The 144,179-nt window shown below is 34.4% G+C and overlaps 1 protein-coding gene across 2 annotated transcripts; it reads left to right on the forward strand.

Annotated features, from left to right (window-relative positions):
• Positions 1 to 5,133: 5,133 nt before the first annotated feature.
• SMAD2 (SMAD family member 2) lies at positions 5,134 to 109,539 on the forward strand. 2 transcript variants are annotated; one of them, XM_051969654.1, is made up of 11 exons: positions 5,134 to 5,352; positions 30,956 to 31,245; positions 72,695 to 72,784; positions 73,940 to 74,133; positions 74,846 to 74,980; positions 84,644 to 84,718; positions 92,930 to 92,983; positions 95,697 to 95,909; positions 100,675 to 100,812; positions 101,002 to 101,146; positions 106,897 to 109,539. In XM_051969654.1, exons 2-11 carry the CDS (start codon positions 31,010 to 31,012, stop codon positions 107,018 to 107,020), a joined length of 1,404 nt encoding a protein of 467 aa, XP_051825614.1. In that variant the 5' UTR covers positions 5,134 to 5,352; positions 30,956 to 31,009; the 3' UTR covers positions 107,021 to 109,539. The 2 variants fall into 2 exon arrangements, with proteins under 2 accessions (XP_051825614.1, XP_051825615.1); XM_051969655.1 differs by lacking the exon at positions 72,695 to 72,784 and having other exon boundaries at positions 5,135 to 5,352.
• Positions 109,540 to 144,179: the final 34,640 nt, after the last annotated feature.

Consider the following 144,179-nt stretch of genomic DNA (forward strand, 5'->3'; position numbering starts at 1 on the left):
TTTTTTTTCTCTCTTCCTTACCCCCATCCTCCCCCCAGATGGCAAATAATCCAATACATGTTAAACATGTGCTATTCTTATATATTTCTACAATTATCATTCTGCACAAAAAAAAATCAGATCAAAAAGGTAAAAAAGAGAAAACAAAATGCAAACAAAAAAGTGAAAATACTATGTTATGATCCACACTCAGCCCCTAGTCCTCTGAGTACAGATGGATCTTTTATCACAAGACCATTGGAATTGGCCTGAATCACTTCACTGTTGAAAAGAGCCATATCTATCAGAATTGATCACTTATAATCTTGTTGCTGTGTACCATGTTCTCCTGGTTCTACTCCACTTATCAGTTTATATAAGTCTTTCCAGGCCTCTCTGAAATCATCCTCCTGATCATTTCTTATAGAATAATAATATTCCATAACATTCATATACCACAATTTGTTCAGCTATTTTCCAACTGATAGGCATTCACTCAGTTTCCAGTTCCACTATAAAAGAGGCTGTTACATTTTTGCATATGTAAGTTCTTTTTCCTTTTTTATGATCTATTTGGGATTTAGGTGAGTAGACAAGAGTGCTGGATCAAAGGGTATGCACAGTTTGATAGCCCTTTGGGCATAGTTCCATACTGCTCTCCAGAATGGTTATCAGTTCACAACACCAACAATATTAGTCCCAGTTTTCCCACATCTCTTCCAACATTCATCATTACCTTTTCCTGTCATCTGAGCCAAACTGAGAGGTGTGTAGTAGTACCTTAGATTGTCTGCCTATTATAATTTTTAAGGTATTTTCTTCAATAGTTTTGTGCCTCCTTTATCCCTCCCTCATCTTCATATGTGTCCTTTGTATTACTGTAATTTATTTTCCCATTTTTTCCTCTACTTATCTTATTTGATTTTTAAACTTTTTTTGAGTTCTTCCATTAATGTTTTTGGGCCTCAGAACAATTCACATTTTTTTTTGAGGCTTTGAATGAAGCTATTTTAATTTTACTGCCTTTTGAGTTTGTGTTTTGAACTTATCACCATAGAATCGTTTTATGGTCAGCTTGTTTGCTCCTTTTCCCAGTATATTTGACTTTTAACTTTATGTTAAAGTTGGGCTTTGTTCCCAGGGTAGAGAGGGCACTATCTCAAACTTGAAGTTTTTTGTACTGCTGTTTTCAGAGCTAATTTGGGGTTGGAGGTTGGGGAATGGTGTTTTTAAATTTTTAGCTTTTCCAAAGTGGCATGATCTAAGGAAAGATATGGTCACTATTCTCTTATGCTCTAGTTTGGGAATGAATGTTGCACTTGTTCAGACCCGTAACTGAGCCTCTCCTGTAGCAATATATTCTAGTGATCTGGGACTGTAACCTGGAAGGACATATGGGCAATGCAACAGAGTTCTATATCCTCTAACAAGAAAGGGTTTTCTATTATGTCCTTCCTAGTTTTCTGGCTACCTTCACCTTCTTACCCACTTCTAATCTGTGGGCTGATTCATTTGTTTTCAGGGTCTACTGCTGGCTTGCCAGTATGTGAACTGTGCTGGACTATGTTCCACTCTTACCTTGATACAACAGACCTTTCCTGCCAATTTTCTAAGTTGTCTTAGGCTGGAAAATTATTTCACTATTCTTTTGGTGGTTCTGCTTATCCAGAATTTATTGTAAAGTTGTTTGGAGGGGAATTTGGGAGAGATGAAGCAAGTCCTAGCTTTTACTCGGCCATGTGACAAGATCTTTTGAAGATTAACTCTATTATTCAGAATCTTTTGTATCCCTTCTAGCACACTATCTTTTCTAAATTTGGTGAACATGTTATCTATGGTTTCATCAAAATCAGTGATAAAATGTTAAATAGCAGAGAACCATGCAGAGATATCTGTGGATACTCCATTGAAAATATCCTGCCATGTCAACATTGAATTACTAACATGTGCTAAGTCCAATTATTCTGTTTTAAACTCACCACTTGTATCTATTCTATATTTTTTCCATCTTCTCCACAAGAATAGTAAATAGTAGTTTATCAAAAGCTTTGTTAAAATAAGGGTAAACTAAATCCACAGCATTCTCCTAATCTACAAGTTTATTAACTCTGTCAAAAAAGGAAATGAGATTAATTTCCCATGACCTATTCTTGTTGAAGTCATGCTGGCTCTTTGTAATCACAGCTTTTCCTTCTAAAAGCTCACCAATCATCTCTTTAATAATATATTTTTAAATTTTCCCAGAATGTGAGATTCATTGAATTATAGTTTAAAAACTGTTTTGTCTTTTTTTTTTTTTTTAAATCAGAATTACATTAGCCCTTTCCTAATCTGGTATCTCCTTTCTTTTCCATGATCCTTAACTTCAATATTACTGACTTCAATTAAGCAGTTACATTTTTTCCAGTTCTTTTAGCATATGAGAATGTAATCTATTTGGACCAGGTAAACTGCTTTAATCAAGAACAATCAGATACTCCTTTACCATCATATTACTTGGGTATCAATCCAATTTGTTAGGCATATTTGTTCTGTCATTCTAGTGCAAAGATCATTTTCCTTAGTAAACAGAAACAAAATAAAATTTAAGCAATTTTGTCTTCTATGTTGTAAGTTATCACCAACTGATCTGCTCCAAGCAAAGGTCCTTTTCCTTTTAAAAATCTTTTTCTTTCAATATAGCTTCAAAAACATTTTTTTTGTTAATATTAGTTTCAGCTGTCAGATATAGCCAGATTTTAAGCTTTAACGCTATTTTTACAAGACAGATCCTATGTTTATATTCAATATGTTATCTGGCCTTAATCTCATGATATTTTAGTCCATGAGATCCTACTTCTCTTAAATTTTTTTATTCATTTAAATTTAAATACAAAATGAGAAAAAAATTTCCATGTACACAGAGATCATGAAAGGATTTAGTATAAAACAATAAATTTCCAGTAAAAAAAAACCTATATAATCAAATACTATTCATTGTTTTCAAAGCTACCCAGCATTTCTGTGATTTTTTCTAAGTTTTCTTTTCTCTGCAGTGCACTTTTTTCCTCACTTCCCTTGCCCACAAAGGGACTCTCTCTCTATAAACACAATTCATATATATGCACACATATATACACACACATATCTACAAACATGCACATATATATAAATACATATGCATGCATATTCACATATGTAGAACCATATTATCCATATTTCTATTAGTCAGTTCTCTGGAAGTGGATAGCATCTTTCTTCATAATCCAAGTTTTTCCATGTTTTTGTATATCAACCGGCTCTCATTTCTTTTATCAATCACACCTTATCAGAGTTTTATACTACAGCATTTTTAGTCATTCTCTAATTGGGGCATCATTTTAGCCAACATGATAGGTGTAAGATGATATCTTAAAGTTGTTTCAATTTGCATTGTCTAATTGATTTACAACATTTTTTCACATGATTATAGTTTTGATTTCTTCATCAAAAACTGCTTGTGGCTATCACTTGATTCTTTACCAATTGGGGTATGATTCATATTCTTATAAATTTGACAAAATTCTTTATATATTTGAGAAATAAGATCATAATTGGAGGATTCAACCTATCTTTTCTCTGAACCATTTAAAACCTTTCTCTCAATCTAGATATGTCAGAGTATGCCAGATTTTTTCTCTATCTCTGTCATAAACAAAAGATATTGAGCTGGTTTGACTGTTTTGTTTTCTCTTCTCTAGAGGTTTAGGTATTCCCTAAATGAAAATGGCAGAGTATGACAAGCTAGGGCTTCAGAGAAATCATGGAGGGTCACCACCTAAAAATCTCTTTACATTTTCATAGGCAGATTTTGCAATCCCACATCATACATTGGGAATAACTTAGGATAATCAAAACAAATGAGAATAAAACCCCAAAATAACGAACTAGCATTTTGATGATATAACACTATCCAAGCTGGTCAAATACTGCCAGATGAACAAGCTTAATAATACAAAACTCAGGAGGAGGAGAAGGAAAAGGAAGAGGGGGAAGAGGAAAAGAAGAACGAGAAGCAGCAGAAGAAAGACGAGGAGGAGGAGGAAGAGGAGGAATTAGAGATTACTTTTCAAAGACTTAAATTAGTGTGGTAGTAGAGAGCAGCGAAGAGAGCCCTTGTGCCAGAAGACCTGAATTCTAATACCAGCTCTTTGATTTACTCCTTTTGAACTTAGTCAAGATCCTTCCCTTCTCTGGGCCTGTTTCGTCCTGTGAGAAAGAGGAGGATTGGATCTCATCAATTCCGATGTCCCTTCTTTCAGAAAACCAATGAACCAACAAATCCTTCAGCTGTAGAGCTGACGAGACCCACACCCCTACCTCAATTATGATTGAGTCCCGCCCCTCTATCTCAATCTAATTTGCTCTTGGAGGTGATTTTATCTCCGCCTCCTTATTTACATGCAAGACCCTCCCGGCTTTTGATCACGCCCCTTTTCTCTGTCCCATTTGTCTTGGAGGATGATGGGGCTTTGACTTACTACCCTTTTGCCCTCCTAGTCTTCTCTTCCCTGATGGTGGGTTAAATGTCTGTAGGAAGGAAGAGGGATAGTCCCTAAAGTAGCTCTATTCTGGACCATTTAAGAGAGTGTGAAGGGGATGATGACCTGAGGAAGGAGCGGAAAGCCAGCGGGGCTGAGGCACAGTGGGTGGGGTAGAAACATGCACCAGTACTTTTGTTGGGATTATTTTCCCTACGCGGCAGGTTACTGTATGTTTAGATAGATGCTGTCCTTTCCTCCTCCCCCACCTCCCGTGAATCTCCTGTATACGCGGGCGAGAGGAATCAACCGAAACCGCTGCCTTTCTGACCCTTCCCCCACACCACCTCACGTTCTACGGGGGAGGCGGGATCCATCAGCTAGCGACGTCTCCCGTCTGATTCAGGGAACTCGACGTGCTGCGCACACCCCGACTAGAGCAATTTCGGATTCGTCGAGGTCGCTGTCGATCTGCTTGGGTGGGTGAGGAGGGTGTGGCGAAGAGGAAAAAGCGAAGAAGGTGTTAGTCCGCAACTCTCTCTCCCTTGCGCACTAGAGCTCCCTTCCCCCGCTCCTCCCCCCCCCCCCTACCATATCTCCTGAGCGCGCGGAGCGCTCCTCACGGCCGGCGCGTTCCTCACGCCCTAACGGGCGGGCGGGGGCGCCAATCAGCAGGCGGCAGGGTGCCAGCCCCAGGGCTGGACCGACGAATCGCCAGGGCCCAGGGCCCGGGATAGGAGGCGGGTTTTACCCGCACAGCCGCGGCGGCAGAGGAGCAGCAGCAGCAACGGCAGCAGCTAGATAGCTAAGCTAAGCCACCGAGTGCCGAGCTAGCTATCTTGCAGTCGGGAGTTTGATTCGCTGCGCGGCAACGGTAGGTGGCACAGACGCGGTGGGGGCAGGGAGACCGCGAAGGCCAGCTTGTCCGTTGTGAGGGAGTGTTAGTGTGTCCGTCTGCGGGCTCGCGCGTGAAGGTGGGGAGGAGGGGCGAACGGCGGGACACGCACGTCCCCACGCCCTCCCCTATTTTCCCCTCCCCTCCGGTGTGGGCGGACCGGGCGGCGGCTCTCTTCCCCTCCCCCCTTCGAGACCCCTCCCCAATCTGCACCTCCCCCTCCCTCCGCCCCCTGCTACCCTCGAGTCCGGCTCCTCGCCTCGGGACTCTCCCTCCTTTGGGGGAGGGGCAGAGGTGGAGAGTGTTTTCAGTTCCGCCTTAAATCGACCATTTCCACTCCCCCTCCCCCTTCCCTCCCTCCCTTCTTCCTCAGACCCCTCCATCCCATTTCGAAGAGGAACAAAAGGTCCGAGACCCCCGGATCCTGCCCGGGAGGGGCCGCTGCCTCCGTCGAGGTAACCCTCTCCCCAACCCCCACCTCCGATAATTCGGGGCTGGGGGACTCAGAGATGTGTTTGTGTTTTGCTGTAGTCTGTGCTCGGATCCTCCTGTAGTGGGGGTGGATGGAGGGGATCCTGTGTGGAGTGTGATTAATACCGAGAACCGGCCGGGGCAGGCAGAAACTAGTGATTAAAGCGCGATGGGAAGGAGCCGAATGCATCTTGTGCTGCTTGGGGCGAGCGCACCGACGAGGCCGGGGCCCATTTCTGTCCATTAGGCGGTTTTACATGTAACTCATCTAGACTGTCCTTAAAGATGGGGAGGGGGTGTGTGTGGGGGGAGAGTTGTTCTAGTAGTAACAGTAGTCATCGTCGTAGTAGCAATTGTAGTGGTGGTAGTGGTGGTGGTGGCAAGGACTGCATTTTAGTTTCCTTTATTCCTTTATTTCATTATCTGTTTTAAAAAGCATAATAGTGTGATGTTTTACTTGGAATTTTGTCTCCTTTGCAGCTGATCATTATTGTCCCTAACGAACATATTAATTAACAGCAAAATTATACTTTTTAGGTCTACTTTTTAAAGTTAACTGTTTTTGAAAGTTCAAAAAAGCATGCTGATTTGGGAAGCTTGCAGCATGCTTCTATCATTTGCCATTTTAGTCATATGTAGTTTCTAAAGCTCTAGCACCTTTTAATATTTGATTTATTAGTTATTCTATTGATCCCGAACAAAGGGAACCAATTATCTGGTTTTGTTGCTATTGCTGCTATCTCTCTCTCCTATCTTTAAAAGATCAGTGTCTAGGTTTGGAGTAGATGCTTATGAAATTGTTTATGAATTACGGCATACTTAGACTTAGTACGACCAGAAAGGAATCTATTTCGATCCCCTTTACTTTTATAAATGAGGAAACTGAGCTCCAGAGAGGTTAAGTGACTTGTTGAAAATCGATAAAAGTTGTAAGCACTAGGAATGGGATTGGAGGTCGTCTGACTCCAAAAGTCGATTTTTCCTTCTCCTGTACCAGGTTCTGTATATTGTGTATTTACATATAGGTGTGTAGACATGAATATAAATAAATACATATGCAACATGTACCATGTGCATCACATGCTATATATGCCAAAATCCTTGATATGTATTTAAAAAAACAAATCATTTTATAATTATTCGAAAAGGTCATTGTTATCCAGATTTATCAGTGAATCTTGGCTTTAAAAAAAAGTGCTGTGACGATTTTATTTTACTTAATTTCAAGAAGAGAGCAGTGTTTTATTTATTTAAACCTATTAAGAGTGGAAATAGTTTAGCTACCAACTGCATTTTTTGTGTTCTCCCCACAATCTGTCTTGTAGAAAAAAAAAAAAAATGTAAGGACCAATACTAGAATTGGATCCTAAATTTATCCCTGGAAGAGAGGCAAGTGAGTCCAACTCCTTCCTTTCATAGATAAGGATACTGAGGCCTAGAAACTTGTGACTTTGTTGTATGAGTACTAAGTGGCACTTAAGTAGTCGCTTTTATTGTACCTCATAGTCATTCTTTCCTTTACCCTAGAAGTTTTATATCTTTCTGTGGTGGGATTAGGAAATTTTAAAATCTTTATAATTTTTCATTGGGATAAGTTGATAAATAGAAATCAAAAGAGAAGGAGTAAGGGAAACATTCTGAAATAAGAATCACAACATTTCTGTGTATAGTTAAAATTAGGACGTTTAAGGAGCCTTTTTTAGTTGATAAGAGTATAGATTTCCATTTTTTAAAGTGATATAGGAAATTCCATTTTCCCCCTGCCTGCTAATATCCTGCCAACTCCTCAAACTTAACATTTCCATGATTGAACTTCCTCCTGCTTCTTAACTTCTGTATTTCTATAGATGGCACCAACCATCTTCTTAATAATGTAGGCTTTTAAGTTCATTCACTCATTTTTTTCAATATAAACACATCCATTTGGTTGCTAACTCTTGTTGATTATTGACATTGTTGCATCTATCCTCTACATGTCTGCTTTGTACTACAAGTGATTCCTATTTTGAGATCCCCTTGTAAAAACTTTTGTTACAGTCTCTTCTCTGGCCTTCCTGACTTCAGTAGGTTTGTAATCTATCCTTCCCAGCAATTTCCCCAGTGTCTTTAAGTGCTTTCTGCTCAAAAACCTTCATTGGATCCTTATTGTCTATTAGATAAAGTATAAATGTCTAATCTGGACACTTAAGACCCTCTATAATCTGGATCCAAACTATTTACCCTGTTTTCTCATACAACTTTGTTTCCTATGTTCTTTTGCAGACAAACTGGACTGTTCTACGTCCCTCTTTTTATTCTCTCTTTTTTAGAATTCCCCTCCCTCCTACATTTAGGGTGAAAATGTTCACTTGTTCTCTGAGCACATTTTATTCAACTTGAATAATTACAGATTCATAGGGTTTAGGACTGGAATCTTTTCATTTAATGAATAAACTTGAGTCCCAGAAATGTTTAATGGCAAAGCTGGGATTTGAATCCAGCTTCTTTGACTCCAAAACCTAGCTCTCAAAAAAATTATCAATCAATAAATATTTATTAAACTCCAGACATTATGCTAGATGATGGGGAAACAGAAAAAAATGAAATTAATCCCATTTTCAAGAATCTAACTCTTAACATCTGACATATAATTACTCCCCTTCAAACTTAATATATATATACACACAAGCACATAGAATATACAAAATAAAGATATCTAATAGTTGTAAAATGGCCTCTTTACCTAAACATGATGATAATCTTGCCAATTATAAATGTTACTTATTAGATTGATCTTTTATATCTTGTCTTCAGAATCTATTCTAGAACTTTGCATATAGTGCATGTGGATTGTTGATTGGATTTAATAACCTTGTTTTTAGTTGTTATTCAAACTAATGCAGAAATATGGGGGATTTAGATTTGTGTACAATCTCTTTCTTGAAACTTTTTTTTTTTTTTAAGAAAAAACAATATTGTTTATCTTTGTTTTATTAAGTTTAACAGAAGCCTTACATATGCTTTAAACTATAAGTGGAGCAATAGGAGTGGCTTCCTGCTTTTCAAAGATATTCCAGTACAAATCTTTAACATGACCAAAAAGTAAAGTGCTGTCACTTCAAGATGAGGTTTTTATTTTTTTATTTTTTTCATTTTTTGGGTTATAAATATGTAATTTGCAAGAATTTTAAATGTTGAAATTGAATGTCATTTTGTTAAAGTCCTTCATTTTTTCTTTTGAGAGTGGAAAAATAGGAGCTGAATAGGGACTCAATTTAGCTTTGAATAATCTACTGTGTTATTAATGCATTTTTAAATTTTGTAAATACTTTCAGTTTTGGTATTTAGTGCCAAAAAGTTTCTTTGTTCTTTTGCTGTGGGAGCTAATTTAATTTTGATTTTGGACATATAATAGTCTGGCAGATGGGACTTGATCCATATTATTAGAGCATTTTGGTTAGAATGAAGGGACTTGGCATGTCCTTCCTTCTCAAGTTCTTTGGACTTAGTCCTGATGAGGAGAACTAGTCAGAGGATGAATTTTTTTTTTTTTTTTTTGAGGAATTTTGTGAGGAAAATGCTAAGACTGAGAAGTAACAATTGATTTAAATCCTAGAAAGCTGCCTTAATGAAAAATACAGATTTAGACCATTTTATTTTTGCCCCAATAGAATTAGAAAAGTAGAAAATTAATTCATTATATGTTCACTGAAGATCTACATTAAGGGAATCTTGCCAACCTGTAAGTGACTAATGAGGATATATAGCAAATTCATTGCCTGGTATTTGCCTGGTAACACTTGCTTCCCTTATTATTTTTGCCTGTCATTGAGTTCATCATCAAGCAGGAGATAACCTGCATCAGGTGTGCATGTATTCTCACAGTATCAGTTGGATTCATTATTGTATATCTTCTGTAGAAATACTTCTCCGGTTTCATAAGGAAAGTCCCTTGGAAAACAATATGATTTGCTTAAATTTGTTACAGCCAATCTTTTAGGAATCCACTTATTTCTGAACAGAGAGATATTGTTAAAGCCAAATTTAACAATTCTCTGTCCACAAATTGCTTTGGAAAAGGTGGTCTATGGAAGAGAAAGAATAAAATTTGAGACAGTTTTTACAAGAGTGTTACGTTAAAAACCAACCAACCAAAGTTTTGAATAAAGTTAGATTTTTTTGGATTAATTGTGCTTTTTAATTGTATGTCCCTTTCAAATAAAATACAGTTACACCTCATTTGCTTTCAACATAGCTGTTTTCACTCTTCCCCACCTAGAACATCTCTATAAATAAGCAAAAGGACTTTAAACCAATAAAAAGAATGTGACAAAGTCCATGCAGTAACCTTCATTTAATTATGAGACATCCCTCAAGCTGTGACCTGGAGTTAATTTTCTTTACACACAGTTCTAAAAAGCTTTGTTGCCTAGTTTTCAAGTACAAAGAGAGATTATGAGGAGGCACAAGAAGGTGGCTTTTGGAGGCAGAGGACATGGGTTCATATCCTGGCTGAAGCAACCACTTAACTTTTCTTGGCTTCATTTTCATCATCTGTAAAACAAGGATTTGGAATAGATGACTTTCCTGATCTAAATATATAAGGCAATGAATTTGGAGATTGCTAAACACAAGCATTAGTAAAAAATGTCAATTGATAGCCTATATAAGAAGGAGGAGACCAAAAAAACTACATAGCAGACAGAACTTAAATATTCATTTAATAGTGCAGACTCTCCAGAGTCTTATTGTAGTGTAGTTTGGTATAATTGATTTTCAAAGATGGTGGCAAGGTCATCAAGAAAGGTTAATATAGGTACTAGGTTGGGAAGTATTAAAATATATTTAAGATTTCCATTTCAAACAGGTAAGTTAAGCTTTGATACTTAGACTCCAGCTTTCTGAAAAATGCTGCTCTCTAAAATAGCTTATTCCCTAAGGATTCTGGACAGCCAAAACGTTGCTGTATTATTTCTAATTGTAGTAGATTGTTTATGCTCTGTGCAAGGCATGTGCATGGTCCTTGTTGCCATTAATAACAAAAATTTGTTAAACTGCCTTGCAAGTTATCATTGTACCACACCAAGAACTCTTAGTCTTGTCCCATAGAAAAAAATACAGTTGACCTATGCCACACATAGCCTTTATGAGATAGAATTCTTTCGTGTGTGTATCTTTTTTTAAATTCTTGTATATATATGAAGAAATTGGCTCATACAGTCAGATCCTGGGATAAGTAAAAAGTATATATCAAATAAATCTGGACCTGAACCTGCATGGACAGGGAATCATTCTTTTTCTTTGATTTCTTCCTACATCTCTTTACCCACTATATAATTCAAAAAAAAAAAAATGTTTATTAAGTATTTACTACAGAGAAGTGACTGTGCTTGGTTATACAATAAAATAATTCTTTTATGAGTAAGGTAGTAACTTGTAAATTTAGGGCTTAGATTGTAGTTGTAAATACAGGTACACAAATATAATACAAATTAGAAAAGAGAATCTGTATAGAAGAGATACAAGATGCTTTTAGCTAGAAGATAGGAAGTGAAAGATCTATCAGGGGTCCTCAAACTACAGCCCACCGTCCAGATGCGACAACTGAGGTAGATTATCCTCCTCACCCAGGGCTATGAAATTTCTTTATTTAAAGGCCCACAAAACAAAGTTTTTGTTTTTTACTACAGTCCGGTCCTCCAACAGTCTGAGGATCAGTGTACTGGCCCCCTATTTAAAAAGTTTGAGGACCCCTGGTAGAAGGATCTCAGCAGACAATGAAGCTAGTAATCTAGGATTATCCAGGTAATTTCAGCAAATAATATACTAGTGAGAAAAGGTTGGATATAGTCTGGATATGGTGGATAATCTGGTTTCACTGGAGTCTGGAGTAATAGAAGAGGAGATAGGATAATGTTCGGGAAATAGACTGAAATTTTGTTGTGGAAGGCCAGATTGAGGAGTTCCAACTACATTAAATTGACAGCTGAGGAGCCATTGAAGATTTTTAAATACAAGGTGGCATGTATGTAATATGGTGAATGTTTATGCAAGTTAATCTAGCCCATAACTTCCTGTTACAAGTTTTTTTCTAAACCAAATGCTCCTAAATATGGGAACAGGGTTTTGCAAGTAGTCTTTGATCCATCAATATGTACACATACCTTCTGAAGATCAAGTATCTTCCACATGCATATTACTGTTTTTCAGATGTAGTAAATAATGTTTTACAGAAGTAATAAATTATAAATTCATTTAAAAGTATTAATGAATTCATTATTTTCTTGTTGGATTGTTTTATTTTGTTTTTTTCATTTAAGATATCCCAACAGAGTAGCTAATAAAATTTTGGGATCTGCCATATTATTTGATATTTAAAAGGAGTCCTTGTACCCTGAAGGATTCCTTTAAACTACTTATTTGGTTGTTTTTCAGTTGTGTCCAATTCAGGGTGACCCCCTTTGAAACCATCTTGGCAAAAATAGTGGTTGCCATTTCTCATTTTACAAATGAGGAAACTGAGGCAAACAAGGTTAAGTGACTTGGCCAGGAATCAACGTAGTTAGTGTCAGAGCTCAGATCATGACTTTTTCCTTATTCCTGCCCTGGCAATGGCATCTACCTTTCTTTTGAGCTACATAGGCATATGTGAAATTCTGTCTTCCTGAAACGCTTACTGGGACATGCTCGAAGAGAATTTGAAAGGAGATTTCTAGAGCTAGTTGCTAAATAGATTTGGAAAAGAAATGGTTGGAATGTGGGAGGTAACTAGTTAAAAACAGAAATTTATATACCATATGGGATGTTGATTGCTTTGTTAATAACACCACATTTTCTAGTGCTTTATAGTTTATAATGTAGTTTCCCTAATGTTAATAGTCATGTAAGTAGTGCTGTGTTCTTTGTTCAGAAAAGGAAAAAGGATACTCAAAAGTGATGACTTGCTCCTTGTCACAGAACTGGTAAATTCTTGGGTCCTTGTCTAAAACCCTGTGATTTTAGAATGCTACAACTGAGATTATTTATGCTGGGTTTATATGGGCTACTGATAGAATTGTTTATATCATCCTTGTAATTTCTGTTCCGTAGTTAAGCTGTTGTTAATGATAGTTAACACTTAACATAGTTAATGATAATTCATACAAGCTTTGCAAAATGTATTCTCATAACAGGTGAGAAAATAGCCTCTAAAAGGTTAAAATATTTGTCCAGGGATATAGAGACAGTAAGTAGAACCCTAGTTTGAATCCAGTTTCCTTAGCTTCAGATTCATATATTTTACTATATTTCATGCTGATTCATTTTGAAGTATTTGATACTACAAACCAGGAATAAAAATGTTAAATCACTGAATCACTTAAAATTAGTCTAAAAAGAAGCTAAAATAAAATTCTAACAAGTCATGACATTTTTTTTTTCTGAACAAAGTTTTTATATTTATTTTTGTTTTATTTTAAAAAATTGTCTGTGGTTCTTCCAGCTTTGGTTTCCAGTTGATACTCTCCACCTTTCCCCTCCCATTCTTGCCCCCCACCACTTAATGAAAAGCCTAGAGTAAGAATTGATAAATCTGCTTATCTAATGCTTTCTACTGACTTAGAGATTATCAACTACAAATACAGCTAATATTTTTGCAACAGCAAGCTAGAAGCTTTGTATTTTTCCTCCTGAAAATAGCACAGTGTTCTACTCATAGTTGGCTACTACTAAATGTTTATGAATTTGCTGATTGATTGGAAAGGCATATTGGAACCTGAAACAATGTTGAAATAAGTACCAGTCCAATTCTTTTGTTCCTTTACCATATGTATTCTTAGTTTTCAATATTAAACATTTAATTTTTGTTTGTAAATTTTGAAATTGTCTTCTTAAAACCTTGAGGATACACTTATAAAAATTGTTAGAGATTTTTGTGTCTATTTCTGTTTGAGCTTCTAGGACAGTATGCTTATTGTTGACATGAATGTATTTTTAATGTTTAATATGTCTTGAAAATTTGGGTATTTTTAAATTTGAGAATTTTAAGCTAGAAGAGATTTTTGGATTCCTTCAATTTAGTCCATACAATCCAATAATAGTAATACTAATTAACATTTACATAGTGTTTATTATGTGCCAGGACTAGCTGTTTTTACAATTACCTCATTTGATCCTCACAAGAACCCTGAGTCCTGTTAATGGCCCCCACTTTATAGATGAGGAAATAGGCAAAAAGAAATTAACTTACTCTGCTAAGGTCACATGCTAGGAAGTTTCTTTTCTTTCTTTTTTTTTTAAATAACTTTTTATTGACAGAACCCATGCCAGGGTAATTTTTTACAGCATTATCCCTTGCATTCATTTCTGTTCTGATTTTTCCCCTCCCCCAGATGGCAAGCAGTCCTTTACATGTTGAATAGGTTACAGTATATCCTAGATACAATATATGTGTGCAGAACCGAACAGTTTTCTTGTTGCACAGGGAGAATTGAATTCAGAAGGTATAAATAACCCGGGAAGAAAAACAAAAATGCAAGCAGTTTATATTCATTTCCCAGTGTTCTTTCTTTGGGTGTAGCTGCTTCTGTCCATCTTTGATCAATTGAAACTGAATTAGCTCTCTTTATCGAAGAGATCCACTTCCATCAGAATACATCCTCAAACAGTATCATTGTTGAGGTATATAATGATCTCCTGGTTCTGCTCATTTCACTTAGCATCAGTTCATGTAAGTCTCTCCAAGCCTCTCTGTATTCCTCCCACTGGTCATTCCTTACAGAACAATAATATTCCATAACGTTCATATACCACAATTTACTCAACCATTCTCCAATTGATGGGCATGCTAGGAAGTTTCTAAGGCTGGATTTGAACTCTTCCCAGGTCTCTGGAATTCCTTGCTGCCTCTAAAGCATCTAAGTGCCATTATGCTACAAACTGAGACTACAAAGACAAAATGAAAAATAGTTTCATCTGGGAGCTTGCTTTCTACTGAAAGGGGTCTAAAACAGATAGTTATATGTTGTGCAAAACAAAACATTTACAATCAGAATAATCAGGAAGACTATCTTGTTTAGGGAGGCAATTGAGCTGAATCTTGAAGTAAGTTAGGGATTCTAAGAAGCAAAGATAAAGGAAGAAAGGCTTTTCTAGTATTGGGATAGCCTGGACAAATGCATGGAGGTGAGTTCTGATATGATTTGGAGTCCAGGAAACAGCAAGTTAAATAGTTTGATTGGCACATACTCACATCAATATGAAATAAAAATCTAATAAAGGACATAAAAAGAGGATAATTTGAAATAAGCCTGAAAAAAAAGTAGGATGAGATGAGAATGGAAGCGCATTTAGTAAGTTCTGCCTATAAGCACTAAAACACAAAACAAAAACTCAAGCCAGCCTCTGCTTTCAAGGAGCTTATATGTAACACATAAGAGAGTTAATGTTCATGGCAGATGGAAAAGTAAGGTTGTTCTTATGCATGGAAATTTTTTTCTTTTTCTTTTTCTTTTTTTTTTTTTTGATAACTTTTTATTGACGGTACATATGCATGCATTTTTTTTTTTTTTTACAACATTATCTCTTGCACTCACTTCTGTTCCGACTTTTTCTTTCCCTCTCTCCACCCCCTCCCCTAGATGGTAGGCAGTGTTATACATGTTAAATATATTATAGCTTATCCTAGATACAATATATGTGTGCAGAACCAAACAGTTCTCTTGTTTATGCATGGAAATTTAATAAGCCAAATGGGAATGTATGAAAGACTCAGGGTAATAGTGGCAGGACAGATATCTTCTACTAAGAAGATAATAGTGAATTGAGGAGTGGAATGGAGTAGGAATCTGGAATATTTCCAGCATAGATATAAATCTGGGAGTTAGCATCTAGGTGACAGTGGACATCTTTTGGTGAAATCTGGCATTGAGGTAATGCTTTTTTGCTGCCTGTTGATGGGCTAGGACAGGGGGAGAACCCTGTACATGTAGCAGCTAGTTTTGTTTTGCTGAGGCAATTGGGGTTAAGTGACTTGTCCAGGATCACACAGCAAAGAAGTGCTAAGTGTATGAGACCAGATTTGATGAGGTGAAGGCTATAATTAGGGAGAGTTGAAGAATAATAAGTATAGTAAGGTGGATTTTTTTTTTCGTGTTAGGGGTTCGTGGGCCAGGTGGTTTTGGTTAGCAATAATTACTAATGGAAGAAATCAACATGTTAGTACCAGGAGTGGTCCTGATAGGGAATCTAGTCAAGTCATCCTGACTTCAGAGCTGGTACTCTATCCACTGTGCTACCTAGCTGCCCCCGCAGCTAGTTCTAATGAAGGTTTCTATTTTTATCTGTTTTGAACCATATTCAAGTTTTATACATCATTTTAAAATTGTGGTGCCTATATCTAAATACAATATTTTAGTAAATAAAGCCACCTTTGGTAGAAAGAAAAAAAGTTATGCATTTTCCATATAATCTACATAATGGATATTTGTATATTGTATTTTTATTTATTTATTTATTTTGCTCTGTATATTGAATCCCAAATTTATTGCAAACTGGAATAATTATTCCTATCTGATTAAAGGGAACTTTGGAGTATTGTGAATATTTTCTATTTTCCCTCCTCTGACTGAAGTAAGTATTCTTTGGTTTATATGGCACTAAAGGAATGGATTACTTTATAATAAAGTTTGGGGCTTTGGACATAAAAGGAAGAGGTAATGAAATAGTGAGGTTTGATGCTGGACTTCTAGCCTTATTTACAATTGTTATATGATTAAGCTCTTTGCCTTTTCCTTCACTCCCTAAATTAATGATAAAGATTATATAGCCTTATCATTTGTCTTGATATTACATCCTTTTTTTTTTTTTTTTTTTTTTAAATTTAAACAAAGGCTGGGTCTCCCTATCAAGGTTGGAATTATAATGATCATTCATGTTACTGGGCCATTTTGCCCCCTTTTAGGCAACTTGGTAGCTCTCTGCTGCTAACTCAAACAATCTGCTGCCTCAGCCTTCCTTAATAGCAGAGGTTACAGCTTGGTGCCATCATATTTACATGTAGCTGTTACTATATCTTATGGACACTTGTACTTTTTCATCCTCATAGGGACTGTCTGAATTTTCACGTTTTATCCCTTGTGTTTAGCACATACTACTTACTCATTTGTTATCTCTGAAGTAATAGGAAACTTTACCTTCCAGTAAAGGTTCTTGACCCCCATACTTAAATGTGTTAGATTTGGATTTTGGGAAGAATAGTTTATGAATGTGAATTGGAGAGGAGGAATACTAGAAGGAGACTAATGAAAAGGCAAGTAAGTTATCCAGAAGGACTATAATGAAGGCCTGTAAATGTGTGGGGGAAGAGAAGGAAATAAATGTAGGAGATATTGTAGTGTAGCAGTAGAATTAACAAGACTTGGAAACTGGCTGTGATGTGTAAAGGAGAGGGAAAAGTTAAGGATGAACACTGAGATTGAATGCCTTTATCATAGGGTGGATGGTGGTACCTCAACAGGGGTGTTCAAGAGGCAGTTAGTGATCCAGATCTGGGGAGAGACCTGTAAACTAATCTAGTACAAAGGCGCCTGAGAGAGTCATGGTCAGTAGATGGGCAAAAAAAGATTTTTGGATTGGTGGTATCAATCTGGAAAGTCATTTGGAATTATGTAGCTATACTGTTATATACCGTACTACTTGATATACTGTTTGATCCAGAAAGTAACTATACTTTTTGATCCAGAGATTCCAGTGATAGTTCAAATTAGGGCAGAAAAATGAACATTACAAAATGGTTAAATGTACTCAAATTTGCCCTATTTAATGCTATAATTATGTTAAATGTGGTAATTCTAGTACAATAGAAAAAAGCAACATGAATTCAACTGTGATTACTTCGATACGATAATTGCCTCTAAGTTATTGACAAAAAGACTTTATAGACAGCTAAAGCATTTATATAAGCATTTTTCATAGTAGCTAAGAATTGGAAACAAAGTAAATGCCCATAGATTGGGAAATGGCCAAAGAATTTGTTACATGAATGTGATGGAATGATATTATGCCATAAGAGATGGCAAGCATGTTTATTAGAGAAGCATGAAAAGACTTATATGAACTGATGTAGAAGGGGAAAAAAGATAAAAGAATAGATAATTTTTATTCAAATGTTTAAAATGTACGGACTTAGAGGTATATAGTAATTAATTTCAGAATTTCCTGATATTTATCTGATAATAGTAAAGCATGGTAAGATGAATTGTAAAATGGGAAGTGTAAACACACTATGTATTCATATATATATATATGTGTGTGTGTGTGTGTGTGTGTGTGTATACATGTATACACACGTTAGCAATGTACACCATTTAAAAAACAACAAACAAAAGTTTGTAGAACAATTCTCTATAAAACAATACTAGTCATTTCTTCTCTGAATCATTAGCCAGATTCCAACATTCCAGACCCTTGATTGTTATTGTTATATACTCTTTAGTCTTTCTGAGCCAGATGCTGACAAATCATATTTTTCAATTTTGTTCATTGTGGTTGATTTGAAGGCACAATATCTGTTTTCTTTTTTTCTTTTATTTATTTATTAATTATAACTTTTTTTTTACAGAACCCATGCCTGGGTAATTTTTTACAACATTATCCCTTGCACTCACTTCTGTTTTGTTTTTCCCTTCCCTCCCTCCACCCCTTCCTCTAGATGGCAGTCAGTCTTATACATGTTAAATATGTTGTAGTATAACCTAGATAAAATATATGTGTGCAGAACCGAACAGTTCTCTTGTTGCACAGGAAGAATTGGATTCAGAAGGTAAAAATAACCTGCGAAGAAAAACAAAAATGCATACAGTTTACACTCATTTCCCAGTGTTTCTTCTCTGGGTGTAGCTGATTCTGTCCATCATTGATCTATCGGAACTGAGTTAGATCTTCTCTTTGTTGAAAATATCCACTTCCATCAGAATACATCCTCACACAGTATTGTTGTTGAAGTATATAATGATCTCCTGGTTCTGCTCATTTCATTCAGTATCAGTTCATGTAAGTCTTTCCAAGCCTCTCTCTATTTATCCTACTGGTCCTACAATATCTATTTTCAAAACATAGATTAACACCAATAATTAGTATCGTTACAGTATTTGGACTTGCTTTTACTTAGTGGTTACAACATAATAAATGGAAAATCATCACAAAGTTATTGAAACTGAATTGTGCAAATTTTAAAATACCAGTTTAGCCCCAAAGAGGAAATAGGAAGAGATTGTTTTATCTTCATTCCTTTGCAGAGAATGGTTTCCATTGGTTTAAAATACACACACACACACACACACACACACACACACACACACACACACACACACACTTCAATGTAATGATCAATTTTGCTGATTTTTTTTTCTCTTACCCTGTAAAACAAATCTTAGTTATACGGAATGGTTCTCTGAGAAGGGACGGGAAACTTAGGTGATGTGAAAACAAATGATAGCAGTAAAACAATTTTTTAAATTGTTGGTCACCTTTACGAGATTAGAAACCATATTATAATGGCTGAAAAGAGCCATTAAATAGGGAGATGTTAAAAAGGAGGGACCTCAAGATTAGGGATATGAGTAGAATAATTGGCCTTATGCAAAGAAAAGGGCCACTTCTTTGTCAGCTACTAGACCAAAGGATAAGAGAATAGCAGGTGATATCAAGAAGTTTTGAGCTATTGAATAAGAGGAGCTAATGATAAATATCCTCTTGGTAAAGTGGGAAACAATTCTTTGCTATTATTGACTGTTTTGCATTTTATTATTTTTGCCAAACTCATTGTGAGATAGGTGAAATCTTAAGGTTGTTTTGATTTACAATTCCTCATACTAGTTTTTGGAGTAGTCATATATATCCACAGTTTGCAGGGGTTTCTTTTGGGGGGAGGTTGAGGGTTTTGAGAGCCATTTGTTTTTTATTTTGCCCACTTAATCCTTAGATATTTTAATTTTTATTATATATTTTTGTTAATTATATATCCTTTATATGTACATATCCATTTATATTTGTAAGCTTTAAAGCTGAAAACTACACAAGACTTTTGAGATGCCCTCTACTTAGGATAAAAAAAAAAAAAAAACCCTTATTAGAGATACTGGATGTAAAGTTCCCCCTTCCCTCAATTTTTTTTGGAAAAATTTTGCAATTTCATATTACTGAGATGATTAGATAATAGAATTCTCATTTTAAAAAGACTAATGGCCCATCATCAAATTTTAAGCATCTGAAGTGGATTTTGAAATCAAATCACCTAAGAGGAGTAGGCTTCAGAAATCCACCAAACCAAGGGGCAGTTAGTTGATATAGTGGATAGAGCATCAGCCCTGAAGTCAGAAGGACCTGAGTTCAAATCTAGCCTTTGACACTTAACACTTCTTGGCTGTGTGATCCTGGGCAAGTCGCTTAACCCTAATTGCCTCAGCAAAAAAAGAAAGAAAGAAATCCACCAAATCAGCCTAAACTCCACATAGCTGAATTTTTATGATCAGGAGGAGGCAACCAGGTAGCAGAGTGAGTAGAACACCGGGTCTGGAGTCAGGAAAGTCTGACTTAAGATGTGGCCTCAAACATTAGCTGTGTGACCCTGAACAAGTCACTTTGTTTTCCTGGAGAAGGAAAGGGCAAATCATTGAGGTGTGCGTGCCAAGAAAATCCCATGGACAAGTATTGATGTACTATGGTCCCCAGGATCACAAAAAGTTGGATTTAACTCTACTACAACAAAGAATGATCAGAAAGTTATTTTAGAAAGTCAATGCCAATCAAGTATGAAGAGCAGCTTTGTCTTGGATTTTTTCAGGGGAAGAAGTTTCATTGGGCTAATCAAGACCTGGGGGCCGAAGCTCTTATCTTCTTTTAGGTCAAGATCTCCCCACTCCCCCTTTTCTCCTCCCCCCCACTCCATGTTGTGGGAGAGAGGAAATAGGCTGTGACAGAGAAATGCTTGGCTTAGCCCCACTATGTCTGGGGTGCTTGATTTTGGAGAGTTAAGGTTTTATCCAGATGGTTCAGGGAAACTTTTGGGTTTGGAACAAGAATTGCTAATCCAGTAACTGGGCACTTGGTGGTAAGAAAGGATTACAGTGTTGTTAATAGTAGCATAGAACAGAGTAGACAATAGCTTCCTCTTGCTTCTGAAATCAGTAGATTTAGAGGACCTGGATTTAGAAGCCTAATCTCTTAACACCTATTCTGGAAAAGGGTGGAAAAGGTGCTGGCATAAGAGCTTTTTGTTTTAAGAGATCCCTGCTTTCCTCTGCCAGAACAGGGATGGCTTTGTGTTTGGGGTCCCATAAATTCCAGGGCAAGAAGGTTTCTAACCCTAAACCTTATGTGAAATGAGGTTAGGATTCCCATCCTCTTTTTTGTGGAACAGCAGTAGGTAGGAGCAAGAGCTTTCATCTTATTGAAGCACTGTACCTGCTCAGGCCTTGAATGAGAATGAGAATCAGTACTGTTCCATGAGGGCAGAGTGATTAGGGATTGATTCTCCCCCAAAGCTGTAAGAACTTGAAGTTCTTTGACATGGTCACAGTGAGGGATTTGCTTTCACCAGCTGTTAACAGTGGTGGCATCATCTCTTGACTTCTGTTGCTGGTTTCTTGGCTTTCTCTTCCCTGCCTATTTGACCCTCTGTAGGCTCTTAGATTATTAGCTATCTTCTAACCCTAAAGCATGGTAGTCCCTCTGGGCTTATTCCTTGGCCATCTTCTCTTGCTGAGATCTTATCAGCTCTGGAATCCATTATCTTCTGTAGACAGTTATATTCCCAATCTGTATATCCCACTCCAATCATTCAGCAATTCCACCTTTCAGATAGAGACCTTTTAAATATCTTTTTGACTTCTACCACTCTACAGTCAGAATGTATTTAACTTCCTAATCTTTCCCCCTGTTAAATTTTGCTTTTTTCTATTAAGGGCACTGCCATCCTTTGTCATTTATGTTCATAACATCCATCACTCTCTACTTCTCCTTCCATTATGCACTCTTACCAAGCCTTGCCCCCTTTATTCACCTCCTATATCCATTCCTTTCTCTTTATTCATACATCCTTTATTATTCATGTCTTCATTGCTTTTTTCTCACCTATTTTAATAGTTTTCTGACCAATCAATATTCAGACACATTTAATGGCTCTAATTTGTCTTTAGGATAAAATGAAAACTCTTGTCTGATGTTTAAGATGCTACACAATCTGTCTTCAATCTTATGCTCTTGGTGTACCATTTCCAAACTTAATTATTAGCTGTTCCTGAACATTCCATCAATGGCCTTTCCCCCATAACTTCCATGAGTTAAAGAGGTGAAAATAATCTTACATTCTACCCTGGTCAAACCAACTTTAGAGTATTATATTCAGGAAATGGAAAATGTTAAAAAGGGGACAACCAGAATAGTTGAAGGATAGGTTTAAGGAAATTAAGTGTTTAACCTGGAAAACAGATGAGTTGAGGGAACTAGATTGTTGCCTTTTAAGTATTTGACGAGCAGTCACATGGAAGGGATTAGATTTGATGTGTTTGGCCTTAGAAGGTCAAAATAGGAACAAAGAGGTGGAAATGCAGAGGCTAATTTAAGCTTGATGTAGGAAAAAATTCTTAACATTGAGAGCTATCTCATTTCCTTGAAAGGCAGAAGATTCCATTCCTAATGGGAGGTCTTCTAACAGAGTTTGTAGAGCATATTGTATTGGAGATTCTTTTCTTGGTATGGGTTTGATTAAATGGCTGCTCCTCTAAATTTCCAACTCTAAAATTCTTTGATTCTGTGAATAGTGGAGGAGGAAGCCAGATTTCTAGGGGTTGAGGAATGTGTGGGTGGTGAGGAAATAAAGACAGTGAGTGTAGACTGTTCTTTTGAGAAATCTGGCGGTAGAAACAATATAAGGGAGAGAGGTGAAGGAAAGGGTGGGGTTTTTTGGGGAGGGGGTAAGGATGTTTATAAGCAGAGGATGATGAAATATTAGGGATTCAGGACTGTGATGATGGAACAACTTTTGCTAATTGGGAAATCTTACTGATATATTCACAGTAAACTTAAGTGTTTATAATTTTCTTTAAGTGATACATGAATATTGAGCACTACAAGTATAATTCTCTTATATAACTACTTAAGCTGTTATGCATATATTGATTTATTGAAGTGAAATTGAGGAGTCAGTATTTGAGTTTTTGAATCCTGGCTCTGCTTCTTAATCTGTATTTAACATTGGGCAAGTTAGTTCTATTTCAGCATCATTCTTAGGAGTTAAGAATGTCCTGTTTAATACTTCAGGTTGTGGAAGAAACCTTAGAGGTCACTTAATTTGCTCCTGTTTATTTGATGAGAAAATAGGCCCAGGGAGTTTATTTTTTAATTAATTTTTTATTTTATTTTATTTTTTTTGCTGAGGCAATTGGGGTTAAGTGACTTGCCCAGGGTATTAAGTATCTGAGATAGGAAGTGTTAAATATCTGAGATCAGATTTAAATTTAGGTCCTCCTGACTTCACGGTTGGTGCTCTATCCACTGCTCCACCTAGCTGCCCGACCCAGAGAGTTTAAATGATTTACTCCAAGGTCACATGTGGGGACTGACTCCAGAGGCAATATTCTTTCCACTGTATGGTGTGGGCTATCCCTATCAAACAACAACAAAATACTAAAAATATTCTGGGGAGTTGTCAGCATCACTGTCAATCGCCAGGTTTGATATTTATTCTCCCTTCCTTCATACTAACCACTCTTTCTACCTCATTTGGATTATTACCACAGCATTCTAACAGGTCTACCTGCATTTAGGTACTATTCCTTCCTTCCTTCTTAGTCCCTGAATATTTTGAAACAGTTTAAAATAGGATTTCATGTGTAACAAATATTTCCTTATGATAGAACTTGCAAAATTAGATTAAATGTATCTTACTTTGCTATCCTTGTGGTGGAATAATATATTGGTGGAGTTAAGAAGGGAAAGAGGATGGGGCCTAGATTACACCAAGATACTGTGGCTTTGAGACTAGAGGAAGAAGGGAGTGGGGGATAAATTATTAAAGATTGAATATGGACATTCTTTAACGTAGAAAGGTAAGCCAGACCATTTAAGGAGAAAAATTCAGGAGACTTTGTGTCTGGATGAAAGAGTAATCAACAAAATTTAGAATTGAATGAAAGGAAAACCTCTGGACTAGGGACAGTTTTCTTGATGGGTTCAGCTTCTCCGAGATAAAGATAAAAGTGATCATCCAGGCCTAGGGCCCGATGCAGAAATTCATCTCTACTTTATGAAATTCTTTCCATAAAAGCATTTGAGCTTTTTTCCATAATATCCTTCCCATATTTCTCTTGTTAGAAGTGATATTTATCTTCTTGAATGAGGTTACTCTGACAGACATGCACTACATCATTTTCTTCATTGAGATACTACTATAACAATATAGCTATGGTTTTGAGCTTTCAGAAGCAAATAATAATAATAATAATAACCTTTTATCTTCCCTTTATCCCTTGATATTTAAACTCCCACATCACCACCAAAACAAACTCATTTTTAGAATCTTGAGAATTTACTATATAAGAGGTCATACTTAGACATTACATTTCTTCTTGATGTAGTACTTCTACCTCTAAGCAGAATTAAAAGGACAGTTGTTTATTAGCTTGTTTAATATACTCAGAGAACCAACATAATGCAAATTGAATTCTGGTTATTGATAGAATAGAAATTTTGATTGGAGTGGTAATAAGTGGATAGAGACCCTAATGTTCTGAATTGTGGATACCTCACTTTCCTTCATTTGTTACTATGTAATCATTCACTAGATTGTCAGTTTAACTATTCCTTCCATTCCTACTATCACCTTTCTACCTCATCTGGATGATTGAAACAGTTTACTAAATTGGTCCATTTACTTCTGGGTGCTCTTTATTCTTCCTTTCTAGTCATACCTTGCATACTACTGCCAAGTGCTGCTTAAAATATTTTCTGTGTTTTCCTTCTTTCCTCCCATCCTTTATTCTTCTCTCTCCCCCCTCCTTCCTTCCACCTTTGCTTATTGTTTTGTGCTTGGAATACACTTCTTAACCTACTTCTGACTTTATAAACCTACACTATTTCTTTAAGATGCATTGCTCACACATTTTAATAACTCACTCAGGAATTCTGTCCTGATCTCCATTTAGAATTGATCTTTATACTGTTAAATACTGTATTGTGCATTGTTTGTTGTATGGTAATGTACATTTGTGTGTCTGTGTCCTGTATTTTACAGCATTTATGCTCTTGAAACCTGAAATTCCTTTTTAACTGATTGTCATCTGTTATCATTCCACATTTTGTTCTGTGTTTCATCCTGAAGCTCTGTTCTTTGTCCTTACCCTGGCCTCCAATCCCTAATGGCTTCATTTCTCTTCCCAGGCTATCCATTGGCTTACACTAACCACTTTGCATCTTGACACCTTGGTAAATCAGTTCAATTTTACACTATCTTCTTTGGTCAAGCCATTTTCCCCTTTATCTTATCAAAGATCTTGAGCCTAGCAAGCCACAGTCCGATTTACCATGGTCTGCTGTTTTTACTTTTACTCATGATTGAAGCTGAAGAAATGATAAAACCATGCTGACTAGATCCCCTAGAAACTTTTGTTACATAATCTTAACCAGGCCCTCACTGCAACAAGATATACCCAAGCTCTGTCCTGTTTAGGATACCATCTATTCCCCATTTCCCACAAGCTTGAAACTTAGGTATCATTTTTGACTACTCACTTTATTACCTTACTCTCCTCCATCCCAAAATGATGCCAAAACTTGTCAGTTTTATCTTTTGAACATTTCTCACACATGTCGTTTTTTCTCTGTGCACCCTGACACCACTTGGCTTCAGGCCCTCGTCATGTTATGCCTGAGCTATTGCCAGTAGCCTTCTAATTGATTTCTAGTTGAAGCAACCTTCTAGTCGAAGCAATCTTGGTTGCTTCCTACCTCTCTTTTTTTATCTGGACAAAAAAGGCCATTCTTTGCCTCATTTTTTTCTTGGCCAAATTTTAGTCACTGAATTGATGTTGCCTCAGTCAAACTGAGACCTGTTAAAGACCTTAGCTTAAAAAGACCTAACGTTACTACTACATCCAGAGTCGTCTCCTGATCTACATATGGCCATTGCATCCAAATGGTTCTGAAGAAGAAAATGAGGCTAGTTCTTTGATCAAGTAGCACTGGCCTTTTCATCGAATAAGATGCCTCCTCTTTGAAGTCTGGACATCTTTGCCACTCTTCTTTTCCATCTCAAATCTCCTTGCTTCCTGACTTCTTTCAAGTTCCAGCTAAAATCTCATTTTCTACAAGGAATCTTTTCTGATTCTCAATTTCAGTGCCTTATTTCTGAGGTTATCTCAATTTATTTCATATATGTATATATATCTTGTCAATATGTAATTGTTTGCTTGTTCTCTCCTACATTGGTCTTTGAGCTCCTGGAGGATAAGGACATTTTTTTGCCACCCTTTATATCCCCTTCTTTATATCCCCTAACATATAGTAGGAACTTAACAAATTCTTGATTGTTGTATTGATTTGGTTCTCTTTATCACTCCCAGGTCTTTTTGTAGGTTTTTGCACATAAAACAGTTGCTGAATGAATAAATGCATATACTTTACAAAATTAGTTCTCTGCCTAGAAGAAAAAAAAATTTGCTCATTTTCAATGTTCCATTTTAACATTTACCATTAATATAGATCAAGACAGAAAGAATGTTGTGTAAAGGGAACACGTACACTATTTGACTGGAGCATACAATGAGAAAAGTTGTGTGAAATTAGGTTGGCAAGAAAGGTCTTTGAAAGCAAGACAGAGGTGTTTGGTTTTTTTCTAGAGATAGTAGAAATCACTGGTGCTTCTTTTGCAGAAATGTCAAGGTCATTAGTGTGATCACTTTGGCAGCTATTTGGAAGATGATTGGAGAAGGAAACATTAGATGTGTTAAATGTGGCTGTATACCACTTAGAAGATTGGTAGTAGTCCAGGCGAGAGATAATACAGACTTCAGGAGAATTGTTATGATGTGCAAGAGATAACTGAATTATATTTGATTGTATCTGGTAGGATTGGGTAATTAAATAGATGGTGGTGCTTTCCAGAAATAGACTTTAGGAGGAAGAATGAGTTTAGGGGGAAATATAGTTTACTTCCAGACATGTTTAAGTTCTAGATGCATAAGAGTTTAAAAAAATCACTTAGAAACAGGATTTCTTAACCTTTGTTTTGTCGTGGACTCCTTGTAGTGCAAAGCTTTTAGACTATTCAGAATAATATTTTTAAAGACACATAATAAAATATGTAGAATTAGAAGAGATTAGTGAAAATAAATATTTCTCCATCCAAGTTCATGGACTCTTGATTTGGAATTTCTTATCTAGAGAAAGTGTAGAGAATAAAAAAGGGAGGGCCTAAACAGAGGCTTGACATTAATGTTGATCCTACAAAGGAAATAAAGGAAAAAATCATGATATAACTCTTTAAGAATTAAAGTCTGTTAACTCAGTTATTTACCAAAACAGACATTTAATGTAGTTTTCTTTTCTTTTTAAATCATATAGCAAGTATTGTGTGTGTGTTTTTTAATGAAAAAACACATTTTATATTGCACCTTGAAAAAAGTTTTCCTAAAAGCTGCTCATAAAATGTAAATAACACTTAATGGATCCTGCATTATAGGTCAGTTGCCCACATGTATATTCATTCTTCTAGTAGTCTCATTTCTAGAATACTTACTTTTTCTTAATCCATTTAAAAATGTTTGATGTGTTTTGTTTTTATATTACCTTCATTTTGCAAAATATCTCTTCCTCTTCCCTGTTCCAGAGAGCAGTTCTTTATAATCCAGCTTCTTAAACTAATTTGTGACCCAACATGGGCTCTTGTAACTGAATGTAGAGATCATGAAATTATGATTTATTATCAATAAATGTTTGATTTGTCTATCTAGTATACTTATATACCCAGGATTATGTAAAAAGTTGTTGGGCAAAAGGGGGTCATGAGTGGAAAAGTTTAAGAAACGCTACATTATAAAAGAATAATTACAGAAAATACTGAATCTATAATTCATTGTTGGTGGATCCAGCTATTCTGGAGAGCAATTGGGAGGATGCCCAAAGGGCTATAATATTGTGCACACTCTTTAATTTAGCAGTGTCTCTACTGGGTCCGTATCCCAAAGAGATCATTAAAAAGTTGAAAAAGGACCCCACATATGCAAAAACATTTGTAGCAGCTCTTTTTTTTGTGGTGGCAAGAAGTTAGAAATTAAGTAGATGCCCATCAATTGGGGAAGGATTGAATAAGTTATAGTATATGAATGTAATTAAATATTATTATTGTTCCATAAGAAATAATGAGTAGGCGGATTTCAGAAAAACCTGGAAAGACTTATATAAACTGATACTGAGTGAAGTGAGTAGAACCAGGAGAACATTGTACACAATAACAGCAAGATTGTGTGATCATCAACTATAATAGACATAGCTCTTTTCAGCAGTGCAGAGATTCAAGACAATCCCAGTAGTCATGAGATAGAAAATATCATCTGCATCCAGAGAGAACTGTGGAGATGGAATATAGATCAAAGCAAGCTATTTTCACCTCTTTTGTTTGTTTGCTTTTTCTTTTTCATGGTTTTTCCTTTTTGTTTTGATTTTTCTGTAACAAATGACTGATATGGAAATATGTTTAAAGTGATTATACATATTTAACGTATATCAAAGGGAAGGGAGGAGATGAAGGAAGGAGAAAAAAATTGGGAACTCAAAATCTTCCAACGATGAATATTTAAAAACTCTGTATATGTAATTGGAAAAATAAAATACTATTAAAATTAAAAAGAAAAAGAAATACTGAGTCTGGAACCAGGAATTTCCTGAGTTCAATTACAGTTTCAGACATATGTACTCATTCTAACACAGTAACCAGTACACAGATAAAATTAGTTACCTTGCAAAACTCTTCTCACTAATTCCCTAGAATTTTGTGATTTTTTTGTGCTAATGTTCCAAAAAAAAAACAAAATAAAAATCATTGATTTGAGATATTATTATGCTGCTATAAACTCTTCTATCTTGGTCATTCTCTGAAAATCAGGAGACAGCATGTTAGGACTTTGGTCATTGCTCTTAGAAGATGCTGAGACTGGTGAGATCTTGACATCACCTCTGATACTTTGAATGCACAAGGAGTTCTTTACTCTGCAGTGGTAGAGTGAACAAGACCATTGGAGTACTTAGTTGGATACTAGCCACTCCACAAACTTGCACACATGCCCTTCATTTTTTTCTCTCTAGTGCATAGCTGTGAATGTCTATAGTTGCCAATGCAAAAGTGAAAAATGAGATTTTTTTTTTTTTTTCTGAGCAATTGGAGTTAACTGATTTGCTCAGGGTCACACAGCTAGGAACTGTTAAGTATCTGAGACCAGATTTGATCAGGTCCTCCTAACTTCAAGGCTGGTGCGGTTAAAAAAAAAAAAAAATGAGGTTATTAATAAAATATGTGAAAGTTTGAAGTTGCAAAAGTCAAACACAAATTAAGAATTGACTATTTGTAAAGCACTTAGCACAATGTCTGGCACATAGTAGGCATTATATTAGACTTATTACCATCCTTTCCCCCTTTAAAAAAAACCAAGTAACTTATCAAGTGTGACAATATATATTTTGTTCTATCTCCATAATTTCCTCCCTCCCCAGTAAAGAAGAGATAAAAGTAAATTTTTCTCATTTCTTTAGGTCAAACACAATAGTCAGTTTTGATTTTTGTTGTTTTTTCCATTTACATTGTTGTAATTACTGTGTGTGGTTTTGGTTTTGTTGTTGTTGTTGTTGTTGTTGTTCTGTTAATTTACTTGATAACATTTCAGTTTAATCTTCTATCTTGTTTATTCATTCATTTATTTTTTCAGTGCACATTCTCACATTCTCTTATTCTCTTACATTCAGGTACCATATTTATTTAGTTCAGCCATTTGACAATCACTGGGAATCTTCAGTACTACTATATATATTTCTTTTGTATATGTATATTTCCCCTCTCCCTTCTCCTTTCCCCTCCCTTCCTTCTCCTCCCCCTTCCCTCTTTTCCCCCTTCCCTCCCTTTCCCTTCCTCTCCTTCCCCTTCCTTCCCCTTCCCTTCCCCCTCCTTCCCCTTTCTCTCCCTCTCCCTTTTCTCCCTTCTCCCTTCTCCCTCCCTTTCCCTCCCTTCCCTTCCCCCTCCTTCCTCCTTCCCTTCCTCCTTCCTCCTTCTCCCTCCCTTTCCCCCCTTTCCTCTCCCTCCTTTCTCTCCCTTTCCCCCCTTTCCCCCCCTCTCCTGAGGCAATTGGGGTTAAGTGACTTGCCCAGGGTCATACAACTAGGAAGTGTTAAGTGTCTGAGATTAGATTTGAACTCAAGGTCCTCCTGACTTCAGGACTGGTGCTTTGTCTAATGCGCCACCTAGCCGCCACTACTATAAATTTTTGATGTGAATTTTACCCTTCATTCTGTCTTTGACCCACTGGGGTTGTGTATGACTAACAGTAAGAATCTCTGTGTCAGTGGTGTGATGAGCATTTTATTCACTTTCTTCTCTGTTAATTTTAAAAGTTTTTTAATTCAATGGATTGCATTTTTTCCCTCTGATCTCTGATCTGATGGAATTCTAATTGTGGGGAAAGAGACTAAGATATTTGCAAATTTGCTGTCATGAGCTTTAATAGTGTGTGTGTGTGTGTGTGTGTGTGTGTGTGTTCCTGTTTTTATTTCTGAAGACAGTTGTTATATTTAAACCCTCAAAGTTATTTAGAACAATAGTATTCCTTTCATATTCGACGATTTAGAGGACAGATATATTATTTAAATTTCAAGTCTTTTTAAAAAAGATTCTTCATAATTGATTAAAATTATATTCTTCAACCAAGTACTCCTGAAGTACAGTTTTGAAGAATAGAAGTTTAAAAATTCAAATATGTACTGGAAATAATTAATTTTGTGTATAAATTAAACTTCAAGTATTTTTGTCACAATTTTTCCTAAATTATCCAAATTGATCTCTTTTTACATAATCTGACAAAAATTCTGACTTATGCTTTGATATTTTTTCTAGGTTGGATAAAGAAGGCCTCTTTCTTTCTGGAAATTGCTGCTGTCTGGTAAGAACATGTCATCTATCTTACCATTCACTCCACCAGTTGTGAAGAGGCTGTTGGGATGGAAGAAATCTGCCAGTGGTTCTGGAGGAGCAGGTGGTGGAGAACAGAATGGACAGGAAGAAAAATGGTGTGAGAAAGCAGTTAAAAGTTTGGTGAAGAAGCTAAAGAAAACTGGAAGATTAGATGAACTTGAAAAAGCTATCACTACTCAAAACTGTAATACGAAATGTGTAACAATACCAAGGTAAGTGCTGTATGGTTCTTAGGTTGATCATCTTAAAGGAATAGCAAATTTGAATTTATAGACAAAAGTTAAGGAAATTTCTGTGACAAAGTTTCAAGTCACTTGGAAACAATATGTTTCAGTGTCATGGTATTAGATGTGTATTTTTTGCAATTAACAATGGTTTCATGCATTTCACAAAGTCATTTCCTTGAACATTGAGGCACTTAGGTTAAGAAGTAAATATTTAGATCATATTAAGAAGTTCTGTCACTTTTGGGGTATCAGTGCAGCAAGGTAAGAATTTCTTCAGTTTTGAGTGTACTGTAAATAAGGAGTGTATTGTAAAAAAAACCTTTTTTTTTTTTTTTTTTTTAAATCTCCAGTTCATTTTTTTCCTTGGTCAACACTTCAGTCATCAATGTATAAAGAACATCTTTAATGTTTAGGTAAATTGTATATACTAAATTTGTATTTATCTTGATTTGTAGCATTTTTCCTAAAAAAGGAAAAAAAAACTTAAAAGTAATTTTTCTTGGTGCCAATATTTGATAAGATTTACCTAAAAATGATTTTTTAATTTTTAATATTTTTTTTAGGATTAAGGGGAAAAACTTCATTGAAATAGCTTATGTGCTTAAGTTTGTTTCATTATACAATCTATGAGTTAATCATTGATTACATGTTTTTGCATGTAATGCTACTAGTAACATAGTTAAGTATACTAATATTGACTATTAATAATAGAACTTTGCAAAACAGAAATTAGCTGTTCACAGACTCTAAAAAACTAACTTGTCAAGTGCTCCATTTGGCATATTCTTTTGTCTGGCATTTTTCTACTAGGGCAACTAGCCCCCCTAAATTACCTTTGCTGTCAGTGAATCTCAGTGGTAGCTAACAGTTGACCTATTCTTTGCTTCTGTTTCAGAATTAATCATTTTACCATATTGAATTGACTCATTCATTCTTTTGGCCTCATCATTTCATGTATTCTATGAATGATTTTTCTCTTTCAAGAATGTACAATTATAGTTGACAACTTATTGGGTAGATATTTGGTATTGTATAGTACTAGTAGAACAGTGGGGAAAATGAGATTTTTTTTTTCATTATATAAACATAAAGCTTTTCTCTTCATAGTGGGAAAATAATGGCTTTTAGTACTAGTATTTTTGTAGTGTTTCATTTGTTTAATGTAGTTTGAGCATTATAGGTAGCATAAGGAAGTACATTCTTTTATGGTACATATGGGAAGTAATGTTTAAATTTTTCATGGAATATTGAAAAAAAATTTTAAGCTTGCAGCTTTTTCTCTTTTTTTAAAGCTAGTTTGGTGATTGTCTAATCAGGAAATGAGAATCTTTTGAAAATTTTACCTGGAGTGGAAGGACTTTGGTTCAAAGGAGAGGAAGAAATAATATTTGTTGAATGGAGTTTGACTACTAATATAGGGGAAGAAAGAATGTTATGGATAGGAAGAAAAAAGCTAGTACACTTGAGAAGGGCCTTATTGGCCTTAGGACCAAAGAAAATGTTAACACTGAGTAATTTCATTTTGTGTTCCATATTCATATTATATCATTTTAAGGAACAGTCTCTGTTTTGTGAATATAAATAAGCTTGATGAATGTCCAGTGATATTTGCTTAAAAATTAATGAACTGGGTAGTGTTCTGTATTGTAAATAATTGAACTATTATTCAAATGTTCCAAATCAGCACTTTTTTCTTGGCTTTAAATTTCCCATTATTTTAGAACTTTGGCATAGGGACTAGGTAGGAATTCAGGAATTGTAAGGGAATCATGGAAGGAAAGGATAATGAATCATTTCAAGTTAATAGGTGGCTAAAGAATGAATTTGATGATACTGCAAGGGAGAAATCTTGTCATCTCCTTTCATTCCTTCCTCCATCAAATTTGGGAAAGGTACAGCAACTCTTTGAGACAGGGTGAGAAACTTTTTTTTTTTTTTTTTCTGCCAAGGGCCATTTATTTATAACATCATTTGCAGGTCATACAAAATTATCAACTTTTGTACTCAAACAGTACCTAGCTTTCAGTTCATTATCACCTGCTGTTGCTTTAGCAAATGATTTCATGGGCAAGGACGTTCCCCACCCCTGCTCTAAGACTTTGTTACAAAGAAAGTGCTGATCTGCATTAGTAAAGGGAGCCTCCTCACCTGAGAGTTCCCTTTACAGATACAATCACAGTCTATTCTCTAGTCCTTAACAGCTTTCTTAAAATACTTTGCACTTTCAAGTGACTCTTTACTACAACTTTGATTATTGTTGTGCAAATATAAAATTGCTTTCCATAAGTGGAAACTTAGGGCACCAAGGTTGTGAATTTAAATTGTGGAGCCAAAGCTCTAAACAGTTATTTTAACTATACTACTGTCCTTTTTACTATACTGTACTGTCTCCCCAGGTTGCTTATTGAAAACCATTTCAACATTCAGGTATTCATTGCTGTATTTGTACCACCAATTTTTCTCCATTAAAAATTATTTTAATTCTATTTTTATTTTTGAAATCCGACCATTTCAGTTTCAGAGATCAACTGTACATTTCTATCTTCTTGCTATTTATTGCGTTTACTTGGAATTTTACTAAATTACAATACTCATTGACATTTATATATTATTACTGACATACTTAAGGCCGTCATGCTGGGCAAATAAGCTTATTAACACATTGTTTGACATATAGTAGGTGCTTAATAAATGTTTACTGAATGATAGCACAAAGCTGAGATACTTATGTGGTTTCTTGTCTGAATTCATCCTTCCTACATCTTACACTCACAACTCCATTGATTATAAATTCATTCTCAATGCGAAATCACTATTCCTTCTCTTCAACCTCTACTTCAATCCTGTCATCTTCATGTACTGAACTCTTCTTCTTCTTTTTTTTTTTTAATAATTTTTTATTGATAGAACGCATACCAGGGTAATTTTTTACAGCATTATCCCTTGCATTCACTTCTGTTCCGATTTTTGCCCTCCCTCCCTCCACCCCTTCCCCCAGATAGCAAGAGTCCTTTACATGTTGAATGGGTTGCAGTATATCCTAGATACAATATATGTGTGCAGAACCAAACAGTTTTCTTGTTGCACAGGGAGAATTGAATTCAGAAGGTATAAATAACCCGGGAAGAAAAACATAAATGCAAGCAGTTTATATTCATTTCCAGTGTTCTTTCTCTGGGTGTAGCTGCTTCTGTCCATCTTTGATCAATTAAGGCTCTCTTTATCAGAGATTCACTTCCATCAGAATACATCCTCAAACAGTATCGTTGTTGAGGTGTATAATGATCTCCTGGTTCTGCTCATTTCACTCAGCATCAGTTCATGTAAGTCTCGCCAGTCCTCTCTGTATTCATCCTGCTGGTCGTTCCTTACAGAACAATAATATTCCATAACGTTCATACCACAATTTACTCAACCATTCTCCAATTGATGGACATCCTTTCATTTTCCAGCTTCTAGCCACTACAAACAGGGCTGCCACAAACATTTTGGCACATACAGGTCCCTTTCCTTTTTTTAGTATCTCTTTGGGGTATAAGCCCAGTAAAAACACTGCTGGATCAAAGGGTATGCACAGCTTGATAACTTTTTGAGCATAATTCCAAATTGCTCTCCAGAATGGCTGGATGTGTTCACAATTCCACCAACAATGTATCAGTGTCCCTGTTTTCCCACATCCCCTCCAACATTCCCCATTATCTTTCCCTGTCATTCTAGCCAATCTGACAGGTGTGTAGTGGTATCTCAGAGTTGTCTTAATTTGCATTTCTCTGATTAATAATGATTTGGAGCATATTTTCATATGTCTATAAATAGTTTCAATTTCTTCGTCTGAGAATTGTCTGTTCATATCCTTTGACCATTTATCAATTGGAGAATGGTTTGATTTCTTATAGATTAGGGTCAATTCTCTATATATTTTGGAAACGAGGCCTTTATCAGAACCTTTGATTGTAAAAATGTTTTCCCAGTTTATTGTTTCCCTTCTAATCTTGTTTGCATTTGTTTTGTTTGTACAAAAACTTTTCAATTTGATATAATCAAAATTTTCTATGTTGTGGTCAATAGTGATCTCTAGTTCTTCTTTGGTCATAAATTCCTCCCTCTTCCACAGGTCTGAGAGGTAAATTATCCTATGCTCTTCCAATTTATTTATCATCTCATTCTTTATGCCTAGATCATGAACCCATTTTGACCTTATCTTGGTGTACGGTGTTAAGTGTGGGTCAATGCCTAGTTTCTGCCATACTGATTTCCAATTTTCCCAGCAATTTTTGTCAAATAATGCATTCTTATCCCAGAAACTGGTGTCTTTGGGTTTGTCAAACACTATATTAAAGTTATTGGCTGTTTTGTCCTTTGAACCTAACCTATTCCATTGATCAACTAGTCTATTTCTTAGCCAATACCAGATGGTTTTAGTAACTGCTGCTTTATAATATAATTTTAGATCTGGTACAGCTAGGCCACCTTCATTTGATTTTTTTTTCATTAATTCCCTTGAAATTCTTGACCTTTTGTTTTTCCATATGAACTTTGTTGTTATTTTTTCTAATTTATCAAAGTAGTTTTTTGGGAGTCTGATTGGTATAGCGCTAAATAAGTAGATTAATTTAGGTAGTATTATGTACTGAACTCTTCATCTGTCCTATGTCATACTGTTGCTAACCCCATTATATCATCATATCGTTAACAAATTTCCTTTCACTTTTTACCTTTTTTTCTTTCATGTTCCTTCTACTGTTCATGAAGACTTAGCTCACAACTGTATCCATTGGTCATCCTTTCCAATACTGTTAACATTTCTTGTATCCCCAACACGCTTCTATTGGAGAGGGAGTCGACATATTTCTTCCCCATTGCCATTTCCAAATCCTACTCCTACTGTCATCACTAAGCACCCTTGCATGTTTTGAAGATAACTGCCCAAATATATTGCCCATTCTATGTCCTGTTTGGCTACCAGCTCTTTCTTGTTCTCTCTCCTTTTTCAAGGAATTTAATAATTGGCTCACAACTCCAACCTAGCTCTGTTTTTGTACCAGAGAACTTCAGTGTGCTTTTCCCCCTTTAATTTTTAGAAGTAGTATTTTAAAACATTACCTTTATTTCCAAAAATATATCTCTTCCTATTCAGAGAGCCACCCATTATAAAAAAATTAAAAAGAGAAGAAAAGGAAAAAGCAAGGTGTATTCTTTTGCTGGTTAATTATCCATATAACATCCTTCAACTGGATATACCCCAAAGTTCTTTCCTTTGTCATCATTTCTACATTCTCTCTTGATAGAAACTTGGTACAATTCTCTCAATTGCCATGGATTTAATTATCGTTTGTACTAAACTTACTCTCAATTCTAGTCAAGCTAGTCTCTTGTCTGTGCTGTAGTCCTGTATTACCAACTGCTTACTGGACATTTTGAAGTGGATGTTCCCCTGGGCATCTCAAACTGAGAAGCAAAGTTGGGTGACTTGCCCGTGTTCATGCTGTTAAAATATTATTTTGGGTGAAAGCATGTCTTTTCTGATTCTAAGTCCAGTACATTTTGTGCATTATAATGTACATTGTAATAAAATAACAATTATAATACAGGTGTATGTATGTATGAATAGGCACTTCTCTAAGCACAATTATGTTAATTATATATTAAAAGATCAACAGATTTCATCTGTAAAATGGGAATAATAGCATCTTTCTTAGGATTGAGTATAAAATGAGGTAATATTTGTTTAGAGCTTTGCAAACCTTAAAGCTCTTTTTATGTGCTTCTATTATTGCTAGTTATAATAAATTTTACTTTTTATTGTTGACCTATTTGATTTTCAAAAATACCTTGTATTTTCCCCTCTTTTCTTATATGTTCTTACGTATAAGTCTTACTGACTCTTTTATGTTCACAAACCATTGATGAATTGGGATGATAAAAACCAAAATGGAAATTTTAAATTACCATTGAATGCAGATAGTAACGAAATTTTAAAGGTAGGGCTGCTTGTATATATATATGTAAAGTTGTTGACAGGATGAGAACGTTAGTTATCTGCAATTTTCTTTTAGAAACACAGGAGTCTCTATAGATTAAGTAGAATAGATTTCTATAGTTGGCTCATTCCATGTAGCATAGTAGAATGAGCACTCAAAAGATAGTCAAGAGACCTGTATTTTTGTCCCAGTTCTCTCACTTATGCTCTATTCAGCAAATTAGAATTCCTTTGAGGTTCAGTTTCCTAATATATAAAATGAGACAATAGGGGAAGGTGATCTTTTTCCAGCTCTATCCTATATTATTACTAATCTTTAAGTTTGGTTTGCCCTAACAAAACAATAGAATATAGTGTATTTTCAGCATGATCTGAAAGTCTGAATTAGTTGAGTGCAATAAAATATTATCTTCTTTAAAGAGTGGCTAATTTAAATATAGCTGTTTTACTCTGAAATGTGTCTGTGCTTATATTTGAAGATGGGTGTGACTGACCTAGAATTTTAATTCAAAATGATTCATAATCTGAAGAGTTTTCTTAGAACAGGGAAAATAGTTAAGTGATTAGGTTATAAAGAGTGTTTTCTTAATAAAGCTATATTTGAGATTAGATGCTAATAATTTAGCTTGGAAGCAAGATTTATTTCAGAGCATTTATTAGGGAATAATCTAGTTTAACATTTCCAGATTGGGATAGATTTATATTGTAGAAACTTAGTAAATGTGGAATTTCTTGTTTGAATTGAATTAAGGTAAATTATTAATATTCATTGAATTGTGAACTTAAGTCTACTAAGTGCTTTATATAAGTTGTATGAATGATCAGAAAAGTAGGAGGAAAATCAGAAGTGTGAAGCCCTGGAAGTCAGGGGAATTAGCAAGTATCATAAGTGTCAGCATTATTATATGTATTGCACAGAGTTCAAAAAGAATGATGACTGAGAAAAGGCTATTATATTTGGGAATTAGAAGAATGATGACTTTTGAGAAAAGTGATTCAGTACAACAAGAATATAGAAACAAGAAGTGTAACTAATCTTTTTTTCTGAATCGACCTAAAATTGGGTTCTAATGGAAATAACATCAAAGTTAAATTAATTTCATACGAGGGTTAAAAAGCATTTTAGAGCCATCATCTTCCTCTACAGTTTTATATTTTCTTTCTCTTTCACTTGGTTGAATTTTTTTTCTATTTTTCCATCTACAATTGGCATGAATAGTGCTTAAACTGGTAAGACTTGCTTTTAAAGAGGTTGTTTATATTCTGAATTAGACTATGAATAAATGTTCAACTAAGAACAGTGAGAAAGAATACTTAGTATTGCTGTATGATTGTGTTTTTTATAGCATTTGGATAATTAGTGGACTTCAATAAATGATGCATTAGTTTTAATGTACTGTTCTTCATTAATTTTGCAGAAAGTTAATTTTAAAAGAGAATTTTTTGGATGGGGTGGGGAAAGGAGGGAATGAAGCAATTGGGGTTAAGTGATTTGCCCAGGGTCACAAGTGTTAAGTGTCTGAGACTGGATTTAAATTCAGATTCTCCTGACTTTCAGTGCAAGTGCTATCTCCACTGAATCATCTAATTGTCTTGAAAGTTAAATTTTTAAAAAATTATACCACTCCTAGGATGGTTAGATGATAAATGTGAACAGGACAAACCTAGAATGTGTATCAACTATATTTTTGAAGAAATCAAATTTTTGTTTTAGAAAACCCCAAAAGGTTGTTTTTGGAAATTCTCAGGCACTATTAGAATATAAGTATTTACTTTTAGATTACTTGGAGCTTCTTTGTGCTCTTCGGTGGTGGTGATTGTATTTTGTCCATTTAGTTTGCAATCAACTACTTTCTTAAAGATAGAAATGTGTGACAGGACCATAAACAGAATTTTTCAATTTGATGATTAATAGATTTTAAGAGATCACCTAGTCTGTCTCTCTACTTCCAGGAAACCAAGCCAAACAAAATGGATGTCGATTCTATTCTTAAAACATCCTGGCTAGGGAATTTCCACTATTGCCCTCTGTTCTAATTTGGGATAGTTCTAATATTTCAGCTGTGTTTAAAGGTGTGGATATCTTTTAGGTAATGGCAATTTTTAGGAAGTTCTTAGTTTATGAAGTAGGCACTGACCTTAAACATTTTAAATGCTGAAGACATTTCAGCAATGTACTATTTTTGATTTTTGACTTTTTTGAATTTTATTCTAATACTTTCCTACTCAACTGTTTTGGGTTAGATGTGGTCTGTGCGAGACATCAATTTTTTATCCGTGTTACTGGAAAGTTATTTGATTTTTGAAGCCATAATCTCAAAAACTGGGAGTATAAGCAGGTACCTTACCAAAACAGTCATTTATCACTTATTCTCTGTAAAGCATTGCAAGGAATACAGAGAAATAAAAATATGGTTCTTGATCTTTATTAATTTATAGCTTTGGAAGGAGAGTTTTGGAAAAATCTTAGTGTTTTAGTTCAATCTTTTATCTATTGCAGATAGTTATCATCTTGAAACATTTCTTGACAGATGCGTCATTCAGCTCTGTAAACACTTTGAGAAGATATTGATACTTGGCCTTGGATAAAGCTCTAATATTAGTTCTTTACTTAAAATGAGTTTAAATCTATCTTCTCAAAACTATAGAATCAATGATTTTTATGTTTGGAAGAGAGTTGGTTTAGTCTAACCTACACTCACAAAAACATCTCTAAAAGTTGGAGGTGGAGTCATGATGGTGAAGAAAAGGCAGTGATTTGCTTGAGTTCTCCCAACTCATCTGAACACTTTTAAAATAATGCCATAAAACAATTCCTAGAGTGGGAGGCGGGGGGGGGGGGGGGGGGGGGGGAGGGGGGGGACATTTTCTGCCAAAATCTACATAGGTCGGCAGGAAAGGTCTGTCTCACCTGGGCAAGAGTGGAACACAGTTCAGCACAGACTAGCAAACCAAGAGCAGACCTTTGGAGGCACTTTATCAGAAGCAGCAACTGGAGCTCTCAGATGGAAAGGAGGTCAAACAACTGGTCAGAAGGAGATTATATATGTTTATAACATTTTAACATATGTTGGATTACTTGCTGTCTAGGGGAGAAGTGGGGGAAAGAGAGGGAAAAAATTTGGGATACGAGGGTTTTGCAAGGGTGAATGCTGAAAATGATTTATGCGTAAGTTTTGAAAATAAAAAGCTTTAGTAATAAAAAATAAAGATAGGAAAGGAAGTTGCAGCAATAAACAAATTTTTTAAAAATGGAGATTATAAAGGTTTCTTTGCTATCACTGAGGCAGGGCTTTAATGCTTTGTGCATACTTGGATTCAGCTCTCAATCCTCGGTGGCAGTCTCATTGTGAAGAGCACACCAAAGCATGTGGCTTCAGTGACGCGGGACTTTTATCATATTTCCAAGGCAGAAAAGAGTATTTGTGGTTGCTCACAAGCCAGGAGACTAGTAAGCATACCTCTCCTTAGGTCCTATCACCTTGGAAAAACTGAAAACAGCTGCATAAAATCCTTGAAGTCTGGGATAGTGTGCCTTCCACCCTGGAAGCAGAGCTTACTTTATTTAATTTTTTCTCAATAGTAATTTATTTTTCTAATTACATGTAAAGATAGTTTTCACCATTCATTTTTGTAAGATTTTGAGTTCCAATTTTTTTCTCCCTCCTTTACCTTCCTCTTCTTCCAAACAGCAAACAATTTGATATAAGTTATACATGTACAGTTGTTTTAAACATATTTCCAACAGTTACATTGTAAGAGAAAAATCAGAACAGAAGGGGAAAACCATGAGAGAGAAAGAAAGCAACCAAAAAAAGGTGAAAATAGGAGGCTTTCCTATTCAGTTTTTATAATTCTTTCTTTGGATACGAATGATATTTTCCATTCTAAGTCTATTGGAATTGTCTTAGATCACTGAATTGCTGAAAAGAACTAAATCTATCCTGATTGATATTATATAATTTTCAAGTGTTCTCCTGTTTCTGCTCACTTTATTCAACATCAGTTCATGTAAGTCTTTTCAGGCTTTTCTGAAATCAGCCTAGAGTCCTACTTTACTAGAGAGTCAAAAGTTAAGAAATTACCTGGGAAAATGAGCAAACAACAGAAAAAGATTCTGACCATTGAAAGTTATTGAAAGTTAATGGTGGTGACAAGGAAGATCAAAATATACACTCAGAAGAAGATAACAAAAGGATCCTATATCCAAAGCCTCCAAAACAAATCTCAGTTAGTTTTAGGCCATGGAAGAACTCAAAAAGTATATTGAAAATCAAGTAAGAGAAGTGAAGAAAAAATTGGGAAATGAGAGTGATATAAGGAAACCATGAAAAAAAGAATCAGCCACATGGTAAAGGAGGCCCAAAAAATGCTAAAGAAAATAACACCTTAAAAAAGACTAAACCAAATAGTAAAAGAGTTATAAAAAGCCAATGAAGAGAATTCCTTAAAAAGCAGAATTGAAGAAAATAATTCCTTAAAAATTAGAATTGAGCAAATGGAAGCAAATGACTTATGAGAAATCAAGGAACAATTAAAAAAAACTCAAAGGAATGAAGAAATAGAAGGTAGTGTGAAATGTCTCATTGGGAAAACAAATGACTTAGAAAATAGATCCAGGAGAGATAATTTAAAAATCATTGGACAAAACTGAAAGTTAGGATTAAAAAAAAAAAAAGTCTTAACATCATCTTTCAAAAATTATCAAGAAAAGCTGCCCTGATATTCTATAACCATAGGATAAAATAGAAATTGAAAGAATCTACTGATTACATCCTAAAAGAGATCCTTAAATGAAAATGTTAAGTAATATTATAGCCACATTCTAGAGTTGCCTGGTCAAAGGGAAAATATTGCAAGGAGACAAAAAGAAACAGATAAAGTATCATTTAGCCACTATCAGTATAACACAAGGTTTAGCAGCTTCTACATTAAAGGACTGGAGGACTTGGTATATGATATTCCAGAGGGCAAAGGAGCTAGGATTACAACCAATGATCACCTACTCAGCAAAACTGAGTACAAACCTTCAGGGGAAGTAATGGATATTTAGTGAACCTCACTCTCATCAGGATTGACTCAGAGGGAATAAAACACTCATTTGGATATAAAAATCTATCTTTAGCAGATAAGAGGAAGGGGTGGGTATGATAAAAGAGAGGGTAGATTGGTGGAGGGGGCAGTCAGAAGCAAAACACTTTTGAGGAGGAACAGGATGAAAGAATGAAATACAATAAACTGGGGAAATAGGATTGAGGGAAATACAGATAGTAGTAATTGAAATAAAGTTTCAAGCAAATTTTTCTTTTAAAATTTTCATTTCTCAAACTGAGTTATTTATAAAAGATCCATTTACCAATTGGTAAGTGATCAAAAGATATGAACAATTTTTAGATGAAGTAATCAGAACTATAGCCACATTGAAAAAAAAAGTGTTTTAACTCACTGTTGATTGAAGAAGTACAAATTAAAATATTTTGAGGTACTGCCTCATACCTATTGAATTGCTGATAGGACAGAAAAGGAAAATGACAAATGTTGGAAGAGATGCGGGAAAAATTTGATATTAATACACTCTTAGTAGACTTGTAACTGATTTAGTCATTGTGTAGAGTGATTTAGAACTATGCCTAAGAGGTTATAAAACTATGCATATATACCCTTTGACCTAGCAATACCACTACTAGGTCTGTGTCCCAAAAGAGATAAAAAAGCAAAAAGGAGGACCTATATGTATAAAAATGTTTATAGAAGCTCTTTTTTTTTTCTTTAGTGGCAAAAAAGTTGGAAATTGAGGGATGTCCATCAATTGAAAATAGCTAAACAAGTTGTGGTATATGATTAGGATGAAATACTATTGTGCCTGTAGAAATGATGAGCAGGATGTTCTCAGAAAAATCTGGAAAGACCTATATGAGTTGTGATGCAAAAGTGAAATGTTTATGTATAAAGTAACAGCAATACTATGGTATGATCAGCTGTAAATGACTAAGATATTGTCAGTAATACAATGATCCTAGACAACGCTGAAGGACTTGTGATGAAAAATGCTATTCATCCCCAAAGGAAAAAAATGAAGGTGTCTGAATACAGATTGAACTATGTTTTCATCACTTTATTTTTCTTTAGTGTTTTTTTTTTTTTTTTGGGGGGGGGGAGTCTTACATTTTCATGACATGACCAATATGGAAATGTTTTGCATGAATATACATGTATAATCAGTATTGATTGTTTGCTTTCTCAATGAAAAGGTGTGGTAAGGAGGAAGGGAGAGAATTTTGAATTGTCTGTCAAGTTTTAAAAACAAATGTTAAAGATTGTTTTTACATCTAACTGGGGAAAAATAAAATGTTAAATAAATAAAAATCCCCACAAATTATCTTACAACCTCTGCTTGGAAATATCTAATAAGAGGCAATCTATTTTACTTTTGGTTAGTTCTAATTGGATGCTTTTTTTCCAATACTGAGGTTTTCTTAAATAATAACTTCCTTTCATTCAGTTGCTCCTAATTCTTCTGTTAAACCAAAAAGAATAATACTAATTTCATCCTAAATTTTTTCACATTCTCAAAGATAGTTATTTTATCTCTTTGAATATTTTCTTCTTTCCTTCAACTAATCTTCATATATAACATGGTCTCAGGGCCCTTCACCATTCTGTTTGCATTTTGGATGATCTCTAGCATATCACTATCCTTAAATTGTAAGTCCCAGAACTGCAGACAGTACTTCAAATGTGTTACCAACAAGGCAAAGTACAGAGAGTGACATCCCCCTATTCCTGGAAGGTTTGCCATTCTTAAGGTAGCTCAAGATGGTATTTTCAGCTCTTCTGAAACACTGCTGACTAATATGCTCTTGCAGTTCACTAAAAAACTTAAGGTCAAACATTCCTATCCATTTCTTTCTCATCTTGTATTTGTGAAGTTTTGTTGTTGTAATGCCTTACCATTTGTGTTAAAAAACAAACATTTATTTCTATTGAAGTCTATCTTCATAGATTCAGTCTAGTGATGGTAGCTTTGGATCTTTACTTAGTCATCAATGATTAGAAGTAACTAAAAGGCAAGTATTTTTTTGGGGGGAGGGATGGGATGAACTTGATGTTAGGAAAAACTTCTTAGATATTATAAAGAGCTATCCAGAAATAATGCCTAATAGTTGATAGATCTGACCAATTTGTCAGATAAATTGTAGTGGGAATTCTTTGTATATGTGTTGGACCAGATGGCCAGTAAAATACTTTTCCATTTTTATTAGCTATCCCTTCCAGCTTGCTGTCAACCACAAATTGATAAGCTTGTCATGTCTGACTATCCAAATCCTTGATTTAAAAAAAAAAATGTTAAACAGCACAGAGCCACACATGAATTTCAGTAGCAAGGCATTGGAGCTCTCTTGCCAAGTTAACATTGAATCCTTAATGACTCCTGACTACCATTCAACTTGTTCTGAATCCATCTAATTGTTATCACATTTTACTACATATTTCATATCATGAGATGATTTACTAAAATCTAGTTTGAAATATGCCTCCAGAATTCCCCTGTTAAATTATTTTGTTAACTTTCAAAAAGGAAGTAAAAATAGTCTGTCATGATCTATTCTTGTTGAGAAGTCATGCTGACTCTTAGTAATTAATCATTGCTTTTTTTTTCCTAGTTTTTCACTAACCACTAACGATCCATTCTAGAATTTTCTTTGAAATCAAAGTCAAGTTATTTGCTTTCTCTTTCTCTGCCTCTCTTCCTCTCTCTTCCTTCCTCTTTTTTCCTTCCCTTCTCTCCATCTCTGTCTCTCTGAAAATCGGAACTTTTGCCTTGCTTCTAATGAGTCTGTCTGTAAACATAATTAAGTGCCTACTTCCTGCCCGCAAGGAGTTCACATTGTAATGTGGGGGAAAGGCAGGATGCTGAAATAGCTATATACAGTTGAACTATATACGCGATATATAGGAAAGATTTACCATTAGGAGTGGCTAAAATTAAGCTGGATTAGGAAAAACTTCCTGTAGAAGGATCCAGGAAAAGAGAATGGCCCCAGCTGTTAAAGGCTTAGAAAGGTGTGAATTGAGGAAAAGCTATTAGATTTGGCAATTAAGAAATCATTACTGTAAATTACAGTAGAGCTGTTTTCATTTGAATGATGAGATCAAGAAGCCCGGCTGTAGAGAACTAGGAGAGTAAGAGTAAATGAAGTATAGGCTCCTACTTGAAAAGTTTGGCCACAAAAGGTAGGAGAAATGTGATGATAATTAGTGAGAATAGATCAAAGGAGGTTTCTTTTTTCTTTTTTTTTTTTGAGGATAGAGGAGACAGATGTGTTTATAAGTAGTAAAGAAACAACATGCAGGTGGGGAAAGATTGAAGATAAGTGAGAGTGTGGGGATGATAGAGGATCCAACCTGCTGGAGAAAATGGGATGGCATGAGATCGTTTGAGCATGTAGAGTTTAATCTTGACAAAGAGAAGGGTCACCCTTCATATTTAACTGAGATGGAGTTAGTGGCAGAAGGTTAGTGAATTAATTAGGAGGATATAAAGGAATTACCTTGTAGTAGTGAAGGCCCAGATGAGATTAGCATAGTTTCATAATTTTTTCCTCCATCTTTGTTCAGCAGCATATGCAAAATATCCAAGGTTCCTTGGCAGGGCAAGGTGGCAATAATAGGGAACAAAGGACTTCCATCTCTCTTCTCATGCCCATTCAAATGTTTTTGGCAGTAATTTGGCAATTATATCTCTTTTTTTAATATTTGAAAATGCTATTTTTCTGAGCAAGGTAACATGTCTATGATGATCAGGTGCTTGCCAGGCTTTTCTACTTTTTCTTTTCTAGTTCAACTGGAATTTGAGAATTTAATATTCATTTGATCCTTTATTATAGTCCAGAACTTGAATATCAATTCCCTGTTGGCTATTTTTCCCCATGTGATTTCTAGTGCAATTCTAATGCATTTCTTGACAGAGCAAAGACCAAAACATACTAAGAACTCAGAAGTTCTACTTCTCTTTGTTGTCATTTATCATTGTTTTGTCCATACCAAGGTGTAGTCCTCACCATTCTTTGATTATTCTTTCACCCAATATAGCTAGAAAACTTTTTTTATTGTCCTTACCTTCACTCACCAGTCCTACCTCATTCTGAGCTTTAATATTTCTTGATGTTATTTTTTATAGAATCATTCCACATTCTTGTGTTCATCTTCTGTACCTTCCTTCTTTTGTACATAGATACTTATTAGCAGATCACGAAAATGTTTACATATAGATTACCTAGGTTTTAGCAAAGCATTTGATAAAGTATCTCATTAAAATCTTCTGACGCTTCTTAAGAATAAGTTTAGTATTTATACCTCTTTCTTTCCCAAACTAAACCAATACCTTCATCTCTTTTAATTACATTTACGTATATTCATGTTTAGTTTCTCCACATATCCTTTTATTTTTTAATTATGTACACCAATAATTATTGATATTATGGAGTACTTCATTTTTTTTTTTTTTTTTAAGGAGTGAAGCCCAAATTTGAAAATTCTATCTTTTCTGTAGTCAGGTCAGGATGTGACATACCTCTTAACATAAATGCATTTAAAGAGTGCCTTATTTATTTTAATGGCTGATTTATACTATTGATTCATTTATCATATAGACTAATGTTCATTTGAATTTTTTAGTTCATGTAGTTGACATTTTGGCTCTTAAGTGAAAGTCCAAAAATTCCACTTTGCATTTATGATGTTTTATCTTGTTTATTTTCAAATACCGTGTCAAAATCTCTTTTGAATTTTGATTCTTTCATGTGTTCCTCCTAGAATTATGTTTAGATGACCTTCTATCTTAAAAGCCATTGTCTATGTGAGTCATAAAATAATATGGGAAGATTGAGAGAGGTTTTACAGAGCATATGGCTCTTAAGATGTTAAGGAAGTTGAGTGTGAGGAGAAGGGAATTACATGTATTATTACATGTATGAAGCAAAAATTATCTCTTTTCGAAGACATGGAAGAAGGAAAATAGGTGTTGGGTTTTGATGTTAGCTAGAAGTTTATTTTGTCTGGGCCTTTAGAGTGTGTGAAAAGAAATAATATGAAATAAATCTGAAAAAGTAGTTCGGAAACAAATTGTCGAGAGTTTTAAATGTCAGACCAAGAGTTATTATTTTATCTCTTAGAATTAAAAAGTGATGGGGGCAAGATTGCATGTTCAGGCTTACTACTTGGGAAGATTATTTTGACAGGCGTGGAAAATGGATTGGGCAGAAACTGGAACTTTGAAGTTAAATTAAGGGGATGATAATAAAAATAATAATTGCTAGTTACATAGTGCTTTTAAGTTTTCTAAAAATAAGTTGTTGTTTTTTTTAAACACATATGATTCTTTACAATATTCCATTCAAGAATTTTTGAGGGTGAGGACTAGTGAGAGTAGTTGAGACTATAATGAAGTGATAATCTATTTGAGAGAGATTAAAGGCCTGAAAAGGAATAGTGAAAGGAGACATAAACAGATAGGAAAGATGCTATAAAAGTAAAATAAGACAAGATTTGGTAATTGATGAAATATGTAGAAGAGTAGATGAGTTTTAGGTTGCCAACTTGGGTAACATGATTGAATGGATGGTTTATATACTCAATAGATATAAAGAAGTTCAGAAGTGGGGTGAGTATGGGTTACGAGTTCCATTTTGGACTCATTGAATAGTGTGTTAGACTTAGATTAATGTGTTAGAATTGGGATTTGAGCATTGTCTCTAAGTCTAGCAAACTGTCTTGCCTCTTAGCATTCTTTATGCTGCTTCTAAGATTTGATTTGGGTCACTTATATGAAATCTATTGTTCTGTTTGCATTGGACTTTTTCTATATGCACTTAAGTAAAGTTTAGTTGATTATCTATTTCACATTCATTTTCCAGATATATTTTCCTACCCTTAAACCTTTTGAACCTTGTTTTTTCTTTCTTTTTTTTTTTTTTTTTTTTAATAAAGCTTTTTATTTTCAAAGCTTTTATTTGTACGGATAATTTGACAACATTGACCCTTGCATAACCTTGTGTTTCAGATTTTCTCCTCCTTCCCCCATCCCCTCTCCTAAATAGAAAGCAATCCAATATATATTAAACATGTTAAAATATATGTTAAATCCAATATGTATAAACATATTTATACAATTCTCTTGCTGCACAAAAAAAAATTCAGATCAAAAAAAGGAAGTAAATGAGTAAGAATACAAAAGCAAGCAAACAATTCAATTCTACAGTCCTCTGTAGATGTAGGTATAGATGAGCCTTCCTTTATAACAAAGAAGGATGGCTAAGTAAAACCAGTTGAGCAAAAAGTCTGTATCTGTCAGTATATGCAATATTAAGACACATAACTCATATTTTTAAGTGCATGTGAATCAGAAGATTCCTAGTTAAAAAAACCATAACCTTACAACAAACATTTATATTAGAGGTGAACAATCAATTACTTTTTTGAATGTAGCTCAGAGATGGCAAAAGTGGTGAATTTTCTTAATCTATTTGCTGTATACTTTCTATCTTACTGGGACAAAGTAAAAGATATTTCATACAATTTTGTGTATGTATGTATGCAATTTCTCACTTTAGCACTGTTTTTTGTTTTCCAGACTTTTCTATTTCTTCCTTCTTAGATAAACTGGTTTTAGGTTAGATCATTTGTAAAAGAAATTCCTGTGACTAAAGCATCTATTCATTATATAAGTTCTGACTTTAAGAGAATGTTTTCTGCCCCTTGAAAAATGTAGGTCCTTTCAGATTATGTGTTTTTCTTTCACCAACTTTTATAAACATCCATGAGATACTAAACTTTCTTTGTTTAGACAGTAGCACTTTAAAATTGACTTTAATGTTGAATCACAGATGATCTTGTGTATGCCATTTTATTTTTTTAATTTAATTTTTTTATTTTTCAAATAGCTTCAATTCTGTGGGTTCCTTGTGGTTTTTTTTTTTTTTTAAATTATAACTTTTTATTGACAGAACATATGCCTGGGTAATTTTTTACAATATTATCCCTTGCACTCACTTCTGTTCCACCTTTTCCCTTCCCTCCCTCCACCCCTTCCCTAGATGGCAAGTAGTCTTATACATGTTAAATATCCTAGATACAATATATGTGTGCAGAACCAAACAGTTCTCTTGTTGCACAGGAAGAATTGGATTCAGTAGGTAAAAATAATTCGGGAAGAAAAACAAAAATGCAAACAGTTTACACTCATTTCCCAGTGTTCCTTCTCTGGGTGTAGCTGCTTCTGTCCATCATTGATCAATTGGAACTGAGTTAGATATTCTCTTAGTTGAAGAGATCCACTTCCATCAGAATACATCCTCATACAATATTGTTGTTGAAGTATATAATGATCTCCTGGTTCTGCTCATTTCACTCAGCATCAGTTCATGTAAGTTTTTCCAAGCCTCTCTGTATTCATCCTGCTGGTCATTTCTTACAGAACAATAATGTTCCATAACATTCATATGCCACAATTTACCCAACCATTCTCCAATTGATGGGCATCCATTCATTTTCCAGTTTCTAGCCACTACAAACAGGGCTGCCACAAATATTTTGGCACATACAGGTCCCTTTCCCTTCTTTAGTATCTCTTTGGGGTATAAGCCCAATAGTAGCACTGCTGGATCAAAGGGCATGCACAGTTTGATAACTTTTTGGGCATAATTCCAGATTGCTTTACAGAATGGTTGGATTCATTCACAACTCCACCAGCAATGCATCAATGTCCCAGTTTTTCCGCATCGCCTCCAACCTTCATCATTATTTTTTTCTGTCATCTTAGCCAATGTGACAGGTGTGTAGTGGTATCTCAGAGTAGTCTTAATTTGCATTTCTCTGATCAATAGTGTTTTGGAACATTCTTTAAAATGAATGGAGATAGTTTCAATTTCATGATCTGAAAATTGTTCATGTCTTTTGGTCATTTATCAATTGGAGAATGGTTTGATTTCTTAATAAATTAGAGTCAATTCTCTATATATTTTGGAAAAGAGGCCTTTATCAGAACCTTTAACTGTAAAAATGTTATCCCAGTTTGTTGCTTCCCTTCTAATTTTATTTACATTAGTTTTGTTTGTACAAAGGCTTTTTAATTTGATGAAATCAAAATTTTCTATTTTGTGATCAATAATGATCTCTAGTTCTTCTTTGGTCACAAATTCCTTCCTCCTCCATAAGTCTGAGAGGTAAACTATCCTATGTTCCTCTAATTTATTTATGATGTAGTTCTTTATGCCTAAATCATGGCCCATTTTGATCTTATCTTGGTATGTGGTGTTAAGTGTGGGTCCATGCCTAATTTCTGCCAGTGTATGCCATTTTAAAACATTAAAATAATTTTAGACATTAGTTGATACTATGAAGTAATAGTAGCAATAAAAATAGAAAAGCTTGGCTGACTACTTTCTTAGTCTGTTACTTGTATGGATTAAATCATTTTTAGTGAAAAATCCTTGTTTAATTGTTCTTACAAAATGAGGGAAGAGGAAATTGAAAAGAAAAAAAGTGACAAAACATTTTCTTTTCAGTGTGTTTCGCCAAAATTTCTACTCCTCACTCCCCCCAAGTTTTAGTGCTAAAAGTAAAGGATAAGTGTTGGAATCTTTACAAACTGCTAACTCATTAGAGCTGATAGATTATTGATCTGTTCTTACAAGAAGATGTTTTGGGCCAGAACCTGAAACAAGGTACTAAGTAGAACTAATTGATACAATGCTTGTGTTTGCACCTTTACTCATTGGAGTTCACACGTTTAGTATGATTTTCTTACTAGTTTAGTTTGAGATATCTGAATTCACACCTCCTTTGAAGCTCTTAGGGCCAGAGAGCACTATGGGAGAAAACCCATAAACCTATTCTCTCAGAAGAGTCATATATAAGCCAGTGAAGAGTGATTCATTAGAATATTTTCCACTTGTCTGGCTGGTGGCAGAAGAAGAGTTTTCAGAGGAAGAAGCTACGAGTCGAGAGTTGAGCTGAAGATTGAGAAGGCTCTCTCAGATTTGAGACAGATTCAACTTGGTGCTGGCTCTGGAGGCTGAAGAAAGCAGAGGCAGAAGCAAAGGACAATCTGCAAGAGCTCTTGGAACCAAGCAAAGAGATAGGCCTCAATTAACCGGGCTATTTTGGAAGGAGAAAATAAACGTTTGTATTTTTACCAGTTGTCTGCATTTGGGGTAATTATTGATCTGAACTGATACTAAGGCTGCCTCCAGAAAACCTCCCCCGAGAAACCTACCTTCTCCCCCAGAGAGAACTATTCTACATATTTTAAAAGAAGAGAATCACCACAGATAAGAAAGTTGAATGCAATTTAGGGAGTCAAGTAATCCTTTATTCTCCTGAAGTGGCCTTTTTGAGGAGGTGGTGGGGGTAAGTGGTGAAAAAATGGCATCTGGAAAAGATAAGGAAGAACCTTTGAATACTATTCCTTGACTCTTAGCATTTTCATTCCTTGGATGACTATCATAACTTTATATTCTCTACCATTTCCCCAATTTAGTAATGACAAAAGTGATAGAACATAAGTATAATCCTCATCTAGGATGTCCTCTCCAGAAAAATATTGACAGATCTTTACTATTAATGACTGAGTTCAGATATGGCTTCAGACATTTATCACCCGTATGACCTTAGACAAGTCATTAATGTTGTTTGTCTTAATTTTCTCATTTGCAAAGTGAGCTGGAGAAGGAAATAGCAAATCATTCCCAAATAGGGTCATGAAGAGTTGAACATGACTGAACAGCACAGAATTGTTAGGTTAAAAATTGGATTGGTTTTGAAAATCAACTGAGGCTATTCTCCTATATGTATATTTGGTTCTTTTTTGGTCACCAGGGTTAATGATCCATTTATTTTAAAAGACTTCAGTAATCCTACACATTTGAAATTACAAGAGAATACTGAAATAATTGGGTAATAATTCAGATTAGCTAGTATATATAGTATATCATATATATGTTATAATTATAGTAATAGTTATAGTTAATGGGGACTCAGTCAAGAGACTTTTGAAACTGTTAATCAAATTCATATAATGGACTGTAATATGGACTAACAAACAAAGAGCTTGTATCTTTAAATGGAAAACAAGCAACTCTAAAAAGCTCTTTTTCTTCAGTCTTTTATCTGTTGATGAGCATCTCATTCAGGTTTCTTTGGGAAAAGAGATGGAAGATAGCATATGTTAATAAAATAATGAAATAGAACTAGTGACAGGTGATATAAAAGCAGTATGCTTAGCAAAATATTATTTGATCTTTTTCTAAGGGATAATTTCTCCAAAGGGTTTTTATATTTGAACATCTTGAATTAGAACATTTTCTGTTGATCTAGGTTTTTGCTTCTTTTGTTTTGCCATTGAGTATGGATCATTAATAAATTGCTTTGTCTTCTTGACATTTTTAACTGTTACTTAGTATAGTAGTATTTTTCTCTTTAGGAGTTAGTAGTAGATACCTCTTTTATAATAAACTATCATTATGCATTAAAGTTTGGTTTAAATTACATCATGATCAAAGTAAAGGGTCTTTGATACTTTATTTACCTTGAATAATAATTCTTTATGTTTGAAAACCTTTATGTTGAAAACCTTTGGAGTAGCTAGGTAGCATGGTTGTTTGAATACTTTATTTGGAGTTAGGAAGACCTGAATTCAGATACAGCTTCAGACATTTATCAGCTGTGTGACCTTGGACAAATCATTCAATGTTGTTTGATTCAATTATCTTATTTGTAAAAGGAGCTGGAGAAGGAAATAGCAAACCATTCCAGTATTTTTGTCAAGAAAACTCCAAATGGGGTCATGAAGAGTTGGATATGACTGAAATGACTGAACAACAACAGTTACTTAAAAACAAATAAATCTTAAGGCTCTCCATATCATAAGTCTTTGTATCAGTCTTTAAAATGTATGTGTTCCAAATCAAGTTTTATCTTAATCATGTTTTAGCTTTTTGTTATTGTATTTAAATAGAATTTTCTTCCTTATTAGTTAGTACCTAATATGTATTGAGTGCATGGTAAAGCAAAAAAAAAAAAAAAAAGATAACAATATTTGTTTTCAAGAAACTATTCTATTTGTAGAGAAAATATACATTGATAAACACATATAAAATAAATTTCTGATTATAAGGCTCTAGAAGTTAGAAGAAAGAGAAAAAACTTCATGTAAGAGGGCAGTGTTTGAACTTTGTCCTGAAGATAGTGAGGAACTCTGTAAAATGGAGGTGACAAAGAAGTGCATTCTAGGATAGGGTCAAGTGAAAAAACAAATGAGAGAGAGGTTATCAAATGTGTGAAACAGAGAGAAGGCCAACTTTGACTGTATCATGTGCAGAAAAAGGAAAATAATATAAACAAATCTAGAAAGATTGATTGGGACCAGGTTCTGAAAGGCTTTTAAATGGCAGACAGAATTAGTATTTTATTCAGCAATCAAAAGGAATCACTGGAATTTATTGAAAAGGGGAATGACATAGTCACACTTATCCTTCAGAAACATCACTTAGGCAGCTACATGGAAGCTAGATTTGTGTGGGGAGACATTTAAAGCAATAAGATCAATTAGGAAGTGTTTATAATAGTTCAAGCAAGAAGATGCAAATAAGTTGGTGACTTCATGTGTGCATGAAAGGGACTGATGTGAGAGATGTTTTGGAAATGGAAAAAGTGGTCTGATATGTCAGATAAGAAAGAAAATTTAGTTGAGGTTAATGCTAAGGTTAGAAATCTAGGAGATTGGAGTAATGCTAATGCCCTTGACATAAATGGAGAAATCTAATAAAGGGTGAGTTTTTCAAAAAATATTTTTAGTTTGCTGTTGGAAATGTTGAATTTGAAAGGGCCATAGGACATTTCACTTTGAAATGTATTCCATATATAAGTTGAATATGAAAGACCAGTTCTTAGATTTGTTGGGTAGAAATCTGAGGGTTCTGCATTGGATAGGTAGGTGGTAGTGGATAGAACATAGGCCTGCTGTCGGAAAAACTTGAATACAAATATAGCTTCAGATACTTATCTGTGTGATCTTGGGCTAGTCTTTAGTCTGGTTTCCCTCTGTTTCCTCATTTGTAAAATGAACCAGAAAAGGAAATTAAAGATTATTGATAATTTTGGAAAGGGTGGGTTCAATTAAATGATGAGAAATCAGATTATGAAAGGGTTGAGAAGTGAACGAAGGGGGAAAATAGAGGCTAGTTGTTGGTTGATTAGTTGTTGTTCTTCATTCTTAAGGAGAACCAAAACAACTTCACTATGTTGAGGTCAAGAAGGTGCAGTGTATCCCACTGTGGCTGATCAGACCTATAGAGCTTGGAATGCTCTGACATAGGTTGTATGCAAATAATTCATGTGAAACTTTTGGAGTAGAGATGTCTGTAAATTTGTACCTTTCACGTTTCTTTTGAGTTATTGCAATTCTACTTTGCTCATAGAACATACCACCTTTCATATTAGCACACCATGCTTGGTTGTCTTCCATGTCTCACAAGTGGTTCCAAAATTCTTCAAAGAAACCTCAAGAGTGTCCTTATATAGTGTCCTTATATTACTTTTTTTGACCTGTGTGTGGGTGCTTGCTTTATGTGAGTTCTCTATAAAATAGTCTTATAGACAAATGTACATGGAGTGGTCAGCCCATCAGAGTTGTACTCTCTACAGTAGAGTTTGAATGCTTGATAGTTTTGCTCAAGAAAAGACCTCACTGTCCATATCTTATCTTGTCAGGTAATCTTCAGAATCTTCTTAAGATAGTACAAATGGAAGCAGTTTAGTTTCTTGGCATGGTGCTGATAAGATTTTCTGTGTTTCACAGGCATATGACTAGGAGGTAGGCATAAAGATACTATAGACCTTTGTTGAGTAGGCAACCTTATACCACTTTTTTTCCCCACACTGTTCCTTGAAGCCTCCCTAATGTTGAGGTAGCTATGGCAATGTGTGAATCAGCCAAGTCATCTATGTGTACATACATGGATTATAGTATATGCCAAAGTAAGTGAATTTAACCACAGCATTAAGAATTTCTCCATTTGCTGTAATTATTAGTTCCATATATGGATGGTGTGATGCTCGCGTTGGAAAACCTGTTTTCTTGGTATTAATCATTAGGCCAAAATTAGCACAGACAGCAAAGAATCAATTCTACTTAGTTCTATCTCAGTCTCAGAGGCTGCATTGAGTGCACCAACATCTGTGAACAAAAAAAGTCACACCTGAACTTTTTTTTCACTTTAGTCTTGATTTATAGTCTTTTCAAGTTAAATAATTTACCATCAATGCGGTAGCTGACCTTGATGCCATTTTCATTCTTATTGAAGGGGTCTGACAACATTGCTGAATACATCATGCTAAAGCACATAAGAATAAGCATAATTCTGCTTCACTCTGTTGGTTACTGGGAAAGTTTGAGAGCATCATCTCTTATCCAGAACCCACACAAACGTACTGTTATAAAAATAACATACAAGCAGCCCTCTTTGTAGTGGCCAGAAACTGGAAACTGAGTGGATGCCCATCAAATTGTAGAATGGCTGAATAAATTGTGGTATATGAATGTTATGGAATATTATAGTTCTGTAAGAAATGATTAGCAGGAGGATTTCAGAGAGGCCTGGAGAGACTTACGTGAACTGATGCTGAGTGAAATGAGCAGAACCAGGAGATCATTATACTTCAACAGTACTATATGATGATCAATTCTGATGGACATAGTCCTCTTCAACAATGAGATGAACCAAATCAGTTCCAATAGAGCAGTAATGAACTGAACCAGCTACATCCAAGGAAAGAACTCTGGGAAATGATTATGAACCACTACATAGAATTCCCAATCCCTCTATTTTTATCCGCCTGCATTTTTGATTTCCTTCACAGGCTAATTGCACAATATTTTAAAGTCCGACTCTTTTTATACAGTAAAACAACTGTATGAATATGTATACATATATTGTATTTAACTTATACTTTAACATATTTAACATGTATTGGTCAACCTGCCATCTGGGGAAAGGAGGGAAAAAGTTGGAACAAAAGGATTTGCAACTCTCAGTGCTGAAAAATTACCTATGCATATATCTTGTAAATAAAAAGTTATAATATAATAATAAAAAAAGGAAAATAGCTTTCTCTAAGCAACCAAATTTTGCCATGATTTTCCACAAGCCCTCATGACTGACAGTATCAAAGACCTTGACCAAATTAATGAATGTTGTGTACAAACCCCTGTTTTGTCCCTGGTATTTCTTTGGTATTATTGAGCTACAAACACCATATTGACAATTCCTCAACTCTTTCTTGAAGCTACTCTCACTTTTGGGTGGACAACCATCTTCGAGGTGAAGGAGTAGCCTCCTCAAGAGGACTCTGGCATAAATCTTGCCAGCAGTAATTAAGAGAGAATGTCACAGGACAACCTATGTTCTTTTCCTTTATAGAGATGGATGACAGAGTCATCCTTGAACTTCTGAGGGATGACCTCCTCTTGCTCTAAAACCCAGAAAATTTAGTTCACCTTTTGTATGAGCAGTGGACCCTTTGCCTTGTAAAATTGTAGCTGGAATAGAATCAGCATCAGGCACTTTGCTTCATCAGAAGAACCTAATGGCTTTCAAAAACTCTTCGTCAGGTGGAAATTTGGCTAGAGAGAGGTGGACTTTAATCTGAGGTATAGAATCAATAATTTTAGTATGTATTGATCATTGTTTGTTAGAACACTATGGAAGTGGGGCAGCTAGGTGGCACAGTGGATAGAGCACCAATACCGAAGTTAGGAGGACCTGAGTTCGAATCTGACCTCAGGCACTTAACACTTCCTATCTGTGTGACCCTGGGCAAGTCACTTAACCCCAATTGCCTTAGACCCCCTCCCCCCCCCCAAAAAAAAAAAAAAAAACCACTATGGAAATGTTCAGAACATCTCTCCAGGATCATGTCCTTATCAGTAATCAGTATGACACTTTGACTTTTGATGGAGTTAAATGCTGCTGCCTTAGAGATGGATAGATTTGGCTTGCTGGCCTGCTGCTCGTTTTTCATTTAGCAGGTTCCGAATTTCCCCATCATTTTTGTCAAACCAACCAATCTTGATGTTTGCCAGTACTCTTGCTTCCTAGATGAATAAATGTGATGCTGTGTACCAAATCTCTGAAAGCTGCCCACTCCTTTTCTGTTCCATTGTTGCCAACTATGTGTTGGCTCAGCTTTCCCTCTCAAGTTAGCAGTGAGCAATTCATGCTGGGAGGAGTACTCTACTCTGTTGACATTGTGTTTCAGTAGTCGTCTTGCCTTAGGACTGCTACTGCTTTTGTTGAATGTGAATCTAGCTTGGAGAGGATAAGTCTATGATCAGTCCAGTGCTCTGTGCCATACTTCGCCTTCTTCACTCTCAGATCCTGTTTGTCTTTTGTCCTCACAATGACAATCTGTTAAATCCCAGTGTTTGCTGCAAGGATGCATCCATGAAATTTTTGTGCATTTAAGTACATCAATTTTCAGTAGTAAGTGACTGCTGCTGTTTGTGATTCCATTCCTCTCAATGATTCCCTGCCATATCTGATAGTTTTTACTTGCCCTGGTGTTTAAGTTACCCAGAATTATAAACTTGTCTTCTTTTGGCACATAGGTGAAGGGGGATTTCTTTGACTTCATTAAGGTTCGACATGATGGGAGCATACACACTGATGTTTGTGTGGTGCTTTCATGCAAGTGGGATTGTCATGAGCCTTTTATTCAGTCCTTTTGGGAGGCATATAAGCTTGTTGCCTAGATTAGTTTTGATTGCAAACTTGTTGCCTAGATTAGTTTTAATTGCAAAACCTATGCCAGTCTTGTGGTACTCACTCTTACCACTGCAGCCACTCCAGAAAAACATAACCAGTTCTGACTTCAATAAGCTAGTTTTCATCTGCAAGCCTTGTTTCACTAAAGGCTGCTATTTAGATTAATAACTGCTGAGTTCTCTCATGACATGGGTTGTTCATCTTTTAGGGTCTACTGAATTTCTTATGTACTGATGGTATGTGGAATTATCTTCACAAAATTTTTTGTATATTTTTGTGCTTTGACTGCAGGATGAAATGTGCTGCCTATTAACAATAAGCAGGTCAGGGATGGATAAATCATACAATTTTTAGAGCCCTTTTTCTAGTCTTTTGCTCATGGCAGGAAGTCAGCAATGTGGTCCTTAAAAAATTGCTCAGACATCCAGGGTTCACCTGCTATTTCCATTGCTACTTCAGTTTAGTGAGAAGGTGATCTTATGGCTTGGGCTACCTGTGTACAGGATTGTGACTACAGTTTCTAGTGCTGAAACACTTGTGGCTTCATCACTTGCCTGTTGTCATAGGTAAAAATGGTATAGGTGATGTCTTTTGACTCTCACATATCTTGGATTTAAGTGATACAGAATTGTATAAAGTCATCAGCATCACTTTGTCTTCCAGAGTCAAGTCCAGTGGCAAAACAAAAGTCAAGGCAGCTGGTGATGACTGAAGATACAGTGAAAGACCTTGAATCTTCAATGTCTAACAAAATTCTTAAGTACTCCTCAGCACCTGCTTCAGTCACCTTCGTGACTCTTGGAACAAATTGTTCTTTTCCTTCCATTCTGAAGTCTTTGCTTGCTTGGAATAGATACCCTCTAACTCATCAGAGGTTTGAAACCTTTTGGTTACCTTCAACCTGGTTTAGCCCATCTCTTGAATGGTTTACTAAGATGTGGTCATTGTGTGTGTGTTAGTTTTTTGGAGCCACAGGTGAAAGTGAGTTGAATTAGATACACAACAAAAGTACAAAGCTTGTCAGAAAAGGGCTTGGGCACCCCTCATATCAGAGGTACTTAGTCTTCTCTTAATTCCCCTCTATTAATGAAATGAGGCCAAGAGAGTGAATAGTTTGGAATATGACTGAGAGAACTGGGCTTTTTTTTTGTTTGGTTGGTTTATTTGTTTGATTAGAAAGATTTGGCATATTCAAAAGAATCAAAGAAGGCACCAAGAGAAGGCATGTTTTTGAAGGAGCTGGGGAATTGGGGGTCAGGTACATCTTGAATCTAAAACTAAGAATTTATTCATTATAGCTAATTTTTACCTTAACTTTTATTTACTAACTCCAATTCTGGTTTCTATTTATATGATGAAAACTTTAGAGGTAGAAGAGACATTTCAGCTCATCTGATTCAATCTCCTCATTTTAAAATTAAGTGACCTAGAAAAAGTAATTGATTTATAGGTTTTTGCAACTCTTGTTCTCTGACTCCAAATATTGTATTCTTTTTGCTTTCCTATGCTGCCTCATTACATTTTATTTATCAATATACTTACTTTGACGTATTTTTCAAACTTGTTCTTTTTTTATACCTTTGTTGTTATGGTTGTTAGTGTTTTGAAAGCTGGAAAAGATGATAATTTCTTTGTTCCAAGAATAATTTGAAATAGCATCATTCCCAAACTCCTTTGTTTATATAAAATCATAAAATTAAAAACTCAAAGGAACTTTGGAGAGAATATCTAATCCAAGAATCTTACTTTATATAAATTAGAAATTTGAGGCACAGGGAAGTAGTAAATAACAGGGATAGCTAGAGTTATCAGTATCTTCCACATATTCTTCTCTTCTGTTTTGTTTTCATGAGGTAATTGGGGTTAAGTGACTTGTCCAGGATCACATAACTAGTAGAGTTGTCTGAGACTGGATTTGAGCTCAGATCCTCCTGACTTCAGGACTAGTGCTCTATCCACTATGCCATCTAGCTACCCCTTTTACATATACTTACAAAAACAAAGGATACCATTTTCAAACTTTGTTTATTGAGTTTCAGATTTGAATGCATGGTCTTAGAATTCAGTTGTAAAGGTTAAGATATGAACTACAAAATAGAGTGTATGCAATAAATGTTTAATAAACATTTTAGTGAATGAATGCATTCATGATATCATATATTTTAGAGGGTTCTTTTTTCCCCAGTTTGCTAGCTAAGTTTCTTTGATGGTGATGGACAGCTAGGTAATGCAGTGGAGTGAGCCTGGAGTCAGAAAAACTCATCTTTGGTCACAGACACTTAATAGCTGTGTAACTCTGGGAAAATCATTTTACCTTGTTTGTTTCAGTTTCCTCATCTGTAAAATGGAGAAGGAAATGACAAACCACTCCATTGTCTTTGCCAAGAAAACTTCAAATGGAGTCACAAAGAACTACATGACTGAAGTGACTGGACACCAACACCAGCTATGTAATCTCTTTATGCAGGAACAAAGAGAAACAAATGCTACAGAAGCAGAAACTGTTAGGCAAACTTCATGGTGTTTTTTTTTTTTTTTTTTTTTTTATAATAACTTTTTATTGACAGAACCCATGCCAGGGTAATTTTTTTTACATTATCCCTTGCACTCACTTCTGTTCCGAATTTTCCCCTCCTTCCCTCCACCCCCTCCCTTAGATGGCAAACAGTCCTATATATGTTAAATATGTTACAGTATATTCTAGATACAGTATATGTTTGCAGAACCGAACAGTTCTCTTGTTGCACAGGGAGAATTGGATTCAGAAGCTTAAAAATAACCTGGGAGGAAAAACAAAAAATGCAAATAGTTTACATTCATTTCCCAGTGTTCTTTCTTTGGGTGTAGCTGCTTCTGTCCATCATTTATCAGTTGAAACTGAATTAGGTCTCTTTGTCAAAGAAATCCACTTCCATCAGAATACATCCTCATACAGTATCATTGTTGAAGTGTGTATAATGATCTCCTGGTTCTGCTCATTTCACTTAGCATCAGTTCATGTAAGTCTCTCCAAACCTCTCTATATTCATCCTGTTAGTCATTTCTTACAGAACAATAATATTCCATGAACATTCATATACCACAGTTTACCCAGCCATTCTCCAATTGATGGGCATCCATTCAATTTCCAGTTTCTAGCCACTACAAACAGGGCTGCCACAAACATTTTGACACATATAGGTCCCTTTCCCTTCTTTAGTATTTCTTTGGGATATAAGCCCAGAAGTAACACTGCTGGATCAAAGGGTATGCACAGTTTGATAACTTCTTGGGCATAATTCCAGGTTGCAGAATGGTTGGATTCGTTCATAACTCCACCAACAATGCATCAGTGTCCCAGTTTTCCCGCATCTCCTCCAACATTCATCCTTATTTTTTCCTGTCATAAGATGACTTTTTCTTGGGCAGGTTACTATTTTTGTACTTCCTAAATCAGGGAAAATTCAAGAAAATTAACATCATATACTGTAGTACTTCTATAATAATATAGACCTTAGGATGTGGTAATCAACTTAGAAATTTACTTTTAGCTAATAATATCAACTATTTATTAAAATCATTGTGGGAAAATAGAAGCCATTGTTGGAAAGAATGAAAAATGGGCTAAATTTGGAGTCTAAGATAATCTTGGCTCAAGTCCTGCATTAGACATGCAAATCATTCACTTGAGGGGACCCTCCAAGCAATTTTTAAAATTCTTAGGTGAAGAACAGTTGCTCATTATCAGAAAGAGTTCTCTTAGTGTCAGTTACCCACACCAATGAAATCATATCACACTAGTCCATAAAGATATTTTATTTTGCTATTACATATTGAATTTTATTTTTAGAATCAGAATTCATTTACTGTAGCTGTGAATTGGTCTAGCCTTCTGGAAAGCAATTTAAAGCTGTCTGCAGGACTGACTAAAAAGACCATAACCTTTGATCTATCTATGCTACAACTAGACCTATACCCCTGAAAGATTAAAGAGGAAAAGGAAGCCATATCTACAAAAATTTATATAACAGCTCTTTTCCTGGCAGCCAAAAACTGTAAACTAAAGGAGTGTTCACCTTTTGGGAAATGGCTAAACAAATTATGGCATATAGATGTTATGACATGTTATTGTGTCACAAGAAATTATAAAGTAGACAATTTAGGAGAAAATTGGAAAGACCTTTCTGAATCTGAAGGTTGAAGTGATCAGAATTAGAAAAATTTATGCAACAATAAAATTAAAGAGAAAAACAACCTTGAAATATTTTAGAACTTTGATGAATGCAATGGTAATAAGCCACGACTTCAGAGGATTAAAGATAAACATACCACTCACCTTTTTCCAGGGTCCAGTATTGGACTTAATATGCCGGAATGAGACATATATTTTTGGAATGTACAATGTAGAAATTTATTTTTACTGGACTATGCATATTAGAGTTTTTAAAAATTGTGGGGGGCATGGGAAGCAGTATAAAGAAGGAATAATAAATGTAAAAATATTTTTTAAAAAATCAAAAGTATTTGGAGATATTCTGCATGTTGGTTGTGATTAGTTAGAACTTAGATGGGTTTTACCTTTGTCTATTTCTTAGTCTTTTATTGTGTTGTGATTTTTTTTTTTTTAAGTACATTCTGGGTTTCCAGACCCCTATCGAATCTTCTTTGGAACCATCATAAACTTACTAACTTTGTTTTTTCAAATGAGAATTAGAAGTTTTAACAGCATTGGGATTGGGGGGCAGAGCCTGTGGTTTGCTGATCCTATTTCCAAGATTGCTTGCACTTTTAAAATTCGGTTCTATTTTTCCTTAGAGGCCTACATTTATATATTAGCAACAGTCTTACTCAAAGAACTCACCAAGTTTGTTGGCAAAGAATATCTACTAAAAGTTATGTCTCTTAAGAAATCCAGTTCTTTTAAGTCTTGCATTTAACATACATTTCACAATAATGAATATGCTCTCTAGAATTTCCTCTGCAATTCATCTAATCAAAGCACCATTTCCTAAAGTAATTTAAATAAACAAAATCCATCATCATTTTCTATTAGTCTCATCTTAGATATACTAAAATTCACAGAAGACTGGGACTTATCTCTGTCTTTAAACAAAATTATATTTAGATCATCTTAAACAGAGTCTCTCCAACTTTTAAATACTTAATGTCTGGTTTAGGTGAACCAGCCAAGATGGCAGAGTGGTAGCAAGAAGTACAGTTAAGTGTTTTTTTTCCCCAGCTTCTGCACAACAATCTAGAAAATGTATACCAGACTAAGTGCTAATCAGTAAATTCCTTGGGGAAACCCAGGTCAACTTGGAATAAGATTGAGCCAGGAATAACTACATGGACTCTTTTACCATGGAGACTCAAAAAAGGGCTTGTATGCACCTGAGCAATGAGTGGTTCCATGTTTACTTATTTATTTTTATTATTATAGTTTTTTATTTACAAGATACTATGCATGGGTAATATTTCAGCATTGACAATTGCAAAACCTTCTGTTCCAATTTTTCCCCTCCTTCCCCCCATTCCCTCCCCCAGATGGCAGGTTGACCAATACATGTTAAATATGTTTAAGTATAAGTTAAATACAATATATGTATACATGTCCATATAACTATTTTGCTGTACAAAAAGAATTTTTTTGAAATAGTGTACAATTAGCCTGTGAAGGAAATCAAAAATGCAGGCGGACAAAAATAGAGGGATTGGGAATTCTATGTAGTGCTTCATAGTCATCTCCCAGAGTTCCTTTGCTGGGTGTAGCTGGTTCAGTTCATTACTGCTCTATCGGAACTGATTTGGTTCATCTCATTGTTGAAGAGGACCATGTTCGTCAGAATTGATCGTCATGTAGTATTGTTGTTGAAGTATATAAGGATCTCGTGGTCCTGCTCATTTCACTCATCATCAGTTCATGTAAGTCTCTCCAGGCCTTTCTGAAATCATCCTGCTGGTCATTTCTTATAGAACAATATTCCATAATATTCATATAACACAATTTATTCAGCCATTCTCCAATTGATGGGCATCCACTCAGTTTCCAGTTTTTGGCCACTACAAAGAGAGCTGCCACAAACATTTTTGCACATACAGGTCCTTTCCCTTCTTTAAAATCTCTTTGGGATATAAGCCCAGTAGTAACACTGCTGGGTCAAAGGGTATGCACACTTTGATAATTTTTTGAGCATAGTACCACATCACTCTCCAGAATCGTTGGATATATTCACAGTTCCACCAACAATGTATCAGTGGGACTAATCTTTTCTAGAAATAGATCCTAACTAACTGGCAGCTCTGTTCTTACCATCTAGTCCATGATGGATCCAGGGTGACCTGGTGAGACTTGTGCCTAGAGGAGATGTGACTCTCATCCCAGGAACTAAATGGTTTCAGCCATCGAAATAGATCTTTCCAGCTTATTGATTGTGGCTGAGTCCAGCAGCTGTTTACTGTAAGTTCAGTCATAAATATGCTGTTCATATACATATCCAGTTTGGGAATTTTCAGGAATCAAAATAAAAAGGCAGTGATCAAACAAAATGTGCCCTGGATCAAACCACTTTGGGAGCACTACAAGATTGCAGGTTCCCAGCCTGAACACTTCCTTGGAATCCTGAAATATACAACATAATTCAAGAATGCAGCTTTGGGATCCTCCCAGACTTTTCTTCTTGAAGTATTCAGTTTGCTATCCTTATTATAAAGCCTGAAGCCAGGATGTATAAGCAAATAACAACAAATATTGTTGAATTAGAACTTCTGAAGAATGTGAAGCAAGAGTTTTTTGTTTGTTTGATTGGTTTGGTTTGGTTTTTAAGTTAAATTATTTTTTAGAGTAAAATCTTGAAAAAGAAATAGAAGAAAGTGTTGGAATGTAATTAATGGCTTGGCACAAATACAGATCCTTACTCAAAAAAATAGATGTGCTGAAAATTGGAATGGACAAATAGAAACTTCATGAGATAGAACATATTAAAAACCCAAGATTGTGTGAAAACTAGAAATCTAAGATACCTTGTAGCAGGAATAACTTACTTGAAAAAATAGATGAAGAGACCATTCAAGAATCACTGGACTTCTTGATTAATAACCAAATCATTGAACTGAGTAATAAATAATCAACATATTTCAAGAAATCATAAAAGAAAGTTGCTCAGATATCTTAGAACCAGAAGGCAATGTGAAAATAGAATCCATCAAGTCATCTTCTGAAAGAAACTCTAAAATAAAAATTACTAGAAACGGAATAGCCAAAATATAGAACTTCAGATCAAAGACATAATACTGTAAGTAGCCAGAAAGAATTCAAATACAAGGAGTCACAATCAAAGTCATGGATGATTTAGTAGCCATGACTTTTAAGGAACCAGAGGACTTGGAATGCAGTATTCTAAAAGGCAAGATACATACATAGGCTTACAGTGAAGAATCATTTACCTGGCAAAACTGAGTATAGTACTATTATAGGGGGAAAAAGAGACCTTTACTGAAATACAGTAAGGTATTCCTGATAAAAAGGCCAGAGCTGCATAGAAATTGGAATACAAAGAAGAGAAATAAACAGATAAATGTTAATGAGCAGTCATAAAACTCAACAAAGATAAACTCTCTCCCTCTCTTTCCCTCTCTCCCTTTCCCCCTCTCCTTCTCCCCCTCTCCTTCTCCCCCTCTCCCCTTCTTTCTCTTTTCCCCCTTTCTCTCTCTCTCTCTCTTACCCTCCCTCTCTCTCATTCTCTCTCTCTTTATATATAAATATAAAATTCTGATGTGGGGAATTTTGATATATATTTTCACTCTGAACTCTAGCATCTATAAAGATCATAGAAAATGTCTAATAAAAGAGCCTGAGAATAGTTTTGTTGTTTTAATGATGATCTTAAAAGACCAAAGAGAGGATAGGGGAAGGAAGTGAGAAGTTATAAAATCAGGCTATACAATTGCAAGATTATAATAATAACGGAGCAAAGGGATTGGAAGAAAGCAAATTTGTTAAAGGAAGGAACAATTCATGCACATAATATCCTACTCGCTAGTGACAGAAGAGAAAGGATTGAGGGAATTAAGAGGGAGGTCAGGAGCACTGATGTTGAGCAAACTTTTCTATTTACCATTCTCTTCTTTATCAGAAAAGTATATGAGAAGAAAATGAAAAGAAATAGAAAATTAACTCATAACTATGAAGGTGAATGGCACAAACTTATCAAACAGGAGAAGTGAATAATGAATTAGAAAACAGAATGCAACAAAGTAACTTATTTACCAGGAATACTATTGAAACAAAAATTTGCTCTGTTAAAATAAGGGGCTGAAACAAAGTTTGTTAAATTTCAAATGAAGTAAAAAAAGATTGGGATAGCAATTTGGTCTTAAACAAGACAAAATAAAAATAAGTGTAATTGAAATAAACAGGGAAACAACTTGTTGAAAGATTCCATGAACAATGAAGTAATATCAGTGCTAAATATATGGAAGCAAATGCATACTATGTAAATACATAAAGAAAATGAAAAAGATAGTAAAACTATAATAATGTAACACACCTTAGTTTACTCTCTGTCAGACAGATGAATCTAGTAAAAATTTTTTAAAAATATATAAGGGAAGTTAAGGAACAGAATGGAATTTTTATATAATAGGCCAGGCAATTATTGAATAGCCGTTATTGCATTATTGAATAAATGTGTGTGTATAAAAATTCCAGAATAGGCTCTTCACTGTGCCATCTAACCCTATTCTTTATGTTGATTTCCATTCTGGCATCTTTTCCTGCCTGTTGGACATCTGAACTCAACATGTCCATTCTTTCCTGGCCAAACCTTCTTCTCTTCTCTTCTTAACTCAAACAGGCGTCAGAGATGTCACTCACTTGCTACATCCAAATCATTGTCAAATCCTACTGTTTCTACCTTCCTTAATATCTCTTCTATGTGTCTCTGATACTACTATCACCCTGGTAGAATTTTGTAATAGCTTCATGTTTGGTCTTTCTTTTTCAAAGTTTTTCCCATAATGTGTAAATATCTCTTTATGTCTCTCTCATCAACTTTAATTTCTTTGTTTCCTTTCATTTTCAAATAGAAAATCCTTTTTGGATATAAAGCTCTCCATGTAACTTGGACCTTTCTTTTCCAGTCTTTTACCTTACCAACAACCCTCTCTGCTCACCCTTACTCTGTTTTCTATCCTTAGAACAAAACACTTCATTTGCTAACTCTGGACTTTTTCACTTCTCTCCCTTTCTGTTTATATCTCCTAGCTTCCTTGGCTTCCTTCAAGTCCCAGCTCAAGTCTCACATTCTGAAAGAATCCTTTTCAAGTGCTGCTAATGTTAGTGAGTTCTAAGATTATCTACAATGTTGTCTATATCCTATTGATACATAGCTGTTTACATGTTTTCCCCTATTAGTTGTAAGCTCCTTAAGGACAGCAACTATTTTTTGCTTTTCTTAATATCCTTTTTAAAAATTATTTTTTATTATTTATTATTTTTTAATTTAATAGAAAATAAGACAAAAGAAAAATAAAACAAAACAAAGCAGAACATTGTCATTTGCCCAGCAGATTGTCAAGCAAGATTTAAAATATAACAATTGAATTTCCAGTTCAAAAAAGGCTATATAATAATAAAAGATTATATTCATGTTTACTTCCTTGTAAGTTGTTCTTTTGTTCTCTGCTGTGCACTATTTTTATTTTTATTTTTTCTCTTTCATTCCCCCCCCCCCCCCACCTTCCCTAAGCAGGCTAGTTAAGCATGGCTATACTTAATAGATACACACACACACAAATATAAACACATGTACATTATACATTATACCCATCCATAGACACACACATACATATATCTATATCTATATCTATATCTATATAGATAGATAGATACATAAATATGCATACATATCACATATACTCAAATATAAATATACATGCATTTATACAAACATAAACATGCATCTAAAACAATATTAGTATGGCTGATAAATATTGAAAATTTTTTTCTCTTAATTCACTCGTTAAGCTTGATTTATGTATTGTACATGTATTTATGTCTACTAGTTGTACTTTTTTTCCTAATAAATTCAACTTCTGATATTTGTTGTAGTGTTTATGTACATCTCTTCTTTCCTCTCTCTGCTAAGTCTTCTATTTTAATTCTATTCCTTAACTTGTTTTGCTATTATTTTGGTTTTTGGTAAATTGATTTTATATTTATATATATATATATATATATACATATATATATATATATATACATATGCATATATATATGTGTATATATATATATATATGTATGTATAATGTTGCCTATTAATCCATTCTCAATATGAGTAGGTTTTCAGAACTATGAACCTATCTTTCCCCTCTACTGCCTCTGTCTCATTTATATAAATCTTTAATTTTGAACTATCCAATTCCTGATGCCAATAGTTACTTTATTGCATACATTTCTATGCAGAAAACACAAATAATTTGTCCACGTTTAAGTTCATTAAAATTAATCTCGACTATTGGCTCTTACATGTTAACTTTTCTGATATCAGGAATATATACCATGAATCTACCAAGAACCAAAATCTAAAAGAAATCAGGGGGGAGATAAAGGCAAAGGGAGATGCAAAGAGAGGGTGAAGAAGATAAGGGAGGTAGAGGAAGGTTAAAAGGAATTTTGAAATTTGGCAATAATATTCCTATGTGTTTTTCACAAAGGATCTCATTGGGATGGTGATTGGTGGATTTTTTTCCATTACCACTTTTCCCTTATGTCATTCCAGGACTATTTTCTTGGATTATTTCTTGCATTATTATGTCAAGGTTCATTTTTTGGTCACAGTTTTCAGGTAGTCCAATTCTTATTTTTTTGTCTTCTTGATCTGTTCTCTAGATCTGTTGTTTTTCTTATAAGATATTTCATATTCTGTTCTATTTTTTCATTCTTTATATTCTGTTTTGTTATTTCTTGATCTCTTATAGATTCACTGACTTCCCCTTCCCAATTCTATTTTTCAAAGTTATTTTTGTCTTTTTCTGTATTTCCTTTTCTAATTGGTTAACTTTTCATAATCTTCTTGGGTTTTTTGGATTTTTTTCCCTCTTTTTCTTCAATGGCTCTCTGTTGTGATCTAGTTCAGATGGATCTGAATCGGTCCCTGTTCGAGCGCCAAAATGTGGTGAGCTTTTTCTTCTCAAAACATAGCCAGGTGATAAAAGTTCAGATCTTTTATTATCTCCAATATAGCCCGGTTAGCTTAGAGGCCTATCTCTCTGCTTGGTTCCAAGAGCTCTCTCCAAATGTCTTTAAATCCAAAGTCTGGTCCTTCAGCCTCTGCCTCTGCTTTCTTCAGCCTCCAGCCAGCTCCAGTCTTCATGTCATTCCGGTGAAATCTCGACTTGTAGCGTCTTCCTCTCTGAAGAACTCTCCGACTGGCCCATTGGCCTATTTATGCTCCTTCCAGAGAGAGGGATTATGGGTAGTTCTACTTAATACCTTGTTTCAGGTTCTGCCTAAAACATCTTCTTGTAAGATTAGATCAACTCTAATTAGTTAGCAGTTAGTAAGGATTCCAACAGCTCTCATTTGATTTTGAAATTCCTATTTGAGTTTTCTTTGGGATCGAAGCTTTTTTTTTTAAACTCCAGTATTCTCTGATGATGAAACCTAGTCTTCCCTATTCCCATAGTAAGTTTCAGTGATTGAGTTCTTCTTTGCCAATTCGTTTTTTTGTTTTTTTTTTTTAATAGAAGTATTAGTGTAAACACCTCTAATTGTATGGTGGTTGGGGGGGGGGGTGCCTCTGCCTTCATTTCAACTCTCCCCTCTGACCTGGAATCTCAAATCAATAGCTTATCACTTCTGCATATGCCGGTAGCCAGCAGTATCCCTATTCCACTGCTTCTGCACTCATTGGCTATGCTGGTTTCTTCTCACCCAGGACCCAACTCTGCAGCACAGCTGGGCCTGGTGTTTCTCATTAACGGAGGTTCACACAGTCTTCCTGGACTCAGACCTGGATTATACAAACAGTCCAAGAGGTGAAAGTTTCTGTGATTCCTGCTAAGCTCCAGCCAAATTCAGCTCTCCCCTGTTCATGCTTAGGTGCAAATTTGTTCTCTTTGTGGGGGAATTCCGGAGAGCTTGAAATTTGCAATCTACTCTACCATCTTCCTAGAACCTTCCCTTTTCTTACTATCCTTACAGCACAAAACCTGGCACATAGTAGGAGTTTCTTTGATAAGATACCAATCACCAAGCATTTTATTAAATTCTTATGAGATGCCAGCTAATGCAAAGAAATTTCATTTGTATTCTTTGTATTTTTTTTTTTTTATTTGTGCCTATCTGGTGCCTAGTACTTAATTAAATGCTTGTTAATTATTTTATTGGACAAAACAGTCCCTGCTCTTAGGGAATTTGCAATGTATCAGAGTTAAACAACGTATGTACAGAAGCATATACAAATAAATAAAAGGTAAAGGTAGAGCAAACATTAACATCAGGAGGACTGAGGAAAATGATTGTGTTTGGGATGCTATGAGAGCTTTGGAAGAAACTAGAAATTCTAAGAGGCAGACATGAGGAAGGCATATATTCCACATAAGCAGGTCAGTATTTGCAAAAGCATGGATACCAGAGATGGAATTTTATGTATGAGGAATAAGGGAGTACATTCCACATATGGGGCACAGTTTATGCAAGGGCATGGAGACGAGAGATGGAATTTCCTGTGTGAGAGGAATGACAAGGAAGCCAGTTTTGGTAAACATATAAAAGTAATGTAGAGATAGATCATAAGGGGATTAAATGTCAAACAGGAGTTTGTATTTGAATCTACAAAAAACAAGGAGCCCCACTAGATCTTATTAAACAAGGAACTCACATGGTCAGACCTATGTTAGGAATAACAATTGGGAACTTTTAATGTAAGTTGTTAATGTTCTTTGAAGTCCACATTTGTAAGACATTCCATATGTTCACAATTTATTAAACAAGATAGTAATAGGTAATCTGTATATAATGCTTTAAGGTTTGCAACATGCTTTAATATAATTATATTTTGTCTTCATAGCATCGTGAAGCAAGAAACGACACATACTGTAGTCTCTCTTTTATGTATGAGGAAAATGTTTTAGAGGGGTTGTGACTTGATTGTGGCCCACACTTAAATATCACAGCTGGAATTTGAACTTGTATTTTTGCTAACTTGAGGTATAATGCTCCTGCCATTATACCATGAGGTTTCTCAGAGATGATTTTAGGTAGAACAACAAATAGTCATTTTTGAGTGAGGTCACCATCCCTGGAGAATTTCTGCTTATGGGAAGCAGACGTATTTATCCATTATTATTATAGTTGTTGCAAGAGACTGGGAAAGATTAAAAGTACGTAAGGACTCTTACAAGGTCATATATATGCTTTAAACATTAGGGAATAACAGTTGGCATTTATCAGGGTGTGAGTTGATAAACAGCATTTTTCATTGAATAAACTGGATTCTTGATGAAAAATAATAATTGGGTTTTAAACAATGTTTAATAAAAGAGTTCATGTATTAATTTTGGCACAGGGTCAGAAGCAAGAATTCAGACTGTCAGGAATGTCATGGTAGGCTTAGATATTATGTAGTTTTTTGAAAATGAAGTGTCAAATAATAACCCAATTAGTTGAGCCTCTAGTATCTTAACTAGCCACTTTTCTGAATGTATTCCTCTCGCTTCCTTTTTATTAACTCATAATTGGCAATAAGATTTCCCTTAATTGCTTGATACATTTCATTATATCTCTTACCTGATTCCACCCATTCCTATTATTTAAAAATTGGTTTTTGTTACTTGTTTTTTGAATAATATGTTAATTTTCTAAATTACAGTTTTGGTAGGTTGTTTCCATTTTGAGAAGTGAACTTGAAACTGTAGAAAGTCTTGATTTAGAAATAGCCTCAGTTAAGACTATGTTATGAAAATTATTTTCTGTATATTTATGAAAAAAATCTTTAGGTCTTTCTGGTATTTGGTTTTTAGGTTCTTGGTGATTAACAAGCTAGGTGATTAAAAACATATTTGGTATAAACAGTTTTCATTTTAAACTTTCAAGATAGATTTCTTCATTGGAATGTTTTGACAAGTTGCTTTCTGTTTGGTTCTAGTGAATGGCATCAGCATACTTCTGAAAAATGCGTATCACTTACATTAGAGTACATTGAAATCCTTCACTGGAGAAATCTAAGCTTTTTAGATTTCACTAATTAAAAAAAAGTTGACATCTGCTTGGAAATCAGAAAAGTTCTTATTAACAGTATATTAATAAAATGAAGTTCTTATATTAGGTTTGTTAACACAGCTATTATTCCATAGATGGAAATATTTCCTTTTTTAATGGACATTATGGCATTAACCTTGAGATTAACTTTGGTATTCACATTTTAAAAACATAATCATAATTTACCTTGAGTCACATGTTCCATTTTATTGGCTGCCTTCATGCAGAAAATATACTAAAGTAGCATTAATATCAATAAATATAGCAAAACACTGTATATTTTCTCTGTGAAGGGAGCATTCTGTACATTTTTTTCATGTTTTACATCATGGTATTTTGAATAACCATGCTTCCATGTTCACATCAATTTTTTGTTTTTCAATTTATGCACAGCACTTGCTCTGAAATTTGGGGACTGAGTACACCAAATACGATAGATCAGTGGGATACAACAGGCCTTTACAGCTTCTCTGAACAAACCAGGTGAATATTCTGCCCTCTGTCGAATCATAGAGATCTTGTGGGTGGGGGTGGGTTTTTGGAGGCTCTATCCATAGTGGGATGCTTTGCATAATTTTATTAGGATGTTTCCTTTTATGTCAATTATATGGCATAGCATTTAAAACAGTTGCTTGCCTGTAATTCAAGAATATTAAATGTTTTAGCTGATGTTTTGACCAATGAAATTCTAGTTCTGAAATACTTTTTTAAAGGAATGGGAAATTTGATAAATGCACACTCTTCAGTTTGAGGTTAGGTTATTACTCTTATTATTCTACAGTAGGCCTGATCCTTATGAAGCATTTAAAAAAACAAACTGGTAATTGGCCAGTTTTTCTAAATTTAATTTAGTATTATTTCTTATACTAATAGTGGGTAAAGTAATTTATAAAACCCCTTATACTACAGTTAATTCTGGGGGAACTAATTTTTATTTTTACCTTCTTTTCATCACCTTACCAGCTTTTTCAGCACATTGATGTTTGTCTTTTTTCATCTCATCACTATCATCATCTGCATTTATGTGTGAAATTATGCCGTATATGTTAATTTTCAAAAGAATCACAACTGTTAATTTACATTAGTTTAGGCTGCATTCACATTAATGTAGATATTTAACAAACTCACACTCTGTAAAACGTGCCTTCACAGTTCATTTTTGTGTTGATTCTCGTTTTTTTGTTTTTGTTTTTGTTTTTTACCACCTGCAGCACAATGCAGATTGGATTGCTGTCAGGTTTGTTGACTAATAGCAGTAATATTTCCTAAATGTCCTTAAACAAAATCATTCATGATAGCAGCATAATCTTCTGAAGGCAGAAGTTGAGGATGAGTATCAAATACAGATATGTATAATCTTATTTAATGAAATGTCATATTTTGTCTAAAGATTAACAGCTGTGTCATTCTATAAGACACATCTATTTCTACTAACTTAATTGTTTTTAACTAGTTCATTAAATAGGACACATCTTTCAACTCTATTTGTGCTGTACTATTTAGTGGAATTGAACTATTTGTCATTCTTTTTCATGTTATACTAATATAACCTACACTGAGTGAGCCTTTTTAAAATTATTTATTTAATTTCCTCCTTTTCTCCCTCCCTTCCATGATTTCCCCTTTCCCTCTCCACAGATCCCTTGATGGTCGTCTACAAGTATCTCATCGAAAAGGATTGCCACATGTCATTTATTGCCGCTTGTGGCGCTGGCCAGATCTTCACAGTCACCATGAACTTAAAGCAATTGAAAACTGTGAATATGCTTTTAATCTTAAAAAGGATGAAGTTTGTGTAAACCCATACCATTACCAGAGAGTGGAGACTCCAGGTAGGAAGATTACTAATTGCTTTTTAATTGTTTTTGTATTTGAATTAAAAACATAAGATCATAAGTCAAAACATAGTTATGCACTCATTATTTGGACTAATTTTAATGTTAAAAGGAGACTGCATACTGAACTAAATTCTGACATGAATATAAAGATGCCTAACTCTTGATATTCAGTTTTGTTTCATCATAGCTTATATATGGTAATTTAAAACATTTAGAATTTGTAGAAGAAAAATAATATAGTAAAATTATATAATTATATAAAAATTATATAAAATAATATAAATATATACTTCTAAGAAAAACCTTGAAGCATGTAAAGAAAAATTCTCTTGAAATAACACTGAAGATAGGAATGCAGACCTCATACATTTGGACTTTTATTTTAACTGAACTGGTTTACTTCTGTCTTAGAGGATTTATATTATTCAAAAAATATATAATATCCAAATACTAGTGAAGAACTTTTGAAAACCAATTAATGTCACATTTTGTATACAAACAAATTTTGAATTATGAATTACTTTACCTATTATAAAGCAGTTGTCAGAATCTTTACTCTGCAGTGCTATATTTCTTCATATATTAAATGTCATATTTTATAAATTTAAATTGGCCTATTTAGTATTAATAAAATGACACTTGAGTTTTTCATACTTTTTTATTTATATTTTAAATGTAACAATGTGAATTTCTTGAAACTTTTCAGTTTTGCCTCCTGTATTAGTGCCACGGCATACTGAGATTCTAACAGAACTACCCCCCTTGGATGACTATACTCATTCCATTCCAGAAAACACTAATTTCCCAGCAGGAATTGAGCCCCAGAGTAATTACATACCAGGTATTTATTCATTTGTTTTTTAATTCTCTTGAAGCTCTTGTTTATGAAGTGATGTTTAATTCTTAATCGTGAAGTTTTATGTAAACTGTATTTAGATTTATACATACATACTTATCTATTACCCAATTATAGGTTTAACTGGTTCTGTAGTAATACTGATAGGATATTTCTGATGTCTAACCTTGGCATTAAGTTTTTTAAAAATAAAGGAAAATTTTAGCTTTGTTTTTTTTTTCCCCTTTGCTTAAAAAGCAAAAAAAAAAAATCTTTGTCTTTGTTTTCAAGCTCTCAATGCTACTAGTAAAGGAATAAATGGTATAAGGACAATGATAACATATACATGATACTTTAATCTTTGCATGACACTTTAAAAAAAAACTTCCTATGTGACCTAATTGATAGAAGACAAACTTTAGAATATGAATGGCTTTAGGGTCAATTCTACCTCTAATAGATACTAATTGTATGACCTAGGCAAATCTTTTAGCCTCATAGACAACTTTCTAGATTTAAGTTATAGATAGTGGTAAATCTGTACTAGCAGAGTATTTCTTTTCAAAGGAAAGTATAAGTTCTTATGTTAGTGGGGAAAATTCTTAATCATGGTCATGCAGCTAGTGAAAGGCATAGCTAGAACTTGAACACATCTGCTTTCAGTCAACCATGTTGTACATTACTTTGGGCAAATGTTATTTTGGAATAAAGAATCAGGAGACCTAGGTTCTTAAAATTAATTTGTGTTCTTGGATAAATTACTTCACTTCTCAAGTCTCTTTTCTATTATTTGCAAAATGAGGGGGGTAAATTAAATGAACTCCATTCTAATTCTTTTTGTTGAATTATGGGTTCTTGTATGTTTCCTTTATAGGATTTGAGCACTTTAGTGCTTTATTCTCTCCATCTTTGTTTATCCTCAGTAAGTCAAGAGACTGACATTAACATTCAAAATATTAACAAAGCAGAAAACTCTCAGATATTCTCTTTCTTACCTAATGTCTCCATTGTGCTTACTTTTTCTCTTTACCCAAATAAAACCCTAAGAGTTCCAAATTCAATTCTCTTGTAAAAAAGGGATTTAGCAAAGTGGTGTTGGTAAATTATCAGTTTTTAAGGGTGTTTGAAGATCAGTTTTTGAGACTTTCCTTTCTTCTGAACCCCATGGATGGATTATATTAATACAGTTAAGCTAGGAGAAAGTAGGAAGTATAAGTCAACTTTAGAAAAAAAATTTTTTTTCCTATCATATGTAAAAATAATTTTTAATATTTAAAAAAATTTGAATTTTGAATTCTCTTCCTTATTTATCCCCTCTCATCCAAAAGGAAAGCAATTTTATATGCAGTCATACAAAACAAATGTCCCTATTAGTTATGTTTTGAAAGAAAACATGGAAACTCTCACCCTGAAAAAAAAGAAAAAAGAAAAATTTAAAATTCTTCAATTCACCAGCAGTTCTTTCACTGGAGATAGATAGCATTTTTTATCTTGAGTTCTTTGGAATTTCTTGGTGCATTGTGTTGCTGAGAATAGCTCCATCGTTCACAATTGATCATTGCACAATTCTGCTGTTACAGAACTGGTTCTGCTCATTTCACTTTGTATCAGTTCATGCAAGTCCAGGTTTTTCCGAAAGCATCCTGTTTGTCATTTCTTATAACACAATAATATTCCATCACAATTATGTACTACAACTTATTCACCTATTCCCAGTTCATGGATATCCTCTCAATTTCCATTTATTTTCCACTACAGAAAGAGTTCTTATTAATGTACTGTTCCAATTTTCCCATATCTGCTCAAATATTTAACATTTTCTTTTTCTGTTATTAGTCATTCTGATAAATGTGAATTGGTACCACAGAGCTGTTTTAATTTGCATTTCTCTCATCATTACAGATTCTCAGAACATTTTTTCATTTGATTATAGATAGCTTTGATTTCTTTTGAAAATTACCTGTCCATGTTTGGCCATTTATCAGTTGGGGAATACCCTTTATTCTTTTTTATTTATTTATTTTTTAAATAGCTTTTTATTTACAAGTTATATGCATGGGTAATTTTACAGCATTGACAATTGTCAAACCTTTTGTTGTAATTTTTCCCCTTCTTCCCCTCACCCCCTCCTAGATGGCAGGGTGACCAATACATGTTAAATATGTTAAAGTATAAATTAAATACAAAATAAGTATACATGTCCAAACCATTATTTTGCTGTACAAAAAGAATCAGACTCTGAAATATTGTACAATTAGCCTGTGAAGGAAATCAAAAATGTAGGTGGGCAAAAATATAGGGATTGGGAATTCAATGTAATGGTTCTTAGTCATCTCCCAGAGTTTTTTCGCTGGGTGTAGCTGGTTCAGTTCATTACTGCTCCATTGGAACTGATTTGGTTCATCTCATTGCTGAAGATAGCCAGGTCTATCAGAATTGATCCTCATATAGTATTGTTGTTGAAGTATATAATGATCTCCTGGTCCTGTTTATTTCACTCAGCATCAGTTCGTGTAAGTTTCTCCAGAATGCCCTTTATTCTTAAAAATTTGACTCCATTCTTTATATATTTTAGAAATGAGACCTTTGTTGGAGAAATCTTTCTTATTTGCTGTAAAAGTTTTTTCACAGTTGAAATTATTGTGCATTTTCCTCTATCCTATTTCTTCCCGCTCCAGTCTTCCTTCTCCCCATTTATCATCCTCTCATTTATTGTGCCCTGCTACTTTTTGGAAGTGTTTTGCTTCTGATACCCAACCTCCTTTCTGTCAGGCCTTTCCTTTCTTCCTGTTCCCTTCCCCAATCTCTTTTCTTATCCCATTCCCCTCTTAATTCCCTGTAGTGTAAAATGGATTTCTATACCCAATTGAGGATGTATATGCTTCTCTTTTTGAATCAATTCCACTGTCATTAAGATTCAATCATTGTCTATTACTTCCACACCCCAACTTTCCCAAAGTAACAGCTCCTTTCATGCCATGCATATGTGAGATATTTTTTTCCTCTTCTTCCAGTGCATCCCTCTTTCTAATCCCTTAATTTTGTTTTAGATATCATCCCATCATAGTCAATTCATACTTGTGCCGTCTGTATTCCTCCTAACTTTCCTAATAATTATAAAGTTCTTAGGAATTAGAAGCATCATATTTCCATCTAGTAATGTAAACAATTTAACTTTATTGATTCTCTTCTGATTTCTCTTTCCTGTTTACCTTTTTTATGCTTCTCTTGAGTGTTATATTTCAATATCAAGTTTTGTATTTAGCTCTGGTCTTGTCACCAGAAATGCTTCAAAATTATCTATTTTTAAAAAAGTATCTATTTTATTAACTATTAATTTTCCCCCCTGAAGGATTGTATTCAGTTTTTTTGAGTGAATTATTCTTATATTCCTAACTCCTTTGCCTTCTGGAATCATGTTCTAAGTCCTCTATTCCTTTAATGTAGTAGCCTCTAAGTCTTGTGTTATCTTGACTGTGGCTCCACAATATTTGAATTGTTTGTTTCTGGCTACTTACAGTATTTTCTCCTTGACCTGTGGGCGCTGAAATTTGTCTGAAGAGTCCTAGTAATTTTTGTTTTGGTATCTCTTTTACAAAAGTTATTATTGGTGGATTCTTCAATTTCTGTTTTACCATCTGAATCTAGACTATCAGGACAGGTTTTCTCGATAATTTCTTGCAATGTGATGTCTAGGTTTTTTTTCTTTATCATGGTTTTTACTTATTCCCATAATTTTCAAATTCTCTCTCTTTGATCTGTTCGTCAATTATTTTTCCAGTGAAAACTTTTCTTCTATTTTAAAATTTTTAAAATTTTATTGTTTCTTGATGTCTCATTGAGTCATTAGCTTCCACTTGCCCAGTTTTATTAAGTTTGGAACTCAACTTTTATACAATCAAAATTTTGAAGGTGAGGTATGCCTAATCAATCATTAAACATTTGTTAAGTGCTTGCTTTGGGACAGGCTTTGTGCTAAATGTGGGGATACAAAAGGAGCAACAGATATCCCTGCCCTCAAAGTAGTGTAAGCTATCAATCAGAGTAACCCCTTCTGTTTCATGGATTTAGACTTGGCCAACTATATAGTTTGCATCATTTTTTATTAGTGGAGAATTTAGATCTGAAGCATTTTCTATAATATAATATATGTTATAATATGATGTATGTTAAAATTTACAAAGTATTGTACACATATTATCTCATTTAAGGTTTAGCACAACTTTGATGTGTCCATGTAAGATAGAAAGTGTCATGAATAGGATTTTGAATTTTTTTAAGAAAAGTATATAACATCTGAGTGGTTGAGGAATTGCCATACATAGATCTTAAATTAAAATGAAAATACCTAAAAACAGTAATATCCCTCAAAGCAAACAACACTTTTTAAAATTTGTAATAAATTTGTTCTGTTTATTTGCTAACTCTGCCATTAGAATACAAACTCTCAAGAAGAGGAATTGTTTTTCTTTTGTATTTGTACTTCTAATATCTGATATAAATGTTTAATGAATTCTTTTAATGATAATAGAAAAACAATTATAGTAGCTAGTATTTATATTGTACTTACTGTATTCAAAACGTTATGTTATTAAGCACTGTTCAAATATAACACTTAATCCTCACAATCATCCTACGATGTAGGAATTGGAGCCAACTTGTATTTGGCTGTGTATCCTTCCAGTAAGCCTGTGGGGAAGAACTCAACATCCATTTGGGACTACTTCAGTCCTCAGAAGTTTCTTCAGGCAGATCCTGGGACTGGTAACCTGTGAATTGTCCTATGTGTGAGAGGAAGCTGAGATAGCTTTGAGATTTAGGAAACCTTCCGTCAAAGTAGAGGAAGTCAGAAAGTGAAAACAAGGAAAAGATTTAATCTTACTGAAGATCTCCAGGAGAAGAAAACTTAAAAGACTAATAATAACTAGATAAATCAACAAGGAAGTCAAAAAATCAATGACAGAAGGGAATATGGTCTTCTGGTGAGATAAAAGACTTCGGGCAGCTATAAGTAATTATTACATGACAAAGGACAATGAATCAACATCAGATGAAGCTGGAAGCAGTACAGGATCTTCATAATTTGCTCAAAAGAGAAATATAAATTGACACATTAAGCATTGAAAAATTTAAATTCATGTTGTCAGGTTTTACTAAAGAAACAATATGGAATTAGTGTAAATAGGACCTTTCCCTTTTATCCTTGACCTCTTTTAGTTATAGACCTAGAAGTGATTCAATAGTTGGGTTAAAGGGCTTGTATATATTTCAAAATTCCTTTCCAAAATTGTTATACTCACTTATAGGGTTACCAACACTGTACCATTGTACATAAATCCTCCATGATTTATTCCCTTTTTTTGTCATTTTTTGCCTTTCTGAAATGAATTAAGTAGTAATTGAGAATTTCATTTGGTTTTCTCTTATTGTTAGTGATCTGGAACATTTTTAAAAATATGACTGTAGAAACCTATGTTTTTTCCCCCTTGAGAATTGCCCATTTATATCATTGGACTGTTTATCAATTGGGGGATGACTCTTAATATTTTAAGTTTTGAATCAGTTGGTTCTATGCCTTTGGACTTTATCAGAGAAATTTAAACATTTTAATTATTTGCTTTTTATTATTTTATGCATCTTCTTCTTTTCATAGTTCTAATAGATATTTTTTCCATATTTCTAATTTGTTTATGATATGGGTTTATATCTAGATTAACTCTCCATTTGAAACTTATTTTGATATAAAATTTGTTGGTCTAAATCTGGATTTTTTTTTAATATTGCTGTACAGTTTTCTCAGTGATTTTTGTTTTCATCCTATTAACTGTGATCTTTGTGTTTGCTAAATACTTGTGTGTTACATAGTATATGAAAACAAAATTGAAATAATCTTTTCTCTCAAGGAGTTTACATTCTGCAAAATGCTGTAATGTATACACAGTTAATAAGTCAATATGCAGCATTGTTAAGAGGGAGAGATTTCTGACAACTAAGGAAAAGAAGGATACATTTAGGAAAAATTTGTGCAAAGTACCACTTCAATTAAATCCTGAGCTTCAAAGAGACAAATAAAAATAGAATTTTAGAGGAATGAAGATATGGAGATGGCATTTCCAGTTTGGAAAAAAGTAGAGTAGTTTGATCAGAAAATAGAATGCAAAATGAATGAATGAATGAAATAATTTTGACAAAATATGAGGAATCAGATTATTGAAAACTTTAATAAATCTTGGGATATTTTGTTTATATTTTGTTCCAAAGATAATAATGGGCTTCTGAATTTTATTTAGGAAAGTGATATGGCCAGATGAATGTCTTGAGAATGGTTATTTGGCACACCTTGGAAACCTAAGGGAAGGTCAAGTTAAGAATGACTCTAATCTTATGAATTTACATGGCCAGAAGGGTAATGACCTCAGCATGAGTTTGGTGGGAGAAACTGTTTAAAAGAAGCTTAGTTATGTTTTCATGGTCAGATTTAAACTTATTTGGTATCTCAGTTGTGGAGATAGCCAATCAGTAGTTGCCTATGTGGAAGTAGAATTCAGAAGAAAAAATAAGGTTTGGTGAGTGAGTGTGTGTGTGTGTGTGTGTATGGATATATATATATTTAAGAAATCTACTTAAAAATAATTTGAATCAATAAGAGTTGGTGAAAGATAACTGAGAGTATAGAAAGAAAAAAAGCTCATGACAGAGTCTTAGAAGATATTCACACTTTGTGGATGGGAAATGAATAATAATCTAGAGGAGAAGTCTGCTGGGGAAGAGAAAAAGCAAAACAGATCAGTATCATAAAAGCCAACAGCAGAAAAAAATCTCTGCAACAGGGAGTTAATAATGTCAAAGATGCAGATAGATTAGATAGAATAAAAACTAGAAGGTATCAGATAAGAGACTACTCATAACCTTAGATGGTTCCAAATAGAGTGGGGAAGGAAAAAACAGATTGCATGTGATTGAGAAATTAATAGAAAGTGAGGAAATGAAATGTAAGCTAGATGACTAGGAAATTAGTTATGAAAGGGAGGTCACATGATTTTTCTTAAGGATAGGGGAGACTGAAAATGCTTATAGATGCCAAAGAAGTATCTGATGAATAGTGAAAAGATTGTGAGGAGAGATGGGAAGATTAATGGAGCAAACTCCCAGATGAGATAAAAGGGATAAAAGAACACAAAGACCACCAAAACTTTTCAGATATGCACTCTTTCCCAGGAAACGTTGTATAAGAAGCTTGAAGAAGGGGGGACAAAACCCCAAACATTTGAATTAACTTATTATAAAAAGTATAATAGTGTCAAGAGAGAAAGGATTATTCATGTAGCAAGCAGTAAAAGATCCTAGTGAGGTTAAAGAATTTATAGTAGATCCCACATAAAACATATAGTTGGAAGACTTCTTGAATGCATTAATAGCACATGAGTGGGATTAGTGGTGGTGGGTGGTTTAGATAGGCAAAGTATAACTGCTGTATGATGGGGGGAAAGAAGATCATTGATTTAGAACTGGGAAGACTCTTAGAGGTCATTTAGTCAACGTTACACAATTGTTAGTGTTAATAGCAGGATTTGTACTATAAGTCTTCTGATCCCAATCCAGTGCTTTTTCCATTGTACCATGTTGGATTCAAATATAGAGACGAGTATGCATAGTTGAACTGGTGATCCATGGGATCAGAAGGTAAAGTGAGAGTGAGGTGAGAACAGAAATGATAGTGTGGGAGAGATCATGGAGGCATTGGAGGTTTCAGTGAGGATGAAGAAAAACTTAAGAAGGAATGTTGAGAATAGAAAAGCTTATAGCAGTCAATAAGTTGATTTTATAATAAAAACTTTACATGTAAGAATTTTTTCAAACTTATCTGTTTAAATGAACTTTTTGTTAGGCAAAGTATTTTACACATATTGCTAGTTTAACTTTGTTTTTAGAAATTCCTACTTTGATGGATGGGTTTTTACTTTTTTCTTATTAGGGTATTAAAACACTTAAGTATCATCTTTTTTTATGTTAAACATGTGCGATTCTTCTATATTTATTTCCACAATTGTCATGCTGCACAAGAAAAATCAGAGCACAAGAAAAAGAAAAAAAAAATGATAGGAAGCAGACAATTCAAAAATGTGAAAATAACTGTGTTGTGATTCATACTCAGTTCCCACAGTCCTCTTCTCTGGTTTGCATATTATCTTAAGATGAACTTTTATTTAGATGCTAACATCATAGTTTTATCAAAGGGTTTAAGTTTGGTTACCAAAGAGAAGTACAAGGTTTAAGTATTAGAAATTTCAAAGCAAACATTTTGTTGTTAGTGGTAATAATTTTTCTTTCTTTGTTATTTGGGTTTAGTTGTCTTTAGGAAATTGTTCATGTCTCTGCTTTCTCTTGAATTATAGCCCTTGAAAAACTTTTTACCTGAAGTTGATTATCACATAAAATTGAAATTGCTATTGCTGTATTAGCTAGATTTTTCCTCCCCATGGAAAATATTTTGGCCCCTGATCACAAAAGAAAATTATATTAATGTTCACCTAATCTGTCATTTTGCTTGTTTTATGTATTCTATGTGTATTTAATTCTCTTCTAAATATTCAGAAGCCATTAAAGAATGTCACACAATCTCATTGATCATTTAGTTTAACCAAATATATGGAAAAAGAATTCCCTTTAAAGTCATTGCTGGGCAATGGAAATTGAGACAAAAATTAATGTCTCTGCTGTGAAGGAGCCATCAGGGCAGACACCTTGCACATAATTAAGTGTTTACAAATATATACAAAATTAAGTACTCTTTGACTTGGGGAGGGAGAGTACAAGGAACTGGGGAAATCATAATAAATTTAATGTAGAAGATGGTATTGAACTAAAGTGTTGACAGAAATAAACATTTGTAAAAAGTAGAATTGAGGGAACAGGAAAGTTAAAATGCAAGGTGGAGTCTGCTCTACCTACTTGCTCTGTTAGGCAAGTTTGGTCTCTGGAATGGTGGTATTCCAGCTACTGTTTAAACATCTCTGGTTAGAGGGAATAAACACAGCAGTCCATTTCTGATTTGGATAACTTGAATTGTTAGGAAGTATTCTTCATGGGAACCCTAAACCTGCCTCTCTTCTGTTTGCCATTAGTTTGAAAGACCACCAGAGAGATGACCTTTCCAAAATGAACTCAGAACATAGTTCTTTAATGATGCCTGTATTCACTTGTGACAAAACTCAACATATATAAGATTAATTCCCTTTTTAATAAAGCAGATATTTTTAAAAATAAATTCTGTGTTTGGATTCCCTGTATTTTTCTTTTATAGTCACCTTGTAAGAAAATAAGTTAGCTTTCAAGTTTCCATTAGTAAGAAAAGCATTGGGAGAAGCCATTGTCTTGGAAATAGTCAATTCTAGGACTTCTTTGAAGTTCTCTTTTGGCTATTGATCCAGAAAAATATACCCATAGTAATTATTCAGATATGTAAAATGATAGCAAAGTGAATATAGTGAATTTGACCTTTAGTAGAAACAAATTGAATATTTAATTGACATGATTTCGATAGGAACCCATTTTTGTCCTCTTACATGAATACATGTCTCAGTTGCTGTTTGAGGGATTAATTATCTAATAGGGAAAACTGGGTACAAGGCATTTTAAATAATCTGTATGATTTGTTTAAATTTTTAGAAACACCACCCCCTGGATATATCAGTGAAGATGGAGAAACAAGTGATCAACAATTAAACCAAAGTATGGACACAGGTATTTAAAAGTAATTTTTCTTATTGGTAGGTCATTTCTTAAAATAAACTTTATATAGAATTTCAGCTTTTTATGATGATTTAGATTGTGTGTTCACATATTTATTTAAAAAATTAATATTTATAAAAATTAGTCTTTTCTATATCTTTAAATAGTCTGAAACTGGTATAAAGTTAGCTTTTGCTGGATAATCTCTTTAATGAAGAGACTGGAAGCTTTGCAGATCTCTTGATTTCAGGAATTCTGACTTATACTGGGCTAAGCCAGTTGGGTATTTGTACTAAAGTTGGCATTTATAGGGAATATGGCAAGCTCCTAGGAACAAGAAGCACTACTTTACCTAAAGAGGGATGAACCAGTATAAGTCTGTAACAGAGCAGGCTAAAATTGTCATGCTGGTCAGAGTGGGACTATGACTGTGACTAGCTCTTGTACTACCAGCCTGAGCAAAATAGGTATATCAGTCTTAAAAAAAGCATAAAGCTGGCTTTTTATAAAGTTTTTGAGTGAGTGCGTGTTATGTGTCTGTATACTATACAAGGAAACTTCTTTAATGTGTGTCTTTTAGTAGAATTGAAAATTTGATTACTGTGATTACTGATGGATAAAGCCTTAATTATTCCTAAGTAATAAAGATCCTTTTCTTATTAGCATCATTTTATATTTCAAAAGTCTAAAGAAATGATAGACAGTTTTCACTAAAAGCAAAATTTGCCAAACTTTGTTAGAATATTAAAGGTTAAAATAATTCATGATAAACTTAGATGTTTATCATGCAAGTTCGAAGTAGATTGTAGATTGTAACTTTTTAAAGCTTTTTAATCCTTTTTGATTCTTGGTCTTTTTATAACTCCCCGAGAAAGTCTCCACATAACCCTCAAGGCTTTTTAATATTCATTGGAGTACTTTACTGTTTATCAATCTTTGACACAAAATTGACTTATTTTATTTTCTTTGAAAATGTTTTATGCCAAGTCATGACTTTATCACAAGTCATAGTTGATAACATGGTGTAGTGTATTTATATACACTGCATAGCATTACACTAATTTTTGAATTATTTCTTCTTTTTGAGATGTTGACATTCCATAATTTGCAGCCATATAGATAAGAGAATTCTTTGTTGACTACAATTTCATTGATGTATACCAAGGAAGATCATAACAAATCTAGTCTTTTATCTTGTGGAGTTTTTGTTCATGTCTTTCTCTAAGTCCTTCTTAAACAAGTTATAACTTTTCAGATGATAATTTTAATTTGTGAATTCAGATGCAATACTTGGGCTGTCTACCTTGATTTTCCTACCTTCATTCAATATATGACCCATTTCCTTTTTTGTTTTTCTGAGATCTTGTCTTTCTAAGAGTTTGCAATGATATATAGCATTTTTGAAAAGATAAAGAGAGGGATAAAGAATAAACCTGTGAGTTAATCATTGTAGGGGACTTCTAAGTAAGAAAACACTAATTATAAATGCAGATGGGTACCTCCTTTGCTTGTGCTCCTTAGCAAGTTGTCTAGAATAAAATATTAATTAGCTGTATGACTGGGCAGATAAGTTAAGTGTTAGTGGTGGGACTTGAATCTAGGTCTTTCTGGCCTTAACAAGCACAAATCTTAATCAGCCTTCTACCACTGGAATATTAATATTAAAAAAAAAAAGTGAGGTTTTGTATCATGAAGCACCTGGAGCATTTTTGAAAATACATTATAATTTTTCAAATGTGACCCAGTCTCATTTTATTTCTGTGTCTAATGCCTGATTCAAAACATATGTATTAAGAGATTTATTCAGTGGACTTTTCATCAAATCATATATCATAATCTGAACTAGAGTATAGTTCATTTATTCTGTTTTTCCCCCCCTCTGGATTGATGAAACTAGTCTTTTTTGAATGACCATAAATCTCACTGAGTTAGAGAGGGCCTCAAATGTTCTGGGGGGGGCTCAATGCATATTTGGCACTATGTCATATACAAACAAAAAGTACCTGATAACAAATCTTTTTTTTAATGTAAACTTGGGGCTGCTGCCATGACACTTAACCTGACATTTTTGAGAGATCTCCCAGGTCTCCTTGATGTCACATTTGATACCACTACTTAGAATTCTTGAAGAAGGTTAATCACGGTTTGTATCTATCATTCAATCTTGTATAACCTTCATTTATTAGCCTTAGAGAATCTCTAAGGGTTCGTTTTACTTTGCTAGAACAATTGAAATTTTAAAAAATTAGATGGTGCAAATTTTTAAAAAATAGACGGGCTTTGGTTATAGTGAAGTTTGAGATCATGAATCTTCAGCAGAATCTAAGATAAGATAATTCAAAAGGTTCCTTAGATTTCTGATAAACATGGATTAACATTGCAGGCTGCCTCTCCAGCTTGCATATTGTAGGTTTGGACAGGTTTCATCCTTTTTGTTTTTCTAATGTATACAATAAAGCCAATTTCATGTGTGTGTATATAGATAGATGGTTATAGAGTCAGAGAGAGACACACACACACACACACACACACACACACACACACACATACACACACACACAATAGTGTCTCTACAGACCTTAGTTATCATCAGTTGGCTTTCTTTAAACCAGGCCACAAGCTTTCTGTAATGATCTCTGGAAAGAGAGGCAACATGGTATAGAAAGAGCATTGCATTTGACTGGTTCTGCTTTTTCTAGTCTCTTGGTTAAGATTAAAGGAATATAAAATAAACATTACCTGTTTAACTCAGAATTATCATTTTTGGAAACTGGTTCACTTTTGCACTAAAATGAGATTTTAAAAAATTTTTTTAACATCTATTGGAGACAGAGTAAATAAAAATAAAACTTTTAATAAATTCTAGTAGAACTCTTTTACCTTGGAGATGACTGGACCCTTTATACATTATATTGCCTCTGTATTTCACTATGCTGTTTTCTTCAGTAAATGTATACTATTTACTGAGACAAGAAATGGGTGGAAAATAAGAAGAAATTGTGAATGTGAGTGAGTGCTCATTGCTAGCAAAATGGAGTTTAAAGACAGATTTCAGTGTTCCTTATGGTAGTCTATCATTAACCTATAAAATCTGTCTTTAATCACAGATTTAAAACAAAACAGTAAAGTTGCTAGCAAAAAGTAAGCTTTCACAAACTAACAATTACCTAGTGCCGATAAACCCATTATAGAATTTTATAGTAAGCTGAGAAAGGAAGATAAAGTCTACGCCATCATTACACAAAATTTTATTTTTGTACTAATAGAACTGAAATTTAGATTGAGAAGTAAATAATTACATAAGTATTGAAGATGATACCTGGTCTTTTTTTCCTCATAAAAATATTTTGTGTTAGTTTAAATATATATTATTAATTAGAAGTGCTCATGGACTCTTATGTGCTTCAATTTTGTCAAACAACTAAGCACTTTTTAAAAGTATGATATGGGTGAATAATAAAAATAATTTATTGCTTTAAAATGGATTTAACAGCAAGGTTTTGTGAGGGTGAATGTTGAAAACATTTGGGGGGAGAGGGGGGACAGGAGGAGAGTAGATACAGAGAGAGATGAGATAAACAGAGACACATATAGCAGTGTTCTCTACAGACCAAAGTAACCATCATTTGGCTCACCATAATCTAGGCCACAAGCTTTTGGTAGTGAGCTTGGAAAGGCAAGACAACATGGTAGCTAGAAAGAACATCGCAGTTTACTGGCTCTGTTTTTTGGTAGCCACTTCGGGTAAGACTAAAGAAATACGTATAAAATATGTAAATTATCTTATAGGTTTAATAATGAAGATTATATTTTTGTAGAAAAATTTGCATTGTTGTTGATTTAAATTAATTTCCAATTGGAATAGATTATAAAGAGATAGATTTAGAACTTAAATGAAAGGGAATTTTATCTGAGAGTAGCTGGAACTTAACTCCAAATCCATTATTAATTCCACTATACCCCAGGTTTAGTTTAATATCTCAATTCTTCCAAAGTATATTGAGTTAAAAGTTTTACCCTAATCATTATTAATTATTAAATTAGACAAATTTATTTTGTAGCTTGCTGTATTTTAATTAAAGTGAATTCTCTTATCTAAAAGTTTTATACCTGGAAGGGACTCCCATCTTCATCTTTCTCACTTTCTTTTTCTCTCTCCCTTCCCTTTCTCCCTCATTGATCTCCCTCATCTCCCTTGTGATTTCCTACATCTTGAAAGCTTTTAATGTTGCATTATGGACACTTTTTATGGATTTAGAAAGTTTCTTGGCTATGTCTTTTTCTTCATATTTGTAAGATTAAAAATTTTAAGTAGTTGTTTTGGTAGTATTCAGTGACTACTGAAGTATTTTAGGAAGAGCTTATATATCTGTATACTTCTGAGGAAGCGAGCAGTTTGAACATAAGGTGGGTTATGCTCCCAATAGTCATTGAAAATCTGACTCAAAGGACTGGGGTGACTTTTAGGGGAAGAATAAATTTAACTTAATTTCCAAATTCTTGAATTTGCTTATTTAAAAGACTTGTCATTTAAAGACAATTTTGTATTATACGGCTAATTCCTGGTTCATAACCTGATAGTGTAACAACTTAATTCTAAATTAATTTTAGTGAAATATTGTAATTTGTTAATAAATATGGGTATCTTAATCCTCACAATCAGATAGAATTGTATGTTGTCTGTTTTATATCCAAGATGGAAATCACAACCCATTTTTGCTTGTCTTCCTTAGGCAAGTTTTGCCCATATCCAACAAAAAGTTGTCACAGTGTACATTAGATATATACTAGGGTCCTAATATCATGAGAATATACCAGTATAGTATTTGTCCACTTTTTAATCTATCTTTGTTACCATAGCACCAACCCATTTTTTCTACTTAAATTTTTCCCTGATAGCATCCTGATTTACTCTTGTTGTGTCATTGTGTTTGACTCTATATCTTGGCATCTGTGTCTTTTCTTGACAAAGATGTTGGAATGGTTTTCTGTTTCCTTCTCCAGTGTGTCCCCATTTCATAAGATGAGAAACTGAGGCAAATAAGGGCTAGGATCATACAAGTAGCAACTATCTGAGCTTAGATGAGATTTTCCTGACACAGACCTGGTACTCTATCCAGTTCATCACCTACCTGCCCCATCCTTTATGCTACTTATCCTTTAAAGTTCCTTATTTATTATATACTTCAGTCTTTTCACACTCACAGTATACTTCTCCATTGTCCTCTGCATGACATTTATTTTTAATTCTTCAAAGGATGTGATTTTTCATGACACAGTTACATAACAATCAGTAGAATATGATATTCAAAAGATAGGTCTTTGTTTCCAGTAGAATATGCTGTCTTTAAAGGAATTTTAATTTTAAGGGCAGGCCAGTACATTCTTCCTGTTTAATAATGGATTCATCTCGTCTAAATATACTATGCATGTATGTATGTGTGTATGCATACATATACTGGTAGAAAAATCCTGTAGATTGTTCATCTGACTTTGTGTCATAATGTGCTCCATAATTGAGCTATTTTCACCTGCCTGTTCATTTCTTTGTATTTATTTAGGGGAAATTCTTTGGAGTACCCTTTCCCCTTGCCAACACATACAAATTTTATTAAATACTAATAGTAGTAACTTTAATTTATATAGTACTTTAAAGATTTACAAAGTACATTATTTAAAGTAATGTGGTGCGTTAGGTAGTGTGAATATTATCGTCACCATTTCATATTTTAGAAAATTGAGACTCAGAGAGGTTGAATGAATTATCGGGCCTTTCCCCACATTTGTTAAGGAAAAAAGTTGCAGCACACTTCAAAGAGCTTAGAATTTGGAGTCAAAAGAACCTCAATTAAAATTCCAACTTTTCCACCTACTCCCTTTTTGGCTTTGGACAAGGCACTTTATCTCCTTGGGCCTCTATTTCCTTCTCAGGTAGACTAGACTAAGAGTATGTAGATTAATATGTTTCCTAGTTGTAAGCACTACTTGCAAATCTTGAAATATTATTCTTTAGAGAATCAAAGTTTCAGGAGACCCAAAAATCAATGGAGAATCCATTGTGAATACAATACTTTTATTCTGCTTTGGCTTATTCTGTCCCTGGAGAGCTTATTTTTTCAGGACTCCCATCCCACCTTCCTATGTAGACTAAGTTTTCCTCTATTTTCTTTTTCTCCCCTCCTTTATATCTCAATCCATTGATCTCTCTTCCTACTGCTCTCCTTTCTTCTTTCTTCCTTTTCTCTTCTCTCTCCCTCTATACCCCTCCCCCAGACTCTTGGCCTCATATCAGAGGTTTGCTATCAACTTGTACCCTTCAACAGCTTTTGTTGTCATTAATCCCTTCTGTTACTGATCTTCAGTCTTGTCTTCTGATTCCTTTGCTGCCTGTAGACAAGCTCTGATCTTTTCTTCCTCCCTTCCGCCTTCTTCTCTCCCTCCTTCACCCCCCACTTTGATACTATCAAGCTCTCATTCCTGAGTCTCTCCTTCCACAGCCAGATCTTTAGAACAAGTTGCCTTTATTTGCTCTCTTCCACTTCTTAAGTACTTGGAGTTTGACTCTGCGTTTAATCATTTAATTAAATTTGCCTTTTCAAGTTACCAATTTTGTCTTAAATTTCAAATCTAATGTCCCTTTACTGTTAACTTTTTAAAGCCTTTCTAAGTATTTAACACTTGACCAATATTCTCCTAGATAATTTTTCTGTTTTCTAAGTTGTCATATTGTGCTCTCCTACCTGTTTGTTCTTTTTCAGCCTTAATGAAATGTCATCTAAGGTCTGCCCTGTAACTGTGGGTATACTCCAAGACTCAATACTGGGCTCCTCTTGGTGACCTCAATAGTCACTTTAGTTTAAAGTGTTCTTTACCCAGATGATTGTAGATTTAAATTATAAGTGCTCTCCTGAATTTAATGCTCTTTAACAGATATGCTTTTTAGACATTTCAAACTGATTATCTCACATGCATTTCAAACATTCCTAACCAGAATTCATTTTTTTCTTAAAACCCATTCTTGGAATCCCCTATCTTCCCACATCTACTTTTTTAGGATCCCGGCTACCTTCAAAGCTACTTCCTACATGAAACATTTCCTCATCCCTTAGCTACTAGTTTCTCTCAAAATATTTTCTTGTACATATTTGATATATTTTTTATATGTTCTTAGATCTAAGAAATAAATCTACTTATTTCCTCCTATTAAATACAAGCTTTCAAAATAGGGACTGTCATTTTTATCTTTGTGGCATAGTGCATAATACTGTGTCTGACACATTGGATAATAACTTTTTTTTATTGCTAGTAGTGGTATATTTCCATTGATAACCTCTGTGTGAAAAGTAGCATAAGAGAACTCTATTAAAGATGTTATTTGTAAAAAGGTATGTTGATCATATACTAAGAGTTGAATAACAGATATACAGCTTGGTTATTATACTAATATACATAAATGGGAATATTCCTTGAAGATCTTCCAGCATTTGAGGATAGATATTTTGTGAGAATTATGTGGTAGAACATGGTCAAAATTCACTAAATGAGGTGGCTTGCTTGGACTTTGATTTAGCTTGATGGAATAGACACATTTATTAGAACAAAATTGTTTTGAAATACTAAAGGAAAGTAAACTATATGTTTAACCTGATATACAATAGTTTTCTTTAAAAATTTTGTTAATTTTATTTACACAGTCATTCCTAAGCATTTGCCTTATAAGCTTATTTACAAATTTTCTATACCTGGAATTCAAAATTTACCTATATTATCAATTAGCCATTATATAAGATCCATCTAAATTTTCCCTTTTGAGATTTTCTTTTGTTCTTGTCACTGAAAACATCTGTCTACTAGAAGTAGCACTTCATGTAAAATTGAATATGCAGCATATGCTGTCCTTATTGCTTTTTTTTGTAAAATGTGCATTCTTATCTGTCTTTTTGATCTTTTGTCTTGTGTGTTAAAACTTTGAGATTGTCATTCCTTTAAAGGAAAATGTATAACATATAAATGTATAAGAAGTGATGAATAATAAATATTAACTTTAAAACTAGTTGCATTATTTAAAACAAGTGGCATTTAAGCCCATGGGAAATTTCGTATAGAGTTTTCCAGATTGTTGACATTAATTATAACTCATTTAATCATTTTCTTGGTAGGAGTAGTGGCAACAGCTATGTATGGGGTAAATCTGGACTATCTAATATTTTCTTATTATTCTAGGATCTCCAGCAGAACTTTCTCCTAGTACTCTTTCCCCAGTTAATCATAGCTTGGGTAAGCTGCTAATCTTTATCAGTTTTTTTGTTTTGTTTTGCTTTTTTTTTTTTTAAAGATTTTCAGTTGTCATATATTTGTGTAACTCAAAGTTTCTCTTTCAAGGTATGATTATTTCATATGTGTGCTAATGCTCAAGTTGATTTGGGGAAAATGCTCATTATTTTTGTGATATACAGAAATCTGAAGTATTATTACAATTCTAAATTCTTGGGAAGAAAAATGGCACTATTTTCTTACTCTTAGAAAATTTAAAGGCCAGGTATAGCTAGGTTGTTTTAAAATAGTCCATGAACTTAAAATTGCTTTATCTAAATGTTTTAAATATAAAGGCCTTTTTAGAGATAACAAATAAAGTCTTATTGAAGGAAAAATGCTGCTTTAATAACAGGTTCCGTGTAAGACAGCATGATACAGTGTAAAGAATACTATACAAAACACTTTATAAATGTTTCCTTATTTGATTCTGTAAGATTGGTGCTATGATACCTATTTTGCAGATAGTGAAACCGAACCAGACAGGTGAAGTGACTTGTCCTAGGTTACCTTGTTGGTTATCTGAGGGCAAATTTGAACTCAGGTCTCTGACTCCAGAACTGGTATTCTATTAAGTATGCTACCTAGCTGCCTCAGCAAGTCATTTAACCTCTCAGACCACAGTTTTCTCATTTGTAAAGTGAGAGTTCTGGATTAGATTACTCTTTAAGGTCCTTCTCAATTCTAAGTCTGATTTTATGAGTCTTTTTTTTTTAATAGCTTTTTATTTACAAGATATATGCATGGGTAATTTTTCAGCATTGACAATTGCAAAACCCTTTGTTCCAATTTTTCCCCTCCTTCCCTCCCCCCTCCCCCAGATGGCAGGTTGACTAATACATGTTAAGTATGTTTAAGTATAAAGTTAAATACAATATATGTATACATGCCCATACAATTATTTTGCTGTACAAAAAGAATATTTTTGAAATAGTGTACAATTAGCCTGTGAAGGAAATCAAAAATGCAGGCGGACAAAAATAGAGGGATTGGGAATTCTATGTAGTGGTTCATAGTCATCTCCCAGAGTTCCTTTGCTGGGTGTAGCTGGTTCAATTCATTACTGCTCTACTGGAACTGATTTGGTTCATCTCGTTGTTGAAGAGGACCATGTTCATCAGAATTGATCATCATATAGTATTGTTGTTGAAGTATATAATGATCTCCTGGTCCTACTCATTTCACTCAGCATCAGTTCATGTAAGTGTCTCCAGGCCTTTCTGAAAGCATCCTGCTGGTCATTTCTTATAGAACAATAATATTCCATAATATTCATATACCACAATTTATTCAGCCATTCTCCAATTGATGGGCATCCAGTCAGTTTCCAGTTTCTGGCCACTACAAAGAGGGCTGCCACAAATATTCTTGCACATACAAGTTCCTTACCCTTCTTTAAAATCTCTTTGGAATATAAGCCCAGTAGTAACACTGCTGGATCAAAGGATATGCACACTTTGATAATTTTTTGAGCGTAGTTCCACATCATTTTCCAGAATGGCTGGATGTATTCACAATTCCACCAACAATGTATCAGTGTCCCGGTTTTCCCACATCCCCTATGAGTCTTTTTTATATAGTTACTGTTTCTTGTCAGCTTCTTGCTGGAAGTGTGGTTTCTAGCAGTTACATGCCATGCAAGTAGATTTCACCATATTAAAAATAGGGACTTCATAATATGAAATTTAATCTCTACACAGCTAGTAATTAATTGTTCTTATGAGTTTAGATATGAAGCACTTCAAAACTTTTTGATTTCAGATTCTATTTAAATTGGCATACTTAAAATGTTTGAGTTGTTGAATTGCATTGCTAGAGGGAATTTCCTTTTGTTGGAGTTCTGTAGTGGTGAAATTACAAGTCCTGCCTGTGTCTTTTATCTCTAGGTTTTGTGTAATTTTTTCTGTTTTGATTAACTAGGTAGCTCAGTAAGTGTTAATTAAATGTTAAATTAGGAAAGAATGTGAGAGCTGAGAAGTTTTTAAAATTTCTTTTAAAGTGTCACTGATGAAATTTTTATTCTCGTTTTAAACTGATTTTCTGAATATATTTTCTGCTCTTTGCTTCTTCAACCCTTTCCACCAAAAATTATCTCCACTAATTTTACTTTTTTACCTATAATACAGGTACAAATAGTTAAAGTGAAAATTTAGAAATATGACATAGGGATATATGGCTAGTTAATTAACTATTTGATCACCAGTCATAGAAATCACAGAACCTTAGTGCTGGAAAAGATCTTAGTGGTTATCTTACCTTATATATGAGGACAAGTGCCCAAGTAAGTGAACTTGCCCAGAGCTATATATAGCTAATTAGTGGCAAAGGTATGACCAGAATTTTGTCATAAAACCAGTGTTTTTTTCTGTTGTTATTCCTAGAGTGAAAACATAAAAATTTTAGCAGTTTTAAATGTGAAAATTTTTAAGTGTTTTTTGGCTTAAACTATCAATAGGAAATGATCCAAAATGAAAAGATGGGGTTTTAATATTGAATGACTGGATGAAATGAAATTCTGGTTTGATTTGTAGAAAATAAAACGCATTTTGTAGATAGATGTTCATCTCATAGCACTAGTATTGCTGTGTTTGCATTGGTAAAGATAATTATGCTTTTTGTCTATTGAATCACATTGTTGTCTTAAGAATTCATTAATTCTCTCTCTCTCTTTTTGTAGATTTGCAGCCAGTTACTTATTCAGAGCCTGCATTTTGGTGTTCAATAGCATATTATGAGCTAAATCAAAGGGTTGGAGAAACCTTTCATGCATCACAGCCTTCACTGACTGTAGATGGATTTACAGATCCATCAAATTCAGAGAGATTTTGCTTAGGTTTACTTTCCAATGTTAACCGAAATGCTACAGTGGAAATGACAAGACGGCATATAGGTATTTCTTTTCTTTATTTTTTTCCCTCTCTAGAATCTTGACTTAACTGGGTATTTATGTTTTGGGTCAGTCACCATGTTGTTATCAGTCATAACATGTGCTACTCTGGTTACAGTAGCAGAAAATTCTATGACATTTTCTAAGGCTAGTCTTGTGCATTGGTAATGGAAATGTGTGACAGTGTGCTATTACAGAAAGAATATAAGAAAACAGTCAATTAATTTTCTTGTTTTTTTTTTTTTTTTTTTTTTTGGACTAGGCACAACTAGATATCTATTTGTTACCATTTCCATTTCTAGCTAACTTGTCCCTCCTTTGTGGAGGACTTCAGTTAAATCTTAAATCAACCTCAAAGATTGGTTGATAATCTCTTGTTCACACTTTTTCTTTACAAGAACTTTAACTCAGTTCAGTTCTATAAATATGTAATATGATTCTCTTCTGTGCCAGGTACATTCAGAGACAAAAAAATGATTCTTGAACTCAAGGAGTTTAGTGAGATCAAAAACACACACACACACACACACACACACACAACTATGCTAATGAAAATAAATTATGGACAAATGGGGAGATCAGAAAAGGCCTTTTGTGACAAATGTCAATTGGGCTAAGCATTCCAGCCAGAGGAGGCAAAAAGGGAAAACATTACATACTTCAAGGACAGACCATCAGCCTCTACAAAGGCATGAATAGGGGAGCTGAGATGGCATCTGTGGAAAACAGTAAGCAGGTCAATTAGACTGGAATGAAGAGTCTAAGAAAGTTGATATGGAATAGATCTAGAAGGACTGGTGTTTAGATTAAAGGGTTTTCATTGACAAACAAAGAAGTCTGTATCTTACCCTAGATGTTCCCGAGAGCCACTGAAATTTCTGGTACTGTAGAGTGACACAGTCAAGATACTTGAAGAATGGATCGGAGGAGGGGGGAATGTGGGACTGGATTCAAGAAACCCAATTAAAAAGTTACTCTCTGTAAATTTTGGTGAAGAGGTGTGGGGCAGAAGAGAATTTAGAATTCAAAATATTTTTAAATGAATATTGAAAATAACTAGTAAGATCATTTTTTTTACCTATTTTTTAGAAAGACGGGGGTGTCATAAAAATCTAGAGGAGAGAATATTCAGGAGAGAGTTTGGTCAGCATTGTTAAAGGTTACAGATATGTTGAGAAGTATGGGGCTTGAGAAAAGTTCAAATTGTAAAGGGGGAAGGAGGAGAACAAGTAATTATTAAGTGCCTACTATTTGTCAGGCTTTGTGCTGAGTGCTTTAGAAATACTATCTCATTTTATTGTCACAACAAGCCTGGGGAGTGGGTGCTATTATTTCCGATTTAAGGAATGGGGAATAATTGAGGAAACAGACAGAGATGTGACTTAACTGAAGGTTACACTGGTAATAGCTCATCACTTAAGAAATTATTGGTACAGAGAGCAGTTTCGATTCAGTGATGAAGCCACAAGCCAGAATGCAGAGTTGAGAAAAGAATAAGAGGTAGTGGAGAAAATGAATTTAGGCATCTTTTTTCTAACAGTTTGCCTTAGAACAGGGAGGAGAAAGATATAGGAAGGAAGATTGCTTAATGCAGCACAAACATTAATTAAATACTGCTTATTGTGTTTTAGTGACTGTACTAAGTGCTGAGGATATAAATAAAAGAGTTTCTGCCCTCAAGGAGCTTACTTTCTAATAGAAGACAACACACAAAAAAGGAACTAAAATGATTGGTAGATGGGAATGGGGAAGCAGGGGGATATAGCTTGAAATGATTGTTAGAAGCAAAACTCAGAAGGCAATGAAAAATGACCAAATTAGACCCTTCCTTAAAATTGAGGTGGGACTTAATGAGAGAAGAAAGCCATAGAAGTGGAGGAATAGTCCCAAGTTGAGGGTTTTCCAGGTGCAAATGGAAAATAAAAGATGAGAAAAAAATTTAAGATATCATAGTGGAGTCTTATAAGTTGTAAGCAGAGCCTAAAGAGAAAAATGAAGTGGGGAAGGAACCAGGAATAGATCTTCTTTTAGAAGGCATGATTTGAGCTGAATCTTTGAAAGAATTCTAAGAGGCAGAAGGAGGGAAGGAAAAAAATCTAGGGATGCAGGGACAGCTAGTGAAGGGGTACATAGGAGGTAAGGTGTCAAGTGTAGCTGGACCAAAGAGAGTAACATATAAGGAGATTAAAAAGGATGGAAGGGGACAGGTTATAAAGGTTTTAAAATGCCAAGCAGAGGATGTTATATAGGTAATAGGGAATCAGCCCAAGTTTATTGAGTAGGAATATCATGTAGTATCTTATCAAGAAAAATCAGTTTGGCAATGGAATGAAATATATTGGGGTAGGAAGAAACAATAGTCCTGACCTGAGGTACTAAACTTTTTGAGAAAGGAAGGAAGATAATAGTTAACAAGTACTGGATTCAGTGATAATTTTGAATAGAGTGAACCTAGAGCTTGCTGAGTAATAACTGTAAAGGAACACACTGGAAGTAGTAGTGGGGAATGAACAGTCTTCTGATCTATGGCCATGATGCCATGAATTAAAGCATAGAAGGGAAGTTTCTATGAATGCCCCAAGATTGGATGAGCATGAAAGAAATTCAAAGTGAAGAAAATGATGTTTATTATAGAACAGGAATTCCCCAAAGCACAATTGAAGTGAGTAGAAAGAGTTGAAGTGAGAAATTGGAGGACCAGAACTGAAATCAGTGGGTGATGGTTATAAGACTAGATAGCAGCGAATTGGAAGATGGTATGGTTTACTCTCAGGTATGCTGGGATTATCAGCATTGGGAGAAGGTGTGAAAATGTCCTTACCATAATGAAAAATTCAAGAGATGGGAATAGCTCCATTGATGATGGTAGGACAGTAGAGTGTTTCCAGACATGGTGCCATCTTGCTGTGTTGTTGCCACCTTGATGGTGGCCTTCATCATTGTTGTTCTCAAAGAGGACCATGACATAAGGAAGAGATGCAATGACATGCAGGTGAATTGGATTGACTGTGCAAAGTCACCATTCTTACTTTCTCCTCTAGAACCATCTGGGTCCAGTGGCCAAATATAGATTAGGGTAGACCTGAGATTGGATAGACTGGAGATGACCATAAGAACCTGAGCTAGATGACTTTCTCTTCTTTCTTTGGAAGGTGCATAGAAGTAAATTTAATCTTGATATAGCGAGCATTTTTTAAACCAGTACTCTGTGCCAGATGCTGTGTTAAGCTCTGTAGACACAAATGTAAAAACTGTCTTTACCCTTAAGTTATGCCCTGATTGAGGTAAGATAGCATGTATAAGTTATCTAATAATGGAATGTACTGACTTTGAAAGAAATGGATTCTTCACTAGAAGTCTTAAAAACAAAGGTGAAATGATTATTTGTCAAGTATGTTGTGAAGAGACTTCTTATTCACCTAAAAGTTGTACCTAATAATTTTAAAGCCCCATCCAGCTGAGATTCTATGATTATGTTGCTTCTTTTCAGTCTTTATCTCTTGTAGGATAAAATACAAGGTCTTCAACTTGTTATTTAAGGTTCTCCACCATCTGAGTGTCATGTACTTTTCCAGTCTTAGTTCACATTATTGCTGCTTTACCTAGTCCACATTCCAGCCACATTTGTCTACTAATTTGAATCTGTTGTTCCATTTCCTACACGTCTCTATTTTTATAAGCTGTCCACTGTGGATGGGTGAATGAATGAAAAGGCATTAAATGCTTACTATATGACAAATAACATGCGGATACAAATAGAAAGCAAGACATTTCCTACTCAAGGAATCCCCATTTGAGGAGACGGCTTAGCTGCAGGATAGGTGGAAAGGGCTCCTTTGGTTGGTCCTTTGGATATAAGGACTGCACTCATGGCCCTGTTTTGAAAGTTTAAGATATTTAGGTCTGAAAAATTAGCAGGTCAGTGGATTATCATGGTGCTGCAACAGAACAAAGGCAATATCGTACGATTTAGAGAGCACAAGGATAGGACAGATAATAAGCCCTAGTGGATTTCCATCTTATTGGAAGAATTACAATTGATGGCTTTCTATATCTCAAAGAGTTTTGGAAGGTAGAGAACTGGGTCTGGTTCTTAACTCTTCCTTTCTAAATCTTCATTGTCCTTTAAGATACAGCTTAAGTCCTGCCTGCTCTTAACAGCCTTGATAGTCTTCCTTGTCTCTCCATCTTCAAATTTTCTTGAATTTACTTATTTCTATATCTTTTTTCTTTCTTTTTCCCTAGTAGAATATAAGCTCCTTGGGGGTAAGATGTTTTTATTTTTGTCTTTAACAATGTGTTAAATATTTGGGGTTGAGGGAGATAACTATACCTTTTATTTTACTAGTAATGAGAAACCCCCCTTTAATCAGTGCAAATTAGCACTGTAATTTAAGATTGAGTCTTTGAGTTTCCTGAGACATTGAAGGAATGTGACAATTGAGGCCTTGAACCCAAGTTTGACTGACTCTTATCTACCACCCTATGCTACTTCTCATTATTTAGCGTGTTACATATGGTAGATATTTAATAAGTACTATTTGAGTTGTGCCTTAAAGCATTATAGAAATGTGAGTTTAGGAGTCAGAAAATGTACTTTTTCCCATATACTACCTCTTATATCAATTCTCTAAATTATGTATCTTCCTTATTTTTTAGTGTTAGCAAATAAAATGATGATTGATTAACTGCCTTTCTGTAACTAAAAGAAACAAAAAGTTCACAATAGGATATGAAAAAGTACAACTAATCTTAAATTTTGTTTTAGGAAGAGGAGTACGCTTGTATTATATTGGTGGAGAAGTTTTTGCTGAGTGCCTAAGTGATAGTGCAATCTTTGTCCAGAGTCCAAATTGTAATCAGAGATATGGCTGGCATCCCGCAACAGTGTGTAAAATTCCACCAGGTAAGATTATATGCCCTCCAATACTATAAAGCAAATTAATCTCTTTTGCTCTTATTCCTAACTACAAACTTAGATTATTTATACACCATGGTTATTCTGAAATCTTTGGTATCTTGAATTCTAAGAAATGTTGACGATAGGTAATTGACCATCTTTTTACAGAGTTTATTTTAATTTGTTTCATGATAGGCTGTAATCTAAAGATCTTCAATAACCAGGAGTTTGCTGCTCTTTTGGCTCAATCTGTGAATCAGGGTTTTGAAGCCGTGTACCAGTTAACTAGAATGTGCACCATAAGAATGAGTTTTGTTAAAGGTTGGGGAGCAGAATACAGGTATGAAATAATCATTTTCTTTATTAGTCTCAGTGTTTAAATAATTTATTTTTTTCTACTTCCTCATTTCTTTTGTATCTGTTTAAACTCAAAAGAGGCAGCTCGTAATCCATCATTGAAAGGTTTCCTGGCATGCAGTAATAGAATTCTTTTTTTAAAAAAATTTATCCAATGTTTTCCCCAGTTACATTTAAAATATTTTTTTTACATTTGTTTTTAAAACTTTTGAGTTTGAGATTCTCCCTTATTCCCATTCCCAGCCTCCATTGAGAAACCATATGTGAAATTGTGCAAAACCTTTTTATAGAAGTCTTGTTGTAAAAGAAAACATATATCTTCCACTCTAATTAAAGAAAAAAAATAAAGTGAGAGAGAGTTCTTCATTATTGATACAATCAGTTCTTTCTCTGGATATGGACAGGATTTTTCATCTTAAATCCTTCATTTACAACTAATCATCCTGGAATGTTGCTGTTACTTTATATATAATACATTTCACTTTGCTTAAATTCAAGGAGAACTTTCCAGATTTTTTTTTTTGAGAGCATCCTGCTCATCATTTCCTATAGAAAAAATAATATTCCATAACAATCACATACCACAGTTTATTTAGCCATTCCCTAATTGGTGAGTATCCCCTTGGTTTCCAATTTTTTGCCCTAAAAAGAAAGCTGCTATTTCATACATATAGTTCCTTTTCCTTTTTTTTTCCTTTTAATTTCTTGGTATTCATATCTAGTAGTGGTGTTGTATCAAAGAATGTGCATGAATTTATTGCCCTTTGGATATAGATTATCTCTTTTGATTTGAGAAATAAGGCCTTATCAAAGAAATTAGCTTCAAAATTCTTTTTACAGTTACTGTTGCTAATTGCATTTCCTCCCCCTCCCCATTCTATTTTCTCTCACCTTTCACTCTGTCTTTCCTCAAAAGTATTTTGCTACTGACCTGACCATTCCCTCCTCCAATAAGTCCTCCACTTTTAACACCCTCCCCATTTCCCATATCCCATTCTTTTCCTACTTTGCTGCAAGACTATACTCATATACAATAGAGTTCTAAAAGAAATGATTGAGTAGAATTCTAGTGTGAGAAAATAATTTCCCCCTTTTTTTAACCTACTCGGAATAATTATTACAAATTATAGTAGTGAGAATTTTTTATATATTATTATTTTGGTTTGGTATTTTTGAATAACGTCTTTCTGATTAGTTTGTTTCTAGGAATGTGAAAATTATTCTGAGGGTTTTTAATTGTGTTCCAATTTCATATACCCTCTGTTGAGAAATCACCAGCAGAGTGTATTCTTATGCCTTATTCTCCAAGGCTATGCTAGGAGGACACACACAAGTTAAAGCATATCCTGCAAAACTAGAGAAGCTTCAAATACAAACTCAGCAATGGGACTGTGTGTGTCTGTGTCTGTGACTGTGTCTATTTGTCTTCTTTCCAAGGACAGGCATAAGTTAGGAATGGCTTGGTGGGTCTTTGGCTTTATTAGATACACGAACTCCTAAACATCTATCAAGAAGAAAGGGTTTGAGGTCTCTTCCAAAAATAGTACTAACGTTGGCAAAAATCATAGCTCCTTGATTTTAGTAAAGTTAAGTTGGTAAAACCTATTTCTGGACTTAGCTTTATTTCTACTTTCTTATAATTGTTTCCTTTGTGAAATTTATAGCTGTAAGCATATTTAGCGTTTCTTATAGAGCTGTGTAAACTTTAATATGAAATTAAAAATTTTTCTCCCTAAAGTAATGCCTTTTTTTGGGGGGAAGGGAACATTGTTAAGAAGTTTATGAGTTAATAGCTGGAAGATACAAATGTGGATGAACTAGTTTGACATTCATGCGGGGAAAAGCTACACATGTTAGTGCAGCAAGTATGTTTATGTAGTAAAAATTGCTACATACTCCTTGTAGGGAAGGAAAAATCTCTGATTTTCATCATTTTACTCTGATATTCAATTATTTGGTTTTAAAAGTAACCAAAGTAATTAAAAAAGTAATTTTTAAAAGTAAATTCAGGTGTATAAATAGTTTATGTTACGAATACTTTCAGTAGTAGATTTGATATATTAGCATGAAGATGAAAATATAATCCATGGGAACTGTTACCAAGCAACATAGTGCATAAAGAGGACAGCTGAAGGCCTAGGATAGAACTCTCATAGTTAATAGTAGAATTAGAAGGAATGGTCAGACAATAAAAACAGTGTCATAAAATTCGAGAGAGAAGAGAGTATCATTTGACAACAGTGTCAAAAAGTTGTTGACGTCAAGAAGGATGAGCATTAAGAAAAGGCTATTAGTCACATAAGAGACTGTTAATAACTTTTAAAGTAGTTTTTTTAGAGTAGTTTCTATAGAATGATGAAATCAGAGACATATTATAGAGAATTAAGAGAAAAGTAGGGGGAAAAAAAAGTGTTGACACCTATTATAGAAGATCTTCTCAAGTAGTTTAGCCTTAGAAGAAAGGAGAGATACTGGATCAATAGCTAACAGAGAAGAGTAGATAGAGAGAATTTTTTTGAGGATAAGAAGACATGTACTTGTAGGCAGTAAGAAAGTAGTCAGAAGATTAGTGTTGTTTTATGTTTTATTCCATAAATTAAAAATAATATTTAAAAAATTATACCTATGTAATCTCAAACTTATAAAAATTTACATCTAGCTAGTTAAAAATATCAATCTTATTTTGTGTCTACAATAGCATAAACAACTATTATATCTGTAATTTTAAAGAAAAGTAGCCAGAAGATAAGTGAGAGAAGGGGATAACGGTAGTATTCAGTCTGTTGGAAGAAACATCATAGAATGGATTCAAGATTTTGAGTAGATTGACTTTGGCAAGGAAAGAGCCATTTCATCATATGAGATAAAGTGAAGGCAAAAAATAGTGGCAGAAAGTATCTGGGTGATATAAGGTAAAAAGTGGAAGGAAAAAGAGGAAACCTGACAAAGAGCCTCAGTTTTTCAATGACATGAGACAAATTTTTCAATTGAGTAGGTGTTGGGTAGAGGAACCATAGGAGGTTTGAGAAGTAATGAAAATATTTAGAAGAGCTGCTGTGATGAGTGAAATGGTCATTTAGGGGGATAAAAAAGGATTGCCTAGCAGTAGTTAGGGCCCTGTTGAGATTATATAGCATGAATTATACATAAATTCAAAACAGCACAGTTTTTAAAGTTTTTCTTCAACTTCATTCAACTGCACTTGAAGGAGTAAAGGTAGGAGTAATCCAGAGGTAAGCTTTGATAGGATAAGGGAACAAGGAAAAAAAGAGGACAGTGTAGGGTTGAACTCTTTTGTTTCTTCAAGGGCTTAAGAGAGGGAAAGGAGCATGTGCTGGCCTGGGAAAAAACTAAGCATTTAAGAAGTTACAGATTGTGAACACACTTTGGAGCTGTAAAGCAAAGTAAGAAGTGACATATGAAACAGTTTGAGTTTATAAAGATAGAAGTGAACTGTTTGTAGGTGATAATATCTAAGTGATCTCTCTAGAGCTGGGGTAAGATAGAGGATGAAATCATTGGAAATGAGTAAATTAAGGAATTGGGAGATTGGGTGTTATCAGTTTGTATGTTGTATCCTAGTATGAAGAAAAGCATTTAGGAGAGAAAGTGTGATCAGGTACTAAACTCATAAAGGAAAGAAGATAATCAATTTTGAAATCAGTTGCATCTAAAGTGGGTTGATCCTAAATTTAGAATAAAAATAACAAAGATATCCACAATCCTGTTAATAACTTTGTGTGTCATATGATATTTTTAGTATGTTATCCTACAAGGTGGCAAATAAAGATACTTTTCAATTTAAAAATTTGAGAGTATCTAAAGCATTCAAAATCTAAACCAAATAGCAGTGGAGCCAAGTATAGATTTGAAAAAGGTTGTTCCATTCATAAAAAATGTGGAACACCTGAAATTGAATAGACTTAGAACATTTGAAAGGAATAGAAAAGAATAAGATGGACTGTTTTCATAGACACCGATCTTTTAAAAAGAAGAGTTTTCCTGTCCCCTTGTGAAAAAGCCTATCTCCCTCTTCTATTCACTTCTAAAACTAAATGTGATCAAGAATTTTGAAAGTTCCCGTTGACTTTTAAAAAAATCACTTGTCAGGAATTGCTTGATAGCCATTTTCCAAAGACTCAATATGTGGGACGTGTCACAGGTTCCAGAGTATAGTAGTGGAATTCATATTCTTTTTCTTTGACCTTATGCAAGTCAATTTCTAAACCTTAATTTCCTCTTTGGTAAAAAGAAGGGAATTAGATTACATCTAAGGAACCTTATAAGTTTTTTATTGTATTAACGTTTTCTGATTTTTGGTTTAATCTGAGACAGATTTAGCATTCCCTACAATTTAACTACTAGTTTTTAAGAGTATATGTCATCTCTCCACCACCTCCCATCAGCTCAAATAAAATCATCCTCTGTAGCCAACCCAGTACTGATTTTCTCCAAACTGACTAGTTAGTTCACAAATGAATCACGTTGGGTTTATGTTTGGAGCTTTTGCAGGTTAGGAATGACATCTACCTGCCAGATTTGGTGCTATATTAGGATAGCTTTTGAGAAGTTTTTGTTATTGTTGATTGTTTTTGTTTTTGCTTGTTTAAAGAAGAAAGCAGAATGTTTTGTTAATTGGAAACAGTCTTACATTTGGAAGATTTTGTTTGGTTCTCAGTACCACATTTTAAGAAGAATTTGATAAATGAGACTGTTAAGGAGAAAAATGTGACCAGGATTTTGAGGGTGTCTCAAGATCATGTCATATGAGAAGCATTTGCTGGGATTTGTAAGAAAAAGTATGGATGGGATATGATTTCTGTCTTCAAATAATTAAGAGGCTATGTCCCTGAAGGGTAGCACTAGGATAAGTAGTAGAAGTTACAGAAAAATAGATTTTTTAAAAATTTGGTATCAAGAATTTTTTAAAGTTAAAACTGTCAGTAAAATGAACTATTTGAGGTCTTTATTGCTATAAATGTTCATGAAATAATCAAGTGGCTATGATTATAGTAAAGATGATTCTTTCCCTTTTTGGGTTGGAAGCGATAACCTCAAGAGTTTGGTTATTCAGTTGTGCCCTATTCTTTGTGCATGCCAGTACTGTGTGGGATTTTCTTGGTACAGATAACTGGAGTAGTTTGCTCTTTCCATAACCAGTGGATTCAAGCAAATGGAGATTGTGACTTGCTCAGGATCACTTATAGTTAGTAAGTGTCTGAGGCTAGATTTGAACTCAAATCTCCATGACTCCAAGCCCAGTACTCTGAGCCTAAATGCTTCTCTGACCTCAGGTCACATATGAACATAGCATTTAGGGAGACGGTGTTTTCTTCATGATAATGAATAGTATTTGAATATGTACTTAATTTAACCTCATTAATATTTGAGATAGTTTGGAGCATTTTATTCATTTTAGTGGGGCAACTAAGGTGTTACATGTAATGTCAAATTATGATTTGATTTTATGGTTTACTGGTTCTTCACTTGGCTTTAATAATATTAGAAGGCTTACATGTTTGCTTGTAGGATGCTGTATGTGACCCAGACAATGCTATGTCAGCCTCTATTTTTCTCTGTAGAAATTTAAATTATCCTATACATTTTATTTTTAGATATTGAAATTCTATTGTGTTTAGAAGTATGTCAATCTTAATTGACAATGTCATTCTTTGTTTTATTTTCTCTTACTTTTTGTAACTTCCATTTTCCCCTCTCTTGTTTTTTCACCAGAAGGCAGACAGTAACAAGCACCCCTTGCTGGATTGAACTTCATCTGAATGGACCCCTACAGTGGTTGGACAAAGTATTAACTCAGATGGGATCCCCTTCAGTGCGTTGCTCAAGCATGTCATAAGACCTTCACATCCTAGTTCCTGTGGACTAAATATTTAGTCCTATCAACAGACTTATGATCACGGCTCATCTGTCGTAGTATTTTTGTGTGGTCTCCATGAACTGTTTACTATCCAAAAATTCAAGAGAGAAAAAAACAGCACTTGAGGTCTCATCATTTAAAGCACCTTGTGGATTCTGTTTCCTATTATTCTACTAGATGGAAAAATTAGTGTATAGAAATACCTTCTTCTAATAGGAGGAAGGGGAGGTTTTAAAGACTTAATGGTGTCTTATTGGGCATAAAACTGAGTGTCCCAAAGGTTTAATAATTACATAAATAGTTGTGTACAGGTAATGTATCATGATCTCCAATATCACAGTATTGTTGTGCTATTCATACATTTTTAGTTTTCATAAGTTGGTGTGTGTGCACTGCTTCTTAATTTAGGTAAGCCTTCCATAAAATGCAAGTTTTTAAGCTGTTATCCCCACTTTTTCATTATTTTTGTGGTTTTTTTTAAATATATGCTCACTTATATATGTACTTATAATCAGATCTTCATTTTGTCATAAAGAAGCAGATTTTCCTTGTCAAAAACTGATTTTTTTTTTCCTGCCTTTTACCAAAAATAAACTAGTGGGGGAACAAAAGTGGTTTAATCTTTTGAAATCTTAGACCTTTGGTATGTTCAGTGGAGCTTAAAAAAAAATCTATTTTTCTTGATTTAATGTTAATCCCATTGGTTTAGAAATCATCAGTGTGGTGGTGTTATTTTTAAAAATCTCCTTATCTTCCCTCCTTTCTCCCACTATCATTCTTATACCAAAACAGCGTAGCATGACATCTGTTGCCAGTAATGGTTGCACTGATACTGCTGGCACAAGTTAATTCTGGGGTATAATTAAAATTCATATTTAGTAAATCCCCTTGTCCTACAAATTTTGACAAACAGCAATTGACTTGTGCAAACTTAGCAGTTTATGGATTTATCCTTTGCACCTCATATGTACAGGTGGCAGTATAATTTTTTTCAGGGATAAGCTAGATTTATTTCAGTATATTTATCTTTTTTTTAAAAAAGTCAATGTGTAAGTTTAAATACACTGATTTTTTTTTTAAGTATTTCAAAATATTTCAGCAACAAACCATATTCTTTGATTTGAGTGGTTTCATATTGATTAGTTACCAGATTGTATTATGTACATTATAAAATAAGGGCCTTGTGTAAATGTAGTCACTTCAGAAAATGTCTCAAAGAGCAGGGCTGAGGAGCACTCAGCAGAGAAGGATTGTTCTTATGATATGTTCTTATGTTCAAAGATTTACAATTTCTATCACATTCTGAAATCACAGAACTGCAGAATTAAAGGGTTGGAAAGGGCCTCGGATTTTCTTGTTTACATATTGCCTGCAGTCAGGACTGAACTTAACCCTGAATTTTAGGTGGTTATCTATCTTAATTTTATTTAAAAGTCTCAAGAGGAGATTCCAGAAACTCCTTTGGTACTCTATGTCAGCAATTAATTTTTAACCTAACTTTAATTTTTCTTACCATAGTTTAGGAATTTCCTTCCACTCCATCCTTGATGGAAATGGATAGGCATTCTTCCCCATTTCCCAAGAGATCTCATCTTTTAACTCAGCTCTTTAATACTTTTGGTTGTTCTTGCTCCCCTGGTTTCCATATACATATACTTTTTTGTTCATAGCTGCAAATTTGGCATGGTACTATTAAGTACCTCATTTAATTAAGATAAAGATTTTTGTTTTAAATAAAGATTTGCTCTACAAAGATACGGATTGAAGAATCTGAGAAAATGAGTCTCCCTGATTCATTTTGCTTGACAAGTGTCCTCAATCTGTAAAAGCACTGCTTCAGCTGTCATGCTGTTCAGTTTTTTCCTCTACTTGAAGTCCTTGCTGCTGAATTCTGCTACCATAGTTTTCCAAAGCTGTCACCACCACTGTTTTAAAGCTGCCACCACTGCAGTAAAGACACTGCAGTGACCACTGCCTCTGCCAGACCTCCTGACAACAGTGGGGTTCCAGCTTTGAACTATTCAACCTATTTTAGCAGTTGCTTTGAAGCTGATATCAGCTTCTAAAGCTATCAGTGCCAGAGCTGTTGTGCTGCCTTCAGGAGCTGTTAATGCCACTTCTACAGCTTTTCTTCACCTGATTGACAGCTTTCTTTGGAATGGTAGTAGGTACTGGTAGTTGAGGCAGGAGTTTTAGCAAATATCATTGATACCAGGTGAGACACTAACATCTGGAATTATCAACACATTAAGCAGGTATCAACATATTAAGCAGGGGAGCATATTTCTTACAGTGTGATGAAATTAATGGGAGTGAATTATTTTCCTGTATAAAATTAAGCTTTACACAGAACTTATATACACCTCTGTTACACGAAGCAACCATATCTGTATATTGGAATTACTTCGTGGTGTGGTTAGTTAAGCTTCTGTGAACAATATATCTTGGTGTCATGTTAACTTTTTAATGAAAATACATTGCTGTCTTATTTGTTTCTACTATGTCTCAGTTTTTGCTGTTCTTGAGCCTCACTAGTGATTAGTTACTATCTTGTAGTTGTGACCTTTAAATTTACCTTTTAAGTATACTATTTCTATATGGAATAGGTTTCTCCTCTCAATTGAGTTATATCTTTTTACATGTCAAGATTGTTTAGAATTTTATTCTCCAAGGTGCTAACATTTTCTCCCCAAAAACTTAATAGCATCAGTTGAATGAACTGAATGATAAAGTTCCTTATCTCATCATTATCAGCTGTTAGTTAAAAATATTAATTCATACTGTACCTACTCAACCATTTGGAACACTTGTTACTTTTTGCCCTTGCCTTTCTCATTCATGATAACTAATCTTCAGTGGTTAGGTTGGTTACTTCCAAGTATGACATTTCTACTACTTGAAAACTCATTGTCATTGGTCATATTTTTATATCATTTAGGAAAAAAAGCTCTTAAAGTAAAAGCATTATTACATCTTTTGTTCCATCTATTTTAGAGGCCTTCTTGTCATTTTATACCGAGAGATATGACAGCTTTCTTTATATACACCCATGTTATAAATATGCCTATATATGCCCTTGTTTATGTTTTTGAAAAATTAGTATTTTCTTTTAAAAATACTCTGAACAACATACAGTTCTTTACTATTCCAATTTTTCATAAAATTCCTCTTATTTCCTTGAATATGTTGCTTTTTTTCTTAGGATTCTGAGTTATACCATTTATTTATCACTTTCACTGAAGTGAAAAGCACTCAGTGTTTCAATTGAGATAACAAATAAAATAGTATGCTTAACCTAATAGATTTCTCTTCCTCTGCCAAAAAAGTTGCTCTGACATAACTTTGGGAACTTGGGAGAGTTTTTTTTTTTTTTTTTTTAATCCATCCATTTATAAATTGAGTCACTGCCATTTTGTAAGGTACTGTGCTAGGCTATGGCAGGGAGGGGTGGGAGCCCTGGATAGAAATATACATATAATACTGTTACGTTCTTTTGGCAGTTTATAGTCTTATCCAACATTTCTATACATTTTTGTTTCTGTTGCTAAACATTGTAATCTTAAAACCTCTTTCTTGCCTTGCCTGCCCATTTATATATCAGATTTGCCAATTAAGTCATATCTGTATGTGTAGGGAAGAAGAGTGATTTATTGCCCGTTCTTGCTGTGTTGGCATTTTTATATGTCACATATTTTTTCATATAGTTTTACCTTTCTTTAATTTTCCATATAGATCACTGAACCTAGTGTAAAACTTTTTCCTAGGCAAATTAATTTTTATTTTTGATATACTTCTCATATATTCTAGTGTTAAGTATTCTTGATGAAGACTCCTCATCTACTCTTGATGTATAAAATACAGTATCTTCTCTCTTACTAATACCTGAAGGTTAAAATTTATTTATGACCTTATGGATAAGCAGCATACAGTGGCATTGACTGATGTCTGCTGAGATAAAAAGACAGCACAGCTCTTTGTACTACACTTTATTCAACAAATCAATGGCTATATTTTATTTCATTTTTTCCCCCTCTCAGTAGTGTTTTATTTTTCCGAATGTAAAATAGTTTTCAACATTCATTTTTGTAAGATTTGGTGTTCCAAATTTTTCTCTTTTTTTCCTTACCTCCTCAAGACAGCAAGCAATCTCATATAGGTTAAATATGTATGTGTAATCCTTTTAAACATGTCCATATTTATCATGTTATTCCAAAAAAAAAAAAAAATCAGAACAGAAAGGGGGAAAAATGAGAAAAGGAAGAAAAAAAAAAGGTAAAAATACTATGCTTCAATTCTCGTTCAGTTTTATTGTGGATTGCATTTTCCATTCCCATTGGAATCAGATGACTGTTCTTAACAAGTAGTGCGACATGCTTTGTGGAAGTTGTAATTGTTGATTTACTATTTGTTTCAGTTCTTTTAGGTTATTGTACTTACTGTAGATCAAGACTGAGATGATACTGTCAATTTCCAGAAGGAAACTGCCTTTCTATCTAAAATATCAGCTAGAAAATAACCAACAGTATATTTATTCCATATAATAGCATTTTATTTAAAGAGCAGAAACTGGATCATTGTTCAAAGTCAAAATAATTCCATAAGAAAGAGAATTAATACTGAGAATATCTTCTAGTCATTCAAATATTGAAAAGTTATTTAGAACTTAGTAGAAAATTTTATTCTTATTGAAAACCTTTCTTCCTTTTACAATTTCCTTTTATATATCAGACATGTGGTCAGAGGCCACTTAATCTACTTTCTTCATGCAGGTTGTAAGTGGCAAAGTTTGAGATTCAAACCCAGGTTTTATATTGGTCATTTTATTAGTTTACTTTATAAGAGGATAAATCTCATTTGTGTTGCACAAACCTCAGTGCATTGACTTAAGAACTCATGTGGCATAAATATTGCCTTCCTTCCCATGTATTTAAGTTACCCTGAAAGTGCCAGGATTAAACCTAACTTTTTGAATGCTTGGGATGGAATTAGTTTATTTGCAGTCTTTCCTATGCATTCTATAACAATGGATTCTCTCTAGTGTTGCTCAAATTTCCTAACTAAATAAAACCCCGGAGATATGGCTAGATATATATTAACTATATGACTGCAAGTCCTATGTCTGTTGGGTCGATAACAGTGAGTTTTCATGACAGTCATTGATAGAAATTTGGGAATTCCAGTAGGGGAATAAGGGTGGAGAGAGGGGGGTTGTTTACTTCTCCCTCCATTTCTCCAAATTCTATTTCCCCTATTTTCCTCCCTAAGTAGGGCAGTGGTGGGAGAATAAAAGAAAAGCTTCTAAAGAAAAACTTCCCTTTAAAAAATCCTTTAAAAACAAACACATACACATACACACATATGTATATGTATTTTTCTCCTGAGAAACTCTATCATCTACTCTATCTGCTCTTGCTCTTTGGTTTCTTTTTCTGAACGGTGAAAAAAACCTTCCAGAGGAGAGATCAGATCCTATTTTAGTAAATTTATATAATCTTGCCTTGATAAAATACAATAGTAATTTGTGTAAGTTATAGTTCTATACTTTATCTTAGATATAGGCAACATTCCTGAATCTTATTAGTCTGATAGTAAAAGTAAAATACAAAGTACTTTTATCTTTACAAGTATTTCATTTTTTTACCACAGCTTTTATACTACAAATATCCAATATAGTGATGAAAAAGTTATACTACTTGGTTTTTTATTTTAAAAGGTAAACATTTTTAACATTTAATTATGCTTGCAGCCATTAAGCTATAAAAAGCATTTCTACATATGCCTAGCTAGATCATAGTATTGAAGATAAAATAAACATGTTCTAATGAAAAAATATTCCTTTTGCAATCTATTCACTAGGTTCAATTTATTTATACACTAAGATTAGAAAATACCTTGATAATTCTGGGCTTAAGGAGTCAGTCTTTGAGGAAAATCTATCCTTGTTGTCATGTTCTCTTTCCAACTATTTGAAGCAAGATTATGGGAATTAGTTGGCAAAGGTATTTTCATTTTTACAAAAAACAAACAAACAAACAAAAAACCCTGGACTGTGTATTTTTGTTCAGATAATCTCAAAGTTGTATTAAAGAATACTATAACTGGATAAAACTAATAGTACCTCTTGAAAAATTTTCAGACCAGTTCACTTGCACTTTAGGGGATTTGACTGAAATATAGGTTTTACATCACTGAGTTTTGACTTCAATACAACTGCTCCCTTAGGCGTACCTCTTTAAGTTACAATTTACCTAAGTATTGGTGACTACATGTAAAATAGAAAACTTTGAATATAGTATTTCTAGAATCCTCAGCCTTTTATACATGACTATGGAAAAATGGAAAAACTAGCCATTGGCAAATATTCTGAGAATATATTTAGGCTGATAGCCTTAAAGGTAGCCTTATGCTGCTTAAAATGTTTGAAAGACAAATCCTGATATGTTCTGCAGGAACTTTGGGAGAAGTTGGGAGAAGTAAAGGTGAGTAGTGTTTCCTTTTTTCCTATTTTGCTATCGTCCCATGCCTACTTGATTCTTTTTCTTTCTTATCAGCACATGTACACTAGTAATATCCCAATTGCTTTAACATTGGGTGTGCAAATTATTTGGCTTTTGAAAGAGCATTATGCCAAGTTGTGGCAAATCATGACTAAAGACACCAGAATGAAATAAATTTAATTGTAATGGGACTTCGGTAACACAAATGGGTAGATAGTTTGATGAAACAAAGTAAATGTCAGCAAATTTGCTATATTCTCCAGAAATTGTACGTATGTATATGTATGTATAAATCATGTATTCTTCTTGAAGTGAATTAAACCTAGGGTCTAAAGTCGTTCATAGTAAAAGAAATTAAGGAATGCTATATGAATTTTCTTACCTGCTGAAAAATATTTCAGCATTAGTGCTATCTCTCACTGTATTTACTAAAATGCCCTGTCCCAAGTGTATGCAGCCAGAATGTGATATTGTATTCTGTTTCACTGAATGTTCTATCAGAATTCTTGACAATGCACCAGCTAATCAGGAGAAGGAGTGGTGTGTTCAGACAAATATTTTATAGCTACTCTGTCCTTATGGCTTCACACACCTAAGGTGCTTACCAGCTAGAACGCTGATCATGTGGGATGAAGTTTTTTGGAGTAGCATAAAGTTTGTAATACAATATAAAGGATGCAGAATCGGCTATAATTTTCCTACATGGTTTTAAATGACTGCATCCTCTGTGCACTGTGAAAGATGTGTTCTTTGTAAGCTTTAATGTTATGGTAGTCAAAAGTCCATTGTGATTTTTTTTTTAAAGCCAAGGCTTTATTACAGCTGGTTTTCAAGTTAAAATATTGTGAAATAATTGATTTCCTTCACTCCACCCACACCAAATATTTTAAGTACAAAAATAGTTCTGCTTAAGAAAACATTGCTTAAATGTACTGTGATTCCTGGTCACTTTATACACACACACACACACACACACACACACACACACACACACACACACATACATATATGTGCTTTAACTTTTTACTTTGTTTGCTCTTTACCTGTGTTAACAGTAATTTCACAACTAAAAGGTGAATTTTTTCCCCTAGCATTAAAAAGAGCCATTTGAGATGTTTACCATGTTAACTATGAAAGCTGTTTTTTTTTTTTTTAATTAAGAAATTTGATTTTTTTCTTGAGCAATGCAAGGCATGATATATTTCTTTCAGAGTGTTCATAAGTATATTTTCTTGGGGTACATTAAAATGATAAATATACTTCGTGTAGGTGAGTACTTAAAAGATTTCACAATGATTTCAAAGGAATAAATTTTCTTCATTACTGAATATAGCCGATCCATTTGATTGGTAACAGGAAATAACTGAACTTTTAAACTGCTAATAATTTGGTTTTGTCTTAATTTCATAATCTGCTTCATCATATCCTGAATTGATGATTAGATTCTTAAGAAATATGTTAGATACAAGCACATTCTAAAATAATTTATATTTTTTAATGAATTCTTTGAGAATGCATTTTTAAAAATGTATTGTGTTAGAAATATGTGCTTTTCAGAAAAGAGGAAACTTTTAAAAGAGTCTACTTAAATAGAGGTTAAATATGGCATATTTACATCTGCTAACCTTAAAAATTTAGAGGTCTTAGCTTTTGCAGCTACTATATACAGTGTTAAACATTTTTCCTATACAGGAAGCTATATTTATTTGTTTTTATATAGACACACTAAAGAATGCTGAATACACCTAGAACTCTGGGAAATGACAATTCTGATACATACAATTGTCAGCTTAAGTTATTGAAATAGTCATCCAGAAGCTTCTATGTTTTTTTGATTTAAGCTGTCTTCTGTTTCCTTTTCCTACTTCCTGTTACATGGGCATGAAGAATTTTGATTATTGTCTGCTTTTTAGAGGCAACTGTCTTGAGCAAATGATGAATTTAAAGATTACAAATATGTACTAGTATGTATTTGGGAGCCCTGCACACAAATTATATTTTATCAGTGCAGGAATGAAGTTATTCAATTGTCAGACTTAGGCAGTAAATCAAGGTCAGCATGCCCTTGAAAAGAGGGTAATGGAAAAAGTATAAAGCAGACTAAAATAAAATTCCAGACAGTGATAGCTTAAGGTAGCCTTATAACTATGAAAGGTTTTTTCAGTAATTTGACCACTCACAAATAACTTGACTTCCTCTACTCAAATAAAGCCATTTAAAAAAGTATAAGCCTGTTGTAAAAAAGTATAAGCCTGTTGTATGCAAGGTACTAACTAGGTGCTAAAAGAGTATCCTTGAGGTTAGAATCGAGTTGTACATGTTTGATAAGTACTCCAAAGTAAAAAAAAGAATATTAAAATTTGGAGACAATATAATTACAAAATAATCACAAATTGCTGTGAGTGGTTTGTATAGAAAATGATCTATTTTGTAGGTAGAAGAAATTACTTCAGATGGTTTTTTGGAGGCTGTGGGATTTGAGCTGGATTTTGAAAAAAAATTTGAAAGCATTTCCTTCCAGTTGTGAAACAGCATGAACTAGATGTGTGAAGGAAAAGTGGAAGTCAAAAGATACATAGCAGACTGCCCTTCTAAACAGGTACAAGACAACCACAATTAGGGTGGACATTTTAGAACTTCCTGAAGCAGAAAGAAGCTGTTACCTGTCTAGGAATCAAATGCAATTGTATGCAGTGGGTAATGGATAATGGTGGTGAATAGGTATGAGAAAATGTCTTTAGGGAAAAATTGTACAGCTGAAAATGTCTTCATTCTAGAGAATAATTTTTATATATGTACAGTATTGAAGAGTGAGTCTTTATGTTCATACTTATTAGTGGTAATAGTCAAATACAAAGTATTTCAAAAGTCGTAGTGCAGTTTTAAATTATTGAAGCAAATTATAAATACAAAGTTATTGATAGTTATTGATATTTACTAAAGTTTAAAACTGCAATAAGAATTTTGAGATATTGTATTAAAATTTTAAGACAGTTATCATTTCAGTTGAAATATTAAAGCATTGCATAGAAAGATGGTAACATTATTACATTGTTCCCTGCCCACTGAGCTTTACAGAGAAATTTAGAAGGGCAAAAATTAGGTTTCTCAGCTTAATGTTTTCACTTTATGAGTGATAACAGATTTTTTTTTAAGCAAGCCCCATATTGCATAAAAATAAAATAAGCCTCAAAAAGGATGACCCACTTAAGAAAGACGCTTGGGAGTACTTTTGCAATAAAATGACTATCTCATAGTTAACATCTGGAATAAAAGTGTCTTTTAGGAATGTCTACCCCTTTTACATCAGCTTAGTCATTTTACCCAAGAACCACAAGAAGCTTCTTTCTAGCTTTTAAAATCAAGATAATAAATAATAGCATGTGCTACCACCACATTTTTTTATCTACTTATATTCGAAAAACCCACTTCAAAATAAAATCCTTTTTGAGGAATTGAATTTTTCAAAGATAATTGAATGCTTTCATCTGTAACAGAATTAGTAGCTTGCAAACCACTGTGGTTTCTTGCTATGTTGTGAAATTGTTAAGAATATGTTTTCTGTTACGTGATATGATAAAGGCAATATGAGATAAAGGAAAGAATTTATAATTTTTCTTCCTAAAATGAAGGCCATTGATAAAAATGTACAGAAATAGATTAAACTAGTTTTCAGCTACAGTATCATTCTTTTTATGTCTTCTTTCATGGTTTTTATGTGTCCCTCTAATTTGACATCATTGTAAAGTCAAATCTTGATTCATTAAGTTAGAAACAAGCTCTGCCAATAAAAGTTTTGTGAGATGAAATTTCTAAAGGTGAATGTATAGTGTATATTTCATCACTTGATCTAAATTTTTCATCTGCTAACATAGTAAGCACCCTTATCATTCCCACTGAATAATCTCTGCCCCTAGAAAAAAATGCAAAAATCCTTATTAATTTGTGGCATCCAGGTTATTTAACGGATAGCTAGTATTTGCTGAAATTGGAATAGTCTAAGAATATGGCTTGTTCACTTTCGAACATTTAATGTTCAGCATTTACCCAAAACTTTTCTTTGACAATAGTTTTTTTATGTTTTCATGGTTAATTGCTTTGAGTTTTATCAGATTTAGAATCAATAATGTGTAATAATTAGATAAAAGCATATTCAAAGCACAACCAATTTCAAATCTCAGAATTGTTAGAAATCCAGCTACTGTAATGAATGAATTGGGATAGGCCATTGGACAAGCAACATCCCAAAAAGAAAAGAAATTGCAGTCATTCTTCTTTTAGAATTCTTTGAGTAATTGGCAACTAGAATAGGAATACTTTTAAAAACGACTGTAGTTAGAGGAACCCCTTTAAAAATTATCATAATCATTTATACTTTTTTCTGTGGGAATTTACTCATTATTGCTATTATGGACACTCTTTCCTTCCAAAGACAGAAATTACAATCTATTTAGACTTTTAGATCTCCTAGATCTTTGAGAAAATCTTTGGCTGAAAAAGTAACCACTATAAGATTCTCTAAAATTAGGTAGGCTTGGATCTTGGTCACATAAAAACATGCCAGAGATTGGGCTACATACACTGTTAGTTTTCGAAGGTCTATAGAATGATTAATACTCTGCATGAGACAACAAAAATGGAATTTTAATGAAGACAGTAAAAAGCAAAAATCCTACATTAATATAGGCAAGATACTTTAATTCCTTTTGTATGAGTGAAGAAAAAATGAAGTCAGCCATTCTTTGTCAGATTTGATTTTTTCCCAAGAAAGTCACAATATCTCAAAGTCCCTTTTCCCGTTAGCTTATCTCAGGAAATTCTTTCCCACTCCCAGATTCCTTGCCCTGTGTACCTGAACTCAGAAATTAGAAATAAAAATTTGAAAGCCTCTTCCCTCAGTCAGGTTGTGGTAACTGGAGAAATTGTATACAGTTGTATGCATTCTCCTCTACCTTTTTCTTTCCTCTATGAAGGTTATTGCTTTACAATTTATTTTGGAAGGTGATAACATCCCATCTCCCATAAAGATTGAAAAAAGGGAAGAAGTTGAAGACAAAAGTTGTGCTACTTTACCTACTTTATTATATTTGAAGTATTGTGAATTCATGAGTAAATAGACACAAATAAGGTAACACCTATCATTTAAGGTATAATTCACAATCAGAATTGCTTCACTGTTGTCTATTACTTTGGAACTACTTTACTGTTGTCTTATTACTTTGGATTCTCTATGCTATTCCCTCTCCATTACCTCTGAACAACCAAAAATTTACTAGAAGGCTAAAATCTGGGAAGGTTGTAAATGATGACTTCTATATAATGTCATCCATCTTAATGTTGGGTTTTCACATTCTCACCCATTCATGCCCATTCTAAAAATCTAAAGAATTAAATACAAGATGTATATTGTATTTTGTATTGAATACTTTAGATTCAGAAATGACTTTTCAGAAAAGCTTTAACAGTAAATCTAGAGGTGACACTAAATTGTACAATTGAGAATGAACATTTGTTATTTTATTTTTAAAACTCAAGTCTATGAACAGTTCGTTAACCCTGACTATGACTGGTTTTTATTAGGTCTTTGTCAGTTGAGAAACTGTTGGCATGTTCTTTAGTAGGAATTTGGGGAAAAAAAATTCTATGATTTTTTTCTTCCATTAACTCCATCATTGAAAGAATGAAGAAAAAGAAGAAAGAAATTTATATAACAAATATTCAGTCAAGCAAAATTTCACACATTGGCCATGTTCAAAAAAATGTCATTCTGCACCGTCCATCACTTCACAAAAGATGGCTAGCATGTTTCATTTGTTCTCTGGTATCATGGCTTTTTTTATCATTACATTGGATTGTGGGAATTTATTGAGCTTCAATGATCACAAATATGCAGTTGGAAAAAATTATATTAATTTATATGTTTTTCCAAACATGAAGTTCATCAGTCTGTCTGAAACATTAGAAAATTTAATGAAACCATCTCCACCTTGTCTCTAACAAAGAGCTGACTTCTTCAATCAAGCTCCTTACCATGGTTCACTAGCTACAGAAGTCCCACCCCAATCCATCTCCTCCAGAAGACTGTTCTTTGTCATTCCTATTCTATAAATTTAATCTCTCCCTGCCTACTGTCTATAAATGTCCCTGAAAAAAACCTCACTTGATCCTTTTATTCCCACTATTGTCTTCTCTTTTCTCTCTTTTGTGACTATTTGAAAAGGAGTTCCAGAATAGATACCTCCACTTTTTTCAAACTTTATTTTTATTTTTTTTTTAAGGATAAAATAAAAAGTCTTTGCTTTAATTTTTAAGATACTTCTTAATCTGGCTCTAACCTATGTTTCCAGGATTAAGACATCATACTTCTTTTTTTTTTTTTTAAATAATAGTTTTTTTATTTTCAAAATATATGCAAAAATAGTTTTTTATTTGTTTTAGCTGAGGCAATTGGGATTAAGTGACTTGCCCAAGGTTACATAGCTAGGAAGTATTAAGTGTCTGAGCCGGGATTTGAACTCATGTCTTGACTTCAACACGAGTGTTCTATCCATTGTGCCATCCACCTGCCCCTTAATCAGCATTCACTTTTGCAAAACCTTGTGTTCCAAATTTTTCTTCTTCCTTCCCATTCCTTCCCCTAGACAGCAAGCAATCCAATATATGTTAAACGTACACTTCTTCTGTACATATTTATACATTCATCATGCTGCACAAGAAAAATCGGATCAAAAAGAAAAAAAGCAAGCAAACAACAAAAGATGAAAACAATATGTTGTGATCCACAATCAGTCCCAACGGTCTTCTCTCTGGATGCATGTGGTTCTCTCCATCATGAATAATGGAATCAACCTGAATCACCTTATTGTTGAAAAGAACCACATCCATCAGAGTTGATCATCTTATAATTTTATTGCTATGAACAATGTTCTCTTGGTTCTACTTACTTCATTTAGTATGAATTGATGTTCATGTAAGTTTTCTCCAGGCCTTTCTGGAATCAGCCTGCTGATTGTTCCTTATAGAACAATAATATTCTATGACCTTCATATACCATAATTTATTCAGCCATTCTCCAATTGATGGGCATCCAATCAGTTACCAGTTTCTTGCCATTACAAAAAGGGCTGCTACAAACATTGCACATGTGGGTCCCTTTCCCTCCTTTAAGATCCCTTTGGGATATAAACCCAGTAGAAACACTGCTGGGTCAAAGGGTATGCACATTTTGATCGCCCTTTAGACATAATTTCAAATTGCTCTCTAGAATGGTTGGATCATTTTACAACTCTACCAACAATGTATTAGTGTCCCAGTTTCCCCACATCCTCTCCAATATTATCTTTTAATCATCTTAGCCAATCTGAGAGGTGTGTAGTGATATCTCAAGAGTTGTCTTAATTTGCATATTTCTCTGATCAATAGTGATTTCTAGCATTTTTTCATATATCAAGAAATGGTTTTAATTTTATCTGAAAATTGTTCATATCCTTTGACCATTTGTTGTTGGTGAATTGTTAGAATCCTTTCAAGCTGTTAACTCATTAGAGTTGATAGAGACAATCATTATCTAATTTAGCATGGTTCAGTATGATTGATCTGATCTTACAAGATGATGTTATGGGCCAGAAGAAACAAGGTACTAAGTGGAGCTGAGAAACAATGCTTGTGTTCACATTTTTAGAGAGCTCATATAAAGCAAGAAGCTTCTAGGGCCAGAGAGCACTCTGGGACAGACACAGGGGCACTTTGGGAGATTGAGAGCCAGAAGTCCTCTCTCGGAGGCAAGACAGATTCATTCCAACTTTCACCTTGGTGCTGGCTGGAGATATTTGGAAGAAGAGAAGCCGAAGCTGGCAGAGGCAAAAGATTAGCAGCAAGAGCTCTTGGAACCAAAGAGGGAGAGAGGCCTCTAAGAAAACCGTGTTATATTGAAGGATACAATAAAAGATTTGAACTTTCAGCACCTGGCTGCATTTGAGGCAATTATTGATCTGAACTGATACTAAGGCTGCCTCCAGAAAACATCCCGGAGACACCTGCTCCCAGAGAGAATCATTATATTTTAAAGAAGAGAACACCACAGTGAATGGTTTGCATTCTTAAAATTTTGAGTCAATTCTCTATGTATTTTAGAAATGAAACCCTTATCAAACTTCTTTCTTCTGTCAAATTTCAAACTTCTTAATCCTTAAAATCCATCTTCTGAATTCATCATTTGACCAAAACTGGCCCCTGATATTACCAATAATCTTACTTGATAAATCCAGTGTTCTTTGTTCAGTGTTCAGTTTTGACTTCTTTGTAGCCCATGACATTATTGATTAGCTTTTTCCCTTTGTATTCTCTGCCCTCTAGGATTTTAGGATAGCAGTCTATCCTAGTTCTACTATCTGACTGCTCCTCAGTCTCCTTTATTACATAGTTATTTTAGGTAATCAAGCCATAGGCATCCCACAGGGTCTTTGCTAGGCCCTGGTTTCCCTTTAGACTACTTACACTTGCTGATGACTCTGATCTACTTATCGTGCCCCAACCTGTAAGCTCACATCTTCAATTGCCTTGTAGACATTTCAGACTGCATTGTCCAGTAGACAAATTTACCATGTCCAAAACTGAATTTATTATTCCCCAAAATCTTTTCCCTTACCCCAGCTTCCTATCCCCTCAGTCCTACAGTTTGGGTATCATTCATGACTCTACTATTTCTCAATGTCTTTCTATGCTATTTCCAAGCCACTTGATTTCACCTTTGCAACAGTTCTAGCATATGCTCCCCTTCTAAAAATGCTATCACCCTGGTGCAGGTCCTCTGCTTTGACTGCTACAATAGCCTTCTGGTGGTTGTGCCTACCTGAAGTCTTCCCTACCCCAACCCATTCAGCTGCCACAGTGATTCTAATTCCACACACAGTTTGGACCATGAAAATACTCTCTTCCCCATCAACACAGGCAAACACGTAAACATACATAGATATATGCACACACACATTCAAATACCAGTGGCTCCCTATTGCTCTCAGGATCAAATACAAAATCCTTTGATGTTCCAAGGACTTTTAAAACTTAGCTCCATTACCCCCAATTTTGCAGTCTTCACAATTTACTTCTTGCTAAGTACTCTTTGATCTAATGATTCTGATCTTATTTTAAGAAAAAGATACTTCTGCCTATCGCACTTATTCTCTTCTCTGCTCTGGGCTTCTCTGGCTTCAAGTCCCAAATAAAATCCTATCTACAGAAAGCCTTTCCCAAACCTTAATTCTAATGTTCCCAATTTCTATTTTTCCTGTATACAACTTATTTGAAGTTGATTGATTGATTTCTTCTTTCTTTCTTGGCTTTTAATCTTACATTCTCATTTTTTCTCACACATTAAATTTGGTATTTAGGATGAAGAGACCAATATTTGTATTTATATTTTGCTTCAGAAAGGTTTTTTGTGAACCCCAAATTGCAATAGAATTGTTATTGGTATGTAGCCAGAGTCCAGGTTTGGCATGTGTTTTCTCATTATTTTAGGACTGCAGTGGGGTCAATGAATTAAGGACTTGAAGTCAGTTTACATATTCAATTAAAGTTTAGTTTTTAAAAGTACACAAAATGTTAGTATTGTAATGCTATTAATAAACATGATTTATGACTATCATGTTGTAAATCAAAGTAAATTGTTGGTGTATTTTCCTAAGTAAGCTGCCCGTTAATTATTGACTCATATTTTAATATTGCATCAGTCTCTTAACTTTCCTTTAATTAAATATTATTTTTCTTCTCATCTCAAGGCACTCAAAATGTACATGACAAAGTATGTCAGCTTTACCTTTGAAAGAGAAATAGTTTTTACTTATTCAACAAATTCGACAAATATCTAAAAGCTCCTCCTATGAAGGAAGCTTTCTGCTAGAGGCAAAGGTAAACATAAGAGTAGCTAATGTTTGCTGTCTTCAAGGATTTTGTACCCTACTAATTTAGAAGTGACAACTAAAGACTTTTTTAATGGCAGTTTTCCATTATCTATTTTAATAGGTTTTTTTAAAATAAGGAATAAATTACTCCCAAATCTATATATCCAGCCCTTATCCCTCTTCTGAATGAGAGTTAAACATATCCAACTCATATTTCTACCTAGATATCTTAGCATAGGCATCTCAGTATGTCCAAAAATTAATCGTTAAACATCTTTCTCCCAATTGCTCTTCCCTCCAATTCCCTGGTTAAGGTCACTATCATTTTCTTAATCACCTAAATTCACTTCTCAAATCGTTTTTTTGTTTGTATAGCCTATAAATATTACATAAGTGTATGTGTCTCATTCATTGTGACCACTTCTGTTTTTCATCTGTCAATCAGATGATGTCACAATCTCCTTTCCCTATCATATAAAACATTGATCTTCTTGACAAGGCTACTTTTCTAAGAGATCCCATTCCATTCCATCTCCATCAATTTGCCCCATCTATTATTCCCACTCTTTCATTTATTTTTACTATTTCCTTGTCTATTGGCTTCCTATAAACATGTCCATTTCTCCACTATCCTAAAAACAAAAATAAACTCTTATTTGATCCATCCCTGCTAACTATTGTCCTGTGTGTTTTTTGTTCTTTGTAGCTTAACTAGAAAATGCTATCTACTTTCCCATTCTTGTCCAATTCTTTGTTTCCTGGACACTGCTCTCTCCAGTTACCAGCACTCTCTTAGTAGCCAAATCCAATGATCTTTTTTCAATTCTCATTCTCTTTGACCTCACTGCAGTCTTTGCCACAGATGATCACCTTCTCCTCATTACTTTCATCCATAGATTCTCCTGTCTGTCTGCTCTTCTCAAGTCTTTTTTTCTGGATCCTCATCCAGATCATATCTTCTAATCTTAGGTGTTGTCTTTGTTCTGTCCTGGGCCACCTTCTCTTTTTCCTTAACATTATTTAACTTGGTTACTTCATCAATTCTCATAGATCTAATACCATCTCTAAGCTTATGATTCTCAAAACTATACGACCTTCACCTCTATACTGACCTTCATCTTGCATATCTGACTGCCTTTCAGATATCTAAAACTGGATTGCCCAGTAGACATCTTAAACTCACTGTGTCCAAAATAGAACTCATTTTCCCCCAAGCCCTCTCTTCCTACCTTTCCTATTAGTGTAAAAGACATCACTATTACCCCAGCAATGCTTTCAGGCTCACCACCTAGGAATTACTCTGGCTTCCTCCCTATTTCTCACTCTCCATTCTAGGTTGTTGCCAAGACTTGTCAGTTTTATCCTGTGTAACATCTCTCTTATACACTTCCTTTCCTTTGACAATGCCACAGCCCTCATCACTGCATGTGTGAACTTTTGTGGTAGCTTGCTGATGTGTTGGACTGCTTCACATTTCCCCCACTCCAATTCATCTTTCATTTAACCACTAAAGCAATTTTCCTAAAAGCACAGGTCTAACCATGTGTCTACTCAACAAAATCCAGTGGCTCCCTGCCTTCCAGGATAAAATACAAAAATGTTCTTTTTGTATTTCAAAACCCTTCTTAACCTAATCCTTTCCCCCAATTGTCTAGTCATCTTAGACCTTGCTCATTACTATGTGCTCTGATGCAGTAACACTGACTTCCCGACTGTCCCGTAATTCACTCCATTTCTTGGTTTCCTTTAAATCCCAACTAAAATTCCACCTTTTACAGGAAGTCTTCCTTGTGCCTTGAAAATAGTGGATGAGGAAGAGGACTCATTTTGAGTAAGAACAACATTTGAACCTAGGATCTACCATTACAGAGCTAGCTGTATTTGAGCTATGGATACCACTCCAAATTGTCATTTTCTTCTCTGTAAATTGCAATGAAATCTGCACCATTTGACTCACGGGCACTGTGTGGCAAAACAATTTATTAAACTATAACTTGTCATGCAAATACTAGGCTTTACACATGGGAGGAACTTTAGAGAGGATCTAATCTAACCTCTTTATTTTATAACTCAGAAACCTTAGGCTCAAAGAGGGAAAATAATTTTCCCATGGCTTACCAAGAAGGAAATATGTTTTTGAATCCAGGTCCTTTGAATCTTAAATTTACAGCTCTTTCCATTCTCATTTATTACTTGACTATCTTAAGGAGCAAAGGTTATTTTAAAACTAATTTGTTCACTCTTCCCTTCACCCATGAGAAAAGATTGACAAAGGACAAATGATATAATTTATAATAATTTCTTAGAAAGTTATTTTGCTAAGGTGATCATCTTTAGTCAACTCAATGCAACATTTAGTAAACATCTTTTATCTAAGTCAGTATTCATTAATTACATATATACAATTTATTCTGGGACCACAAGGGTAAAAATTAGCATTCTCTGCAATCCAAAGAATTTGTAGGTGAGTGACATCAGAGTAGGGATACAACATAGAAGTTTTAAAGATGGAACAAGAAAGAGAGAAAAATCAAGGAAAACTTGGAGCTTCTTGTATGACTTTGTTTTGATGGATTGATTATTTTGTTTCCCAAAATCTGGCAGAAATTGGTCTTTGGGTTCACTATTCTGCATCTGCTGCTCAGCCTAGTTTCAATCCCATGGAATGAGATGCTTCTCCTAGATGAAGCTCATCATTTCTTTAATTTCACCACCATGCTGCTGGAGCATATGGTACATTTAGGAGCACTAGCACCCTGATGTGAGGATTGCCAAACTTTTTCATGGTTTCCTCTTTTGATGTCCACCAACCCAGCTCCCAGCTGTGGCTCCAAGAAGTTGTAGCATGTCCAGTGGCCATATCCCAGTAAATCATGCAAAAACTGGGTAAAACTGAGTTGAGAGTAAGCAACCTTAAATTCATTTATGAGTGAGTGACGTGTCTACCCCAACCATGTGGAGATTTCCCCCAGTGGAATGGGAGTATGAGCACAATTTGTTCCAACTATCATGAGGACAGCTAGAGCTAGCTCAGGCATTGAAGACACCAAGGTCATCCACTGCATCTTGGGCTGTAGCCGACTTTGTCCTGATTTGTTTTTCCCTGGACTTTGATGGATTTTGGAGGAGAAAATTTGTGCAACTCTGCCTCACTTAAAACCAACTCACAGGCAAGTCAAGACATCACCTATGATATCATTAGTTTATAACAAGCAATATACAATACCATTTTTCATGTTTACTGGATTAGGTTCTTAATGTTTATTGGATTGGATTAGATGAGTAGGAGTAGGAAGAGCAATAATGATGATGGAAAAAAAAACCACTGAAACTTAAATTAGTGTACATAAAATAGAAAAAAGTCTAAAAAGGACAGCTTTGAAAGTAACCTGTAGAATTATTATGTACTTTAAAAAAATTTAGTGGTGTGTAATAGTGTTCTGGTATGTATAATGGAAATGCGGTCTTCTAATGCCTTGTCACCTGGCTCTTGCCTTCAGTTTGATATATCTCTTCAATTAATGCATAGCCATTCTCCCTACTTGAGTTTGGCAACTTTTACTCATACTTAGTAGTCCTCCAAATGTTTGGGAGGCTTATGTGTACCTCCACATTTCCTAGGTGACCAGTACTCTAATAATGCAGCTAGAAGCAAACAACACAGCTATTGTGGCAAAGAAGGAATAGAGGAAAGGGACTGGAATGGGTATTTGTAAAGTAAAAGACATTAAAGACATATTCCTTGCACCAGTAGATAGACATCATGTTAAAATCTTTCTAGTGGAGAGAATGTAGCACCTGAAATCAGGAAGAGAAGTTCACATCTAGTCTTAGAAACTTCCTAGTTGTATGACCCAGAGTGTCACTTAACCTTTATCTACTTCAGTTTTCTTATCTGTAAAGTGGAGATAAATCTAATACTTCTCAGAATTGTAAGGATCAAATGAACTAATATTTGAAAAACTGAAGGTGTTTTAAGTTCTTATTGGCACTAATGTTACCTCCAGTATAGCCTTCCAATATACCAAGGATCAGCCTTATTTGTTTTTTGTTTGCTAACCTGGTACCACTAGTTCAGAAGGTAGATAGTTTTCTTTTTTTGTTGTTGTTTTAATTGTAAATTTACTTTTAATACTTTAATAATGATTGCTTTATGAATCATGTTGGAAGAGAAAAATCAGAGCAAAGGGAAAAACCTTGGGGGAGATTAAAAAAAAAAAAAAACAGAAAAAAGCAGTGGATATAGCAGTCTCCTTAAATCTTTTTCTGGATGCAGATGGCATTTTCTGTCCAAAGTCTATTAGGATTCTTTGAATCAATGAACCACTGAGAAGAACCTTTCATAGTTGGTCATAGCACTTTCTTGCTGTTATTCTGTATTCTGTATTACTGATTAGTAGATAATTTTCAAAGGATTCTAGACTTAGTATTTGAGATACTTTGAAGAATGTTGTATAATCTTAGAGTTTAATGAATCTGTTTGTTCTCAATAGAATGGGTCAAGGATGGGAAAGACTGCTTAGAATTAATCTGACTTCCAGGGCTTTAAAGACAAAATAGATAAAGGTACAACTAATGTAAGATAGGGCTGCTGGGTGGTACCATGGTGCATAGAATGCCAGTCCTGACCAGGAAGACTATAGTCATGAGTTCAAATCTTGCCTCAGACATTCCCTAACTGGGTGATCCTGGGCAAGTCCCTTAGCCTGGTTTGCTTCAGTTTCCTCATTTATTAAATGAGCTAGAAAAGAAAATGGCCAGTCACTTCAGCATCTTTGCCAAGAAAACCTCAAGTGGGGTGATGAAGAATTGGTCAGGATTTAACAACAATAACTGTTAAGATAACGAACAACCATATCTAGAAGCTGATTTTTAGGGGATATTGGGTCTTTGTTCCCAGAAAAGTAGAAATGAGATTATCCTTGAAAAACATACAAGGTCAAACTCAAGACACACAAGACTTCTTCACAAGGTTGCATGGCTATAGATGACAAAAGCTGAAATAGTAATAGTTATATTTAAAGAAAAAAAATACTAAGACATATTCCTAGTTCAATTTCCAGAAAAAAAAACCAGTTACTATACACTTAGCCCTGAGTCATCTAAAAATCTACTCAAAAGAAGTGAAGAATCTCCTCAAGGACTTTTGCCTGAGATCCACAATTTTGGTGAAGTTGTTTCTTCCAATATTCTCTCTTTGCAGTGGAAATAAAGCAAGAATTTAGGAGTGAGATTCGGGGTTGGGAATTTAGAGAGAAATATCCATTTTTTGTCTTCATTAGTATGAAAGTGACTCTACAGAATAAAGTGCTCTGGATTTAGAGTTCATATCCTGGGTCATCTTTTTAGTGTGTGATCTCTTGTGCAAATTAATTTCCTGAGCCTCAGTTTCCTTATATATGAAATGAAGATAGTAATGGCTCTACATATTATTGCAAAGACTAAAAAGTGATTAGGAAAGACTTATTTGGACCCTGACCTATGATTTCATTGACATAGGAAGCTTACTCTATTAATGCAGATCCACAGTTCAGCTGTAACTTAGTCTTATTGGATTACCTGGGGGTAGGCACTGGTGGCTAAGTTGTTTGCTTAGGGTCACACAATAAATTTGTTCCAGACTTGGGATTTGAATACAGGTGGTCTTATTGAGTCTGACTTTCTTGCTAGCAAATCCAATAAAACATTTAACCATATACTAAGAGGAATTCTGACTTTATCAAACCAGAACTATTTCTATAAGGATTACAATATTGTAAAGGATATTAATTGTGAAAAACTTTAAAAACTAATTACTGCAATAACCAATCAGGACCCCAGAAGACTGATAAAGAATCATGCTTCCTACCTATTGGTAGAGAGTCAAAATATTAGAGATCGAAACATACATGGCCATATACAGATCTATTTGGATGATTATATTTATTTGTAATAGAGAATTTTTTGGGGGTGGAGGCAAAAAAGTAATGATAGAAGGAGTTATGATAATGCAAAAATACTATCAATAGAACATTTTAAAAATGCACATGTAACAGTGTGCCCCCAATTAGTATAATAAGATGTTCTGTGCTCTGATACCTTCTACATTTATGGTCACACTCCCTTAGAATATAGAGTCAATTTGAACATAGGATCCATCAATCAATAGTAGACTAGATATGGGCAATCCTCTATCCAGGCAACAATTCATTTTGTGATTGATTAAAGAGAATGAACTGATCCAAGATGTAACTTCTTGGTTGTCAGAAACGAAAAAGGCTGGTGTGGATGAGGGAAAATAGTATGTTAGTGAACCGATCCTACCATTCTGGAAGACAATTTGGAAGGAGACCTAAAGGGTTATTAAACCATGCATATCCTTGGACCTAGCAACAAATACAAAAGTATTTATACCAGCTCTTTTTGTGTTGACAACTAGAAATGGAAAAGATTTTTATCAACTGGGGAATAATTGAACAAGTTATAGCATATAACTGTGAGGGAGTACCATTGTGCTATGATGATTGTGCTATGAAATGATGGAGTAGTTTCAGAAAAAAAAAAAAAAGACCTACGTTAACAGATACAAAGTGATATGAGAAGAACTAGGAGATCATTGCACACAGTATTAACGATGTTATAGGTGATTATCAACTGTGAAAAACTTGGCTATTCTGATCAATACAAATCCCAAAGAACTCACGATAAGAATAAAATGCTATCCATCTCCAGAGAGAGAGAGAACCATGAATATATGTGGACACATGATTTTCTCTTTATTTTTGCTTTTTTTTTTTTGCAGTATGACTAAGAAAATATGTTTTGCATGATTTCACATAATTTCTCAGTGAATGGTGGAGGAGTAGAAGGGAGGGAGAGAATTTAGAGCTCAAAATTTAAGAGAAAAAGAATGCTAAAATAATGAATTTTTGAATGAATTTTTAAAAAAGAGTTGAGTGAACCCTCTAGGTTGTATAAAAGTCAGTTTAAAACTTGCCACTGGAATAGCTTTATTAGGCTAGTGGTGGGATAACTCTTAAGACCCCAAAAGAATTGCTTGGGAAAGGGAGTGAGGAAAAAAGTTAATATCTTTTCCTTCACCCCACATCACTTCTTTGGCCAGAGGATGATTTTGTGAACTTTAAAAGGCCTGAAAGAATAAAGTTCTTCCTCAACATGAGTCACAGTGTCACTGGAGCAGTAGCAATAGTAAATAAAAATGTCTGCATCAGGAGCTAAGCAGAGATCTATATGTACCAAAGAAAACTTCATGAAAAGTCTTTGCAGGAACCAAAGGACTTCTAGTAATCAAGAGTTCTGAGATACTTTGCCTCATGCTTTCTAAGTTCAAGACAAATTTCTATTGGATGTTGTGTCTACTTGTGGGAGAGTGCATCTCAGGCTTCTGGGGGATTGGTTTTGCAACAATTTTCCTATTATATTCCTTAGTAAATACTCCTAACAGCTAACTAATTCTTACTGGCTAATAATTATAGTGGAGAATGAAAATCATTCCCTTAGGGACTCCTGAGAGATAGCATTAGAAATACCAGACTTTAAAAATTACTGCTTGAATTCTGAGAGCTGAAGTAGTCTATTGCTTTCTAGGGACCCAACGTGCCAGAAAGAATGGAGTTTGGGGAAAGTAGCCCCAGATGGAGTGATAAACACAGAACTGGGTGGGTGTTCGGAAGGGACACAAATAAGCAGAGCAATATTGGTCATCATTGAGTTATATACACCTATATGCATCTGTATGCATGTGCTACTAACAGTTAATATTTACATAGTACTTATGTGCTAGACGCTGTACTAAATGCTTTACAGTTATCTCATTTGAGCCTCCCAACAATCCTGTGAGGTAAGTGCTATTATTTCCATTATATAGATGAGGAAACAGGCAAACAAGGCCTTAGTAACTTGTTCTTAAATGGCTATTAAGTACCTGAGATTTGAATTCAAGTCTTCCTGATTCCTGCCTATCACTGTGCTACCTAGTTGTCCCATAAACAAATGGCATACATAATAAAGATTCACAGTTTCATGTCTTTTTCTGTTTGTGTATGGAACAATGTTTCCTGATTTTTACAACATTCATAAAAAATAACCTGTATACTGAGACATAGAGAGATTGAGATTTGCACAGGTTGAGAGAATGAATACACATACTGCTGTAAATTCTTGAAGTCAATAAGTATAGTCTTTATTGTAAGACTTGCCATTAAATATTCAATCTCTTATTTTGCCATTGAAAAAATCAGAATGTCATACAATTTTGATTGACAGAATCTTGCAACCTGAGCTGTCATTTGTGAAAGGACTATCTGGATAAACATTAATTTTAATTCCTCACATAATTGATATCAGGGAGATGTTAACTGATTAAATGATATTGAGAAACACTAGTGGGGGCTCATAAATGATAGTATTTGAAACCTCAGTCCCCCAGTTTTATCTCTAGGAAACTTGAGAGAAGTAATCAGTTATTCCCTGAGCTCCCAATCTGGTAGTCTAAACTGAGTTGACTGAGTGAATCCAGAGTGGGGTTAAGTAATGATAAATTAAAAGAAGAATGTTGACAGGACTGCAGACTCTGAGTGGAAATGATGCAAGGTAAAATTGAAAGAGTAGATTGAAATCACATTGTGCTAAGCTGAACCTAACTTTGGTCAGTGGGCAAGGAAGGAGCTACTTAAGATTTCTGAGCAAGAAAATGAAATGCTCAGAATTGAGCATTTGGAAGATTACATGGACAATTCTGTGGAAGACAGTCTCATAATTTGTTATGGAAGGTTTTAGCACTCTATGCCATTTACATTTGGAGTCCAGGGTACCTTTATAACTATTAGGACTACCTGTTAATATGTCTAATAAATTTTATTTTTTAAAATAGTTTTAGTTTAAAAATAAGAACAGTGTTTCTCCTTTTTACTTCTGCACTGAAAAAAAGAAAAAAAACCAGAAAATTATTTTTAAAATATGAATAATCAATCAAATAAATTCTAATGTTGGCCATGTTTTTTTTTTTTTTAATATGGGTTTGATTCAACATAGTCTATTTTAAAAAATTAGAAGTCAAAATAGAAACATACCAGGATGAGGCAGCTAGGTGGTGCAGTGGATAGAGCACCAGCTCTAAAGTCAGGAGGACCTGAGTTCAAATTTGACCCCAGACACTTAAGGCTTCCTAGTTGTGTGACCCAGGGCAAGTCACTTAATCCCAATTGCCTCAACAAAAAGAAAGAAAAAGAAAAGTAATAAACATACCAGATGGCATATCTTCCTTTTTTGTGAGTCTACTTTAGATAAGTCTTGGGTTCTCTCATACTATACACATATTCAGATGAGTTTGTCTCAGATTGATGTGAGGAACCATTTCGTGGTACTTGCCCTAAGCATATTTTGTGACGCTTGTCCTAGGCTCATTAAGACTTTGGAAATCATATAAGTAGTAAATGACTGAACTAGGATCTGAATCTCAATAGCCTTATCCTGAGTCCAATATAATTTCAACTACATCTCATTATCTTGAGAAAGTCACTTCCCTTACTCATCATGTTCATGAAGTGAGAGTCAAAGTAGGCTCCCTCTAGTCCTTTTGTTTTATAGTTATTAGCTATTAATCCACAGCCCATGAATCAGTAATTATTGAGCTCCTATTAAGTGTGACACACTCTCTGAGATTCTTTGAGGGTCTACAAAAAGACCCTCTCAGCCCTGGAAAAGCTTGTTGGCAGTGAACTTGTCTAGCTGAAGAGACAAATGAAACAATGAATTCAACACAAATAAACTTCCAGGTCCTTTTATTCAGATTGGAAATGGAAGGGCTTGACTTTATGATTTGATTGAGAAAAGGGAGAAGGTAATGTGGACTCAATGAGTCAAGAAAGATTTAATGTTAGAGGTGGGGCTTGAGCACAAATAGGAAATGTCACTGAGCAACTTGCTAGGAGAGCTGTGAACCAGTGCTGGGGATCCTGGTGACCTTGAACAAATGTCAGTTTTATATGAGGTGAAATAATATTTCCCTCAGAGCTCTCCTGATTTCTCTCTTCACCATGATTCCACAGCTGTCCCATCATGTAAGATCATTCCATCCATGTGGCCCCTTCCTGGATTGGTTGGCTCATTCCAGAATTTCCATTTTACAGAAAAATCCATAGACTAGATATTGTTATGCCTTAATTTTTCTGGATTCTCTCCCAATTTTTGGTAATCAGACTAGGTACCCTGGTAAGTGTTGAATAAATGCTTGTTGACTTGAGTCAAATACATGAAAGAAAGCAATGGACAAAGATTTCTAAAATAGTTGGTGTTTTTGGTCCTCCTGCAAATTTGAAATGAGATTAGGGAATAACTAAGGTAATGATATTCATTTTTAACACTTGTTATTACTAAGGTAATGATATTCTTTTTTAAACACTTATTATTACAGTATCTAACTGGGAAGTTGGATAGAAAAGTTAAAATTTTATTACAGTCTAAATAACTTACATTGTAGGTAAAATAGAAAAAAAGTGACTTTTTAAAAATGCCATTTTGAGAGGAATATGATAATGTGGCTTTTTAAAAACATATGGTTGCAAATGCACACTGGCTGAGTTCCCTTTCATTTCCCCAGTTCTCTGATTCTGTGAGATTCCTGGGAAGGTGCAATAATCCTCTCCAAAATCTAGCCTTCTAATCCAAAATCTAGGAATGCAACAGAGAATCATATAAGACAATAAATTGCTCAAAAAAATTAAATATCTAGTATGAAAAAGACACTGAACCAGACCAATAGGAAATTTAGACAATAGAAGATCCCTTTTCTCAAGGATCTTTGGTAGGAGCATGAGGTAGCATTTCAGGGAACATTAGTACACACATGTAGAAAAGAGTTCTGAAGCTATGGAAGTTCTGAGGGGGGAGGTCATTACTAAATAACAGGAATCAGGAAAGGCTTCAAAAAAGGTAATTTCACATGTAAATGGAATTCAACAAGCAAAAGGAGCAGGGTGGAGAAAAAGGGAAATCTGGGCAAAATAACCTAATTGAGAGACTTCTGGTCTAAATGAAATAGGATGGGCTCATCCTGAAAACTATACATTCTTCACTAGTATTAGAAAAAAGAGAGATTCTCACCTGGAAAAACTCCTAAAAGTCTCAAGTAAAAATGTTATAAGCAGCAGCTTAATAGAAAGTATGCCTCTTCTCTCATCTCTTACTTATTTTGTTTTTGTCTAGTTGTTTATCATGTCTAATTCTTTGTGACTCCCATTTGAAGTTTGCTTGACAGAGATACTGGAGTGGCTTGTCATTTCCTTCTCCACTTCATTTCACAGATGAGGAAACTGATGGAAACAGGGTTAAGTGACTTGTCCAGGGTCACACAGCTAGGAAGTACCTGAGTCAAATCTGAAGATTTGAACTCAGGAAAATGAATCATCCTTATCTAGGCCCAGCACTCTGTACACTGTGGTGCCAATTAGCTGCCAACTTTCCTATATTTGCTTTTTAATTGCATCTAGAAATAAAAGCAAAGGGTAAAAAAGTGAGAGGATTGTATGGCTTAATACAGCTGGATTTAAAGGTATATATGATCCCTTGTTATGATATAAATTTGAAGGCCCATTTTCATCCCCTTCCTGCTCTCTCACTATTTGTCAGTGTCTAAAGTACCAACCAAACAGATTCATTCCTCTTCCCTCCACAAATATTATTTTCTTTAGATATATTTTATTTTGACACTAATAATAGCTACCTTTATGTAGCTTCTTAAAGCACTTGACTACTATCATCTCATTTGAGCTTCACAAACCCTGTGAGTTGGGTGCTAACATTCATCCCCCAAAATTTAGAAAGCTTTGGTTTTCTAGAGTCATTTCTGCTATTTCTTTGAGGGAAGGAAGACATACATATGAGAAGGAAAAGCAATCAATAGAAATTAAATTGCTATTAATGGAGTAGTTAGGTGATGAAGTAGAGTACTTGGACTAGAGTCACAAAGACTCATCTTTCTGAGTTCAGAGTCTCCCTCAGATACTTACTAGCTGTGTGACCCTGGGCATGTCATTTAATTTTGTTTGCCTCAGTTCTTCGTCTGTAAAATGAGCTGGAAATAGAAATGCCAAACCATTCCAGTATTTTTGCCAAGAAAACCCCCAGAGAGAGTCACAAAGAGTTGGCACAACTGAAAAACAAAAAATTTCCTGTTCCACAATAGAAAACCATTTAGTTTCCACCTTTTTCCAACTACCAAAGTAGTTGCTATAAATATTTTTATGCAGATGGATTCTTTTTCCTCTTTCTTTGCTTCAAAGCATAGACCTAGTAGTAGCATTGCTGAATCAAAGTGCATATGCAGATTAGAACATTCCAGTTTATTTTGTAGACATTTTTTCCTATGTTATACTCATTTCTGAATCTATCCATCTCTCCTACAACTCGCTAGTCATGATTTATAAAGAAAAAAGGAGAAAAAAACAGCTTACAAAGCCAAATGATACCTCAACCATATCCAAGTATATATATCTTTATCCCCCATCTCTGCTAGAGAGAGGGAAGTGAGTTTTCTCTGGGAACAAAGCTTGGTCATTATATGTTGTAGTATTAGCAGTTTTTTTTTTCCTGTACTTTGTTACAGGCTTTGTAGATCTTGTTTCCTAATTTCTGCTTAAGTAATTCACTGTACAAGTTCTTATAAGTCTTCCAATTGGGGCAGTTAGGTAGTGTAGTGGATGAGCACTAGCCCTGAAGTTCGAATGTGACCTCAGACACTTAACACTTTCTAGCTCTGTGACCCTGGGCAAATCACAGTTTTTCTGAATTTATCATATTTGTTGTTTTTTATAGTGCTATAGTATTTCATTATAGTAATATACCATAATGTATTTAGTTATTTCCCAGGTAAAAGGGACCAACTGTATAATTCTTTATTCAAACATTTCTTTCCCAAATCAATGTGAATTTTTTTTTGTAAATGAAACCTTTCTGTCTTTGATCACATTCAGATATGTTATCAGCAGAGGGATCTCAATATCAAAGTATATAGGCGTTTTTGTTATTTTTTTGTAAGCAAAATTCCAACTTTATTTAAAGAATGGACAAATTCACATCTCCACCATTAGTCCAACTCATTTATTATTGTTGTTTGTCCTTCCTTCTCTAAGAGTACCAGGACCTCAGGATGATGATGCTGTGACATGCAATTGAGTTGGATTTAAGGGAGAGCGGTCCCCTGCCTTACTTTCCCCTCCAGTGTCATCTGGGTCCAGTGGCCAGATATAGATCAGAACTGGGCATGGCCATGGATGAAAGGGGAGACCTTGGCCTTTTAAAGTTAAGGTCTTCAACAGATCTCAGTTTGACTGAGGCTACAACCATGCAGTGATTAAGTCTAGATAGCAATTGAGGCAAAAAAAAAAAAAAAATTCATCTAGGCAAAAAAATTCTTTGTCACTTCTAACACATGACCTTAATACGTATCAGAGCAGCTTTTGTTGTTAATTTTACATATGTGTGCGTGTGTGGTATACTTGGCAAAGATAAGTCTTAATGGCAAAAGAGATGGTATGCCATCTAAGTTATCTGAGGCACTACAGAAGTGGTGGGGAAATTGGATTCTTGGGTTTAGGGAAGAGAATGTTGGAGATAGGGATTGTAACAACTTGAGAAAAAAACCCCGAAAGGTTGAAGGTTGTGTGAGTTCAAAAAACAGGGTTTGGGGTTCCTAGGCAGAGGAAGAGGTGGAGTGACAACAGATTATAGTCAGATAAAAGAATTTCAACTTCAGTGCTATAGCTCCCCTACTCTCCCTACCCTCCAGTTTGTTGATGGTTATTCATCTCCCACTCAAATTACTTTGCATTCATTCTGTAGAATATAGTCATATTCTAAACCAATGGTTCTCAGTGTGTGTTCTTAGAGGACTCTTAGGGTCCCTAAGACCTTGTCATAGGAATCTGTGAGGTCAAAACTTTTCAAACTAAGACATTATTTGCTTATTGAAATATATCTCCCCTTTTTAACTGTGTGTGTCCAAATTTTCTTTATATACTTCAACCAAAATAATATTACAACAGACTAAATTAGAAGCAAATAAGCGATTCCAGATATTTTCTATTATGCCAGACATTAAAGAGGTTTGCAAAAATATTTGCAACGCTTTTCATTAAATTTTTTTGTTTTTTAAAATAGAATGTTTTTCATAAACATGTTATTGATATAAATATGTGGCAGGTTAATTATTGTTTTTAAACATAATTTTAAAATTATCAGTTTTTAAATATAATACAGTAATTATTGGTAGATATAACCCACATAAACAAAAGCTCTTTGGGGTTCACAATAATTTTTAAGAGTATAAGTGGGAGACCAAAAAGTTTGAAAACTGCTGTTCCAAGATAGGCCAACTCAGGTTATAATTTTAGTAGGAATTTTATTTAATAGTATTATTTTGGCTAAGCTTGTGTTTCTTTTTACTTCATTTACAAGTGTAAAGTATGTGTGCTGTTCATATAGCTTATGTGTGTCTACCTAAGTTTGAATAATTGTGGCTCAAAGGTAAGTGTGAATCTTGACCATCAAGGTATCTCTTGAATCTTGACTACCTCTTTCTAAGAAAAAACTTGATACCTTCCTGGAGAATAGGTATCTGAGAAAAAGTATCCCAAACTGTATTAAAAGGCTTAACTTTGTTATTACTAAATGCTAATTATACAGAGACCATCACAAATATTGAGTAATAGATAAATTCTTTTATCCAAGCTGATAGCAAGAAAAAATCAGAGAAATTAATACTGATTAGAATATATCAAACAATATGCAGTATGAATGATCTCTCATTCTGGGAGCATGAATATCTCAGGTCAGCAGAGAGGGAGTCCTCAATCAGTTAAAGGGAAATTCCTTAAAGTCTCTAGTATAGTAAGTAGGGAAATAGGAACATACTTTAGATACCAAATCCTCTTCATGTCATTCTCTTTGAAATCTTTCTCTGACATTGAGGAACTTTCCTTGAAAAGAGCCTGGAATAGGGTATGTCCTCTTTTAAAGCCAAAAACCAAAAGAAATTCTCTCCCAAGAGCTCAACAATTCTGATCCTTCTATAGAAGAAACTATTGTTGCACAGAACTATTGAATAAATATTTTTTCCACCAACAGAGTCTTATGCAAGAGTCCAATCAACTCTGAGCTATACAATTTGCACTTTATATGCCAATGTAGTATTATCTTTTTTTAATTGTAACTTTATTTACAAGTTATATGCATGGGTAATTTTACAGCACTGACAATCGCCAAACCTTTTATTCCTATTTTTCCCCTCCTTCAATGTAGTATTATTTTAATACTTATATAGTTGGCATGATATGTGTTAAATTCTTCTCTCAAAGAGTTCTCAGGATTTACTAGGTTTTTTCTTTTCTTTTCTTCCTTTTTCTTTTCAATAGTATTTCATTTTTCCAAATGCATGTTAAGATAATTTTAAACATGCATTTTTGTAGGACTTTTGTGTTCCAAATTTTTCTTCCTCCTTTATCTACCCTCTCCCCAAGACAGCTAGCAATCTGATATAGGTTAAATATGTACATTTCTTTTAAATATTTCTATATTTGTCAAGTTGTGTAAGTAAATTCAAATTAAAAGGGGAAAAAATTAGAAAGAAAAAGCAAATAAACAAAAAAGGTGAAAATACTATGCTTCAATCCACATTTAGTCATCATAATTCTCTCTCTGGATGTGGATGGCATTTTCCATCCTAAGTCTATTGGAACTGCGTTGAATCACTGCATTGTTGAGAAGAGTGAGACAATTGATCATCACATTATCTTGTTACTATGTGCAATGATTTTTTGGTTCTGTTCACTTTACTCAGCATCAGTTCATGTAAGTCTTTCCATACTTTTCTGAAATCATTCTGGTCACCATTTCTTATAAAACATTCAATCTATTTATATACCATAACTTATTTAGCCATTTCCCAACTGATGGGCATCCACTCAATTCCTTGTTAGATTTTTTAGGCAGTTCTACCCTCCCCATCCTGTTTTATCAGTTCCCTCCATTCCAATCAAAACAAACAAGTTTTTCAACAAGTATGTATAACTAAACTTGGTTTATGTATACCCAGATCACCTAACATGGAGGCACCCTGCTTCTGGGAGAAGACACCTTGCATTCTTCTATCATGTAAGTGGGCTATAGCCTTCTCCAGTTGACTGCATAGCCAGAACAGGTTATATCTTTAAATCTGCCAGATTGGGACAATCTCACAGCCCTGTGCACTCTTTCCAGTAGCATCCAAGAGAAAGGGAAGGTTCACCAACAAAACAGGTACAATGAACTGAACAGGTGAAAGGGAAAGAGGTACTTTCTCTACTCCTCTGCTTTCAGATCTATAACCCCTGAAAATTACACCTAAGGTTTCTATTGGTTCTATTAATTTATCTTTCTCAGTTTTAGTTATAGGTGATGATCTCTACTGGACCCCAAAATATTGAGTCATGACATAAAGCAAGAAATCCAGGGTAGAAGTTGCAACCAGTCAACCTGACACAGGGTGTCTGGGACTCAAGCCTAAGGGGAATGTGGACTTGGACCTTGGGATTATACCATACAGGAACTGAGCTAAATTGTGAACCTAATTTTCTTCTCCCCTTCTGAGTTTGAAGTGGTGAAGGGGGATATTACGTTTCATGTGTTGGAAGTAATGTTTGCACATTTACGTAACCAATCAGGATAAGGAATTGGAATTCCTATGAATTGGAAATGGGGCAGATTGTAGGTGACATTAGGAAAGAGGAAGAGAGAAAGACAAATGATAATAGTGATGTAATGGTGGAATCCAGAGATCTCCTTTGAGGAAAAATACATACCTTATGAAGTACATAAAATGCAGATTGGTCCCACTATAGATGGGTAGATGAGAGAAATTTGTGTCTGTTTCCACGAAGATGGCTCAAGTAGGCATTGTGGAGCTCTTAGATCTTGGTCAGGCATTGAAGACAGCAAGGTCATCCACTACCTCTTACTACTGGACTTCAGTGACTCTGGAAGAGAAAGTAAGACATGATTTTGTGCAACTCTGCTTCCCTTAAGTCCAATTCATGTGCAAGTCACTCCATCACCTGTTGTATTACTGGTCCTCTTCAAAAACAAAGGACCACCATCAACAAGTTTTAGTACTTCCCCCCCACAACTTAGCAAGCACTAAATGTTGCTTAGCTGTATTCTATTTGATTAAGTCTCAGTCAACTGTGTATTACTCTTTAGTAGGTGGCTAAGCATTGGGACAACTCTCCCTTCACTCTGGTTACTTATCTCTGATTGTCACACAAAAGTCACCTCTCAGGGTTTTGTTTAAAAAAAAAAAAACAAGCAACTGCAAGTGTTCTGCTCATCAGCTTCCACAGTCACGTTGCTGTCACCATCTGCTCTTCCCTCCCCATCTCTTTTGACATCTCCTACTGTCATCTTTTCTTTTCTTTTCTTTTCTTTCTTTTTTTTTTTTTAAGTTTATAGGACTGGAATTTTTATTTGATGTTATACAGAGTTATAACTTTTTTCTTTTTTATTATAGCTTTTAATTTACAAGATATATGCATGGATAATTTTTCAGCATTGACCCTTGCAAAACTTTCTTTTCCAATTTTTCCCCTCCTTCCCCCACCCCCTCTCTTAGACTGTCATCTTTTCTTTATCTTTGGTCCTTTATCTTTACAAAAGGGAAGGCAGTGCTGAAAGAACAGATTGGTGCTAGTAAATTAAAATTGGCATGATCAGCTTTTATTTCACTTTGCTTCCTTTGCCTAGATCTTGATTGTTGATTCTTATTCTTTCTTTTTGCTTGCTTTTAATCTCTCCCTTTGAAATCTACCCTCTGAAATTAAAATTAGTTTCTCTTGTCACTATTGCTTTCCAGTATTCTTTCCTTTTATAATCTCTCTTCTCCTTTCCCTATTCCTGCCTGTTTCTTTATTGATTTTAATGTATTTCTAAAGCTGATGCCTCATCATGGTATAAAGGGGACTTTGGAGTCTTGTGGCGTGAACTAGGGGTTCTAGTAGGTTTCATCTGAAATCAAAATTGCTTCCCCTGCTTTTTTTACTTCAGCTGAAACATAATAAATTCTTCTCCAGCTTTTTACCTTTGCTCTTTCTATATCTCTGTTTCAAATGTATTTCTTGTAAACAACACATTGTAGGATTCTGTTTTTTAATCCACTCTGGTATTCCCTTCTGTTTTATGGGAGAGTTTATCCCATTCACATTCATACTTATGATTACCAGCTTCATATTTCCCTCCATCTTATTTTTCCACTCTATATACTTTTGTTCTCCCTTTCCACCTTGTCCTTCTTTAGCAGTGTTTTGTTTCTAATCTATTCTGCCTTCTACCTATCCAATCTACACCTTTCCCTCTTTTCTTACCTTTTTTTACTAGTGTTTCTTCCTTCTATCCAGGCCCTTCCTTTTCTTTCTCCTTTCTGCTCCTTATATATAAGGTAAGATAAATTTCTATACCCAACTGAGTGATTATGTTATTCCATCTTTGAGTTCAAAACTGATGAGATTAAGCTTCAGACAATGCTCATCTCCCTCCTTTCTTGCTCTCTATTATAATAGGTTTTTTGTGTCTCATTGTGTGATCTAATTTGATCTAAAAAAAATCCCATTTTTACCTCCTCTTTTCTTCTCTCCTAGTACAATCCTTTTCCCATCTCTTAACATCTTGTTCTTTGATACCATTATATCAGAGTTCATTTATATCCACACACTCCTCTAACTGCCCCAATACCAGATATAGTTCTTAAAAGTTACAGATATCATTTTTCCATCTAGGGATATAAATAGTTTAATCTTTAAATAATATGTATATTTTCCCTGTTACCTTTCTATGCTTCTCTTGAGTCCTGTGTTTGAAGATCAAATTTTCTGTTCTGATTTTTTTTTCAGTAGAAATGATTGAAAGTCTCTTACTTCATTGAAGTATCTCTTTCCCTGAAAGATGATGTTGAATCTCACTGGGTAGTTAATTCTTGGTTGTAATCACAGGTCCTTTGTCTTCTGGATTATGATATTACAGGCCCTTTGATCCTTTATTGTAGAAGCTGCCAGATGCTGGGTAATCCTGACTGTTGATCCTAGATAATTGAATTGTGTTTGCCTGGCAACTTGTAGTATTTTTTTCTTGAGATTATGGTTCTGGAGTTTTGCAACAATATTCGTTGGAATTTTCCTTGTGGGATCTCTTTCTGAAGATATTCGATGGATTTTTTCAATTATTAATTTCCCCTTTGGTTCTAGTATGTTAGGGGAGTTTTCCTTGATGATCTCTTGAAGATTGCCACCCAGGCTCTTTCATTTGGTCATGGCCTTCAGGTAGAAGAATAATTTTTAAATTATCTCTCCTGAACCTATTTTCCAGATCAGTTGTTTTTTGAATGAGGTATTTTACATTTTCTTCCATTTTTTCATTTTTTTTAGCTTGACATATTCCTGATATCTCTTTTTTCCATTAGATTAATTCTACTTTTCAAAGTGGTGTATTTTTCTAGTGGATTTTTTTTTGGGGGGGGGAGATTTGACTAATTGTATTTTTAAAGAAATTATTTTCTTCAATTTTTTTCTTTCCTTTTCCAAGTTGTGACTCTCTTCCATACCTCTCAGTTGTTTTCTCATTTTTTCTTCTACCTCTCACACAATTGCCTTTCTTTCTTTCCTTTTTTTTTTTAAATAACTTTTTATTGATAGAACCCATGCCAGGGTAATTTTTTACAACATTATTCCTTGCACTCACTTCTGTTCCGATTTTTCCCCTCCCACCCTCCACCCCTTCCCCCAGATGGCAGGCAGTCCTATACATGTTAAATAGGTTACAGTATATCATAGATACAATATATGTGTATGGAACTGAACAGTTCTCTTGTTGTACAGGGAGAATTGGATTCTGAAGGTATAAATAACTTGGGAAGAAAAACAAAAATGCAAGCAGTTTATATTCATCTCCCAGTGTTCTTTCTTTGGGTGTAGCTGCTTCTGTCCATCCTTGAGAAATTGAAACTAGTTAGATCTCTTAGTTGAAGAGATTCACTTCTATCAGAATTCATCCTCATACAGTATTGTTGTTGAAGTATATAATGATCTCCTGGTTCTGCTCATTTCACTCAGCATCAGTTCATGTAAGTCTCTCCAAGCCTCTCTGTATTCATCCTGCTGGTCATTTCTTACTGAACAATAATATTCCATAACATTCATTGTGCCACAATTTATCCAACCACTCTCCAGTTGAGAATCCATTCATTTTCCAGTTTCTAGCCACTACAAACAGGGCTGCCACAAACATTTTGGCACATACATATGTTCTCCAGAATGACTGGATGTCACAATTGCCTTTCAAAATCTTTTGTGAGCACTTCCAAGAATCCTCTTTGAGCTTGAGACCAATTCACATTACATTTTGAGATTTCCTCTGTGGACATTTTGTCCTCTTCTGAGTTGATGTTTTGATCTTCCCTGTCACCATAATAACTTTCTATGGTTAAGATTCTTTTCTGTTTCTTGCTCATTTTCTTGCCTTCTCTTTCCCTCCTTCTTTTATGCCTTTTATAATTGAGCTCTGCTCCTGGGATAAAGGGAGTGCTGCCCCAAGCTTCCCATGTAGCTCTGAGGCCTGGCTTTGAGCTTTATCACAAAGATCCTTTATGTTTGGTGTGTTGCTCACAGCAAGTGGGTGGCCCTACCTGCTTTTTCCAGGAAACAGCTTGGTTTCCCTAGCTGG

The sequence above is a fragment of the Antechinus flavipes genome, chromosome 1 (genome assembly GCF_016432865.1).
Source record: "Antechinus flavipes isolate AdamAnt ecotype Samford, QLD, Australia chromosome 1, AdamAnt_v2, whole genome shotgun sequence".
Lineage (NCBI taxonomy): Eukaryota > Metazoa > Chordata > Mammalia > Dasyuromorphia > Dasyuridae > Antechinus > Antechinus flavipes.

Coding starts and splice junctions, on each gene's coding strand:
- SMAD2 (XM_051969654.1), top strand. CDS start 31,010: ATGTCATCTATCTTACCATTCACTCCACCAGTTGTGAAGAGGCTGTTG. Junction 95,910..100,674: donor AATGACAAGACGGCATATAG/GTATTTCTTTTC, acceptor ATTTTGTTTTAG/GAAGAGGAGTACGCTTGTAT. Junction 101,147..106,896: donor GGTTGGGGAGCAGAATACAG/GTATGAAATAAT, acceptor TTTTTTCACCAG/AAGGCAGACAGTAACAAGCA.